General features: G+C 39.1%; 2 protein-coding genes, 1 long non-coding RNA gene and 1 pseudogene across 13 annotated transcripts; 2 read left to right on the forward strand and 2 right to left on the reverse strand.

Moving 5' to 3' along the window:
• Positions 1-9,106: 9,106 nt before the first annotated feature.
• MLH3 (MUTL protein homolog 3) lies at positions 9,107-80,948 on the reverse strand. 6 transcript variants are annotated; one of them, XM_010272181.3, is made up of 26 exons: positions 80,786-80,948; positions 79,811-79,939; positions 55,285-55,336; positions 55,110-55,157; positions 40,695-40,849; positions 40,506-40,563; positions 39,200-39,257; positions 38,965-39,057; positions 38,719-38,884; positions 38,627-38,642; positions 38,306-38,526; positions 36,765-36,834; positions 36,575-36,658; positions 34,833-36,359; positions 34,656-34,749; positions 34,459-34,571; positions 18,829-18,902; positions 18,537-18,734; positions 11,565-11,609; positions 11,409-11,462; positions 11,175-11,275; positions 10,505-10,553; positions 10,164-10,223; positions 9,995-10,067; positions 9,793-9,878; positions 9,107-9,441 (listed from the first exon to the last, which is right to left on the reverse strand). In XM_010272181.3, exons 2-26 carry the CDS (start codon positions 79,934-79,936, stop codon positions 9,259-9,261), a joined length of 3,804 nt encoding a protein of 1,267 aa, XP_010270483.1. In that variant the 5' UTR covers positions 79,937-79,939; positions 80,786-80,948; the 3' UTR covers positions 9,107-9,258. The 6 variants fall into 6 exon arrangements, 5 of the variants coding, with proteins under 5 accessions (XP_010270483.1, XP_088746066.1, XP_019054912.1 ...); XM_088889940.1 differs by lacking the exon at positions 38,965-39,057; XM_019199367.2 differs by lacking the exon at positions 36,575-36,658.
• A 357-nt stretch (positions 80,949-81,305) lies between these two features.
• LOC104606811 (uncharacterized) lies at positions 81,306-83,496 on the forward strand. Of its 2 annotated transcripts, none has more exons than XR_736830.3 (4): positions 81,306-81,478; positions 81,563-81,630; positions 82,771-82,927; positions 83,017-83,496. It is a non-coding gene; the product is annotated as an uncharacterized LOC104606811 (long non-coding RNA). The 2 variants fall into 2 exon arrangements; XR_736829.3 differs by having other exon boundaries at positions 81,310-81,478; positions 82,776-82,927.
• Positions 83,497-85,148: 1,652 nt separating this feature from the next.
• Positions 85,149-88,239, reverse strand: LOC104606933 (protein FAR1-RELATED SEQUENCE 5-like; annotated as a pseudogene).
• Positions 88,240-104,831: 16,592 nt separating this feature from the next.
• On the forward strand, positions 104,832-111,097 carry LOC104606812 (PHD finger-like protein). 5 transcript variants are annotated; one of them, XR_016077625.1, is made up of 6 exons: positions 104,832-105,037; positions 105,210-105,259; positions 105,539-106,776; positions 107,719-108,414; positions 108,489-108,563; positions 110,443-111,097. XR_016077625.1 is itself a non-coding variant. In XM_010272187.3 (4 exons), exon 3 carries the CDS (start codon positions 105,621-105,623, stop codon positions 106,773-106,775), a length of 1,155 nt encoding a protein of 384 aa, XP_010270489.1. In that variant the 5' UTR covers positions 104,832-105,037; positions 105,210-105,259; positions 105,539-105,620; the 3' UTR covers position 106,776; positions 110,386-111,097. The 5 variants fall into 5 exon arrangements, 3 of the variants coding, with proteins under 3 accessions (XP_010270489.1, XP_010270487.1, XP_010270490.1); XR_016077624.1 differs by having other exon boundaries at positions 107,719-108,563; XM_010272187.3 differs by lacking the exons at positions 107,719-108,414; positions 108,489-108,563 and having other exon boundaries at positions 110,386-111,097.
• The last annotated feature ends 33,082 nt before the right edge of the window (positions 111,098-144,179 follow it).

Raw genomic sequence — 144,179 nt, forward strand, 5'->3', positions numbered from 1 at the left:
CGAATAAGCACTTATTTTTAACATAAGCACTCCCAAACATGGCCTTATATGGGGTTTTCATTTCCTCTTAATTTTCTCTCTTAAAGTGAACCTTATAACTTCGATAGAGAAATGGGTGTTCGTTTCATGTTATCTCTTAAATTGGAACCTTACAACTTTTTGTTTTCTAATGATACCCCCAAAAACACAAACAAAAGTTCTCATATATGGGGTTAAAATGGGCATTTGACAATTTTTAGAATTCAAAATTCAAAACTACATTCTCTACATTAAGAGTTAAAAAGAAAGAAAAGTTTATTAATACAAATATATCTCTTAACGTAATTATTGCACTTTTTAGATGTTAAAGGTAAGAGCAAACGAATAGGCCCTTAAACCTCCCTTCATATTTATCATATTTATCGTAAATACTAAACTTTCCCTCTATTTTTATAAAAGACTAAAAACCTCCCTTGTTGGGTGATGTCATGAGACAAACATCTCCTCTTTGTTATGAAGCCATCAAGCTATTTTGAACATGATATCATATGTTGGTAATTTTTTTGGAAAACCCAATTTTGCCTGTGCTCAAAACTAGACCCCAAATGTAATCTGGCAATCTCATGGCTACTAGCATCTCATCTCTCTTTCTTTTTCTTTACACTTAAGGGTCTGTTTCGTTTGCAAGAATAAGGGTTTGGAATCGGAATCGGAATGGGCTATTCCGATTCTAACTGTTTGGTTGGGCAGAATCAAAATCGCATTCCCATTCCTATTGGAATGGCATTCCCCCATTTGAGGGAATGGCCATTCCCTGCCCCTCCCTTGGGAATTAAATCCCATTCCTGTTGATTTTAATTCCCATTCCCATTCCTGTTTGAACCAAACAGACTATGGGAATGGACCATTCCGATTCCGATTCTGGAGGATTTCGATTCCGGTTCTGATTCCGAATACGAGCCAAATGGACCCTTAGTTTATTGAATTTTCCTTTTTCATCTTTCATCCATGTGTGCCCTACAAGCAAAATTACAGGAAAGGGAGAATCGCACCATGGAATTGCAAATTCTGGTGCAAAGTTATAGAAATTACAAGTAAAGTTGGCATTGTCAATTGATGAAATTCTTGTCCATTTATTTATGTTTTACCACAATTGGCAACTTCATTAAACATTAACAAAAAAAGGAAATATCAAATTTATCCTCCATTATTTCTCAAATTCTTAAAATAAAATCCAAATGATGAAAAATTTCAAGAACCATAAGATTGGGTAAAAGAGTTTGAAGAAGGTCCCACTTATAGTCAACCTAGTTCAATCTCATCCTCCATCATCTTACTAGAATCACTTTCTAGTAACAGAAAAGTATAATTTCTATATTTCATTATTTATTTATGGGTGAATTGGGGTAAACTCGGATAGAGTTATGCTCAAAAGTTCTACCGAACTCTTGTTGTGATAGTAGCAAGGTTCAAAGTATCAAAAACACCAAGTGTATCGGAAAGACAATTTTAAGAGACATATCAAGATACGCTTTGGATAAGCATGCGTATCGGAGAAAAACTAAGATACGTTTGGAAACACTAAAAATACTTTAATAGATCGTAAAAATACATCAACAACATTAAATATAAGACTTTAGTGAGGTGTATATACATTAAATTAATATATTTTAATGGTTTTATGAAGAAATATATTATAGTTAATTATAATTTCATTAAAAATCCTATGCTTAACTATAATTTATAAATTATAATTCTTAAGTTTTAATGTTTTATGGGATGGAAAAAACCCAACTCTCCTATCTAACCATAAAATATGCATTGGCACAACTTTTAAGTGAAAATATAGTTAATAATTATTTATTATTTATTTTCAAAAAATATAAAAAAATAAATAAACATTATGGAATATATTCAAAAAATAGTTATTAAATAAGAAATTTAAATTGCTTTGTGGATGTGATAGATCATCCATAGAATTATAATATGTTCAATCATTGTGATAAAATGATAAAATATAACTAATTAATTAATTGTTTTTTAATTCTATAAATATAAAAAATAATAATTATTAAAGAAGAAATTTAAAATGGTGTGTGGATATGATAGATCATCCATAGAATTATAATATATTCAATTGTTGTGATCAAATGATAAAATATAATTAATTATTTTTTTCTAATTCTAAAAATATAAAAAATCAAAATAAAAAATAAAGATGAAATTTCAATTACTCTATGGATATGATAGATAAACCCATATATCTAAAACATATTTAGTCTTTATAGGTAGAGAAAAAATTACATTTTCAAATTTTTTGTTAGTTTATATTTTCCCCAAATATCTTCATGAAACTTCAATAAATCTACTGATAGCACAAAAAAGTTATGATTTTGAATGTAAGAAATGTAGATTAATATAAATTTATACATTCAAGAAAAAAGAAATCATATGATGTTATAAAAAATTGAAAAAATTTACCCATTTTTACCATATTATTTCAAAATTGAAAAAATCTTAAAAAAAAATTAACAATTCACACTTGTTTCTTGCATTTTTTTTTAATCTAGCACTCTAGGAATGAGGTTTGGAGTTTTAGAGTCATTTGGGGGTGAAAGAAGGTTTATTTCAGGGAAAACAAATCTTACTTTTACTTTCTTTTTTCAGTTTTTTGCCATATCTTTTTCATCGATATGCTACCGGTACATCCCTAATACGGGTCCAATATGCATGAAAAAAGACGATACACACGATTTCCGTGTGTATCTTGTATCTATTTTTAAAAGATACGATACGATACGATACACCCACATTCACTATCCCCTAATACGGGCGTATTGTATTGAAATTTTAAACCTTGGATAATAAAACTCCAGTCAAAATTCTCCCACATTCACCATAAAGCCATAGAAAATAAAATAAAAAGCTTTATGGTTTCAGCTGCCCCTTCCTCTCTCACTCTTTTTGATCAATAACACTTTCATTAATTCATCAGTAGAAAATTTACAAGTGGAAGACAAACACACTTATCTTCCAAGAGTCACAAAGAGCTTCAAGAAAGGAAAAAAAGATAAAGATAGAGACACTAACGTTACAGCTTAGCCAAAAACAATGAATCCCTTTCTGCCCCTTGTTTAGCTAAACCGTCGGCTAGGGAATTAGCCGATCTTTTAATCCAACATGTCTTAACTTCCATCTCTCGCACCAGTCACTTGAATTTCCTCCTCTCATTATTGTACTTCCATAAATCATTTTGATCTTTAGTCAGCCACCCTATCACCACCTCTGAATCCCCTTCAATTATGAGTTTCTTGATGTTCAATTCCTTAGCTTTCCGAACTCCTTCCATAACTACAAAGATCTCAGCTCTAAGGGAATCACCCACTCCAATTGGGCCTGAGAACATAGCACAGATGACCCCATTTTCATTCCTAAAAACACTCCCGATCCCCGATTGTCCCGAGTTTCCCCTACTACACCCATCAAAGTTTAATTTCAAGAATCCACTAGGGGGGGGGTCCAAGCCACACTCATTACTGACTTGGTCTGCGTGCAATTTGCAATTTCACCCCACTTCCTCAACATGTCATCCACTGTGTAATCTGTGAATAGTTCCAAAGATTTCAGCCACTGTACCGCCCTAATATGTATGATAGCCCTCAGATCTACTGCTCCTCTCGGAGTTTCTGAGAATATCCTAGAGTTTCTTTCTTCCCATAGTGTCCAACATACTGCAGCCCTTAGTCCTCTCCACATTGTCCTTCCCCTTTTTATCCGCCACCTGAAAAAGGAAGGGGAGAAAAGGCCATGCATGTCTGATGGGGGATTCCAGTTGCATCCAAATAAGGAGAAAGCCCAATCCCAAATTGACCTCGCGAAGTGGCAAGACACCAGTAGGTGAAAACCAGTCACACCATCTGCTTTACACAGAACACACCACTGAGGTGACAAACAAGTATTGGGTCTCTTCTTTTGGAGTAGATCACCAGCGTTGATTCTTTCCAGATAGGCTTCCCAACAAAAACTGCCAACCCTAGGAAATATAACTCTGCACCAAACCTCACCAACAGGGAAAGGGGAAAGGGTAGGATTGGTCGACTGACTTAAGTCTTTGAAGAACGAAGCACAAGAGAAAATGCCATTGGGGGTAGGTGTCCAAATTCTATAATCTGTCCTAGTGGGGTTTAAGACAACGTTATCAAGAAGTGCAATAAGGCTCGAAAGACTGTCGAAATCTGAGTCCCTCAAATTCCTTCTTAGACCCAAGTTCCACCCAATCCCAGAAGTGGAAGAGGACGGGGTGGTGAAAGACGAGATCGACTCATTATTCAAATTAGAAAGAGCATACAAAGACGAAAACTAATCTCCTGTTCTCCACCCCTACATCTAGCCAATCCAAACCTTCTACCCACACCCTTCTACACACAGGCCTTCTTAGAATAGATTTGAAGTGCTCCACATAGGCCCTAGCAATCTCCTCTTGTTGTACTAACTCAACTCCATCTACTACCAATATGGAAATAAAGGTCTTCATTCTCCTGCCATCTACTAGAGAGTGGAAATACCTAGTGTTTCTGTCTCCCTCTTGCAACCATTTACACCGAGATTTTTGCCTCTAGCTAATTTCTTCCTTGTGCAGGCAGTCCTCTAACTGTCTTCTCAAATCTCTCATGAGATCATTGTCTTCCTCTCCAAATTCTCCCCCTTCCTCTTTAGAGTCAAGGCTTTTAATCTTATCCATCGGGTCTCCCTTTCTTTCTTCTATCCTCCCGAACTCCATCAAATTCCACTCCTTGATTCTTGCTTTCAAGAATTGTAGTTTCTTATGGAATCTCATCCCCTCCCACTCCACCAGCAAGTTACACTCGTGCCACCACTCCCTTACTTTGTTAGGAGACCCTAGATGAAGTAACCACATATTTTTAAATCTAAAAGGGGTAGGACCTCTACACCTCTTTCCTCCTTACATAACACTATGGGCCAGTGATCCGATGTCACCATTGGAAGAGCTCTAGAAGCCAAGGTTCCCCAATGTTCTTCCCAATCCAAAGAGAACAAGAATCTATCCAGCTTAGAGCAAGTGGGTCTAGATTGGAGATTTGACCATGTAGATGGCTTATGTGCTAGGGGAATCTCTTTAAGCTCAAAGGCATCCACAAAACTGTTAAACTTCCTCATGCTTTTGTCACCCTCTGGTTAACCTTACTGGACTCTTTCAAGAATCTGATCACATTGAAATCCCCACCCATGCACCAAGGTCCATCCCACAATCCTCTAATATCAGCCAGTTCCTCCCACAGCTCCTTTCTCTCTCTGTAGTCATTCGGTCTGTAAACATTTGTGAGCACCCACATATAATCATCCTCTTGTTGCTTAAACTTCATGGAAACCGAGTACTTTCTGATCAACTCCTCCAGACTTTCAACCACATCCCTCTTCCACATTATTACAATCCCCCCGGAAGCACCCTACGATGGAGTTGCCACCCAGCTAATCCCCCTGGCTTTCCATACATTCCTTGCCCACTTGTCATTAAACTCCATTCTCTTAGACTCTTGCAACAACACAATGTCTGGGTCATACCGTCTTATTACCTCTTTTATTGTTGCTATTTTCTTTGCACTCCCAATTCCCCTCACATTCCAACTAAGAATCTTCATTCCGCTTCTTTTTTAAAACCCCTTGCCACCTACCCACTACTTTCCCCCTTTCCTTCTATCTCCTTTTACCACGAGCTTCTTGTCTCCTTCTACATCTCTCTACTTCACTCAATCTCCTCTTCTTTGTTATGATCTGCTTCTTCCTCTTCTGTAAACTTTCTTTCAACTCATTCAAATCTTCCAGCCTACAACCCAACCTCCCTATAAATTCTGCTATCGTGTCTTCTCTCACCGATTCCTCCACCCCTACCCTTCCTACAGAATCCCCTTCATCTCTATCCACCTGCCCTTCCTTCCTCTCCTCTGGTCCCACCTCTGTTCTTTCCTCTCCATCCTTCCTCCCTTTCATGTTACCTCCCTCCTTCCCTGCTCTCTCCCCGTAATCCTCTCCATCTCTACCCTCATCTCCACTAATCCCTCCTCTCTTCCTTCCTCCCCTTCCCTCCTCCAGATCAGCTTCCCTTCCACTTCCTTAAACACTTTCAATAATTTCCCACACTTTTCCACTCCTATACCTTTTTTTCCCGCACCTTCCCACATTCCTTCCTTCCCCTCTCCCCCTCCTCAGAGAGCCCGCCTACTAGCTCGGCTGCATATTGGAACAGAAACAGAATCTGGAACCAAAGACACAGGAGACATATTAGTAGCACAAACCGAAATCACATGGTTACCTGGGACTGATGGACAAGCTAGAAAAGGACTGCTCCCGGCCTCCCTCTCTTGTTCTAGAAGTTGGTAAACATTTATCTCCCTAAGTTGGTTGGGAAGTACTTCTGTCCTTTGGTCAACCTGGTGATCTTTCCACTCTACCCCTGGTTCACCCCTAGATGGCGTGTTCCTGCTCTGCTTCCGGTTCTCCCGATTTGCCCCTTCTGATAAACCTTGCACACTCTGTGGTCTTGGGAATGAGATAAGCTAATTGCAATCTTCACCCTGAAATAAGCTTACAATATTCCACCCATCCATGCCACCTCCATCACAACTACCTTCGTTGTTTACACTGCCCACGCTAGTGCCATCAACAGAAAGGTCCTCTGATTCATCATCGCCTTCACTGCACTGCACCCATCCTTCAATCTTCTCTTTCTTCTCTTCAGTTCTTCCCCTAGCGAAACTTGGATTCGGCCTCTCTGAGGAGCGTCGCAAGGGGCTAAGCTCCTTCAGACTTCATCGGGAAACCCACTGTAAAGCCCGCTTCTTCTCTGGTTTCCGGCACTGCGCGCATTCCCCCCTATCTCGCAACTGGGGACGATGATAGACCGTTAACGTTGTCTATCTTAGTCGAAACCCCAGTCACGTGGTTCAATAAAGGCTCACACGCCTTTTTAACAAACTGGGTCGGGCCCGCTGACCTGTTTGGGCCTTTAATAACACCACTAGTAGTCCGCATGGGCTTTTGCTTTGGCCCATTCTTAAACACCCGCAAGCTCACGTGACTTTTAAGGTCACGCATGTCCAACCCCGGGCTCGGTTTGGTTTTATCAGGTCTAGGTTCGGTTCTTCCTTGGACCAACCCCTTTTCCTTGTTCAAAAAAGTCAGATTGGCGTCGATTACAACCTGTACAAAGGACCTACCACCCTCCAGACTGTTCACTGCTTCCACACGCGAAAATCCCACCCCCTGAATGCTACCCTTTTGTTTCTCCAGCATTTGTTTTTCCATTTTAGTGAAAATGCTTTTCTTGTTTGAATCCTCTAACCCTTTCTTGCCACGCAATTCTTCTTCTTCAACCTTCTCATCTCCCTCCCTACGAGCCTCTTTCCAGAGCACCGATTCAATGGATGAAGCCAGCCACACTGAGTAGCATTGTCTTTCAACTAGCACCTCTATCTTCTGAGGAATCTCCTCAGGTTTTACTCCATTCAATAAAATGGAAGTTGAATAAAGGTCTCCCCAAAAAGCACCTCCTAGTGATCCTCCACACATCAAAGCAATGGCTTCAGCAGTTTCTTGCCTAAGAGACGCACCAGCACTCCATCTTCAATAGAGAAATCTTTGGAGCTTGATCCCAGACACCATCTTGATACTGTGAAGTTTCCAAGTTTAGCTTGGATATTTAATGCCTCAACTTCTACTCTATTCTCAAGCAGATCCAGCAAAGCCTTGTCCTTCTCAAAAGGTGTTAAAATAAATGTGTTCTTCAACTTTAAACTTGTTGTTAACAGATCTGCAACTTTCCTCCAGTCTAGAATGTGAGCTGAAGCTTTAACTATCAGTTTACTTTCCCAATCACCTCTCTGTATGTTTACTCCCATTCTATATTTACCTGCCCCAACTATCACTAAAAGAGTCTCTTGCTTATTATTGCTCACCATACTATTAGAACTGTTTATCTTCCTTTTTACTATTACTTCTCTTTTAGCACCCATGCGTTGCAACATTTCACATAAGGCGCCATGAACTGCCTTCCAGCCCGGACTCTTCCTTCCTTCTGGGAAGCAGACCATATGCTTTCTACCCTTGCCAAAAAATTATGTCAAAGAAATAAAATAAGGTTTCTCTTACACTCTACAACAAACCTTCTTCCAGTTTCTGAGAGAAGCTCTTTCCAACTATTTTGTTTGCCTTTGTTACTTGCACCTTCCACAAACTCCTTGAACCCTTCAATTACCCCAAACCTTCTAACAACACCATCCCTCTCTTTGCTTCCCTGATTTTCAAGCTTAGCTAACCATTTAATCTCAGTTCCTCAAATAGGAGCTCCTTAGATTCAATCTTTAAAACTTTTTTCCAACGGCCTACCTCCACAAAATCTCCCATCTTCACAGACTTGCCAGGAGAGTTGCTATCAATATTTCTCACCGTCGTGCCATCGTTCGAAAATTGCAGAGATCTAGTCTACCTTCTTTCATTTTATCCAATATACTATTATATTATTGATATTATATATATATCAAAATATATTTAAAACATTATTTATAATTTTTTTTTATTTAAAAAAATACTATTATCTGAAAACATTTTAAAGATTCAGGTCCCCACGGGGAGCCCATCCCCATTAGGGATCGGGGATGGAGGTTAATTTCAGAGTCGAGATCGGGGCCTTAGGCCCATGATTTCATTAAGGAGTGTTTGTTTTGCCCTTAAGCCCATCATTTTTTATTCCAAAAATACCCCTAACATTTTTTTATATAAAAAACAAAATTGAACAAATGTAGCCAATAGAGTGGTTGCCCATGTCTTACTAAAATTTTTATTTTTATTTTCTTTTGATTAAATTTATTTAAATGAACATTAGGGTCAACATTGTCATCTAATGGAAGATTGATTAAATCCATTACAAACTATAAGTGGTGTTTTAGTAAATCCATGAAACTATAAGAGGTATTTTAACATATGACCCTTTTTATTATTTAGCTTTTTCTTAATAAATCTCGTGCGATGCATGGGTTCCCGCTAGTTATGATATTATTTATAACTCGGTGAAGCACATCACAAACCTAAGATCAGCAAGATAGACACGTGGTGGTCAAACCGCTATTATATTATTAATTCCAAACCAACAACTATATACATGCAACATCAAAAAAGAAAAGAAAACTATACTGCATTTAAAAATCAATAAAAGCATACAACTTGAGATTGCTAAACCTATTTTTATTTGGAGGGAAAATTTCTTCACCCAAAATTATCTCTGGTTGAGTTTAAACGCTGTGATGCACGTTCTAGGCTTGGTTGATGCCGTTGCAACCCATGCCACTGCTCATTTGAACCCCCATGAAACAACTGAAGCTGGGAAATCTGCTTATGCAATGTCTCCAAGTTGACGAGAGGAGCAGTAGTTGGCCGCCCATGAGCGCACTGCAATACAACTCTTCTAGGTCAGATCAAGGAAGGTATTTGGGGCTTTTGGAGACATAAATGTGGTCCAGGAGGCTATTTGGTTGTATATACTGGCATTGGCATAAATACAAGGATACAGAATATACCACTTCGAAGTCCAAATCACTCTCTGATAATTGCAATTCAGTAACAAGAATAATGAACACCGTAGTAGGGATATATTTCATAATGAACAGTCTGAATATACCACTTTACAGGCTTTTGGGGAATATGTAGTAGGGATATATTTCATAATACTTGGTATAGGTTTTGAATCATCTAAAAGCTGAACTTCCCATTGCTTATTGGGAGAACAATGAAACCGTTTACCTGAAAGCATAACGAAGTCTGCTTTAGTTCTTCAACAATTAATGAACACTCTGAAGGTAGCAATGAGTCCCCGAACATGATTGCACCTTAATCATAAAATTCAATGAATTGTTTCAAGAAAGAACGGGCTGAGAGTCTGAGCATAAGGATTTTCTGCAGCATTTGCAGCATATTTGAAAACAGGAAGAATTTATATGCCTACCTCTGCATGCTTTAAAACAAAGGATTCGAAGAACAGATGGTGGCATAGCTGATGATCCATCTGTCTCAGCAAGCTAGAGATCAAAGCAAAAATTGAATAATAAATTGACATACGTTGAAAAATAAGGCAGTTATGACTGAGATAAAAAAAAAAGTTCATAAAAAATCACCTGTTCAAGAAATTCTACAAGGTCTTTGTCAGACAACTTGACACCTAAAATGCAAGGTACCTGCACGGATGGTTGAAAAGAAGACAAACTAGAGTAAACAACATATCCAACAACATGCAAGAGGCAAGAAGCTTTATCTGAATTTGACTCGTACAAAATTTTTGAACATGTACAAGTATCTGGATCAAGTTCCATAACTTTGTCCATTTTATAGAGATGATTTAACACCTTAAAAATACTTTTGTCCATTTGATTTTGTTAAATTATAATTAAACATGGCCCGGGAAAGCTGCAAAAGAAATAATCAATACAAATAAAATGTAAAATTAATGAATTTTCACCGCAATAAGTGTGACAGTAGCAGTCCGCCTATTTAGCACATTCAAGTTCCTGCACAAGAGGTCAAAATTGGTTTTAAAAAGTACACAACAGATAGTTGTGATGTCAATTACGATTCTCCAGGGTTTTGGAACCTCGAAATGAAAATTTACAAGCCTCAAGCAATCTAGGCAGAAAGCATGTCAGATCTCATAAATAATTGATTATCTATGGTATAAACTTAAGAACAAAGCAGGGAACATAATAGGCACATGTTAAGAGAAATGTCTTGCAAGGGTTAAGGCTGAGTAAAAGACTTCATTTGAGCAACATAGAAGTGGAGAGAGATTCTCAAGCTGCTGTAGGGTGGATAAGGAAAAATAGTCAAGGGATTAGGTGTTATATGCACATATTAAGAGAAATAAGCAGCTTAGCAAGAGTTGATGGGTACCAAGAACATCTAACACTCTTACCAATTCACTCATAAGAGGAGTTACTAAGGAATAAATGTTTTGGGTGTTACTAATGGGAACCGATTGTAAAAAAATTTGCAATGGAAAGGGATTAGGTGGTGAAGATTAGCCTAAAAAAAGGCAAAAACTCTTGTACATAACATTTTTTTAGAATAATCAATAAAATTTACACAATGAACAATAAAAAAAATCAATAGGCATGGAAGAACATCCAAATTACTTGGTGAAGGACCCGGAAACCTGATTATTGTAAATCCAACCCCAATTATTTATCTGTTCTGTGTAGTTGTGCAGTAGCTGATATCCAATCTCAGGTAGCACCTGATATTTGAAAAGTAGGAACACGGGTTGAGATGACTAATGAAATAACCTAAGAACCTAGAAGATGTTAATAAATACAAAGTTGAATAGTCAGTGCAACAGAGTTAGCATCAAATCTAGACATAGTACATACCAACTCTTGCTCAGAATCCAGATAAGCAACTGTTCTTCCTTCACCAGACAATACCTGAGAGCACAAATAGCTTAATGAGTTGCAATGTGTGTAGTTGCAAGAACATTTTTTTATTGGTAAGTTTAATTGCAAGAAATTTTGAAAGATGAGACTAACCTTCCGACGCAGTTCTTCTAGTCGGATCCTTTCATCTGCAGCATGCTGTAAAAGAAAGATCCAAGTTAGCAATTTCCAATTAGTGCTTTGCAACTGGCTGGCAAAAGGAAATTCCAACTATGGATGTTGTTAACTTAATCTAGGCAGAAAACTGAATTAGGATCTTAAGTTCAAAAGAGTTGTTCGTCTAGAAAAGATCTAGGATAATCAAATCATAAAACATTTGAAAAATAACAGAAAAATAAAAACACAAATAGTATTGTTGTCTTCTGGGTTTGGCAAATAATATCATGGGCTGCCATACCAAAAGAATGCAACTGCTATGGCATTTTACATGAGATGCAGTAATGTGGAGCATTTGGAGGGAGAGAAATGCAAGGATATTTAAAAATAAACAACCAGAAGTGGGAACTCTAATTGATCTAATTAAAGTGAGAATTGCACACTGATTCTGATAATGTGAAGAATTCCAAGATGTGAATATGGATGATTTGTTAAGAGGATGGCACATTATTGCCAGAGTCAATTAGAAGAGCACAAAGATTAAGTGCCAACCCCATGAAGCTGGCAGACTGAAATTCAACTTTGATGGGTGCGCTTGGGCAATCCTGGTGAATCTGGTGAGGGAGAGGTGGCAAGGGATGAAAGAGGCAGCATTTTGTTGATCTTTGCAGGGGCTGTTGGTTTCAACAATTCCTTGAGAGCAAAGTTGATGGCTTAAATCCAAGGACCCAAGTTGATTGCACAACACAGGTGGAGAAATATACTAATAGAAGGTGACTACCAAGTTTTTATTTCCAGGCATATTTCAGAAGGATAACCTCCCTGGAGATTTTGAGCTTTGGTTAGGGAAGCCAAATCTGTTGAAAGCAGCCTGAACTGCTTGTTCAGGTGGATCCCTAGATGGGTTAACACTCTATCTGACAGATTAGCTAGAGCAGGATTATTTGTACAGGGATGTATATGGGAAAGCCAAGGCCTCGGGTACACTATCTACTCTGGACCTATAGGCTATGGTAACTCCACTAGAGCTGTTATAGAAATGTTACTAGGATTAAGAATGGCAAAGTCATTCAATTATGTGAAAGAACAAGAATTGGAAGAAATTGATATCTTCTTCAACTGAGAAAATAGTACATATATATACAGCCTTGTAGATACTAAAATAGGAAGAAAATCTAATTTCTATAATCAAGCTATTCCTAATTGGGCTAATACTCCATAATTACAGCCTATAATTACAACCTAACTCCATAATTACAGCCTATAATTACAACCTATAATCTCGTAATACTCCCCCTCAAGATGGAGCATAGATGTCAATCATGCCCAGCTTGTTACAAATATAAGAAACCCGAGCTCCATTAAGAGCTTTTGTAAAGATATCTCCTAACTGCTCTCCAGTCTTCACATATGCTGTAGAGATCAAGTTTTGTTGAATTTTCTCACGAACGAAATGACAGTCTATCTCAATATGTTTAGTTCGTTCATGAAAAACTGGATTCGAAGCAATATGAATCGCAGCTTGATTATCGCACCATAGCTTCGCTGGAATTGAGACTTTAAGACCGACCTCAGTTAAGAGTTGAGAAACCCGCATAACCTCACACGAAGCTTGTGCCATTGCTCTATACTCAGATTCTGCACTAGATTGCGACACCACATTTTGCTTCTTACTCTTCCACGAAACCAGATTACCACCAACAAAAACACAATAGCCAGTAGTGGACCTTCGATCAATTTTGGAACTCGCCCAGTCCGCATCAGAAAAACACTCAATATTACTGTGATCATGATTCCGGTACAGTATCACCTGTCCAAGAGCTCCTTTCAAGTAATGCAAGATTTGTTCTAAGGCTGCCCAATGATGCACTGTAGGAGAGGACATAAATTGACTTACAATACTAACTGAGTAAACAATGTCAAGACAAGTCACTATGAGGTAGTTCAACTTTCCAACTAATCTTCTATATCGTTCAGGATCATCAAAAGCATCTCCATCCTTTGTGAATTGCTGGTTAGGAAGCATTGGAGTACTGCATGGTTTGACTCCCAGTTTCTCAGTTTCTGTTAACAGGTCCAAAACATACTTCCTCTGAGACAGGAAAGTGCCTCTTTTACTCCTTGCCACCTCAATCCCCAAGAAGTACTTTAGGTGCCCCAAATCTTTAGTATTGAACTGGCTCTGCAAGAAGGATTTCAAGGATGAGATTCCCTGCGTGTCACTCCCAGTGATAACAATATCATCTACATATACAACAAGTAGAATGATGCCAAATGTGGATTGCTTATAGAAAACAGTATGGTCAGATTTGCTCTTCCTCATCCCAAACCTCTCTACTGCTTGACTGAATTTTCCAAACCAAGCTCGGGGACTCTGTTTTAGTCCATACAACGATTTTCGAAGACGACAAACTTTCCCAGACTCCCCCCGAGCTGGTTGCTCCATATAAACCTCCTCCTGAAGATCTCCATGCAGGAAAGCATTTTTAATATCAAGTTGGTAAAGTGGCCAATCATATGTAGCTGCCAGAGAAATAAATAATCGAACTGAAGTCAATTTTGCCACAGGGGAGAAAGTATCAGAATAGTCCACTCCATATGTCTATGCATAGCCTTTGGCCACCAGGCGAGCCTTTAGGCGAGCCACTGATCCATCAGAATTAAATTTGACTGCAAATACCCACTTGCATCCAACCGCTTTCTTACCAGTAGGTAAATCGACTAGATCCCAAGTACCATTCTCAGTCAAGGCATTCATTTCCTCAAGCATGGCATCACGCCACCCAGGATGGGATAAGGCCTGGTGAACAGATTTGGGAATCCCTACAGAATCAAGAGAGGCAACAAACGAACAAGTAGAGGACAAACGATCATAGGTAACATAAGAGGAAATTGGATAAGTACACTGACGTTTACCTTTCCGAAGAGCAATAGGTAGATCAATGTCACTGGGCATTGGATCCGATGACGAAGAAGAGACCGGTGCCGGACTTGTCACAAGAGGATTAGGTCGTTGAGAATAGACTTGAGTAATAGGTGGTTTTGGTTGAGAAGGTGGTGGTGGTGGTATTGGAACAACACTAGAGTCTGGACCGGTGACATGATACACTAGTAGATCATCATCCTCTTGTGGACACACAGGTGTAGATGGAGCGGTAAAGAAAGGAAGATCTTCATGGAATGTAACATCAGTTGACACAAGATACCTGTTCAAGAGAGGAGAAAAACACCTATACCCTTTTTGGAGACGAGAGTATCCCAGGAAGACACATTTTAATGACTTGGGGTCCAATTACCTGCGGACGAACATCACAAACAAAACAAGAACATCCAAAGATACGAGGTTCAACAGGAAACACAGATTTATTAGGAAACAAAATCTTATAAGGAATTTGATCATTTAGAACAGTGGAGGGCATACGATTAATCAAAAAACACGCTGTAGAAACAGCATCAGCCCAAAACTGTTTAGGAACATGTGTTTGAAATAAAAGAGCCCTACCAGTTTCAAGAAGATGTCCATTTTTTCTCTCAGCCACTCCATTTTGAGATGGAGTATCAACACAAGATGATTGATGGAGTATTCCATTCTGAGCCATGTAGGTCTGAAAGGAATCAGAGAAATATTCTTTGGCATTATCACTTCGCAATGTTTGTATAGACACATCAAACTAGGTTTTTATTTCAGCACAAAAGGTTTTAAAATGTGAAAGCAACTCAGAACGAGATTTCATTAAATAAAGCCAAGTCATACGAGAAAAATCATCCACAAAGGTAACAAAATATCGAAATCCAGTCTTAGACATAATGGGACAAGGCCCCAAACATCTGAATGTACCAACTCAAAAGCATGACTAGCCCTTTTATTAACTCGAGAAATAGATGATAGACGATGATGTTTTGCAAACTGACAAGACACAATCTAAAGAAGATACATCATGAAACTGAGGACATAACTTCTTTAACAAAGGTAAAGATGGATGCCCCAACCGACAATGAGCTTCAAAAGGAGATAAAGTACTAGAACAAGCAATGGTCCGGGGTTCCTGGGTATCCAAAATGTACAGACCTCTTGATTCTCGTCATTTACCAATAATCCTCTTCGTCATAAGATCTTGAAACAGACAATGATTAGGAAAGAATGAGATACAACAGTTAAGAGTACAAGTGAGTTTGCTAACATATACCAAATTAAAAAAAAATTTTGGTAAACTCAATACGGATGACAAAGAAAGTGTTGGTGTGGGATTGATAGTGCTAGAACCAAGGACAGAAGAAATAGAACCATCTGCTAAGGTGACTGAAGAAGGAAAAGTGTGTGATTGGAAAGTGGAAAAGAGACTAGGATTACCTGTCATATGATCTGTTGCTCCAGAATCAATGACCCACTGAGAGGAAGAAGAAAGAAGACATGTATTGGTTTTACCTGACTCAGCAAGGGCAGTGATGGACTAAGAGAAGTTCTTTAATGCCTCTTGATACTGGGTAAATTTCGCGTACTCATCTGCAGAAATTGTAATGGTCTGGTCTGACGATGGATGAGGAGCATCACTCGTAGTTACAACATGAGTTGACTGAGACCCAGAAGACTTCTGGTTTTTCTTTAGCAATTTCTGGCAAGTCCTTTTAGTGTGACCTGGTTCATGACAATAGTAGCAAACTACTCCCTCTGTGTCCTGAGTTCCAGCATTCCGACCACTATTACTGCCACCTCTGGTACTATTCTGAGAACAAGACCGGCCAGTTGATCCACTATCTGTGACTTAGCACCATCAAATTGAGGATTAAGGCCAGCCAAAAAACTCATAATAGCCATTTGTTCACATTGAGTTTGCTGAACTTTGATATCAGTACTGAAAGGTAACAAGGCGTTCAATTCCTCATAAGTGCGTTTGGAATTCATGAAATAGGTCTGAAGAGACTGATCCTGTTGTTCAGCCCGATAGAATGCCTTGCAAACATAAAAAGTACGGGAAATATTTTCTTTACCAGAGAACAGAAAAAACAAATATTCCATTAGTTCTTTTACAAACTCACAATAAGAGACATGACCGACGTACTCATCTCAATAGAATTACAGATTTGCAAAAACAATTGAGCGTCAACTCTTAGCCATTCAGTACGAGTCTCATCAGTAGGAGGGTCCTTAGTTAGATGGTTGTCCTTAGAGATACTCCGTAAATACAAACAAACAACCTTACTCCAGTCTAAATAATTAGTTCCATTTAGTTTTTGTTCAGTGATTTTAGACAAAATGGGGATAACACTAGGCATAGCCAAGTTCTTCTGTTCAACCGCCATCATAAACACAAGAAAATAGACTTTTGACAACCAGCAAAGCCAATAAAACACACTTAAACAGAATCGACAGCAGATGCAACACCCAAACAGCAAGAAATCACAACTGGCATCACCGAAATATCAACTGTATAAAAAGAACAGAGAAGAAAGACTTTCCTGATGGGCAAACAAACACCATAGGAGTAACACCGAGGCTGAGGCGATCATCGGAAAAGAGACTGGTGAAGGTGGGTCTGTCACACGCGCCTCCATGCTCCGGCGCGTGACGGAGGGGCAGAAACTGGTGGCGGCGCGTGTGGCTCACTCGCTGGGTTTCCAGCGATGCGACTTGGTGGGTAGGCCGATCTGGGGATTCCGCTTCCACTGGTAGGGGCAGTGAGATGTAGATGTCACTCGGAATGGGTGACCTAGAGATCGCAGCTTCTGCTCACTTGGGCAACGTAAAGAATTCAAAGCTGCCCACTTGGGCAACGTAAAGAATTCAAAGCTGCTCACTTGGGCAGCAACGGGAAGAAAACCAGAAATTAATTTCAGACTGGAATTGGTGTCTCCAGCTCTGATACCATGTGATAGAACAAGAATTGGAAGAAATTGATATCTTCTTCAACTGAGAAAATAGTACATATATATACAGCCTTGTAGATACTAAAATAGGAAGAAAATCTAATTCCTATAATCAAGCTATTCCTAATTGGGCTAATACTCCATAATTACAGCCTATAATTACAACCTATAATCTTGTAATAAATTACAACAGTCTAGCAGTGGGGGGCTCCAAGGTGGTAGTGGATGGATTAAAAGCAAGACTGAAGGCCCTTGGATGTACAGACACATCATAAGAAGGTAAACCTGGGTAAAATGATTGGCCTATGTTCTAGTTGAAGCATTAGCTAGACATGGGGTTCATAGACACCAACTGTATTGGGGATGAATCGTCCATGGACTGGATGAATTTTGACATAATAATGGTTAGGGGGTAGATATCTGGGGCTAAACAATCAGAAAGAGTGCTTAGCTCAATTTGTGACACATTCATTTGATTCCTTTATTATCAAATCAATAAAGTTTCAGTTATCAAAAAAAGTCGAGAAAATTTTAGATAAAACCAATTCCAGAATATTATTGACATTGATAATAATCTAAGTACCCAAGGAGCAAGGACAATTAAAAGTTGAAAAAAATAAAGGAAAAAAATCTAGAAACCTAAAGCCCAATTTAAAATTTTTCAGAAAAGATTAATTAAGACTAGAAGTTGATTGAAAAAACTAGGAAAATTAAGAGCTGGAAATGGGAAAAAAGCATTAGGAACAAAAAAGGCATAAGAGTATAACTGGAGGGATTCTTGCATCACCATTCAAGGTGGGGTACATAAATTTCCATTGGAAGGATACTGTTACATAGACATATAGGACCATAAGTGGATATTTTGAGATTTTTGGGGACCATGGACCTCTCCTTCTTCCAGTCGTTAAATAACAAAATAAAACAAATCCCACTTGAAATCTTTTACACATCTGATCACAAACTCTAAGTCATACAATTAAAAAGTAAAAAAAAACAGAGGTTCTGTAGCAGCAGAGAAGGCATGCTAAGATCAGGAAACAGCTACTATAAAGTAAAGCAGAAAGCCAACCTGGTCAATGCCCATCAAAAAATAAAAAAGCCCACCTGGTCAATGATAGCTAGTGTTCCACCTGCTATGACAGGGATAAATTTTTTGTCCAGTTGTAGGAGAACCCTGGCATCTTCAAGGCAATCTTTATTGATAGATTTGGGAACTAAAGAATCACCAGTAAGGTGCAAGATCCCAGACAAGATATCAAGTATATCATTTGGATCATGCAGTTTCTCTGGCGCATCATCATCCTAAAGGTGAAGAGCATAAAACATCAGTGAGGTAATGGTGAAAACCTATATATGTTATAAGCTTACTAATGGTAAAATGCTCATGTTCTTTAACTGGAGCCTGTGAATTGCCATCTTGCCACTTGACCCAGGAAAGTTTTGGATCTTCCATATCAACAGGATTGAAGTCTGCAAGGGCAAGAGACTAGTAATGAATATTTTTTCTTTCTTTGGAAGGAAAAAGTAACGTCCGATAATAAGAAATGCAATATGCAAGAGAAATTTCCATCCTTCAAAGTTAGTTGCTAATTTATTAATTATTCTTAAACTTCAGATGAGTTTAAGATTCATGATTGATAAAATCTTCAATACATCAATGATAAAAGTGTTCAAGGCATTATTCCCTTTTCAGTGGTCACAATCAGTGTTTGCAAACCATCATTGACGCAGAGGACAAAAACCATTGACCAAGCTGCTGACTGGGTCTTGTATTTTGACAGTTTTGATCATTTCACCTGGAAACTGCCTGGTTGAATAAATAAAGATAGCAATTATTAAAACAACTAGACACATATATTAATTGACTATATATGAATATTTACCCGGTGCTTTTATCTTTCTCTGCCAAATAGCCATGTTATTACCAAAAATCCCTTCTGCATTCTTATACCTTGATAATTCATCAATGATTGTATTCAGCTTGTTCTTGTCACTTTCAAACATCTGGATTACTTTATAAAGGCCATTTATAATCTCTTCATCTGAATCAATTCTTTCCGCATCATCATAATAAAATTGAGGGATCAAATAGAAACCAGCTGCATGCAATGGTTGGTGAAGTTGACAATCCCATCTCCTATCAATAATCTCAAAAATTTCTGAGATCCATAGTTTTCAAGGCGAGGCTAAGCGACTGGGGGGCACCTAGTCGCCTAGTTGCCTAGGTTGGGCGCCTAGGCGTCACCTAGGCGATAGATTTTTTATGTTAAAAACATAGATCCTAGGGTAGTTCCCTAGGTACCATAACCATATTTCTTTAATAACTATTCATGATTCTCATAAGAAAAGTATAAATTTCATATTAAAGTATAGAAAATCAACATATTCATGAGAGGAAAAGGAATAAGGAAAATAAAATTCAAAAAATATAGGGGCTGAACCCTTATTTTTGTTATAGGAAAAGAAGAAAATAGAAAGTTGTTAGTGTAGGGGTATTTATGTCTTTATACTTATGTTGAGGTTGCTGATCTGTAATATTATATTAGAACTAGTGTCCCTCACTTAAATAAGGGCACATGTGTCTTTTCCATTATATTAATAATATAAAAACATGTCTGGCCGAATGGGAGAGTGACTTTTCCCTAATTCGAACCAGACTTTTCTTCTCTCCTTTTCTCCTCCTTTCTCTCTGTTATGGACGCATTCCTCGGAAAGACGTACCATCGCCGCCGGCAGCAACAGGAACCTGACCCACCGCCAGATTAGATTAGATCATCTTGTTTGTTCTTATCTTATTCTATTGCTCTTATCTTATCTTGTTAGTAAGTTATCAGATTAGGATTAGTTTATCTTATTATCAGATTAGGATTAGTTTATCTTGTTATCAGATTAGAATTAGTTTATCTTGTTATCAGATTAGGATTAGTTTATCTTATTATCAGATTAGGATTAACTTATCTTATCCTTAGCAAGATAGAATTGGAAGTCTCCCTATTCAGCAAGGAGACTCCCTAAGATTACGACTCTTGTAATCTCCTATTTAAGGAGACACCATTATTGAATGAGGATATCGAATATTCAGTCAAGAAAGAGAGTAAAGGAGAGTTAGGTGATCTCTTGAACAAATCACCATTAGTGCGCCTGGATAGGTCCATCAAGAGCAAGGAGGAACAAGGAAAAACAGAGGATTTTCCCCGTGGACCGACCCGTGACGAGATCCTATTCGCGGACCCATAACACACTCTCTCTTTCTTCCTCTTTCTTCTTGTCTGTTATCAAACTAACAGAACTCAAAGGCAGGCCGAATTATAACATGGTATCAGAGCACAACTAAGCAACTCGGATCTGCCCAGATTTCTGTTCTCTGCGCACTCAATCTAGGGTTTTCCCTTGATTTCCCTGCCATCGATTGGAGATAAGGGAAAGGGCTGAAAAGGAGTGGTCGCCCTCTTCCCTTGGAGGTTTCTATGCATCCAGTTGTGTCTTGTGTGGTCGGTTGCTGTGGTTTCTGTGAATAAACCCTAGTTGTTTCTAGGTCAAAGTAGAGAAGAAGATAGAAGAAAGAAAAGAGAAAGAAGAAGGAGAGGAGAAAAGTATTCGGCCAGACTAGAAGAGAGGATGTACAAAAGTACCTCTCCTAGCCGACCCACTTGACTTTTATTCATGAAAACTTGAGTTACAAGAAAGACAATTTTGTCCCTCATAGAAGATGGGACACATAACTTAAACTCAGATACAATAGACATTTCACTTTCAATAAGATACACCAGAATGACCAAAATACCCCTGACTCGAGCATTCTAACACTCCCCCTCAAGCTGGAGAGTATATATCATATAGTCCCAGCTTGTTACAAATGTAATCTATTCTTCCCCGAGACAAACCTTTTGTGAAGATATCTGCCCACTGATTTCTTGAGCTCACATGAGATGTAGTTATTACCCCACTTATCACTTTCTCTCTCACAAAGTGACAATCCACCTCAATATGTTTAGTTCTTTCATGGAAGACCGGATTGGATGAGATGTGAACAGTAGCTTGGTTATCACAGTATAGTTTCATGGGTTTGTCAATTGAGAAACCCATCTCCTGTAGTAGGTTTTTCAGCCATACTAGTTCACATGTGGTATGGGCCATAGCCCTGTACTCTGCTTCCGCACTACTTCTTGCCACCACTGTTTGCTTCTTGCTCTTCCAAGTTACAAGATTGCCACCCAGGAAGGTACAATACCCTGTGGTTGACCTCCTATCTGATATAGAGCCAGCCCAATCAGCATCTGTGTACCCTACTATCTCAAGAGGTCCTCCTTTTTGGTATAACAGACCACGACCTGGAGCACCCGTTAGGTACCTAACAATTCTCAGAACAGCTTCCCAGTGAGGAACCCGGGGATGTTGCATAAACTGACTCACCACACTCACAGCAAATGGTATATCTAGTCGGGTAATGGTCAGGTAGTTCAACTTTCCCACCAACCTTCTGTATCTTCTAGGATTATCAAACTCATCACCTACATCCACACTTAACTTGGCATTGAGTACCATAGGAGTCTCTGCTGGTTTAGCACCTAACAACCCTGTTTCTTCAAGTAGATCAAGAACATATTTGCTCTGGCATAGGTTGATCCCTTGTTTTGACCTCGCAACTTCTATTCCTAAGAAATACTTTAGCTTCCCCAGATCTTTCGTATTGAAGTGGTCCTGTAAGAATTTTTTCAGCCTGTCAATTCCATTGCTGTCACTTCCAGTTATGACAATATCATCCACATACACGACTAGCAAGATTTTTCCATCTTTCGAGTTATAGCTAAACACGGAATGATCAACCTGACACTGTTTCATCCCAAAGGCCTTCACCACTTCACTGAACCTGCCGAACCATGCACGTGGAGATTGTTTCAGTCCATAGATTGCCTTTTTGAGCCTGCACACCTTACCAGCCTCCCCCTGAGCAACAAACCCTGGTGGTTGCTCCATATACACCTCCTCAACAAGATCACCATGTAGGAAGGCATTTTTTATGTCAAGTTGTAGGAGAGGCCAATCATACATAGTAGTCAATGAGATCAACACCCGAACTGAACCAATTTTAGCCACAGGAGAGAATGTCTCCATATAGTCTACACCATATAACTGAGAATAGCCCTTGGCCACTAACCGTGCCTTCAATCGTTCCACACTGCCATCAGGAAGATGTTTCACTGTATAGACCCATTTACACCCAACAATGTGCTTACCAGGAGGAAGGATGGTGAATTCCCACAGTCTTCTTCCATGGCTTGCCGCCACCCTGGAGAGGCAAGGGCTTCCTGTACAGTCTTGGGAATGGGAACTGAAGAGAGTAATGATATAAACTTGCAATGGGAAGCAGAAAGGTGAGCAGTGGAAACATAGTCTGAAATGGGATGAGAAGTACAAGTACGTTTACCTTTCCGCAAAGCAATAGGGAGATGAAGATCTGAGGGAGGAGCAGTAGCAGGATCTGTCGACGGGTGCCAAAGTGGAGGAGAAGCCGAAGCACTTCTGCGAGTATACAGTTGAGTAATTGGCGGCCTCTCTGTAGTAACCGGCATATAATGTGCATCTGCCGTAGGAGTGGGAGCTATGGGAAGGGGGTCCACAACCGGAACAGGAAGAGGAACCACAGAGGGAGAAGAAGAGACCCTGGTATTGGAGAAAAAAGGAACTGATTCAAAGAAAGTGACATCCGGGCACACAAACGATTTATGAAACGTAGGGTTATAACATTTGTACCCTTTCTGAGTCCTTGAGTGGCCAAGAAAAATACACTTCGTAGCCCGAGCTTGTCTACTCCAGGCCCCAAGTGCTGAACAAAACAAACACAACCAAAGACTCTTGGGGTGAGAGGAAAGGGAGACAAAGTGGGGAACAACACGGAGAAAGGGGATTGACTTCCAAGGATTGACATGGGCATCCGATTTATCAAAAAACAGGATGTAAGAACAGCATCACTCCAAAAGTGCTTTGGAACATGCATATTGATCATCAAGGACCGAGCAGTTTCAAGAAGATGTCTATTTTTCCGTTCAGCTACACCGTTTTGTTGTGGGGTGTAGGCACAAGAAGTTTGATGAATTATTCCATGATGTTCTAGGTATTGCTGAAACGATGAGGAGATGTATTCTTTGGCATTATCGGAGCGAAGTATTTTCATATTAACACCAAACTGAGTGCGTATTTCAGCATGAAATTTCTAAAAAATAGAGAACAATTCACTACGGTCTTTCATAAGATAGATCCATGTCATCCTTGAAAAGTTATCAACAAAGATTACAAAATACTTAAACCCATTGTATGACACCACTTTAACTGGACCCCATACATCAGAATGAACTAAAGCAAAAGGACTTGAGACACGACTATCAATTCTTGGACTAAATGAGACTCGATGATGTTTTCCCAACTGACATGACTCACAATCTAATGATGAAAGATGACTCAAGGAGGGAACTAGCAGCTTCAAAGCCTTGAGAGAGGGATGACCAAGTCTGCAGTGCCATTGGAGAGGAGTAAGAGACGACTGAAAAGCCACTGGAGGGCCACCACCATCAAGGTAATACAAACCACCGGCTTCATGCCCTCCACCAATCTTTGTCCCCGTCTTGAGATCCTAAAATACACAAGAAGAAGGATAGAAGATTACAGAACAATTAAGGGACTTGGTTAATCTACTAACAGACATAAGGTTAAAAGGGAACTTAGGAACATATAAAACAGATGCTAAAGACAATGAGGAAAGATCAACATCACCAACACCACAAATAGGAGATGTAGAACCATTAGCAAGTGTAACTGCTTGAGATGTGGAGGTGCGAGAAAGGGAAGAAAATACATCAGGAATCCCAGACATATGGTCCGAGGCCCCAGAATCAATGATCTAGGGTGAGGCTTTGGAAGCTAAACAAGTCATACCTGAATGGGCAAGTGTAGCTGTGTTCTGCTGAGATGTTTGAAGGAACTGCTCATATATTGCCCGTGGTACACTCACCATTTCCTGCCCGAAAGCACAAGTGGGTGTGGAGGGGGTTGGTGCAGTTTGCTGGCTTTCAGTAATTGTGCTACTACTTTTAGATGTAACATGGTTAGCCCAAGTGTTAGGTGGACCATGCAAATCATAGCAAAAATTAACTGTGTGCCCCTCTAAGCCACAATGTGTACATTTTCTCTGAGCATTACCCCTTCCTTTTCCACGGCCTCCCCCTGACTCATGGCCTCCAGTCCGGCCACTGGCCCGGTTAAACATGTGTCCACCACGGTTGCTTGGAGGGCCACTGCTGCCACCACCACTTCTACTTCCACGACTACTCTCTTTAGTCACTACCAAACCAGATCTATCAGAGAAGGAAGAATGTTCCACTGGCTCAATGGATGTCCTCTTAAGACGAGCAAAAACTTCTTCAAGTGAGGGGAGAGCTGATCCCCCCAATATCTGTGCTCGGACAGGCTCATACTCAGCCTTCAAACCCACAAGGAACCTAGTCACATCAAGTTGTTCACGTTGCTGCTGTTGGATCTGGACATCTGATGTGAGAGGGTGATACACATTTAGCTCATTGCGGATGTTTCTCAAACTTGCATGATACTCTTCTAAGCTTTGACTTTCTTGCTTCAAATTGAAGTACTCTTGGTATAACTGATATACCCTAGTTGTGTTGTCTTGTCCAGAGTACAACTTTTTAGCATGATCCCAAATCTCTTTGGCTGTATCTAGGAACATGAAGTTCACACTAATCTTTGGTTCCATGCTGTTCCAAAGCCATGTCATTATCTGTGCATCATCTTGTTCCCAATCACTGAACCCAGGAGAATCAGAGGAAGGTTTCTCTTCCCTCACATGTTTGACTTTCCTCTTGGCCTTCAAGAACACCTCCACAGATTTTGCCCATGGTATATAGTTCTCACTATTCAACTTGATGGATGTCATTTGAACACTTAGATAATCTGAAGAGAGCATGATGCCTGTTTTGTTGTCATTCCCAACTACAGTTAAAGCCATCTCAATTATGTCTCCTCTGAATATATATCACAATTTCACACTTGTCACAAGACTTATCTCACTTACAATACCACCAACCTACTTTCTTCAACTGCACATTACACACTACACTCTAAAGCTGAAATCATTCAGTCAACACATCAAACACTTGGACTGCACACTGCAGGACCATTTACCACTAACACACCACTACTGAAATTACTCAGTCATTTCATCGAACACTTGTTCTGCAAACTGCAGAGCTGATTACACACAAGGTCTAGGGGTTCACTTTTAAGCATTAAAAAAACATAGATATGCCAGCCACCACAACACAATCAACACCGCACCACTGCTGTCGTGGACATCAGCAGCCTACCACTCTTCTTTCAGCACACATGTGAGCAAGAAAACACAAAAAAAAAAAACATGACTGATATGTGTATCAGTTTCACCCAGCACCACAACAACTAACTTTCGATGTACACAAAGAAAAATCAGCATTCACAGTCCATTTCTGAACACACGACAGCAGTGTCCATACCTGTATACGACTAGCCCTCTTCGTACACTGAATAGAGGGTCTAGTATACCACTTCAACGACCACCACAGCACCGGCTAGAGGCATTCTCACCTCCAGGCCCTCAAAACGACAACTCCTTTTCAGCTCTTTATCGAGTCTTCAATCAGATCAGCTGTAGGATGAAGAAACCTACTGTGAAGCTGGCAGCGAACCCAGGAAGAAGACAGTAGCAAGCAAAAAAAAAACGAACACCAGACCTTAATGCTCTGATACCATGTGAATAAACCCTAGTTGTTTCTAGGTCAAAGTAGAGAACAAGAAAGAAGAAAGAAAAGAGAAAGAAGAAGAAGAAGGAGAGGAGAAAAGTATTCAGCCAGACTAGAAGAGAGGATGTACAAAAGTACCTCTCCTAGCCGACCCACTTGACTTTTATTCATGAAAACTTGAGTTACAAGAAAGACAATTTTGTCCCTCATAGAAGATGGGACACATAACTTAAACTCAGATACAATAGACATTTCACTTTCAATAAGATACACCAGAATGACCAAAATACCCCTGACTCGAGCATTCTAACAGTTTCTAAGAAGCCCTCCCCTAATCGATGAAGAGAAGAGGGCTGATTCGTGTGGTGCAGTGGGTGTCTTGTGTGGACTGATTTTCTTCTCGTGTGGTTTGTCTTTCAAGTGATGAGGTAAGAGATTTCTATGCATATTTTCTGTTATGAATCAAATAGGAAGTATGTTTCAGATCGTATGATGGGATTTCAGACTGTAGTGTGTTAGGGTTTATGCTGTTTTTTTTGTGTGATTCGAAGGAGTGGTGCTCATATAGTGGTGAGATTTCAGGTAGTCGTAGGATAGGGTTTGTGGTGTAAAGAGTGCAACCTTCAGCAATAACAAGTGCTGAAACCAGTGTGATCAAGCAGTGTGCAATGTGCCGAATTCAGTGATAACAGAATTCAGCAATGGGAGATAACAGTGATAGCAAATCTAATGTGATGATGCCTACTGACTACCTGAATGTTCAAATGACCTCCATTAAACTGAATGGAGAGAATTATGTACCTTGGGCTAAATCTGTAGAAGTTTTTCTGAAAGCAAAGAAGAAGGTGAAACACATAAGGGAGGAGAAACCCTCCACTAATTCTCATGAGTATGAAGACTGGGAACAAGAGGATGCTCAGATTATCACGTGGTTATGGAATAGTATGGAACCCAAGATTAGTGTAAATTTCATGTTTCTTAACACTGGCAAAGATGTGTGGGACCATGCTAAGAAGTTGTATTCTGGTCAAGACAATAAACCAGAGTATATCAGCTGTATCAGGAATACTTTAATCTGCAACAGGGCAATCAGAGTCTTCAGGAGTATTATGCTAGTATGAGAAACATCCGTATTGAGTTGAATGTTTATCACCCCCTCACTTCAGATGTCAACATTCAGCAACAACAGAGAGAGCAGTTTGACGTGACTCGATTTTTGGTGGGGCTGAAATCTGAGTATGAACCAGTACGGGCTCAAATACTAGGAGGGTTAGCTCTCCCTTCTTTAGAAGAGGTGTTTGCTCGACTTCAGAGGACTTCTATTGGATCTACTGAGAACTCTAATGTCTCAGATAGATCAGCCTTTGCAGTGTCAAGGGGCCGTGGTGTTAGAGGTGGAGCTCGAGGAGCTCAATCTGGCCGTGGTGGTAGCAGTGGTCCAGTATATGCATAGAGTGGTGGTGGTGGACCTACATATAACCGTGGTGGTGGTCGTACTGAGGTAGAGATTCAGGGGGAGCCCGTGGTAGAGGACGTGGCTCGGGTCCGAGGATGTGTACTCATTGTGGTATGGATGGGCATACCATTAATTATTGCTGACTTGCATGGTCCACCCTCAACCTGGGCCAATAATGCCATGACTAGTGACACTAGTTCCAGTTTCAAACAAGAGAATCGTTCAACTGATCAGATGCCTCCATCCACAGATGGTCCCGGGAAGGAGATGGTGAGTGTTCCCCGTGATGAGTATGATAGGTTTGTCCAATCCACATCTCAGCAGAACACGACTACTTTCGCACACTCAGGTATGGCTTGCTTGGCATCCACACCCAATCCCTAGATTATTGACTCTAGAGCCTCCGATCACACGATTGGAACTCCAGGTGTGTTTTCTTCCCTCTCTCATTGCTCAACATCACAATCTGTTACCCTTTCTAATGGTTCCACATCCTCCATTTGTGGTGTTGGTAATGTTGACCTGGACCCTGTATCCCTATCCTCAGTCTTGTATGTCCCTAAATTTCCGTTTAACCTTATATCCGTTAGTAAGCTGACCAAGTCACTTAATTGTTCCATTACCTTTTACCCTTCTATGTGTGTTTTTCAGGATCTCAAGACGGGGATGAAGATTGGTGGAGGGCATGAAGCTGGTGGATTGTATTATCTTGACGGTGGTGGAAGAACATCAACAACTCCAGTCATCTCTCTCTCATCTCCAGTGGCACTGTCGATTTGGTCATCCTTCGCTGAAAGTTTTGAAATCTTTGGTTCCTTCGTTGAGTCAACTTTCTGTTTTAGATTGTGAGTCGTGTCAGTTTGGGAAACACCGTGTTCCCTTTAGTTCTAGGGTTGATAACTGTGTGTCAAGTCCTTTTTCTTTGATTCACTCGGATGTATGGGGTCCTTATAAAGTGATGTCATACAATGGATATACATATTTTGTCATTTTTGTTGACGATTTTTCAAGGATGACGTGGCTCTATTTAATGAAAGAAAAAAGTGAATTGTTTACCATCTTCTAGAAATTTTATGCTGAGATTCACATTCAATTTGGTGTTCACATTAAAATTTTTCGTTCTGATAATGGCCGTGAATATTTATCTTCATCATTTCAAGAATACTTGGACCAACAAGGCATTATACATCAGACCTCATGTACCTACACTCCTCAACAAAATGGGGTGGCTGAGAGAAAGAATCGTCATCTCTTGGAAACAACACGATCCCTGATGCATCACATGAATGTTCCCAAACCCTTTTGGAGTGATGCGGTGCTTACTTCTGGCTTCTTGATTAATCAGATGCCCACGTCTATCCTTGATGGTCATTCACCATTTACTACCTTGTTTCCCACCTTGTCTCTGTTTTCTCTTTCTCCTCGGGTATTTGGGTGTGTCTGCTTTGTCCATAATCTGGGCCCTAGGGAACGACAAGTTAGATGCACGATCCCTTAAGTGCATCTTCCTTGGCTATTCTCGGACCCAGAAAGGGTATAAGTGTTACCATCCTAGTTCTTGACATTCCTTTGTGTGTGTTGATGTTACCTTCTTTGACTCTACTCTGTTTTTCTTGGGGTCCAGTGATGCTTCTTCCTCCTCATCACCTCCCCCTCTTCCACTTCCAGTTGCCGATTTTGTTCCCCTTGTTCCAGTCGTGACCAAGTCCTTGCCTCCAGTGCCACCACCTGTTGAACGCCCACCTATCCGTCATGTGTATACACATCGCCCACGTGTACCGGCTGCTACTCCTCCGACTCCATCACCGCCAACAGATCCGGCAATTGTCTCCACACTAGCCCCGAACCTAGTATCTGATCTTGATCTTCCCATTGCCTTGTGGAAAGGTAAATGCACTTGCACCCTTCATCCTATTTCTAATCATGTTTCACTCACTCACCTTTCTGCCGCCCATCGCCAGTTTATCTCTTTGTTATCCTCAGTTGTTGTCCCTAAGGATGTCCAGGAAGCCCTTGCCTCTCCAGGGTGGTGTCGTGCAATGGAAGAAGAGCTCTCAGCTCTACTTCATAATCATACTTGGGACCTCACTGCTCTTCCTCCTGGGAAGCAAGCTGCCGGTTGTAAGTGGGTTTATACTGTTAAGTATTTGCCTGATGGTAGTGTTGAGCACCTAAAAGCTCGATTGGTTGCAAAAGGGTACTCCCAAACCTATGGAATTGACTACACAGAGACCTTCTCCCCAGTTGCTAAGATAGGGTCGGTTCGTGTTGTGATCTCTCTTGCAGCTATGTCTGATTGACCCCTATATCAGCTTGATATCAAGAAGGCCTTTTTGCATGGTGATTTGCTCGAGGAGGTCTACATGGAGCAACCACCAGGGTTTGTTGCTCAGGGGGAGGATGGTAAGGTATGCAGACTAAAGAAGGCTATATATGGGCTTAAACAGTCTCCTCGAACATGGTTTGGTAGGTTCAATGAGGTGGTAAAGAAGTTTGGTATGAAACTGTGCCAAGTTGATCATTCCGTCTTCAGTCATGACTCTCCGGCAGGAAAAATACTATTGGTGGTGTATGTAGATGATATTGTTATTACCGGGAATGATAAAATGGGCATTGATAGGTTGAAGACTTTTCTACAGGAACATTTTCAAACAAAGGACCTTGGTAAATTGAAATATTTCTTGGGGATAGAAGTAGCAAGATCTAAGTATGGTATTAATTTATGTAAGAGGAAATATGTGCTTGATTTGCTAGAAGAAACAGGTTTGTTAGGTGCTAAACCAACTGAAACACCTATGGAAACAAATACTAGGCTGAGCAGTGATATGGGTGAAGTGTTTGAAGACCCTGGAAGATACCAACGACTTGTAGGTAAACTGAACTACCTAACCATTACTCGGCCAGATATTTCATTTGCGGTTAGTGTGGTAAGTCAGTTCATGCAGAAACCTCTGGTTCCTCATTGGAATGCGGTTCTAAGAATTGTGAGGTATTTAAAAGGGGCCCCTGGTCGTGGTTTGATATACAAAAGTGGTGGAAAACTTGAAATAGAAGGGTATACTGATGCTGACTGGGCTGGTTCTATGTCTGATAGGCGGTCTACCACAGGTTATTGCACTTTTATGGGGGGTAATCTGGTGACATGGAAAAGTAAGAAGCAGACAGTCGTGGCAAGAAGCAGTGCAGAGGCAGAATATAGAGCTATGGCACATACTGCTTGTGAATTAGTGTGGCTAAGGAACCTTCTACAGGAGATAGGATACGACACTAATACTTCAATGAAGCTCTCTTGTGACAATCAGGCTGCAGTTCATATTTCTTCTAATCTGGTGTTTCATGAAAGAACCAAGCACATATTATGAGAGAGAAGGTGCTGAATGGAGTGATAGACACTGCATATGTTAATACAGGAAACCAGTGGGCAGACTTATTTACAAATGGGTTGAGTCGGGGAAGAGTGGACTACATATGTAACAAGCTAGGATTATATGATATATACTCACCAGCTTGAGGGGGAGTGTTAGTGTAGGGGTATTTATGTATGTTGAGGTTGCTAATCTGTAATATTATATTAGAACTAGTGTCCCTCACTTAAATAAGGGCACATGTGTCTTTTCCATTATATTAATAATATAAAAACATGTCAGGCTGAATGGGAGAGTGACTTTTCCCTAATTCGAACCAGACTTTTCTTCTCTCCTTTTCTCCTCCTTTCTCTCTCTCTTTCTTCCTTCTTTCTTCCTCTTTCTTCTTGGCTGTTATCAGACTAACAAAACTCAAAGGCAGGCCGAATTATAACAAAAGTATTGGTAGTAGTAGTAGTAGTAGTAGAAGAAGAAGAAGAAAATATGGAAGAGGAAAATGTGTTGATTAGATAAAATTTTTAGTTCTTCCTTATTGGTTTAGGTTTTTAAGTCTTTGAGGGTTCAATACAACATTTAGCAATGTTTGTGTTGATTAGGCCCTAATAAATAAGAAAATAAAAAAAAATAGTATATAAACACACAAAATGATTATTTTAGTTTAATAATGTCTATTTTATAATTATAATCTCAAAAAAAAAGAATGAATAATAAAAGTATTTAATAATAGGAAGTAGAAAACTGTTAGGCGATTAGGCGAGGCGAGCCTCAAAGGGCGCCTTGTTGCCTAGGCGTTGCCTTGACAACTATGCTGAGATCTTTTCCCTTTTACCATCAAATGCCTTTTGAATTGCTTCCTTTGCTTTATCAACCTCATAGATGTAACCCATAGCCGGCTTTTTTCACGATCCACCGAGCATAAGACACGAACAAGAGGGTTGCACACCTTAAGAATATATACAATGTTATTCCAAAATGAAGGCATCATTGATGTCTCCGCAACCCATTTACCCTTGGCTTCCTTTGCCCACTTGCTATCACTCCACTCAATAAAATTGAGCATCTCCCTCAAGTTCCTCTTTTGCTTAAAAATGCTTTGTAATGTAAGATAGGAAGTAGCAAAGCGGGTTTTGGCCAACCTAATCAATTCCCTTTGACTTGTAAACTTTCTCATTAAGTTCAATAGGCCCAGATGGTTGCATATGTACCCCGTTAGTGCTATAGCCCTCTCAATGGTCCTCTTGACAATAGCTAACTTGCCAATGTCTTCCAGAATGAGATCCATACAATGGGCAACACACGGTGTCTAAGTCAAATGAGGATACTTAGCCATCAATTATTTTCCTAATAACACAAAAATAATAATTTAAGGAACGAGACAATAAAATCTAAGTAAAAGTTGTAAAGAAAACAAACAAGTTAGAAAATTTACCTGCCCAAAACATAGTTTGAAGCATTATCGGTAATCACTTGAATGACATTCTTTTCACCAATCCTCTCAATCATCTTCTCAAGGAAATTAAACAACTTCTCAGTTGTTTTTATATCACCCGATGCATCAATGCTTTCTATGAACATCATCCCAGCATGGCTATGAACCAAAAAATTGATTAGGGTTCTATCCTTTCTATTGGTCCATCGATCAAACATTAAAGAACACCCCCACCTTTCCCATGCCTCCTTATGATGCTGCAATAATGTCTTCATGTAATCAACCTCCTTTTTCAAGAAAGGAACCCTCGCTTCATAATAGCTTGAGATCTTTAATCCAGGCCCAAATTGCCCAATTGCTTCCACATAGTTTCAAAGCTTTTCAAGCGAATGGTATTTAGGGGAATACCCGCTTGATATAACCACCTAACAATACGTATAGAAACTTGTTCTCTCCCTTCTTTATTATATATTTCACTGATGGTGGTTTATTTCATTCTTTTTTGTTCCCTTCTCATCTCTACAACTTGTTTCGGACTAAGTATTGTCAAAAACTTATCCATAGGCCCTTTTTTGTCTTTTAATGGGTGGCTTGGAACTTGATCCAATGGATGTAAAAGGCCTAGGACATGAATTAGAACTACCACCAACACAACGAACTTGTACATCATCATCTTCAATTTCAATCATATTCTCTTGATCATCAAAATCAGGGATCCTATCCCTTTCTTCCATCACCATATTCTCTTTTACCGTTCTTTTCTTTTGCATATATGCCAAAATTTCTTCCCTAACTTCTTTAGGGCACTTGGTACATCCTTTACATTCATCCTACCACCAACAATGTGCTCTTTTGCCCTATAGATTCCTCCATTAGTCACTTTCCCACAGAACTTGCAAGTGACTGAGTTTGTATTATTAGGGTCTTGTAGAGAGCAATACTTCCATGCTGGATCTCTCCTACTAATTTCATGAGAAGTATTGCCTTCATCCATATCTAGTTGTACAAAAAAAAAAAAAGAGGAAAACTAAATTAATATTTAATAATCAATCAAAATAAAAATATAGAATGAAACAAAAAACAAATCAACTAACATAGCTAACCAAGGAAATAAAAATCAGTAATGCCTAATGCTTAATTTCTTTCTTTCATTTTCATTGAAGGTTCAATACTTCAATCTGTATTGAAGAAGAAGAAGAAGAAGAAGAAGAAGGGGACAGGCGGAACCCCTGTTTTCAGTGTAAAAAGTGAAGAAACACAATGAAGAAAAAAAAGAAAAAAGATTGGGTGGAGCCCATATTTTTCTGTGCCAAACTGCTGAATGCCTGAAGACGCTGCATTTGCTGTTTGACTGAGACAACTGAGACTGAGAGATGGCCTCTGATGATCAAACTTTGAAGGTGGCCTAAACTTGATGATCCAAGAAGAATCCGGGGGCTGAGGGGCTCTGAACTTGCTGTTCGATACTTCGATTGAGACTGAGAGAGTCTGAGAATCTGAGACAATTTGGGTGAAAACCATGCATCGACCACCTGGCGCTTGGCCTAAGGTGCACGCCTTAGGAGCAAAGGTGAACACTTTTCTAAAGTCTGGCCGCCTTGACCCATGAGAGGCGCCTACTCTGGAATGTGCCTCACCTTACGCCTCAAGCGCGCCTTTTAAATCACTGATACGGCCCGATATGTGTCGAAATTCCGAACCTTGGTTTTAACCCATCTATAAAAGTCTAAAAAGGAGATGAGATTCCAAGGGTTTTAAGAAGAGAAAAAAGAAGGAAGAATAAAGAGTTTTCTTTTTTCCTCCATGCAGTAGCACACACATTAAATAGAAAAGGGGCTCTGCCCCTTGTTCTTTTTTCTTTTTTGAAATGTTTGGCAAGGTAATTCATAATGTTTGACAATAGTAGATTATATATGTTATAAATTTACCTTCAACTAACCGACCCCATACAGTAGGGATAAAGCTTTGATGATGATGGTGATAAAATTACCTTCGACTAAATCTGTATTGTACATCTCAAAATATTTAGGTTTCCTGAAGTCATCACTCTCTTGGACATCAATCATATACTGTCTGTCATGTGGCCTATCCTCCATGTGAGTTCTGAAGAAATATCAAGATGAAAGGGTATGAGATGCATTTCATGACTAACATGACCTTTTAGGATGGACATGTGAACCGTATTACCTTGAAAAGTACAATGAATCATCAACTAGATTCTGTTCAAAATATTGGTGAGACATATGGCAAGAATGCGATGGATGCTCAAATTGCTTTCTTTCTGCAAAAAGTAAAAAGAGGCCATAACTAGTGCTGCATAATGTCCAGGGAACACAATAAGGGTTTTACTTGCCAAAAGCAAACCTGGTAAAGTAGAGGCCTTATGGATGATCTGTTCTTCACCTTCTCCTGCAGTGGTTCTCAATTTGTTTTGTATAGAATGTAACTTTTTCTTGCCTTTATAAAATGGTGGGGCTGAAAGGCTTCTCTTTGATCTTTTCTTAAGAACTTGATAGTACATATGACTTCTAGACCCCAAGTGATTTCTTGGATTGTTTCCCCTATTGTAATCATTAGGTGAAGGAATGTGAAATACTTGTTCTGAACAACTATCTGCTGTTTCCATATCAAAAGAGTCTAAGCATAACCAATCCTTTCCATTAGTTAATTTATCAGAACAAGCACTTCGTTCAAAGATAATATCATCTAAACATTGCTCATGACAGAGAAATGTTTGATCATTTACTGCAGTATTTGCAGCGTTCAAGGAAAGGTAATCTCCACCAGTGACATTATTAGTATCATAACCAAAGTCAAGTTTGTCTTTCCTTTCTCTAAACTTCCAAGAAGTATCACTTCCACGGGACCGGCAATTGAGTTCAGCAACATATTTATCATTAAAATGTTCCAGATTCTCTGATGGATTCCTGATCTTCAAGTATGGGGACTCAGAATACCAATTAAAATCTGTTGAACAATGACCGGAACCTATTTTCCTGAACCTTGCAAGGGTATTATTTTGGAAGTTACTCTGTTCAGTGAAATAATCCCTTTCAGAAGGATGTGATTTCATGAAGCTCCCTGACAAGCCATCTAGTTCTGTATGTATGCTGCATTTTGTAACACTATTAAAAGAGAGAGGAGAATCACTTGCATTGTCCCGCCATGAAGCTTCTGCAAAGAACTCAGAACTCGCGTTACCATCATCAGTATCCACAACAGCAATCATGTCTCGAAGAACAGGTAATGTTCTTTTGGAACAGAGTTCATCCATGTGAAATTCAAATTCTTCATGATTCACAGACAGTGATGCATCATAAGGTCCACTTTGCAGTGATGGACAACGCAGCAAAACGGACTTCTCAAAATCTCTGGTGCATCCTGAAGGAAATGAAACCCTTTCTACATCATTTCTGTATTCAAAATCACTGCATGTTAACAGGGTTCTTGTTGATTCTTCACCCATGACATCAACTTTGAGAGATTCATTTCCCTGCTTATGTCCTAAAATAAATTTTTTTACATCATCTGTGGCAGTCTGTGAAGCAGCCAATCTTTCTGTCAAAGCATTACATTTTACACATAAAAGATCATCACCATTCTCTTGATTAACTACTGGTATAGATTTGGTTATGGAAGGATCACATGAATTGGAAACCATGTCCTGCAAAGAATGATAACTTGAGGGTACATATTCTGCCTTTACATTTTGTCCTTTGACTTCTGCAGTATTTCTTTGTAATTTTTTGGAGGCCATTTTATGTTTTTTCTGTTCATAACAGTTGGCCTCTTCAGATGCAAATTCCATAGAGGAACAATTGTGGTTCAAAGATTTATGATAATATTTGACCTTGCACTTCTTTTCCACAATTTCAGAGCATGCTGATATATCTGCAGGTAAGGGTTTGAAACAATCTTTAGAAAGGACCTTGGACAAGGCACACTATTCGTACAAAAATCATTCTGTAGTTAGTGATGACAAGAAAGACTGAATCAGTGAGAAGTTGATACTACATGTGATACCCGGTGCCAGCAATGAGCTAACCCTTGTCAATTGTAGCTATGCTCATTATACATATCAAGGAGGAAAATGTATTAGGTGATACCTGGTGCTGGCAAGATAATATCATTTTCTGCCTTCCACATTTTGTCTTTTCTTGATACTTCATCACTATGATTATGGTATTCTCCTATGTAAAAGTCAAAAGATAGATTTAAATGGAATTCAAAGTCCATCTAAAAGAAAGTGTCATCCTTGTGGAGGAAAAATAGCAATATGCAGTTCTGTAAATCAACCTTGTACTGAGATTTGACTCCAAAAATGTCTGACAGCTTGTTCAATAAAGGAAAGTATAGGAGCCCAGTCCTGGAAAAAGGAAAAGAACATGGTGTTTGCTGAAGGGAATAGAAAGAAAATTTCAATAAAAAAATAGAAAGAAAATCCTCAATATCTTAGAAGAATATGATGGCCATATTGATTGAAATTTCATAGGGGTTGAGAAAAAAAATGATAACATGATATGCAAGAATGTTCCTAAAGTCCATGATAAAAAGTACTACCTGGTCAGAAGGCATAGTCTCCAAAGAAAAGTCATAATCTATATCTTCTCCAACTGACTATGAACATCATGAAAAGGAGCAGAAAGCAAATGTCTAGATGTGCCAACCCAATTATAATTGGGCAAAAGAAAACTAGAACCAGAACTGGCATAATTGGTTCAGTTCATATCTATCGGCCCATTGACATGATGCCTTATTGGTAATTTTCTGATATAAAAATCCCGTGGCTGATAGATCTTTAGTTATAAGACTCTCAAACTCTCAAGTCTCAATTTTATGTAGTAAAATCAGTTTGGACAACGGTAGGGTCTAACAAAGCCTTAAATTAGAGCCTTCAACAATTGCTCCCACCAAGGACATCAAAAGGAACTCTTGAGAATTGCAAACATAGACATGGATGATATAGGAGGAGCACCATTTTTTTTACAGCAAAGCATTTCCTTTTTAAGATTGTCCTCTGGAAGCTAGTAAGCATGGTCTCCTCCAGGCTGTCCATTCACAAAGATTTCAGGGAATTCGGTTTTATACTTCTCAGACTCATTCTACATGAATTGTATATAGATCTTGAGTTTTGTTTTAGGTAATTACTGTTAGGTTTCATTACATGGCAACTTGTTCTACAGCAGTGTATCATACAAACCCATGCATATGTATTCAATCACTTAATATAACTATTCTTTACTGTCGACTCAACTCAAGAACTACTTTAGTGTTTAAATAAAAATTAAATTACAAAAATACTGCCATCAGCAAATCTTAACTTTCAAGTGGATAACTAGATGCCTTCATAAACTTCGACATCAATAAACAGGAAACATTTACACTTTTTGGCATTAATCTATCCATGAAAAGTTAACTAGGAAAGCACAGAGAAGATAACAGTAAAACAGGAATCTCTTTTTTTTTTTGATCAATAAGAGAAAACTTTCATTAATTAAGAAAAAAGTTTAAAATACAATGGTGGGGGGAGGTAAATCCTCTTATCACACCCCCAAAAGGAAATTTACAGAGTAGCCCAAAACAATTGACTTCTTCCCACCCCCTGCTTGGCCAAAGCATCTGCAAATGAATTAGCACATCTTTTAACCCACCGGACACACACATCCATTCCTTGGGTTAGCCACTTGAAATGCCTTCGTTCATTAATGTATGCCCATAACCCATCGTTTGCCTTCTCTATCCAGCCAGTTACCACTTGCAAATCGTAAAACAGGAATCTCTTTCGCTGAATGTGAAACAAATTGGAATCATAAAGAATGAATAAAGAGAATTATTACCTTGAATTCAACAAATGTTTTTGATGGTTCAAAGGTCAAGTCATAGCTGGAGCGTGGACAACAAAAATTTAGGATATAGGTTGGATATGTCTGTGGCCTATTTCTTTTCCCATTTTGGGACCCAGAACTACCTTTCCACAGATCCAGACACATATAAGAATCTGCCACATCTTTAAGCAGTTTATGAATTGGACCCTTGCAAATAAACCGTGAGTTGATGTCTGGATAACTGTTAAGGCCAGAATCATATGCATGATTGATGAAGCCACAGAAGGAAAATAAAAAACATGGACATTGTGTATGTGTGTACACAACGGATACAGACATACTGGTATGCCTGCAAAAAAAAATCCAATGATTAGAGGAGAAGATAGTGAATTAGAAGAGATTCAATTGTTATGAATCACATCTACCTTTGTTGAGCAAATCTCACCAAGACCGGATAAATATCCAGAAAGCTTCAATACACCCTGAGAAAAATTCAGTTTGTGTAGACAGCTAGAAATTTCAGAGCCAAAACTGTTCAACAGTAATGACAATGGCGACAAGGAAGAATGTGTGCAGAGCAACTCATCCTCACTGCATTCACATAAAACAACAGCTAAATTACAGGTAAGATAACACAACCTCTAATCTTGTTTCTGTAAGAAAAGAAGTACCTCTCAATATCAATGACTTTGAAGAAAACCTGTGGGTGCACAAGTGCAATTCGCAAAACACATTTTTTGACTGAGTGCAAGACCTTCTTAGGGCTTCCAAGGTTGATACGCGAGCAAATGATGAGAGCATTCAATCAGTGTATTTGAATGGTTTAAGTGCAGACAATTGGAAATAATCTTTTAAAAGAATTAGAGCAAACCAGAGAGGAAATTAAATCTCAAGATAAGAAGTAACCTGGAATGCATATACTTTCTCCGAACAGGTTGGTTATAAAATAAATCACGAACAATCACTGTGACAAATTGAACCAGGTTATCAAAATTCGTCTGAAAAGCTAATCAAGATGAAAAAAGAAAAAAGAAAAGAGCAGAAAAGCCATCTCTGCATACAGCATACAGCAATTGTAGTATCTACTAATTTTTTTAATAAAATTATTGAAAGGAAACTTGAATTCAGAGATAATTCGTCACATTAATTTTGAAAACAAATAGTGTGATTTAGATATATTAAGCCAGGGTATGGTAATAAAGAAAGTGAAAGAGGGAATATAAGAAACCTAATTGATGCAATAGATGATTTGGACTAAAAAAGAGAGAAAATTCTGTTGCAAAGATGTGTTGAGTCAAAAAAAAAAATTCATGGTTTAAATTAAATTGCCATGTCTCCCAGGGGCATGTGGTTACTACTAGTGTGGTCCATTAGCCCATTTGGACCACGAGGGACCCACACTAGAAACCACCCAATTTTCTCCAGCTTCTCCTCTGGTCTTTCAATTCTATGGTCAACCAATATGATATGATCTTATTCCACTTAACAAAATAATAATAATGATGTTAACAAACAGAGCTCCACCAAAAAAATAAGGGCCCATTTGGGAGGGCTCCTGCATTGATTAAGCTGCATTGACTGAGCTGTTTCAGAGAAACTACCTAAGATAGCTTTACTGGAAAGTTGATTTTTCAGCTCATGTAAGCGTATTTTTGGCTTTCTGTTTTTTTCACCAAACATGGCTTAACCGCTTTCTGGGTTTCTCAGATCATGTAAGACCAGAAGCTGTTGTGTGAAATCCCTATCAAACGGTCACTAAAATTCTGGCTTATGAGCAGTTGCATCAAATTCACTGCCACAATAAAATCATCAAGTTCTTCTCTTCCTGTTTAGAATATATTGGCTCCTAACATTCAAACTGTTTCTCCTTTCTTGGAAGATAGCCTAGCATCTGATGCAGGAACATTGTTTAGCCTATTGTTGATACACAATTTATTGCTTAAGCTTCTTATTATTGATTTCTTCTGATGTTGCTATCTTACAAACCCAAAATGTATCATAATCAAGATCATAGTCTTTTCTGGGTTGTTAATATTGATGATCCCTATATTCTCCAGGTGTTTCGGAACAGCAAAAACTGAAAAAAACTTTCACCTCTAAAATAAGAATTCTATAATAAAACATAGAAATCAATAATTATGTTCTTCCAAGACAAAAATAGAAAACCCAGCCTTGCAAACAAATTTCTTTTGCGCCTATAAACATGTTTTACCTGTTGTACCTACATCTTGTCTGCTCTCATCAAGTCCAAGATACAAACACTTGCATCCCTGAGATAGAAGAGAACAACATGTATATTAATCACAAGCATCATTGTAACAAAGTTGGATCATAGATGATCCAAGAAGTCATAAGAGGAAAGTAACACCAATAAAACCGGTAGCTAGAGACAAGTACTTGCCTTTATAACCTTGCGATATCCACTTGGCCTGCCACGAGCCTTTGTAATGATTTCTAACAAGGAGATATCAGATAGGGATCCCAATGCTTCTCCTTGAAAACCATAACTTCCCATAGAAACATCAATTTCTGCCAAACTGGGAAGCTTTGATGTCGCTGTTCACATATTAAACATAATGAGGAGATTGTAGATGCTAAATCAAACGATAGGTCATGTCGCATGAGGGTGAAAAGCATCCTAAGATTCATAGGAGGGGGGATAAGAATGAAACAGAAAAAGCTTTGAAGGAAAACAAATAAATATTGAGAAAAATCTATTCTGAAATGGGGATAATGATCATGGACTGGCTTCAGGCACTTCCAGGTATTTCCATGTGTCCAGAGCCAACTTTTTATCTATTCTCAAGCCCTGTTGCAGGAAATTGTTAGAATTTTGGTTTTAGAAGGGGTAAAAGGACAGGGAAATGAGTGAAATGATTGAACTTAATTTCATAGAAGGTATCTTTTTGGACTTCTCTGTTCTTGAAAATGTCCTTTCTATCCTAGTGGTTTATTGTAATCCGCTTCTTTTTTTTCAAGTTTGTGGCATCACTAGGAGATCCCCCTTTTGTGGCCTGGTAAAGGCAGACTAGCAGGGGCCTACCCCGTTAAAAATAAGGCATTAAGGCTTTTTTTCTTCTTTGGAAAGTTTTCCATCTGAAAATTACACCTGTGAGGTCCTCCAAAGGAGGATGCTTTGTGCTCTTTCACCTTATAGGCAGTCGCTTGTAACTTTCTTTGGTGTTACAGGCTGCAAAACTAGTTTCTCAAAATCCAATTTGCTTGTGAATATGGGAAGACATTATTACAAATAGAATCCAGTATATTTACCCAGGCAATTAATGTTGTCAGGTTTTCCTTACTAAGGTTTACAGGTTCTTTTTTTTTTATCAGTAAAGAAGAATAAATTTTATTAAGTTGAAAAAAAAAAAAACAGATTACAGCCAGCAGGAGAAAACAAACACAACAATCGAAAAGAATTACAAAACTACCCAGAATAGATCTTGTCTGTACACTCCTTGTTTTGCTAGCAAGTCAGCCATCCCATTTGCAGTCCTTCTAATCCAAGTGAAAGTGGCATTGAGCTCCCTTGCTAAACTTTCAATCTCTCGCAAGGATTGTCTATAAATCCAGGGAGCGTTACCTCTGAAACTGGACCAAGAAATCACCAGTTTTTAATCTCCTTCAACCTCCAAATTTTTAAAATCTGCTTGTTTGGCTAGTTTTAATCCCTGCAAAAGAGCATGAAGCTCAGCCTTTATGGAGCCACCTGCCCCTATAGGCCCTGAATACATAGCCAGAACTTTGTTTGTTGAGTCTCTGAACACACCCCCTATACCTGCCAATCCCGGATTCCCTATGGAACTGCCATCAAAGTTCAACTTTAACTTATTTGCAGCAGGGGGTTTCCATTCCATCACCATCTTTTCTTTCTTCTTAGTTGAACATGCCACTTTTTTCCAAGCCCGCAGGATATCAGCCACAGAGAAGCTTTGGAACAGCTCGAGTGTTTTTATCCAATGAGCAACTTTTATCTTTACAGCTTCCACCAACACTTCTTTTGGTCTGCATTTGCCATTAAATATTCTTGCATTCCTTTCCTCCCAAATCGTCCATGCCACAGCTGTCCACTGATTTCCACATTGTTCCCCTCTTTGTCGGCTGCCTTAGGAAGTTTGGGTTGAAGAGGCTCACTACATGCTGTGGGGAGCTCCACCTGCAACCAAACAGAGAGCAAATAGACTTCCAAACAAAAGCACATAAGGACAGTGGATCAGTAAGCGAGGGAGGGATTCACCATTCGCAAAACGAAGGAAGCACACATGAGGGGAGAGGCACATATGAGGCCTCCTCTTTTGAAGCATATCACAAGTGTTCACCTTTCCAAGGTACAAGAAAGGTGACCAGAAGCACCCAAGAGAAGAAAAAGAAAACTTTCACCCCATACATGCTAAAGCTCCAAGACCAAGACAATTACATCCAAGGTTGACAAGAATCAGACAGTTCAAACAACTCCAATTAACCCAAGCAAACCCAAACACATTAAAGTTCTACCCTCTCACTCCTACCCGACCTTAAATAGCTTCAAAGCCCTACACCGATCCCCAAACACCAAAAAACAAAAAGACACTGTCTCCAAGTCCAAGCTTAAATCTCACAAATTCGCTTAGGCTGTGGTTGTTTTGAAAGAAAAGGTAGGGGAACCTGGTATAATTTCACTACCTTTTCTTTCAAACTGTTAGCGTAGGGGTATTTCTGCCTTTTTACCTAGATTAATGTTGCTGATCTGTAATGTTGTGTTGGAACCAGTGCTCCTAACTTAAATAAGGGCACATATGTCTTTTCAATCAGTTTTAATAATATAAGTTTTGTCTGGCCGACTGGGAGAAGGTTAGGTTGACACTTCCAGTTCGAACCAGAATTTCCCCTTCTCTCTTTTTCTCTTTCCTCCACCTTTCTACCTCTTTCTACCTAACTGATCTCAGACAGATAGAATTCTAAGGCAGGCCGAATCATAACATGGTATCAGAGCTGATTGAATCTGCCTAGATTTCTGTCTGCCTAGATTTCTATTCTCTGCGCACCCTATCTAGGGTTTCTCCTTTTTTTTTCTGCATTCGACTGGAGATAAGGGAAAGGGCTGAAAAGGAGTGATCGCCCTCTTCCCTTGGAGGTTTCTATGCCTCTAGTCAGGTCGTGTGTGGTCGGTTGCTGTGGTTTCTAAGATCGCCCTCCCCTAATCGATGAAGAATAGAGGGCCGATCTGTGTGGTGCAATGGCTGTCGTGTGTGGACTGATTTCCTGCTCGTGTGGTTGTTACTTCAGTGATAAGGTAAGAGATCTCAGTGCATGATATCTGTTATGGATCAAATAGGAAGTATGTTTCAGACCATATGCTAGGGTTTCAGACAGTAATGTGCTAGGGTTTATGCTGGTTTTGTGTATTTCGAAGGAAGAGTTATAATCATATAGTGGTGAGATTTCGGGTAGTCGTAGGAGTACGGTTTGTGGTGTAAAAGAGCACACTTTTCAGCAACAACAAGTGCTGAAACCAGTGTGACAGGTGTGATCTAGTTGTGTGCAGTGTGCAGAATTCAGTGGTAATAGAATTCAGCAAGTGTGCAGAATCGGTGATAACATAATGGGAGATAACAGTGATTGTAAACCTAGTGTGATGGTGCCTACAGACTACCTGAATGTTCAGATGACCTCCATTAAACTAAATGGAGAGAATTATGTGCCTTGGGCTAAATCCGTCGAAGTCTTTCTGAAGGCAAAGAATAAGGTAAAACACATAAGAGAGGAGAAACCCTCCACTGACTCTCACGAGTATGAAGACTGGGAGCAAGAGGATGCCCAGATCATCACATGGTTGTGGAATAGTATGGAACCCAGGATTAGTGTAAACTTCATGTTTCTTGACACTGCCAAAGATGTGTGGGACCATGCGAAGAAATTGTATTCGGGTCAGGACAATACAACCAGAGTGTATCAGCTGTATCAAGAGTACTTTAACCTGCAACAAGGCAATCAGAGTCTTGAGGAGTACTATGCCAACATGAGAAACATATGTAATGAGTTGAATGTCTATCACCCTCTCACTTCTGATGTCAAGATTCAGCAGCAACAGAGAGAACAACTTGATGTGACTAGATTTTTGGTGGGACTGAAGTCTGAATATGAACCAGTACGGGCTCAGATATTAGGAGGATCAACTCTTCCCTCCTTGGAAGAGGTATTTGCTCGACTCCGGAGGATTTCTATCGGATCTACTGAGAACTCTAATATCTCAGATAGATCTGCCTTTGCTGTATCGAGAGGTCGTGGTACTCGAGGTGGAGCTAGGGGAGCTCAGTCTGGTCGTGGTGGTGGTAGTGGTTCTGTGTATGGCCGAAGTGGCAATGTTGGGCCTACTTATAATCGTGGTGGTGGTCGTACTGGGGGTAGAGATTCAGGGGGAGCCCGTGGTAGTGGACGTGGCTCAGGCCCGAGGAAGTGCACTCATTGTGGTATGGATGAACATACCATTAACTATTGTTATGATCTACATGGTCCACCCTCAACCTGGGCCAATCATGCCGCGACCAGTGACTCAAGCTCCAGCTTTAGACAGGAGAATCATTCATCTGATCAGATACCTCCTACACCCACAGATGGTCCCGTGAAGGAGATGGTGAGTGTTCCCCGTGATGAATATGAGAGGTTTATCCAATCACAGCAGAACACGGCGACTTTTGCTCACTCAGGTATGGCTTGTCTGGCATCCACACCCAATCCCTGGATCATTGACTCTGGAGCCTCCGATCACATGACTGGAACTCCAGGTGTGTTCTTCCCTATCTCATTGCTCAACATCACAATCTGTCACCCTTGCTAATGGTTCCACATCCTCAATTTGTGGTGTTGGTAATGTTGACCTAGATCCTGTATCCCTCTCCTCAGTTTTGTATGTTCCTAAATTGCCTTTTAATCTTATGTCTGTCAGTAAGCTGACCAAATCGCTTAACTGCTCCATTCCCTTTTATCCTTCTATGTGTGTTTTTCAGGATCTCAAGACGGGGATGAAGATTGGTGGAGGGCATTAAGCTGGTGGACTGTATTATCTTGACGGTGGTGGTGGTAGAACTTCAACAGCTCTCCAGTCATCCCTTTCTCCTCTCCAGTGGCACTGCCGATTTGGTCATCCGGCGCTAAAAGTTTTGAAGTCTTTGGTTTCGTCCTTGAGTCAGCTTTCTGTTTTGGATTGTGAATCATGTCGGTTTGGGAAACACCATCGTGTTCCCTTTAGTTCTAGGGTTGATAACCGTGTGTCGAGTCATTTTTCTTTAATTCATTCAGATGTTTGGGGTCCTTATAAAGTGATGTCATATAATGGATACAGATATTTTGTCATTTTTGTAGATGATTTTTCAAGGATAATGTGGCTCTATCTAATGAAAGAAAGAAGTGAATTGTTTACCATTTTTCAGAAATTTTATGCTGAGATTCGTAACCAATTCGGTACCCACATCAAAGTTTTCCGTTCTGATAATGGCCGCGAATATTTATCCTCGTCATTTCAGGAATACCTGGACCAACACGGCATTATACATCAAACCTCATGTACCTACACCCCACAACAAAACGGGGTGGCCGAGAGAATCGCCATCTCCTGGAAACAGCAAGATCCCTCATGCATCACATGCATGTTCCCAAACCCTTTTGGAGTGATGCAGTGCTTACCTCGTGCTTTCTGATTAATCGGATGTGTTGAAGTTCGACCTACCCTAGAATTCTGTCTTGTTCGTTGACTGTAAAGTAAAGTAAACAGCAAGAAGTAGGAGAGGAAAGAAGAAGGAAGAAAAGAGAGAAGGTCTGGTTCGAATTAGAGAAAAAGTTCTCCCTAGATTCGGCCAGACCTGTTATTATATTATTAACTTATTGGAAAAGACTTAAGTGCCCTTATTTAAGTAAGAGGCACTCGAACTAACATAACGGTACACATCAACATTCTCAACAAGTACAAAGACCGAAATACCCCTTCACTAACACCACTAACACTCCCCCTCAAGCTGGTGAGTATATATCATATAATCCCATCTTGTTACATATGTAGTCCACTCTCCCCCGACTCAAACCTTTTGTAAACAAGTCTGCCCACTGGTTTCCCGTACTAACATATGCAGTTTCTATCACTCCATTCAGCACCTTCTCTCTCACAAAATGACAGACAACTTCGATGTGCTTGGTTCTTTCATGAAACACCAGATTGGAAGAGATATGAACCGATGCCTGATTGTCACAATAGAGCTTCATTGGAGTACTGATGTCATATCCTATCTCCTATAGAAGGTTCCTTAGCCACACTAATTCACAAGTAGTATGTGCCATGGCCCTATATTCTGCTTCTTGCCACAACTGTTTGCTTCTTACTTTTCCACGTTACCAGGTTACCCCCCAGAAAGGTGCAATAGCCTGTGGTAGATCATCTATCAGACATAGAACCTGCCCAATCAGCATCGGTGTACCCTTCTACTACCAGTTTTCCACCACTCCTGTACAGCAAACCACGACCAGGAGCTCCTTTCAGATACCTCACAATCCTTAGCATTGCATTCCAATGTGGGACCAAAGGTTTCTGCATGAACTGACTCACCACACTAACCGCAAATGAAATATCTAGCCAAGTAATGGTTAGATAGTTTAGTTTGCCTACAAGTCGTCGGTATTTGCCAGGGTCTTCAAATACTTCACCTATATCACTGCTCAGCCTTGTATTTGTTTCCATAGGTGTCTCAGTCGGTTTAGTACCCAACAACCCTGTTTCTTCCAGTAAATCAAGCAAATATTCCCTCTGACACAAATTAATGCCATGCTTAGATCTTGCTACCTCTATGCCCAAAAAGTATTTCAACTTGCCAAGGTCCTTTGTCTGAAAGTGTTCCTGTAGGAATGCCTTCAATCTGTCAATGCCCATTTTATCATTCCCAGTCACAACGATATCATCCACATACACCACCAATATTATTTTGCCTGCCGAAGAGTCAAGACTGAAGACAGAGTGATCAACTTAACACTGTTTCATACCAAACTTCTTGACCACCTCACTGAACCTACCAAACCATGCTCGAGGGGATTCTTTAAGTCCATATATAGCCTTCTTAACTCTGCATACCTTACCATCCTCCCCCTGAGCAACAAACCCTGGTGGTTGCTCCATGTAGACCTCCTCGAGCAAATCACCATGCAAAAAGGCATTTTTGATATCTAGCTGATGTAGAGGCCAATCATACATACCTGCAAGGGAGATGACAACACGAACAGACCCTATCTTAGCAACAGGGTGGAATGTCTCTGTGTAGTCAATGCCATAGGTTTGGGAGTACCCTTTGGCAACCAGCCGCGCCTTCAGGCGCTCAACACGACCATCTGGCAAGTACTTAGCACTATACACCCACTTACAACCGACAGCCTGCTTCCTAGGAGGAAGAGCGGTGAGGTCCCAAGTGTGATTATGATGCAAAGCAGAGAGCTCTTCTTCCATAGCACGGCACCACTCTGGAGAGGTAAGGGCTTCCTGGACATCCTTAGGAACAACCACAGAGGATAACAAAAGATGAACTGGCGATGGGAGGCGGAGAGGTGAGTAAGTGAAACAAAATTGGAAATAGGGTGAAGGGTGTAGGTACGTTTACCTTTCCAGAAGGCAATAGGAAGATCTAGGTCGGAGGCTGGTGTCGGAGCTGGAGCTGGATCTGTCGACGGTGATGAAGCCGGAGGAGCTGCAGCCGGTACACGCGGGCGATGTGTATACACGTGACGGATGGGTGGACGGTCAACAGACGGTGGCACCGGAAGCAAGGACGTAGGCATGACTGGAACCAAAGGAGGTGGATCAGCCACAGGAAGAGGAAGAGGAGGTGGTGATTTGGAGGAAGCAGCATCACCGGACCCCACGAAGAACGGAGTAAACTCGAAGAATGTAACATCAACACATACCAAGGAACGACGAGAACTGGGATGATAACACTTGTACCCTTTCTGAGTTCGGGAATAGCCAAGGAAGATACACTTCAGGGAACGTGCATCTAACTTGTCAATCCCGGGACCCACACCTGGATTATTGACTTGTTTGGCATCCACACCCAACCCCTGGATTATCGACTCTGGAGCCTCCGATCACATGACGGGAACTCCAGGTGTGTTTTCATCTCTCACTCATTGCTCAACATCACAATTTGTTACCCTTGCTAATGGCTCCACATCATCTATCTGTGGTGTTGGTAATGTTGACCTAGACCCTGTATCCCTATCCTCTGTTTTATATGTACCTAAGCTTCCATTTAATCTTATGTCTGTTAGTAAGCTGACCAAGTCCCTTAAGTGCTCCATCACATTTTACCCCTCTATGTGTATTTTTCAGGATCTTAAGACGGGGATGAAGATTGGTGGAGGGCATGAAGCCGGTGGACTGTATTATCTTGATGGTGGTGGAAGAACGTCAACGACCCTTCAGTCATCCATTTCTCCTCTCCAGTGGCATTGTAGATTTGGTCATCATTCGCTGAAAGTGTTGTAGTCCTTAGTCCCTTCATTGAGTCAACTTTCTGTTTTAGATTGTGAGTCATGTCAATTTGGGAAACACCATCGTGTTCCCTTTCGTTCTAGGGTCAATAACCGTGTGTCGAGTCTTTTTTCTTTAATTCATTCAGATGTTTGGGGTCCTTATAAAGTAATGTCATATAATGGATACAGATATTTTGTTATTTTTGTTGATGACTGTTCAAGAATGACGTGGCTCTATTTAATTAAAGAAAGAAGTGAATTATTTGCCATCTTCCAGAAATTTTATGCTAAGATCCGCAATCAATTTGGCGTTCACATCAAAATTTTCCGTTCTGATAATGGTCGTAAATACTTGTCTTCATCTTTTCAATAATACTTGGACCAACATGGCATTATACACCAAACTTCATGTACCTACACTCCACAACAAAATGGGGTTGCTAAGAGAAAGAACCGACATCTTGTAGAAACGGCACGCTCCCTCATGCACCACATGAATGTTCCCAAAACCTTTTGGAGCGATGCAATGCTCACCTCTTGTTTCTTAGTTAATCGGATGCCCACGTCTATTCTTGATGGTCGTTCTCCTTTTAGTGTCTTATTCCCCAACATGTCTCCGTTTCCGCTTTCTCCTCGGGTATTTGGGTGTGGATGCCAAACAAGCCATACCTGAGTCTGCAAAGGTAGTTGTGTTCTGCTGCGACTTGGATTGAACAAACCTTTCATACTCATCCCGAGGAACACTCACCATCTCCTTGCCTGGACCATCTGAGGGAGTAGAAGGCATCGGGTCAGCTGACCGGTTCTCCTGTCTAGAGCTGAAACTAGTGTCACTAGTCATGGCATGGTTGGCCCACGTCAAGGGAGGACCATGTAAGTCATAGCAGTAGTTAATAGTATGTCCATCCAAACTACAATGAGTACACTTCCGTGGACCTGACCCACGTCTCTACCACAAGCTCCCCCTGAATCTCTGCCTCCAGTACGACCACCACCACGGATATGTGTAGATCCACCACTACCACTCCTGCCAGGCTGGGCTCCTCAAGCCCCACTTCTGCCACCTCGACCTCTCGACACTGCAAATGCTGATTTATCTGAGACATTAGAATCCATAGATCCAATGGAAGCCCTCCGAAGACGAGCAAACACCTCCTCTAAAGATGGAAGAGCAGATCCCCCTAGTATCTGGGCTCGTACTGGTTCATACTCAGACTTCAGCCCCACCAGAAACCGTGTCACATCAAGCTGCTCTCGTTGTTGCTGTTGAACTTTGACATCATAAGTGAAAGGATGATAGACATTTAACTCATTACGGATATTTCTCACACTGGCATAGTACTCCTCAAGGCTCTGATTTTCCTGTTGCAGATTGAAGTATTCTTGATACAGTTGATATACCCTAGTGGTATTATCCTGACCTGAATACAGTTTCTTAGCATGATCCCATACCTCTTTGGCTGTGTCAAGAAACATGAAGTTCACATTGATTCTGGGTTCCATACTGTTCCACAACCATGTGATGATCTGTGCATCTTCCTGTTCCCAGTCTTCATACTCCTGAGAATTAGCGGGGGGTTTCTCCTCTCTTATGTGCTTCACTTTCTTCTTCGCCTTCAAAAAAGCCTCTACAGACTTGGCCCAAGGGACATAATTCTCTCCATTCAGTTTAATGGAGGTCATTTGGACATTCAGGTAGTCAGTAGATATCATGACATTAGGTTTACTATCACTGTTATCTGCCATTGCCGAACTCCCTTATCACTGAATTCTGAGCACTACACACAGACACTTCACCGAAATCTGCACACTGATTTCAACAATAATAAATGCTGAGAACTGCAACACCACAAACCCTACTCACCGAAATCTGCACACTGATTTCAGCAATATTAAATGCTGAAAACTGCAACACCACAAACCCTACTCACCGAAGTCTGCACACTGATTTCAGCAATATTAAATGCTGAAAACCACACTTGTAACACCACAAACCCTAATCCACAGCTACCGGAAGTTTTACCATTAAGTAGACACTATTGCCCTTCGAATCACACACAAACCAGAATAAACCCTAGCATACTGCAATCTGAAAACCCATCATACGAACTGTACTACACCTCTCATGTATTCCATAACAGAAAATATGCATAAAAAAAACTTTACCTCATCGCCTGAAGGCCAACCACACGAAGGAATGAGACACCACTGCACCACATGTACCAGCCCTAATTAGGGCTTAGAAACCACAGCAACCAATCACCAACGACACAATCGAAGGCATAGGAACCTCCAAGGGAAGAGGGTGATCACTCCTTTTCAGCCCTTTTCCCAGTCTCCAACTCACAGCTGAGAAACCCAAGGGAAACCCTAGTTTGAATGCGCAGAAGACAAAATTCTAGCAAGTCTGATTTGTTTAATGTGGCTCTGATACCATGTTGAAGTTCGACCTGCCCTAGAATTCTGTCTTGTTCGTTGACTGTAAAGTAAAGTAAACAGCAAGAAGTAGGAGAGGAAAGAAGAAGGAAGAAAAGAGAGAAGGTCTAGTTCGAATTAGAGAAAAAGTTCTCCCTAGATTCGGCCAGACTTGTTATTATATTATTAACTTATTGGAAAAGACTTAAGTGCCCTTATTTAAGTAAGAGGCACTCGAACTAACATAACAATACACATCAACATTCTCAACAAGTACAAAGACCGAAATACCCCTTCACTAACACCACTAACAGGATGCCCACGTTCATCCTTGATGGTCATTCTCCGTTTCAGGTCTTGGTTCCCGCTTTGTCTCCGTTTCCTCTTACGTCGAGGGTATTTGCGTGTGTCTGCTTCGTCCATAATCTGGGTCCCGGGAATGACAAGTTTGATGCCAGTTCTCTTAAGTGCATCTTCCTTGGCTATTCTCGGACCCAGAAAGGGTATAGGTGTTACAATCCTAGTTCTCGATGGTCCTTTGTGTGTGCTGATGTCACCTTCTTTGAGTCTACTCCGTTCTTTTTGGGGTCCGGTGATGCTTCTTCCTCCTCTTCCACTTCCCGTTGTCGACCCTCTTCCCTTGGTTCCAGTCGTGACCAAACCCTTGCCTCCGGTGCCACCACCTGTTGAACGCCCACCTATCCGTCATGTGTATACACATCGCCCACGCGTACCAGCTACTACTCCTCCGGCTACATCTCCGTCGATGGATCCGGCACCAGACCCGCACTCAGCATCTGAGCTTGACCTCCCCATTGCTTTGTGGAAAGGTAAACGCACTTGCACCCTTCATCCTATTTCTAATTATGTTTCACTTACTCACCTTTCCACTTCCCATCGCCAATTTGTCACCTTGTTATCATCAGTTGTTGTCCCTAAGGATGTCCAGGAAGCCCTTGCCTCTCCAGGGTGGTGCCGAGCCATGGAAGAAGAACTCTCTGCCCTTCATCATAATCATACTTGGGACCTCACTGCTCTTCCTCCTGGGAAGCAAGCTGTTGGTTGTAAATAGGTTTATACGGTTAAGTATCTGCCTGATGGAAGTGTTGAACGCCTGAAAGCGCGATTGGTTGCAAAAGGGTACTCCCAAATATATGGTATTGACTACACAGAGACCTTCTCACCGGTTGCTAAGATAGGGTCAGTTCGTGATGTGATCTCTCTTGCAGCCATGTATGAGTGGCCACTATATCAGCTTGATATCAAGAATGCCTTTTTGCATGGTGACTTACTCGAGGAGGTCTACATGGAGCAACCTCCAGGGTTTGTTGCTCAGGGGAGGATGGTAAGGTGTGCAGACTAAGGAAGGCTATATATGGGCTTAAACAGTCTCCTCGAGCATAGTTTGGTAGGTTCAGTGAGGTGGTAAAGAAGTTTGGTATGAAACAGTGCAAAGTTGACCATTCTGTATTTAGTCATGACTCTCCGGGAGGAAAAATACTGTTGGTGGTGTATGTAGATGATATTGTTATTACTGGAAATGATAACATGGGTATTGACAGGCTGAAGACTTATCTACAGGATCATTTTCAGACAAAGGATCTTGGTAAGCTGAAATACTTCTTGGGGATAGAGGTAGCAAGATCCAAGTATGGTATCAACCTGTGCCAGAGAAAATATGTGCTTGATTTGCTGGAAGAAACAGGCTTGTTGGGTGCCAAACCCGCTGAAACACCCATGGACACAAATACCAAGCTAAGCAGTGATATGGGTGAAGTGTTTGAAGACCTTGGCAGATACCGACGACTTGTGGGCAAACTGAACTACCTAACCATTACTAGACCAGACATCTCATTTGCGGTTAGTGTGGTAAGCCAGTTCATGCAGAAACCTCCGATTCCTCATTGGAATGCAGTTCTGAGAATTGTGAAGTATCTAAAAGGGGCTCCAGGTCGCGGTCTGATATACAAGAGTGGCGGAAAACTTGAAATAGAAGGGTATTCTGATGCTAACTGGGCCGGTTCTATGTCTGATAGGCGATCTACTACAGGCTATTGCACTTTCCTGGGAGGTAACCTGGTGACATGGAAAAGTAAGAAGCAGACGGTTGTGGCAAGAAGCAATGCAGAAGCAGAATATAGGGCTATGGCCCACACCGCTTGTGAATTAGTGTGGCTAAGGAACCTTCTACAAGAAGTAGGGTACAACATCAACACTCCAATGAAGCTCTATTGTGATAATCAGGCTGCAGTTCATATTTCCTCTAATCCGGTGTTTCATGAAAGAACCAAGCACATTGAAGTTGACTGCCACTTTGTAAGGGAGAAGGTGCTGAATGGAGAACTAGACACTACACATGTTAATACAGGAAATCAGTGGGCTGACTTATTTACAAAAGGCTTGAGTCGGGGAAGAGTGGACTACATATGTAACAAGCTGGGAGTATATGATATATACTCACCAGCTTGATGGGGAGTGTTAGTGTAGGGGTATTTCTGTCTTTTTACCGAGATTAATGTTGCTGATCTGTAATGTTGTGTTGGAACTAGTGCTCCTAACTTAAATAAGGGCACATATGTCTTTTCAATCAATTTTAATAATATAAGTTTTGTCTGGCCGATTGGGAGAAGGTTAGGTTGACACTTCCAGTTCGAACCAGAATTTCCCCTTCTCTCTTTCTCTCTTTCTTCCACCTTTCTACCTCTTTCTACCTAACCGATCTCAGACAGATAGAATTCTAAGGCAGTCCGAATCATAACACAAACCAAACATAGCCTTAATTACTAACATCCTCAGTGTTTGACCATTAATTCCCTCGATCATTGTATAAACCTTCTTTACATTCTTCACCTTCTTACAAGGCCCAACAGCAAATACCCCCCCCCCCCCCCCTTCAGCCTAGCAAAAATTTGAAACCTGAACCATATGATGCCTTTTGTTTCTTCAAATTGTCTTACTGCATTTGGAACCCCCTCAGAAACCCGTGAATCCATTTGGATACCATTGATCCTTTCTAGTTCTGTCACCACATTTTTCTCAACAGTCTTTTCTGCAACCTCCTCATCTTCCTTTTTATCATAATCGTCCCCTTCCACACCAAGAGCTTCCAGACTCCCCTGAACATCCTTTACCCTAAGAGAAGCTTCCTCTGCTTCAATATCTAAATTATCTCCTTCCTTTGTACACTCGTTCATAGGCATTTTATATTTCTCTTCCAACTCTTTGAAGGTTCTCCAAGCAAATTATTCTTATGGGCATGATGACCATTTTTATCCAGCTCAAAATTCTCTTTAGATGTGGTGTTAAATCTTAGTTTTCGTTTGCATAATATATTATTTGGTTGATCAATTAGACTATTTGCACTTTCTACGAATTTAAATTTTACTTGAACCTACACTATTATGTAGTTTTAACACTTCAAATCTACAGGGCAACTTCGCAATGTGTTATTTTGTATAGAAGCTTAGTTTCTTGGCTTTGTTTGATGGTTTCAAACAAGATAATAATCTAAAAGGGTGTATCTATGCTTCTTTTATCATTTCATAAAATATCATTGCATATTTCCACATACTTCACAATGTTTCCACCACATTTAAAATTATTATAATATTTCCGTACGAATTCCCAACATGTTTCCTATATTTGGATGACTAATATTTCCACCAACACTGACATTTAAACCTTGCAGAACATAATGTGGACCAAAAGATACCATCTGGTCTTAAATGCATACACAAGAGAAACTCTGTAAAACAAGTGTTGACTGAAAAAAAGGAATCATTAGTTGAGAGCAAATCTAACAATAAATGCTTGCAACAAGCTCATACTCAAGCCTAGACATAGGTAGAGACTCATAGAGAAGCATAACCACAAGAGTTCTGGCAGAAGAAATTGAAATAATATAATGAATGGTTACCATTTCTTTCTCCCAACAGCACCAATCCATCACGAGTAATTCCAGATCCTACAAGTATGCACGTAGGATGGAAAAAAAAATAAATAGGAAATTAATTTAAACGCACATGTCCCAGCAAAAGATTAAAAAAAAGATCTAGATAATTATGGCCAAGATAACCAGGATTATTACTCACCATCATCCTCTACTTTTACATAGCTTGTCCCAACACCTATAGATACAGTTATCTGAAACCAAAAACAAGGCAAAAGAAATAGCCTATTTTAGTCCCAAAAATAACAGTTACCAGCTACCTATCTACATGCAAACACATGCAGACAAGTAGATATTATAAACTCTAAGAACCCAGGTAGGAGAGAACAAACCCAACTATATGGTGTCAGGTAAGGGGAAGAACAAGATCATAAATAGTTACTTACTACTGAACTAAAGTACCTAATATAGGCGGTATTAAGTATGAGATAATGCTGTTTCTTCTTAAAAGTTACATTAGTCAAAGATATGGAGAAGGCGAATAGGCAAACAGGAAAGAGATCTTAAAAGTGGACGATTTTGCAAATACTCCAAGAAGAAAATCATTCATCAAGCCAGGACAGAAGGAAGCAATACAATTACATTGGAAGACCTGTTGAAAGAAATCGACAATGAATATCAGGATGGTGGTATAGTATGGGGTAAAGAATGTTGTCAGTAAGGGTTTTCATTGTTGCCAAATATCATATCTGACTCCAAAGCATAGTTGTCAAAGCGACACCTAGGCAACTATGCTTTGGAGCCTAGGCGGCTCGAAAGATTGAGATGCTAGTTGAAGGGCTTTGCTATTCAGTGTGGCTGGCTTCATCCCATGAATCGGTGCTCTGGAAGGAGGCTCGTAGGGAGGGAGATGAGAAGAAGTACTGCATGGCAAGAAGGGATTGGTTGATTCAAACAAGAAAAGATCTTTCACAAAAATGGGAAAACCAAGACTGGAGAAGCAAAAGGGTAGCACTCAGGGGGTGGGTTTTATGCGTGTGGGAGCAGTGAACAGCCTGGAAGGTGGCAGGTCTTTTGCACAGGTTGTAACCGGCGCCAACTTGACCTGTTTGAACAAGGAAAAGGAGCCGGTCCAAGGAAGAACTGGATCTAGACCGGATAAAACCAAACCGAGTGCGTGTGACTCTTTTAAAAGTCACGTGAGGCTGCAGTGGCTTAAAAATGGGCCAGAGCCAAAGCCCATTCGAAAAGTCTTGGGTGCGATTAAAGGCCTTGGGTCAGCGGGCCCGATCCAGTGGTTTAAGAAGGCGCGTGAGCCTTTAGTAACTCAGGTGACTGGGGACACGACTAAGATAGACAATGTTAATGGTCTATCTTCGTCCCCAGTCGCGAGACAAAGGGGGGAACGTGCGCAGCGCCGAAAAACAGAGAAGTTGCTCGACTTGCGGTGGGTTTCCCGACGAAGGCTGAAGGAGCTTAGCCCCCTGCAACGTTCCTCAGAGAAGCCGAAGCCAAGTTATGTTAAAGGAAGACCTGAAGAGAAGAACGACAAGGATGAAGGCTGGGCGCAGTGCAGTGAAGGTGACGAAGACTCAGAGGACTGTTCGGTTGATGGTACTAGCTTGGGCAGTGTAAACGACGAAGGCAGTTGCGCTGGAGGTGACGTGGATGAGTGGAATATTGTAAGATTATTTCAGGGTGACGAAGGCAAGCGGTACAACCCGTTCCCAAGACCTCAGAGTGTGCAAGGAGGATCAGAAGGGGCAGACCGGGAGAACCGGAAGCAGAGCAGGAACACACCATCAAGGGGTGAACCAAGGGTAGAGTGGAAAGATCACCAGGGTGACCAAAGGACAGAAGTACTTCCCGACCAACTCAGGGAGATAAATTTTTACCAACCTCTGGAACAAGACAGAGAGGCAGGGAGCAGTCTTTTTCCAGCTTGTCCATCAGTCCCAGGTAACCAAGTGATTTCGGTTTGTGCTACTAATGTGTCTCCAGTGTCTTTGGTTCTAGATTCCGTTCCTGCTCCATGTCCTGTAGCCCATGATTATGTAGCTGAGCCAGCAGAAGGGAGAGACCGGAAGGAAGGAAGGTGGGAAGGTGCCGGAAGGAAGGTTTAGGTGTGAAAAAGTCTGGGAAATTATTGAAAGAGTGCTTAAGGAAGTGGAAGGAGAGCTGATCTGGAGAGGGGAAGGGGAGGTAGGAAGAGGGGAGGGGTTAGTGGAGAGGAGGGTAAGGAATGAGGGTAGAGATGGAGAGGACTACGAGGAGAGAGCAGGGTTGGAGGAAGGTAATAGGAAAGGGAGGGTGGATGGAGAAGAAAGAGTAGAGGTGGGACCAGAGGAGAGGAAGAAGGGGCAGGTAGATAGAGATGGAGGGGATCCTGTAGGAAGGGTAGGGCTGGTGGACTCGGTGAGAGAAGACATGTTAGCAGAATTTGTAGGGAAGCTAGGTGCAGATTGAAAGATCTAAATGTGCTGAAAGAAAACTTACAGAAGAAGAAGGAGAAGATCAGAATAAAGAAGAGGAGATTGAGTGAAGTAGAGAGATTGAAGAGAGATGTAGAAGGTGATAAGAGGCTCGGGGTAAAGGAAGACAGGAGGAAAGGGGAAAGTAGTGGTAAGTGGCAAGGGGTTCACCAAGAAGCGGAATGAAGATTCTTAGTTGGAATGTGAGGGGAATTGGGAGTGCAAGGAAGAGGGCGACAATAAAAGAGGTAATCAGACGGTGTGACCCAGACGGTGTGACCCAGACATTGTGCTGCTACAAGAGTCTAAGAGAATGCAGTTTAATGATAAATGGGCAAGGAGTGTATGGAAAGCTAGGGGAATTAGCTGGGTGGCTGCTCCCTCGTGGGGTGCTTCCGGGGGGGATTGTAACAATGTGGAAGAAGGATGTAGTGGAAGGTCTGGAGGAGTTGATCGGAAAGTACTCGGTGTCTCTGAAGTTTAAGCAGCAAGAGGATGACTATACATGGGTGCTCACAAATGTTTACGGACCGAATGACTATAGAGAGAGAGAGGAGTTGTGGGAGGAACTGGCGGATGTTAGAGGGTTGTGGGATGGGCCGTGGTGCACGGGTGGGGATTTCAATGTGATCAGATTCTCGGAGGAGTCCAATAAGGTTAACCAAAGGGTGACAAAAAGCATGAGGAAGTTTAATAGTTTTGTGGATGCCTTTGAGCTTAAAGAGATTCCCCTAGCCCATAAGACGTTTACATGGTCAAACCTCCAATCTAGACCCATTTGCTCTAAACTGGATAGATTCCTGTTCTCTTTGGATTGGGAAGAACATTGGGGAACCTTGGCTTCTAGAGCTCTCCCAAGGGTGACCTCAGATCACTGGCCCATAGTATTATGTAAGGAGGAAAGAAGGTGTGGAGGTCCTACCCCCTTTAGATTTGAAAATATGTGGTTACGTCATCCAGGGTTTACTAACAAAGTGAGGGAATGGTGGCATGAATGTAATCCACTGGTGGATTGGGAGGGGATGAGATTTCATAAAAAACTACAATTCTTGAAAGCAAGAATCAAGGAGTGAAACTTGATGGAGTTTGGGAGGATAGAAGAAAGAAAGGGAGATTTGATGGATAAGATTAAAAGCCTTGACTCTAAAGAAGAAAGGGGAGAATTTGGAGAGGAAGACAATGATCTCAGGAGAGATTTGAGAAGACAGCTAGAGGATTGTCTGCACAAGGAGGAAATTAGTTGGAGGCAAAAATCTCGATGTAAGTGGTTGCAAGAGGGAGACAGAAACACTAGGTATTTCCATTCTCTAGCAGATGGTAGGAGAAGGAAGAACTTTATCTCCAAATTGGTAGTAGATGGAGTCGAGTTAGTACAACAAGAGGAGATTGCCAGGGTCTGTGTGGAGCACTTCAAATCTATTCTAAGAAGGCCTGTAAGCAGAAGGGTGTGGGTAGAAGGTCTGGACTGGCCAGATGTGGGGGTGGAGAACAGGAGAAGGCTGGAAAGAAGCTTTACTCTAGAAGAGATCAAGGAGGTTGTGCTTTCTATGGATAGAACAAAAGCTCCAGGGCCGGATGGGTTCACAATGGCTTTTTATCAGGATTGTTGGGATATCGTGAAAGATGATCTCTTGCGGGTGTTTGAGGAGTTTTTCAGGAGAGGAATTATCAATCCGGGTGTGAACTCTACATTTATAGCTTTAATTCCAAAAAAGAAAGATGCATCCCACCCGAAGGATTTTAGGCCAATTAGCCTGGTTAATAGCTTGTATAAGATCATTGCAAAAGTGTTGTCTATGAGGTTGAAGAAGGTATTGTCCGATATCATTGCACACTATCAAGGAGCATTTGTGAGTGGGAGACAAATTATTGATCAGATTTTAATTGCTAGTGAGAGTGTGGAGAACTTTAAGAGGGATAAGAAGAAGGGAGTGGTTTGTAAGTTGGACTTGGAAAAGGCTTATGACTTGGTGGACTGGGATTTCTTGAGGAGAGTTTTGACTAAATTTGGGTTTGGGGCTAGATGGTGCAAGTGGATCATGGGTTGTGTCAGGAGTTGTCATTATTCAATACTAGTGAATGGGACAGTGGTAGATTTCTTTCCAGCCAGTAGGGGTATAAGACAAGGAAACCCCCTGTCTCCTTTCTTGTTCATTCTAATTGCGGAGATTCTGGGGAAACTGATCCACAAAGCAGATGATAGGGGCCTCATTAGAGGCTAGAGAGTTGGGAGGGTGGAAACCCCCCTCACTCACCTACAGTTTGCTGATGACACGATTCTATTTTGTGAAGGCGGTAATGTGAGCTTGATCAGGAACTTGAAGTTGGTGATACAACTGTTTGAGCAAATGTCTAACTTGAAGGTTAACCTCGGGAAAAGTTGTATAGTGGGGGTGAACCTGGAGGAGGGAGAGCTAAGGGAGAGTGCTGAACTGTTGGGGTGTGAAGTTTCGGGGTGGCCGTTGAACTACTTAGGGTTGCCATTAGGTGATAATCCCATGCGAGAGAGCTTTTGGAACCCAGTGGTGGAAAGGTTTGAAAAAAGACTGGTATCCTGGAAAAAGAACTACCTCTCTCGGTGGAAAAATTACACTAATTAAGGCCACGCTTGCTAACTTACCCATCTTTTTCCTATCGGTGTTTAAAATCCCAGTGAAGGTCGCTAATAGATTAGAGAAGTTTATGAGAGATTTCCTGTGGGAGCCAGGAGAGGAGAAGAGGAATCACAGAGTTAGCTGGGAGATAGTGTGTAGGAGTAAGTCTTGTGGTGGTGTGGGGCTTGGGAGTATCAGGAGAAGGAATATGACTCTGTTGGGGAAGTGGTTGTGGAGGTTCCCTATGGAGAAGGAGAAGCTATGGGCTAAAATAGTGGCAAGTATACAAGGGCTAGAGGACAATGGATGGGATGCTGGAATCAGAGCTAGGACCACAAGCAACTCTCCTTGGAAAGCCATTCATGACCTACTACCAGTTTTCTTCTCTAATATCAGGTATGACTTGAATTCCGGTAATTCCATAAAATTTTGGGAACAAACCTGGGTGGGGAGCGCCCCTTTAAAGGATCAATTTCCTTCTTTGTATGCTCTATCTAATTTGAAAAATGAGCCGATCTCGTCTTTCATCACCCTGTCCTCTTCCACTTCTGGGATTGGGTGGAACTTGGGTTTAAGAAGGGATTTGAGGGACTTAAACCTTGATAATATTTCGAGCCTTATTGCACTTCTTGATAATGTTGTCTTAGACCCCACTAGGGAGGACTCTAGAATTTGGACACCTACCCCCAATGGCATCTTCTCTTGTGCCTCGTTCTTCAAAGTCTTAAGTTAGTCCACCAGTCCTACCTTCCCCCCTTTCCCTGTTGGTGAGGTTTGGTGCAAAGCAATACCTCCTAGGGTTGGTAGTTTTTGTTGGGAAGCCTATCTAGAAAGAATTAACACTGGTGATCTACTCCAAAAGAAGAGACCCAATACTTGTTTGTCACCTCAGTGGTGTGTTCTATGTAAAGCGGATGGGGAGACTGGTTTTCACTTACTGGTGTCTTGCCACTTTGCGAGGTCAATTTGGGATTGGGCTTCCTCCTTATTTGGACGCAGTTGGAATCCCCCATCAGACTTGCAGGGCCTTTTCTCCCCCACCTTTTTCAGGTGGCGGATAAAAAAGGGGAAGGATAATGTGGAGAGGACTAAGGGCTGCAGTATGTTGGACATTGTGGGAGGAAAGAAACTCCAGGATATTCTCAGAAATCCAAAGAGGAGCAGCAGATCTAAAGGCTATCATACATATTAGGGCGGTATAGTGGCTGAAATATTTGAAACTATTCACAGATTACACTGTGGATGACATGTTGAGAAAGTGGGGTGAAATTGCAAATTGCACACAGACCAACTCAATAATGAAAGTGGTTTGCACTCCCCCACCTAGAGGATTCTTGAAATTAAACGTTGATGGATGCAATAGGGGAAATCCGGGGCAATCGGGGACTGGAGGTGTTTTTAAGGACGATAATGGGGTCATCTCTGCCATGTTCTCAGGCCCAATTGGAGTGGGTGACTCCCTTAGAGCTGAGATCCTTGCAGTTATGGAAGGAGTCCGAAAAGCTAAGGAGTTGAACATCAAGAAACTCATAATTGAAGGGGACTCAGAGGTGGTGATAGGATGGCTGTCTAGAGATCAAAATGGGTTATGGAAGTATAACAATGAGAGGAGGAAATTCATGTGGCTGGTGCGGGAGATGGAAGTTAAGACATGTTGGGTTAAAAGATCGGCTAATTCCCTAGCTGACGGTTTAGCTAAACAAGGGGTAGAAAGGAATTCACTGTTTTGGGCCAAGATGTAACTTTAGTGTATTCTTTTCTCTTTTTCTTCTTTTTTCTTTCTTTTATGAGGCTTTTAGTGACTCTTGGAAGATAAGTGTGTTTATCTTCCTCCTGTAAATTTTCTACTGATGATTAATGAAAGTGTTATTGATCAAAAAAAAAAAAAGCGACACCTAGGCGATAAGGTGCTCCCGGAGGGTCGCCTCGCTTAATCAACATGTATACTGCCTGAACGCTCAAAGACCTAAAAACTTGAATTGATAAACATGAAAGAACTGAAAATTTTATCCAATCAACTAGTGTTGATCATTTTCATCATCAACAGCAGCAGCAGCAGCCCCTCTATTTTCTTTTCTTTTCTTCTTTTCCTAAGTCAAAAATAGAGGCTCAGACCCCTCTATTTTCTGAAAAATTCTTTTCTTTCTTTCTTTTTTTATGAATATGTTGATTTTCTATGTTTCAAATGAAGCTATTATGCTTTTTATAAAGATTATAGACAATTAATAGTGGAAGATGGTTGCTGCTTGCTATGGAACCTAAGGAATTACCCTAGGATCCACGGTATTATTCATTAAAGAAAAAACATCACCTAGGTGACTAGGCAATAATTAATAGTGAAAGAAGGGCTTTATTTATAAAAAAAAAAAAAAAAAAAAAAAACCATTACCTAGCCTCGCCTCAACACCTTGAAAACAGTAGTCAATCAAGACTACAATCAGTTTTGAATTCGAAAGCAAAAAGGAAAGATTTCAGAAGAAAAGAAGAAGAAGAGAGGGAGAAAAAGAAGCACACAATGGGTTTTAGAAAAGAAAGAGAGGGTTGATCTTAATGATCTGCCGACCCACTCTTAATATTTATATATGTTGACTAATTGTAAAAGGGCTGAATTGCCCTTATTGCTTACATGGCAAATAAACTAATAATAAAGCCGAAATAACAAGTTGTAACAACAAACTGAAATAACTACCAACTAACACTGACATGACTAACAAAAAAACATATGCTATGCTGCCATACGAACACAGTGGGGACCGCAGCAGTGGGGTCCACATCAGTGTTCTCTACAAAAACTATGCCTCTAGGGTCTATTGCCTTACTTTGACAATCATGAAATACAAAGATAGCTTAATGTTTGGAGCAATGAGCTCACATGGTTACAACACTTTCTTCTAACCCTCCAATAAAACACAACATGCTATCAACCAAATCTCCTGGTTTTGATGTATTTACATAGTCACAACACTTGCGATCCTCTAATAAAACACTGACATGCTATTACAAAAAAAAAAAAAAAACAAATTATCTAGTGAATGCATCCTACTATTGCTACCCTAAATGACACACTAGAAACCCACCAGCATATGAAAAAATAAAGATTGCCTCTAGGGTCTACTGCCGTACTATGACAATTTAAAAATATTAAGGTGAGCTAACATGTTCAGTGATTAGCTCAAAATGACCATGACACTTTCATACAACCCTCTAACAAAACACAACTATGCTAAAAATCAAATCACCCAATGAGTACATGCCTTTTTCCTAACCCAAATGATACAAAAAATAACCCATGAACGTGAAAAAATAGAGACTACCTTTAACCAAGGATCAAAACCTTGCAATATATCGGCCCATACCAGTCGATGCATATCGTATCGACAGGTCACCAATACTCTAAATAAGGCTAAAGTCTCTTTTGGGCTTTGACCAGTTTCAGGGGGTATGCAGGCCTAAAATCAACCCCTAGCCAATTTGGAGAGGAAAAACTAATAAAAAAAAAAAGGAGAAAAGAAAAGTTATGGCCAGTTGAAATACCCAATACATAGGTTAGGTTCATGCGTATTGATACTCTCTAAAGTTTACTACCTTACTATGACAATCAAGAATTGCCAAGGTAGCCTAACATGTCTTGTGGTGTGTTTGCATGGTCACAGCACTTTCTTGTGGCCTTCCAATAAAGCACTAATATGCCATCAATCAAAAGAAAAACCAAATCACCTAGTGAGTGCATGCCTAGGTGGTTAGTTTTGACCAGTCCACATGGTCACAAAACCTTTTTGCAACTCTCCAATAAAACATAGGCATTCTATCAATCAAATAAAAGATGAAATTACCCAATGAGTGCATGCTTGTTGTTGCTACCACAAATGATCCATAAACTACCCGCTATCACATGATAAAATGGAGACTAACTCTAAAATCCCCCACCTAACTAGAAATATCAAGAAATACATAGCCTAACATGTGGAGTAATGAGTTCACATAATCATAACACTTTCTTGTGGCTTCTAAAAATACCCAAACATGTTGCAAGTCAAACAATAAATCAAATCACCTAGAGAGTGCATGCCTGGGTGATTTGATTTTCAAGAGTACACATAGATGCAACAATTTATAGTGACCATCCAATAAAACACAAATATGTTACTATCAATCAAATGAATAAGCAAATAACCCAGTGAAGGCCTGTATGCTTTTGCTACACCAAATGATACAAGAACAACCCACTATCATATAAAATAGAGACTACCTCTAGGATATACTACTTGACTATGACAATCAAGTAATACCAAGGTAGCTTAATGTGTAGAGTGACACCTAGGCAATAAGATGCTCATGGAGTGTCGCGTCACTTAATTGCCAAGATATTTTTTACACAGTGCTGTTGGATATTTAATATTCTTAACTTTTTGAGATTATAATAATAAAATAGACATTATTAAACTAAACTATTCAGTTAATTTTCCAATCAACATATATTGACTTTCCTCTATCCCTTCTTTTCTTTTCTTCTTTTCCTAGGACAAAAACAGAGGCTTAGCCACTCTATTTTCCAAAATTTCTTTTCTTTCTTCCATATTTTTCATAAATATGTTGATTTTCTATGTTTTAAATGAAGTTTATACATTTTTTATGAAGATTATAGACAAGTAATAATAAAAGATGGTTGTTGCTTGCTATGGAACCTATACCCTAGGATTAATTGTTTTATTCATGTTAGAGAACAAAAGCCTATCTAGGGACCTCACCTAACAACCTAAGCTTTTAGGTTGAATTGTTCCTTGCCATGGTATCAAAGCCAAGGTGACCAAGTGGTCTAGTGTTCAATCCTTGTCACCCCCATTATAGTTAATTGAATTTCAACACAAGGTATGGGTGGGCATGTGTTTGTCCACACTTCAAGCCCAAGGGGCTTTCGTGTGAGGGGGCATGTTAGAGAATAAAACCTATTCATGGACATCAGCTAATAGCTTAAGCTTTTAGGTTGAATGGTACTTTGAGAATTCAAAAGAGCCCCATTGCCTAGGTGACAAGGCAAGCCCCTATCGCCTAGCCTTACCTTGGTGACTTGAAAACTATGCTCCGAAGAGGCTTTTGAGGTTAGTGATAGTGAGATGTCTCTTCACTCATCAAGGAAAGTGGGTGGGCATTGTTATGAGTAAATTGGGTGTAGCTAAGTCAAAGGAGGGTGGCCTTTACAAAGAGGATGGGATGAGGAAAAAAAATTCTCTTCATAGGAGAAAGGGGAGTGAATACAATCAGGCGGAGATTTTGATAAGGTTGAGAATTATTTAACAGTGGATGTGAAGGGGGATGCCACATGGATGATGAGAGGGAATGAGAGGTTAGTAGTCGATTTAGACTAAAATCAGTCTTGAATTAAAAAGAAAAAAGGATGAAAAATTGAAGAGAAGAAGAAGAGAAGAGAGGAAGAGAAGAAGAAGAGAAGAGAGGAAGAAAAGAAGTACACGAAGAGAGTTTCAGAAAAGAGAGAGAGTAGGTCATAATTTCTGCCGACCCTCTCTTAGTATTTATAACTATTGGCTAACTGTAAAAGGGCTGAATTGCCCTTATTGCTTACATGGCAAATAGAATAAGAAATAACTAATAATAAAGCTGAAATAACTACCAACTAACATTGTCATATCGAACAGAAATATTGCTGCCATACAAACACTGTGGGGCCCACATCAGTGGGGTCCACATCAGTGTTCTTTACACTCCCCCTCAAGTTGGGAATAGATATTTGTCATTCCCAACTTGCATAGATCTGCCTCTAACTTCTTCCTTGGAACAGCCTTGGTGAGAAGATCTGCAAGCTGCATGCTGGAGGTGGTATATGGAAGACATACTTCTTGAGATGAAACCCTTTCTCTGACAAAATGTCGGTCTACTTCAATATGCTTAGTTCTGTCATGTTGTACCGGATTATGAGCTATATTAATAGCAGCCTGATTATCACAATACAGCATTAAGGGCTTCTCATAAGCAATACCCAACTCCTCAAATAGTGATTTCAGCCACACCATTAGCCATGCACCTGTATTCAGCTTCAGCACTAGAACGTGAAACAACACTTTGCTTCTTACTCCTCCAGGAGACTAGGCTACCTCCTACAAAAGCACAATATCCAGAGGTAGACCTTCTATCATCAATACTCCCAGCCCAATTAGCATCTGTATAAACCTCTATCTTCATGTGATTATTATTCTTGAATAACATACCTCTACCTGAGCACCTCTTCAAATATGCTAATATCCTTTCAACTACGAGTAAGTGAGTAGTCCTAGGAGAGTGCATATACTGACTGACAACACTGAGTGCATAACTGATGTCCGGTCGTGTGAGACAAAGATAGAGGAGTTTTCCAACTAACCGCAGGAGCATAGCTTTATCTTCAAGTGGCTCTCCACCCTCTGCACTGATCTTGTGATTTTGTTCAATAGGTGTATTTGCAGGCTTAACACCTAACTTTCCAATTTCTTCCAACAAATCTAGAACATACTTTCTTAGGGAAACAAAAATCCCATGTTTAGATCTAGCTACCTCAATACCCAAGAAGTATCGTAGCTCTCCCAGATCTTTCACCTCAAATTCTTGATGGAGTTGTTTGAAAGACTCAATCTCACCATTATCATTCCCTATCACTACAATATCATCAAAGTCAAGGAAGAGTCCACTCTCTTAATGAACAATGTATGGTCTGGCCGGGCCTGTAAATAGCCAAACTTTTCAAGGGCTTGTCTAAATCTATCAAACCAAGCTCTGGGGGACTGTTTTAGTCCATACAAAGCTTTATTCAACCGGAAAACCTTCTTTCCTGTGTCTGCATCATAAAATCCAGGAGGCAACTGCATGTAGACTTCTTCCTGCAAGTCTCCATTGAGGAAGGCACTTTTGACATCCATCTGGAACAAGGGCCAAGAGTAACTGGTTGCGAGGGGCAATAAAACTCTAATAGTGGTCATCTTTGCTACTGGAGCAAAAGTCTCCAAGTAGTCTATACCATAAGTCTGAGTAAATCCCTTTGCAACTAACCGAGCCTTATACCTTTCAATGGAACCATCAGCATTATGTTTCACAGTAAATACCCATCTACATCCAACCAGTTTCTTCCCTTTAGGCTGGTCAACTAGCTCCCAAGTATTATTTCTCAGAAGAGCATCCATTTCAACCTTCATTGCATCTTTCCACTCAGGAACTGACAAGGCCTCCTGCATTGTTCTGGGGATAGGAATATCAGCAATAGATGCGAGGAAGGACCTGTAAAAGGGGGACAAGTGATCATAGGACAAGAATTGGGAAATGCAGTGGGTTGTGGATGTGGTGCAACGCCGTTTGCCTTTACGGACTGCAATGGGGAAGTCAAGGTCATCCAAAGGAGGTAAGGGCTCAACAGTGGAAGGTATCTCAGTGGAACCCGGATCCGATAAAGGAACTGTAGTACCTGGATCTGGATCCACATAAGGAACTGGGGCTGGCCTGGACTGCTGATGACCGAAAACAACATACCTCCACCGCCTGCAATAGACTCACAAATTCCGGCACCTCTGACACCCCTCCCCACTGCATCCCTCATCACTCAATGGAACAGGTAAAGGAACTTCTGATGAGTTAACCCCACACTCACTACTCTCCCCCTGAGGAAAAACCCTAGGATAATAGGGTACATCCTCGAAGAAAGTGACATCCATAGAGACAAATCTTTTCCCAGAAGTGGGTTCATAGCAGCAATATCTCTTTTGAGTTTGTGCATAACCGAGAAAAATACATTTGGAGGCCTTAGGATCAAATTTAGAACGATGAGGTCAAAGAATCTGAACAAAGCAAGTACAACCAAAGGTTTTAAGGGGAACAGTAAACAAGTCTTTATCAGGGCATAGGAGGGTAAATGGAGGCTTAATGTCAAGAACCCATGAAGGAACTCGGTTAATGAGATACACAGCTGTAAGAATAGCATCTCCCCATAAACGAATAGGCACATTGGAGTTAAACATGATGCTTCTGGCCACCTCCAATATGTGCCTATTCTTCCTCTCAGCAACCCCATTCTGTTGTGGTGTATGAGGACAAGTACTTTGGTGGATAATCCCATGGTCAAAGCAAATAGGAGGCTATTTGGTTGACAAAGTATTCTTTCACATTATCGGATCTGAAGATTTTGATTTATACCCCAAATTGGGTTAAAATCATCTGATGAAAGATCCGGGTCAAAGTAGGAACCTCATCTCGAGAACGCATAAGGTAACCCCCCCCCCCATAGCAATGATGTGATAAGGACCCCAAACATCGGTATGCACAATATCAAAAGGATTATTACTTCTTTTATTACTCAATGAATAAGATGTTCTACAATGCTTTGCAAGCTCACAACTCTTACATCTCAAATTGGACATCTAAACAAACTCAAATAAATCAGGAAACAAACTCTTCAAAGACCGAAAAGATAAATGACCCAACCGATTATGCCAAAGCATAACCTGACTAACAGACTGAGAAACAAAAGACTTCCTATCTTCACTATCTTCCCAATGTGAACTCTCTCCGAGCAGATAGATCCCATTCGTCTCACGGTCAATCCCAATCACCTTCCTTGTCTCCGAGTCTTGAAAAACACATCGGTCAGGGAAAAAGGTTACTGAACAGTTCTAATGTTTTGTAATGCTACTGGCTGAAAGAAAATTAGTATTAAGCTTAGGAACATGCAGAACTGAAGATAAGGATATGGCATTAGACAACTTAATGTCTCCCTTGCCAAAAATGGGAACAAGGGAATCATCAGCAATGGACACCTTATCTCTGCCAGAAGATAAGTGATAGGTAGTGAACAGTGATGGCAAGCCAGTCATATGGTCAGATGCACCTGAGTCTATTACCTAACAATGTTCAGTGTTACCTGGATCTGAAGCATGATAAGTTGAGGCCCAAATACCTGAATGAGCAAAAGCTGATGTGGGAGCTGATGGTGGCTGAGATGATTGAGCTGAATTGCCAACTTCCTTTTCCAACTGAGTCAGGGCAGCCCGGACAGCAGCTAGGGTGTCTAGGGGCGTGCCTTTTGTGCCCGATGAGGCACAATCAGTATTAATAGCCATATTAGCATTACCCCTTTTGTTCCTGAGTTTCGCTGGGACTAAATGAGGGTGCAACTTCCAACAGGTGTCTTTAGTATGCTTGGGTTTCTTGCAATGTTCACATACTAGATCCCGCTTGTCTTCCTTCTTTATATCCCTCTCCGTATCACCCCCGAACTTAGGTTTGGCTGCTGCCAAGGCTGGTGGGAAGGGCTGATGCTGCATCATAACCTTTCTCCTAATCTCTTCACTGTGCACTAAGGACTAGGCTTGTGAAAGGGTCACACTGTCTCTTGTCAGTAGTTGTCGTCTCACAATATCATACTCAGGATTCAGACCAGGTAGGAACTCAAAAACCCTATTAGTCTCAACCTGCTTTCTATGAGTCTGTGCATCCTTCTGGCTTTCCCACTCAAGTGTTTCTAGGTGGTCAATTTCATGCCACAAAGATTTCAATGTAGAGAAGTAAATCAAGACTGGTTTCTCTCATTGCTTAAGGTTGTTAACCTCACATTTCAATTCATAAGCCCTAGCAACATTAAGGGGTTGGGAGTAGGTCTCTTTCATGACATCCCAGATTTCCATAGCTCTTTTCGCCCACAAATAGTTCCAGTTGATATGCGGCAGCATAGAGTTGCACAACCATGTCATAACCAAATAGTTCTCCTGAACCCATTTGGTATAGGTTTGGTCCTCCTTAGATGGTTCTTTCACATCTCCCAACAAGTAGCTCAGTTTTCCCCTACCCCCAATGGCCATCATGGCCGATTGAGCCCATTCTAGGTAGTTTGATCCATCGAACTTAACTGTTGTAATCTGAAAAGTATTCTCGAACATGTTACCAGAATTGCTAGTCCCAAAAACACCTTCCCCTTGACTCTTGAACTCCATTCTTGATCAAGAATTAATAAAAAAAACTTTTTTAATTACTGTAATAGGAGAAACAACACCCAAAACAATTTATAACAGCCAGCCTAGTTCTTCCAAAAAACACAGAAAACAGAATTCTGAATGAAACCAGTTCAAATTCTGATCTGAAACAAATAACAGTTCTGAATTTTAGGGTTTTCTCTCAAAACCCTAAAGAAAACACAAAAAATTCTGAAGCTGCACCTCTCAGACTAAACCAAGATTATCTTTTCTGAATCGAATCACAAGAAAAAGCTTACTTTATGAAAAAATCCCTGGCCGCCACCTTCTGGTTGATGCAAATCCTTAATCTTGAGGATCCAAAGCTTCTTCTGATTCTTCCTGACTACTGGAACTCTCCCAGACTTCTACAATCTCTTTAGTAGCAGCCGCACACTACCAGTAACCTCCAAGAATCAGCCGATCCTCCTTCCTTGTTGAAAAACTTCCAAACCTAGGTGGTTCTCATGCAGTCGGCCCAATCAGACTAGCATAAGAGCTCCTAGGTCGGCTCTGATACCAAGTAGTCGATCTAGACTACAATCAGTCTTGAATTAAAAAGAAAAAATGATGAAAAATTGAAGAGAAGAAAAAGAGAAGAGAGGAAGAAAAGAAGTACACGAAGAGAGTTTCAGAAAAAGAGAGAGAGTAGGTCATAATTTCTGCCGACCCTCTCTTAGTATTTATAACTATTGGCTAGCTGTAAAAGGGCTGAATTGCCCTTATTGCTTACATGGCAAATAGAATAAGAAATAACTAATAATAAAGCTGAAATAACTAACTGAAATAACTACCAACTAACACTGTCATATCTAACAGAAATATTGCTGCCATACGAACATTGTGGGGACCACGTCCACATCAGTGTTCTTTACAAGGTTTTTCTGTGGTTTTTGAATGGTTGGAGGAAGGCTTTAAGGAGGTTATAAAAGGGTTCCTACATCATTAAGAAGGTGGGAGCAGTTTCGTCAAGGGTGAGCGGATATTGAAAGTTCAACAAAACGATTCTAGTGAATCTTTTGAAGATTGAAGGGTAGGGTATGATTTAGGGGACATGTATGAGGTGCCAATTGGAATGATAGGGGTAGATGGCAGTGTTGTCAGTAGTTCTTACTTTCTTTTTTTTTGTTTTTTTTTTTTTTAAATGCTGTTTATAGTTGAAATGTTGAATAACTTAAGAGAATATTATTGACTGGGAAGATGAGAGAAGGGGTGGTACTGTTTCTAAATTTGTCATGGCTCAGGGTAGATCTCCTTTTCATACGCATGTTGTTTCAGAGTCCATAGAAGAGGTTGATAATTACATTTGTATAGAACTCATCCAATGATAGAAAATTCAGATGAAATTGATAAAGATGATAGGGGCAATCAGGCAAATATGGATGATACAACAAAAACTCAAACATAGACCAATGAAAACATATGGCTAAATGAGGTTCTTATAGTGAATAAGAAAATGGATATAAATGTTGTGGTTAAAAAGTTTGGGTTGCAAAAAATTGGGGTTGTTCTTTAGAGGTGGAGAAGAATCTGCAAGAAAAATGTTTTTAGAACTAAAAGAAAGAGATAAATTGAGAGCAACATTGTAAGACTTGGACCATTCACAGAACCAGAAAGGCTGCTAAGTCACCGTCAAATGGTCCAACTGCTGGGTCAACCCAGTGACCCATGATGCCATATTTATAAAATATAAAATTATTATAAATCTTATGACAAATGTATAAGAAGTGATCAGATGGTTTTCGCCTTGGTTTTGATCAATATAGATAATGAAGAGACAAAAATACAATAATGGATAAATGGTAGTGTGTTAATCTATGCAATGGAGGTTACTCATAAAAAATTTAAAAAAAGAAATCTATCCAATGGAGAAGTGACATGTTCAAAACTTCAAATACCATCATTCCCACTTTAAGATCTAAAAAAAGAAAAAGAAAAGCGATCTGGGTGGATCAACCCAACTAGTTTTCAACAATTCCCATGGGTTTCTGCTGGGTCATCAGTTTTTCAGGAATTTGAAATATACATTGTTCTAAAAAAAATTGGAATGGCAACCAGTTCCCATTTTCATGGCCCAACCATCCGGTCTTGTCCAAGTCTTAAAATGTTGGTTGAAAGTTTGAACCCAAGTTGAATTTGAAATGGTGGGCCGTTATTTCAGATATTGATAGTTAAGTCATAGGTGATTGGAGGGGAGAGGAAGTTTCGGAGAAGATCCTTCTTTAGCAAAGGGTGGGTGGCTGATATTCATTAACTTTGATTAGGTAATGGCTATTTATATTGTTAAATGGGTCAATGTTCTATTGGGTTTTGCTTTAGAAGTGGTTTAATTGTGAGTAAACTCTAGCCTTGATTAGGAAAAGGTCATGTTTAAGAATTTTACATCTATCTTGGTGTTCACAAGATTATGTACTTCTGGGCACTTCTAGATTCTATGGGAAATTTGATGAAAAATACAGACTAATAATGCTATGTTATTATGTTCGTTTTAATTGACATGTATACAATCACTTCCCCAAAGTCTATAGTAACTACTTCTGTGGTTTTGTCAATATTTTTGTTGTTTTTGGAATGATTAAAAAGGATTCTTGGTCACTTTTGGCCACAATAAGCTTCATAAAAATTTGATCAGACAATTGTTGACAAGATTAGGGTATTTGGGTCTACTACTGTAATTGGGTCAGATTCCTCCATCCGAATCCAATTTGATTAAAGAAATACTTGCCAAATTCATCTCAAAATATGATTGGAGCTAAGAGTGTCAGATCAAACTTGAATTTTAACAAGCTCCTTAGATCTTTGGGTCTAATTCAAGCCCTACATGCTACAGTCTGTAGAAATAGTTAGTAGCTACGAGTGTGAAGTTCCATACCCACACTAAGGTTCTAGTGTGCATGGTTCCATACCCACACTTAGTTATTTTCTTTAATTCTTTTTAAGTTGGGCCAGCTGGCCTTATCCTAGTTATGATTTGTTTTATTCTAGATAGGATTAGAGTTTGCCTTTTTTTCTAAGTAGGATTAGATTGTCTCCTATTCTTGTAAGGAAACTAAACTATATAATGAAGTTTATGGGGCGGCAGAATTATCAACCGAACCCCTTTTTTCCTCTCTTCTCTCTTTTCTTCTCTCCCTCTTCCATTCTTCTCTTTGAAGCCTAGTTCTTTTCTTTTCTTTTCTTTTCTTTTCTTTTCTTTTCTTTTCTTTTCTTTCTCTAAATTGCAGTAGAACAGAAATCTACTAGCTTTCTTTCAAGTTGGTATCAGAGCAATTGGCGAGAAAAACTAGGTTTTTTCATGTAAGCCTGATCTAGTTGGCTACATGAAAATCCATTAGATCAAGATCTCTGCAGTAGCTGCCTGGTTCTTAGAGGTTACTGGAGTACTGAAGACTGCCCAAGAAGGTGAAGATTCTTGGAGAATTATCCAGTGACCAGGAAGAATCAGAGATCAGATTTGATCAAGGTAGGGTTTCAAACCAAAGTGGACGATCAGAGTTCTTTTCTGAGAAAGAGTTCAGATTTGGTCAAGGTTAGGGTTTCAAACCAAAGAAGACGATCAGAGTTCTTTTTACTGAGAAAGGTACAACCTTTAAGGTAACTCGATCTTAGAAAGAAGTTATCAAGATTTCTTATATGATCGGAATTCTTTTTCTGAAAAAGGTGCAACCTTTAAGGTAATTTGATCTTAGATAAATTTCTTTTAGCAGCAGCATAATGAATCTGAGATTACCTTGCTGTTCTTTGCTGATCTTGACCTAGGTTTCTGGTGTTTTGACTAAAGTTACAGTTTTGAGAAGAAATTATCGACTGAAATTAAGTTCTGGTTCTTATTCTTTGCTGAGATCAGTTTCTGGATTGTTCTCTGTTTTTCTTGGTATTTCAGTAGAAAATTAGTTTTCTTTAGTCTTCTTCTTGGAGTTTTGTGACCTATTTAGTATGGAAAAGGTTGGAAGTGAGGTGAAAACGCAAGGAGAAGGTTTTGGGACTGGTAACATGACTGAAAATTCATTCCAGATTACCACTGTTAGGTTTGATGGAACAAATTACTTGGAATGGGCCCAATAGACAATGATGGCCATTGGGGGTAGAGGAAAATTAGGGTATGTGACCAGAGACACAACGAAACCAGCCAAGGAGGATACATCTCATCCAAGATGGGTTCAAGAGAACTACTTGGTGATGACTTCGCTATGCAACTCTATGCAGCCTCACATCAACCGAAACTACCTTTGGGCAAAAACAGCCAAGAAAATCTAGAACAGCATGAAGGAGACTTATTCTCAACCTCTTAATGTGGCTAGAGCTTATGAACTAAAGTGTGAAGTAAACAACCTCAAACAAGGGGAGAAGCCAGTCTCAGTGTGTTTTGCTACTCCGAAATCCCTTTGGCATGAAATTGATCACTTGGGACTATTGAATGGGAAAGCCAGAGGGATGCAGCAACATATAGAAACTGATTGAAACAAATAGAGCCTTTGAGTTCCTAGCCGCTCTAAACTCAGATTTTGATATTACAAGACAGCAACTTCTCACTAGGGAGAGTGTGACTCTATCTCAAGCCTACTCATTAGTCCACAGCGAAGAGAGTAGGAGGAAGGTGATGCTATCTTTTCAGCCCACAGAAGTAGCCTTGGCAGCAACAAAATTCAAGGTTGGAGGGGAGAAGGAAAGGGAAGTTAAGAAGGAAGACAAAAGAGATATTTTTTGTGATCATTGCAAGAAGCCCAAACATAGTAGGGACACCTATTGGAAATTGCATCCTCACCTAATGCCAATTAGACTTAGAAACAAGAAAGGGAGGGCTAATGTAGCAACTATTACTGACAGTGCATCTTCTTCCAGCACAAGGACCACATCTTTGGATGCCTTAGCAGCTGTCTGGGCTGTATCGACACAGCTAGAGAATGAAGTTGGCATTTCTGGATCTACATCTCAGTCTTCAGCTGCCACGCCTGCTCATTCTACTTCAGCTCTCGCTCATACAGGTACAAGAGCTACCACATGTCATGCTTCTGTCCCAGGTAACACTAGACCTCTCTGGGTAATATATTCAGGTACTTCAGACCATATGACCAACTTATCTACTTTGTTTAGCACCTATTGTTTATCCTCTGGGAGAGACAAAGTTTCTATTATTGATGGCTCCCTTATGCTAATTTCTGGCAAGAGAGACATCAAATTGTCTGACGCCATCACCCTATCCTCAGTTTTGCATGTTCCCAAGCTTAGTGCTAACTTACTTTCAGTTAGTAGTATTATTAAAAATCAAAACTGTTCAGTAACATTTTCCCTGATCGGTGTGTTTTCAGGATCTAGAAACGAAGGTGATTGGGATTGGCCATGAGATGAATGGAGTCTACCTGCTTGAACATTCATAAGGGAAGCAGAATGAAGTGGGGAAATTGTTTGTTTCTCAGTCTTGGAGTTAAGATTATGCTTTGGCATAACCGCTTAGGTCATTTGCCTTTTGGGTCTTTGAAGAGTCTTCTTCCAAACTTATTTGAGTCAGTCGAAGTGTCTAGTTTGAAGTGTGAAAGTTGTAAGCTTGCAAAACACAGTAGATCATCTTATCCTTTGAGTAATAAAAGAAGCAACCTTCCTTCTAAAATTGTGCATACCGATGTTTGGGGGCCATATCATACTCCTACCATGGGGGGGTACAGATATTTCTTGTTATCTGTTAATGATTATACCTGTTTCTCATGGGTTTATCTTATGCACTCTCGAGATGAGGTCCCTTCTCTGACCCAGGCTTTCCATCAGATGGTTCTAACCCAATTTGAAACCAAGATCAAAACTCTTAGATCCGATTTTTTTTTTTTTTGATCAAATAACAATTTCATTAAAATTCATTAAATCAACAAAAGAATAATTACAACAAGGAAGACAAACACTCTTATCTTCCGAATACAACTTAAGCCCTCAAGAAAAGAAAAGAAAAAGGAGAGGAAGAAACAATTAAATTACAACTTAGCCCAAAACATTGAGTCCCATTCTACCCCTTGTTTAGCTAATCCATCAGCTACAAAATTAGCTGATCTTTTAACTCAACTCATCTTATCTTCCATCTACAGCAAGAGCCACTTAAATTTCCTCCTCTCACTGTTGTAATTCCATAAGGCATTGTTGTCTTTATTCAACCACCCTATCACCACCTCTGAGTCCCCTTCAATTATGAGTATTTTTATATTCATCACCTTAGCTTTCTGGACTCCTTCCATAGCTGCCAAGATCTTAGCTCTAAGGGAGTCACCCACCTCTTAGATCCTATAATGCCAGGGAATTCTTTGCAAAACCCTTAGCATCCTATCTCCTTGATCATGGGGTCATTCATCAGAGCACCTATCCTTGTACACCTCAATAAAACGGGATTGCTGAGAGAAAAAATAGACATCTTAGAGGTAGCTAGAAGCATCATGCTCAACTCTAATGCACCCATACGCTTCTGGGCGGATGCAATCCGTACAGCCATAAATCTTATTAACAGGGTTCCTTCACAAGTTCTAAACATGCAAACTCCATTCAGTCTTCTATATCCAGATAAGGACTTCTTCACTATTCCCCTCAAAACTTTTGGGTGTACTTGTTTTGTTCAAATCCTTGGACCTCATCATTCCAAGTTTGATCCCAAAGCTACTAAATGTATTTTCCTTGGGTATGCACGAAATCAAAAGGGATATTGTTGTTATGAACCTGTTTCAGGAAAGCGCTTTGTGTCCATGGATGTCACTTTTTGTTAGGATATGCCCTACTATTAGGGCTTCTCCTCAAGGGGAGAGTAGTGAGGAAGGGATTTCAGTTTCAGCCCCAAAAGTTCCTTTATCTGTCCCAGTTACTGAGGTGGAGAGTTGTGAAGAGGGTTGTCAAAAATGCTAAGAGTTGAGAGTATATCACAGAAAGTGGTGGAAGCAGGTTGATTTTCGTACTCAACAACAATCCCGGTCAATTCCAACATCTTCTACAACCCTAGGTCCAGACACTACTACTACTCCCACTATTGATCCCACTATTAAAGATGCTCAGCCCTCACCGTCATATGACCTTGATCTTCCAATTGCAATTTGTAAAGGGAAGCGACGTTGTACCTCATCCACTGCCCATTGCATCTCCAAGTTCCCTTCCTATAATTGTCTATCAGAATCCTATATATCTTACCTAGCATCTATTGCTACTATTCCTATACCCAGAAAGGTGCAAAAAGCCCTTCTGATACCTGAATGGAAGGAAGCAATGCAAGCAGAGATGGATGCTCTTGTTAAGAACAACACATGGAAACTAGTTAACCAGCCTGAAAGGAAGAAACCTGTTGGATGCAGGTGGGTGTTTACTATGAAATATAATGTTGATGGTACTATAGAAAGGTATAAGGCCAAATTGGTTGCAAAGGGATTCACACAAACTTATGGCATAGACTATGTGGAAACCTTTGCACCTGTTGCAAAGATGAACACTATCAGAGTCCTACTATCCATTGCTGCGAACTTCTCATGGCCACTATTCCAGCTAGATGTTAAGAATGCTTTCCTCAAAGAGACTTCCACAAGAAGGTATACATGGAGTTACCCCTGGTTTTTATAGTATAGAAGCAGGAAAGAAAGTTTGCCTTCTGAAGAAGGCTTTGTATGGGCTGAAACAATCTCTGAGAGCATGGTTTGATAGGTTTAGACTGGCTTTGGACAAATTCAGCTACATACAGGCTCAGTCAAATCACACTCACTTCTTTAAGAAGACAGTTCTTTCCCTGACTCTATTTGCAGTCTATGTAGATGACATTGTGATAACAGAAGTGATATTAGTGAAATTGAAACTCTTAAACAACATCTTCACAAGGAATTTGAAGTGAAGGACCTAGGGGAATTGCACTATTTCCTAGGAATTGAAGTAGCTCGATCTAAGCATGGCATTTTTATCTCTTAAAAGAAGGTTGTTATGGACTTATTGGAAGAAACTGGAAAGTTAGGAATGAAACCTGTTGACACACCTATTGAGCTTAACCATAAAATAAGTGCAGAAAATGGAGAACTTCTTGAGGACAAAGCTATGTACCAAAGGCTGGTTGGGAAACTTCTTTATCTCTGCCTAACTCGACCAGATATTTCTTATGCTGTCAGTGTTGTTAGCCAATACATACATTCTCCTAGGACCACCCACCTCCTTGCAGAGAGGATTTTTACCTACTTAAAGAGATGTCCAGGGAGAGGTATACTCTTCAAGAATAGTAGTCACATGAAAATAGAAGTGTATACAGATGCGGATTGGGCTGGATGTATTGATGACAGGAGGTCCACCTTTGGATATTGTGCATTTGTGGGAGAAAATCTTGTTTCTTGAAGAAGCGAGAAACAAAATGTTGTTGCTCGCTCTAGTATAGAAGCAGAATATAGATCCATGGTCAATGGTGTTGTAAAAGTGTTATGGCTAAGATCCTTACTTAATGAATTGGAAATTGATTATGAGAAGCCTCTGATATTGTATTGCGATAATCAAGCTGCAATTAATATTGCCCACAACCCAAATACAATATGACAGGACTAAGCATATCGAGGTGGACAGACATTTTATCCGAGAGCGAGTTGCATCTCAAGAAGTGTGTCTTCCTTACATTGCCTCAAACATGCAGTTAGCTGATCTCTTCACCAAAGCAATCACAAAAATCAAATTGGAGACAGATTTACGCAAGTTGGGCATGACAAATATCTACTCCCAACTTGAGGGGGAGTGTAGAAATAGTTAGTAGCCACAAGTGTGAGGTTTCATACCCACACTTAGGTTCTAGTGTGTGGTTCCATACCCACACTTAGTTATTTTCTTTAATTATTTTTAAATTGGGCCAGCTGGCCTTATCCTAGTTATGATTTGTTTTATTCTAGATAGGATTAGAGTTTGCCTTTTTTTCCTCTAAGTAGGATTAGATTATCTCCTATTCTTGTAAGGAAACTAAACTATATAATGAAGCTTATGGGGCGACAGAATTATCAACCGAACCCCTTTTCTCCTCTCTTTTCTTCTCTCTCTCTTCCCTTCTCTTCGAAGCCTAGTTCTTTTCTTTTTCTAAATTGCAGTAGAACAGAAATCTACTAGCTTTCTTTCAAGTCAAAAGAATATTTGTCAATAAAAATAAACAGAACCATCCCCCAACCCCCGCCGCCCCCCCCCAAAAAAAAAAAAAAAACTGACGGCATGTCTATTAAAATAAGTTTAAAGAAAATTATGGAACAGTCTATTTGTAGATAATCCAAATAAAGTGAAAGTAAAACAATAAAAATATAGATAATATCCTGGGGTGTACGGAAAACTGCTTGATGCAATGGTAACATCTTGGGATGACAAGTTTGGGGCTGTGGATTTGAGACTGATAGTGGCCAGTTTTTGAAAAAGAAAAATTGTCAAGCGTCCATATCCAGTCCACTGCCACCACCACCCCAAGATCATGGAAATCCAGGATTAAAATTGGGTAATGGTCCTTTTTAGGGACCACTGCTGGGTATAATGGTAAAATCATGGGCTGACGAGCATGAGGATGCAGGTTCAAATTTCATCAGCCACTTTGTGCGAAAAAAAAATGCTGGAGGATAGGTTCATATCTAGTCAATCCCTCTCAAACCCCTGATAGCCAGTACCAACATTGGGTAATAACCCTATATATGCATACATATTAGCTGCACACACACATGGATTACCTTTGTTGCACCAGCGTCCAAACTATTAAATATCAATTCTTCCACAACCCTTGTCAAGTCAAAAAGAATGACACTTGAGCGCAGTGAACTATGGACACCCTTTGGCAAGTGCTTAATGCTCTTCATTCACTGAAATCCGAAAGAGAACCAATGGACAATAAGTATAGCCCTGAGAAAGTTGGTCATTCTTTCTAAAACTTGGGTACGAGAAATTAGATAGGCAGCATATGAACTACAGGTCAACAAACATTTAACAATGGATGATATAGCAGAAACTAAAGTTTAATCTACAGATATTCCTACCAAGCCGTAGCTTTACTCCCAACAAACAATTAACTGGATTAATGAAGTAAATAGGGTAAGGAAAAGGTTCCATCTCGAAATAAATTGCCTTCGATGGTTGATAATCTGATCAATTGAAATTTTAGGTAAAAAAAAAGATCATGACACACTAAAAGCTTATGAACACCACATTAGGCAATTAATAACAGTTATAAAATACCAAATTTGGTGGTTTACCAGATGAGCAAGACGAATTCAGAAAAGCATAGGAGTTTTCTAATCAAAACAGTGTTCCCTATAAGCTTCACTATAGAAACATACTAAACAAAGTAACTAAAAGATGCCGCACTACCCGTGAATCCCAACAATGACAGAAGAGAAAACAACTATTGCAAGAACATAAAGGGGGAGGGGGAACCCTATGAACTGAGGGGGGGGAAAGAAAACAAGAGAACTCTGTGCAATATAAATTCAGGATAGAATCGTTGTCGGAAGATCTCGAAAGAAAACAAACCGTGGAAACTATATCAAATTGAAAGAAAGCTTACGAGAATCCAATAACAGAGAAGTGAAGGAAATTTTAACGAATCACGGAGAGAATGTATTGGACGATGCATAGACTACAAAAAATATATATGGATAGAGAATTAATTTAAAAACATGAATTGAGAATTTGATTGATCGGTTAAGCACCTGTTGAGAGATGGCAAACGAAATGATCGGTATTGCGATGGCTAACAGAAGCCACAATGAAGCTTGGCTGAGTAAGTTCGAAAAGGCGGTAAATTCACCGATTAACGTGTTTTTAAGTTGAGGGCTTCATTTCTTGGAGTCCGGATCCGATCACAACACAATCGTCCCAACATAGCACAGTCGCGCCATCTGTCCTTTAACACGAGCAGAAACCACGCCTGTGTGAATACTGCAGCCTCGTTCGTTTAGAGTTCGGCTTCAGTGAGAGCTTGGACCGTCCGAACACTGTTCGAACAGCTTTTACAACCTTTCATCGGGAATATCTCCGTATTTCTGTGCTTTATTTCATGCGGAGATATTCCCAATGTAAGGCAGTGATGGCTGTTCGAATGGATTTAGCTCTAACTGAATCCGGTCTCTCTGCTTTATGCGTTCGAACATTACGAGAGAACAAACGCGTTTCTAAACGCATGCACATGATATACTCGTGCGAGGATTGTAATCGGTCATTCAGCATGAACGTTGTTAGCTATTCCTCCATTCAAAACGATTTTCCCTTTTCCTTTCCCTTCTTTCCCGCGTCTCTCTACCCAAATCGAGCTCACCGAACCCCTGTTCTGTTCTCCTCTCCAACTAGTGAAGACAAAAGGCATCATCGGCGGTCCGTCCTCCACCGGCGACCGGCAACAGAACGTAAGTAAGCCTTCCTTCTTCTTTGCTTCTCAAAACATAGTATTCTCCCATGAAAAGTCGTTTGATCCTTAGTGTTGATGGTAGCGATATTCCGTCGGCGACGAACGACTTCATCTGCAACTAATCCTTGGGCGACCGGTGATAAATCTTGGGTAATACCTCCTTCTTTTTGCTTCCCCAACAATAAATCTAAGCTACCTCACTGTTATTATGCGTGTGACTCTATTGTGTGTCGTATTGCCATCGAGGAAAAAGGCTCTCTCAACCCTGCCATGTGTTCGATTTATTGTGTGTGTGAGGGAAGTTTAACATAGAATAGCTCTTGTAATTGTTGCATCCAAGATTTCTGATTCATGCATGCTGGTTTGGAACAACGAAAGCAACATCTTCTGATTATCATATTCAGAACCTAGTCCATCTAAGAGGGATTATCATTTTTTAGCCACATTTGATTTTTATCCCACTACTCACAAGACAGAGTTGTACATGGCGTGTAAGATAGAAAATGACAAGTAAATATCACCGTTCCGAAACCTGTACATGGAATTCAGCATATCATAAAACTGCAATTGGTATACTTAAGACGCTTTTGTAAAAACCAACTCGAATGCTCTGTGTTAAATAGAAGCTTTTAGTAGTTATTCTGCTCAAAGGGTCTCTTGACCCAACCCCAGGTGGTTGTAACTTCTGTGGTCAATCTCATACAACCATACATAACATAAGATTTGAGCACAGTAAGTGCTAATCACCCATCATTAACACTCCCGATTTGAAAGGAAGTTCATATTATTAGACTAGACTTCAGACTACTAAATTCCTGAAACCAGAAAAATAAGAAACCAAAGAAAATCCTCTTGGTTTTCGATTTCTCCACAGAACTATAAATTTATTGTTAGGAAGTTTTGGTTGCTTATCTTGTTAAACATCAAAGTGATTCCATTTTAGTTTTCTGTTATTTCTTTACCTATAATCTATTTATTAGTTTTATGATGATCAACAAATAAAATGAAGGAAAATTTGACAGATAGATCTAGGAGACCAGTTTTTACATATACAATGGATGTAGATTAGTAAAGCAAACAATTTCTAGTAACATATTCAACTTGATGAAAAAGACGCTTGGAAATGAGAAATTAAAAGTATTAACATATTCAACTTGATTTTTTCATGTTTTGAGTAACTGTATATAACAACTTGTGATGTGGACTTGGTTTTGCTATGGTCCGGTCTTGATCCACAATCCACAATCTACAATCTATGATCCTTAAACCTAATACGGGTTTCGACATTAGTGCAGAGATGAGTTCTCAATCGACATCTCAGAGCACATCTTATAAGAAATTGAAGTATCCATCAAGAATTTGTGATTGTGGAAAGAAATGTGTAATCCACATGTCGGAGACAAATTTGAACCCACAAAGGTTGTTTTATAATTGTCTCGGAATCATGGTAAGTACTATTATAATTGTGTATTTTATGTGTTTGTAATAAAATTTTGAGATTGTTAGATGCATTGACTTGACTTCACATGTATTTAGGAAAAGAAAGTCAAAGTGGCGTTTTGCAATTATTTTGAATGGCCATTTCCTACAACCACTTCCGATGAAGCTACATCATCAATGAATGTAGGACATGCAGTAACTCACGCTAAAGAGATCAATAGGTTATTATTTGAATTGAATAGGTGTGTGTAATCAATGGAGTCTTCGAAGGATCATCAATAGCTACTTTCTAAAGAATTGAAGAGGATACGAGTTTTGCTCATTATTTTTATAATTGGGTTTCTTGTGGTGTATATGTTCAACAAATAGCAGTTAGGAACTATGTTTGCAGTAGAAATGTATTTTGACCAAGACTCTAGTATTTATGATCAGGAAATATGTGTATTTATGTTAGGGATGAGCATTGGACTCAAATGGCATTCAGCCATTTATATGTATTTAAGCTTTTAGTTTGATATATGTTGAACCATGTATATGTATTCAATCATGTTGGAAGCTGAATTGGTAGTAGACCTAGTTTGGTAGTAGACCTAGTAGGCTCCAATTGAATAAGCACATATTAACAGCATGGTTGTATATCAGGTTGTTAGTGTAGAAGAAAACACAAAAGCACTTTCAAATGGCTATATATCAAGGGATTGGTGTTTTATATAAGGAATATTCAAAATTGTAATATAAATGGGCATTGTTTATTCATTCATTTCAGATTGAGCATATCAAGCCTGATATGGCGTGTTCAGCTTTAGTCCTTGGAACATGCCATCATGATTGAATAATTGGCATGGGATAAATCATAATAAATCATGTCGGCATGAAGATTGAGCATATCAAGCCTGATATGGCATTTTCAGCTTCAGCCCTTGGAACATCCATCGTGGTTGAATAATTAATGTTTTAAAAAATAGCATTTTATTCTTCATTCATGCAAGTAAATCTGCCAAGGTATTGTACTCTTATTCTCACTTATTTAGGGCATATAAAAGAAGAGGTATGGTTGCACTTCATTAAGTCAAAATTTTAACCTCAATTAGAATCAGTGGGTCTGGCATCCATGGTTTAGAATCAATGGGTCCAGCAACCTCAATTGAAAATTTTCCTGATTTAGGTCATAAAGATTTTGATCTATTGCTGCCCTAAGCACTCCATGGTTTAAGAAAAAAATAAAAGAAAAGCCATGTGGAGAAATGGTGCTTGTTATAGTTTACAAAAATTTCTTTTCAATAAATGATAATCAATGTGCTAGCCTAAGACATCCCTCGTCTATTTAGTCGTTGGACTTCGTAAGGTCCAATCCATGATGATTCCTACATGAGCACATTAGTGTATTAGTGTTTCATAAGTTTATAAAAAGAAGTGATTGGAATATATATAGTTTTGAAGAATATTTTTATCACCTGACTTGGTTGAGGTTTAGTGGATTTTGTTTCAGTAAACACGCTTCCCGACACTTCTTGTATGTGAACATTATTAACAAATGGAGCAAGATGATTATATATGAGCCAATGGAGTGGTTAGGGCATGGTGTTAAGATTCTGTTGCCAATCCTATAACACATATTAGAAGGTAGCACATATTAGAAGAGACATTTTCATTTTGAGGGATGGTATTAAAACCATAATTGAAGAAACTAATTTACATGAACTCGGTTTGGAATTGCATTATGTGATTCAGCTCTACTTGCAATAGATTCCCAAAACCTTAGGACCTGTATTATAAGAGTCTTAAAAAGGTTTCAATGCAAGATATATCGAACTTTAATGCCTAACCTAATTGAACTTTGATACTTGGATGTTATAGAGTGATTAGATTCTTGTTCTTTTGTCATATTCTTATTGGCCATATGATTCAAATTCCCTCCATGTCTACATGCCTAAAATAGTAATAACCAATAATTAGTAAAATTCTAAAAAATCAAATTATATAATTTAGAAAATACTTGTGTAGTGCATTTCTCAATGGATTAACCCTTCTTTGATCTCATTCTCTTGGCTATCGCTTTCTTTAAGGCATTTTTTGGATTTTTTAAAGAGTGCACCTTGGAAGCCTTGTGCTTAAATCCTTTCACATGCCTTTGAAGCCCATCTCTCATCGAACTAGAATTTGTACTGCAATTGATATCCTTTACAACTTGTATGCCATAAGTTGAAATTTGTGTCATTAGTTTTAACTTATGTGCCATCAAGATCTATGTAAGAAAAACCTTCAACTACAATGCCATCAAATTCTACAGATAATTGACCAGTAGTTATTTGCTTTATACACCTTGACACATCTTCTACGAGATTTTCTCCTACTTGCATAGCCATTTTGTAAGCATCATGACTAGGTGCAGCTTGATTAACTATTTGTGTAAACAAATGAAGTAGCTATTTCTTCTGTGTTGCCATTCTTGTAGCTTCATCCATATGCCCATGTAATGCTTCATTCTTGGGGTTTTTTTGCATTAATAGTCCACCTTCTCAAAACATGGCACGAGGGCAAGACTTCCACGCATCTATAATCAAGTATTTTCAAACATTGTTTGCATAAGAATCCAACAAACTCAAAGTTCTTACAGGTGCAACTGATTGAATTGCTACTTGAATCAAAAGTCACCTTGTATCGACGTTTCACACCATACAAGCCAACTGTATATTCAGTTGTTGTTTCAGACACAACACAATCTTCTTTGATCCTACAATTTAATTGTTGCAATACCTCATTTTGGAACATGGAAAAAATGGGTGGGGTATACACACGAGAAGCAAAATCTAAAATTGTCATATTTGCTGCCATGAATGGAGTGCTTTGTATTACTGCAAATTCGGCTTTCAACTCTTCATATCTCCTATCAACAACTACCCTTTCGAAGTGTCAAGGAACCTTGATAGGTCATACTTAATATTGACATATTTTTTAAGACAGCTATTCAGACTCTCGCTCCTCTGTGTTGTGCTCATACCGGCAGAAAATGTCTGACGCCCAAATACTAATGCACATTTGTGCCTTTTACTATACAATTTTTATAACCATTCATTCTCTTGAAGTGTGTATTTATCAATCATGTTCTTCCATGCATTTTCAAATTCATCAACATCATCATAATCATACACACAATCTCTAAAGTCTTGCGAAAATGATTTGAACTTCTCAAATACACCGCTAAGGTGTTTTGAAACACTCTGGAACATGTGCCAAACACATAACTGATGATGTGATTGAGGTAGCACCAAACTAATTGCTTTTGCCATAGCTACATCATCATCGGTGAGAATTGTCTGCGGTGGTTTTCCACCCATTGTTTTAAGAAACACCTCAAATAACCATTCAAATGAAGCTGTAGTTTCATCATATAATAATGCAACACCAAAAATTATTGCCTGCCTATAATTATTCACTCCCACGAAAATTACAAGTGATCTGTTCTCCTTGTTTGTTCTATATGTAGTGTCAAAACTTACCACATCACCAAAATGAGCATAATCCACTATCATTTGTGCATCTGCCCAAAATAAATTTGTAACTAGCTCAACTTGGTCAAGTTGTATTGTATAGACAAATGATGGATTCTGTAATTGCTTGTCTTCAAAATATTGCAAAATACCACATGCCTCCCCCTTCTCCATATTCCTAGTTTGGTATGAATGCAAATAATTTTTTAAATCTACAGAAGTGAACCCAACATTTTCACGACCACCAGCTTCCCTTGCCATTAGCTCCATAACTGCTTTTAGAGCTATTCCCGCATCATTTGCCATTTTAGCTTGAAAACCTTGTATGTCACTAATCATTCTTTGTGATCTCAACATGTGTGATTTGGTAGGGGTCACAATCATATGATTATGAGTCTCATTGAAACCAATGACAGGATAACCATCCTTCGAATGACTTATTGTCATAGTTTCCATACAACCACATCTTGTTTTTGGCCAGAGAATCTTAGCATTCAAACATCTATTTGCTTTACGCTTTCCTTATCTAGAGCAACAAAACTTGCCTTATTTTACTTTGTTAGATCATTTTCACACTACCATACTTGCTTTCCGAATACTGAATCCCACCTTTCCAGCATATGTGTTATAAAACTCATACGCTTCCTCTATCGTTGGAATTGTCATGCCAATCTTTGGGGTCCACTTTTGAAGAATGAGTCTTAACTTTTCCTTAAGTTTGTTTTGTATGTTTGTATTTTCTTTAGATGTAAGCAAATCATCATTGGGTTTGGATGGTTCATTTATGTAAAAAGAAGGTGTTACCTCATTTGAATCATAGGTGGTGTTGAGTGAAGAGTTTGGTAGTCCACCTATGTCTTCATCCAAGTCAAAGTCCAGTTTTCGCATGGAGTGGGGGATACCATCCATTTCCTATTCTACACATCAAAATTTAATCAATTATATGCTAATGTTATCACATCACATAAGAGAGTCCCTTTTATTGATAAGTATCTAAAGAAAATGTAAATTGATGCAGAATTTGTTTTTTTTTAGGTGGAATAACACTATCTTGCATTTATTAATAAAAAACATAAAGTTGATATAATCGAAGTGGATTAATGAGATGTAGGTCTAATGGTTAGAGTTGAAGAACACCAACTAAGGTAAGCATCCACACAAGTGAGGTAAAACTCACTTATTTGCATTTATTGCTCTGCACCCTACTTATTTGCAATGTCACTGCTATATAGGTAAAACTCTTAAGAATATTCTAAACGACATGTTTTTTGCAAGCATTCTCCCTCACACGCACAATAACAGTGAGGTAGCTTAGATTTATTGTTGGGGAAGCAAAAGGAAGGAGGTATTACCCAAGATTTACCATTAGTCGCCCAATGATTAGTCGACAACGGAATATCGCTGCCATCAACAGTAAGGGTCGGGCAGCTTTTCATGGGAGAAGACTATGTTTTGAGAAGAAAGGAAAAAGGAAGGTTTACTTGCGTTCTGTCACCGGTTGCCGATGGAGGAAGGACCGCCGATGATGCCTTTTGTCTTCACCAATTGAAGAGGAGAGAAGAACAGGGGTTCGGTGAGCTTGATTTGGGTAGAGAGATGTGGGAAAGAGGGGAAGGGATAAGGGAAAATCGTTTTGAATCGAGGGATAGCTAACGACATTCGTGCTAAACGTCTGCCAGTCGCCGGTGGAGGAAGGATCGCCGATGATGCCTTTTGTCTTCGCTAGTTGGAGAGGAGAGCAAACAGGGGTTCAGTGAGCTCGATTTGGGTAGAGAGACGTGGGAAAGAAGGGAAGGGAAAAGGGAAAATCGTTTTGAATGGAGGGATAGCTAATGACGTTCGTGCTAAACGTTCATTTACCATCATCGCACAAGTATAGCATGCACATGCATTTAGGAACACGTGTCATTCTCTCGTAATGTTCAAACGGTGTTCAAATGCATAATGCGATGACTGGAGCCGAACACGTTCGTTTACCGGTACCCGGGGAAATCACAATCCCTTGCAGTATTGAATTAGGAATATCTACCAATAAAAAAACATATAAGTAAATAATATAGAGATATTACCAATGCATGGTTGTAAAAGATTGTGAGAGTGGTACGAATACCTTATAAGCCCAATCTCATATCCCAGTAACATGTTTACTTGGGCAAATGATTCCCTAGCAATATTATCTAAGGAAAATTGCAATGCCATTATTTGTTTAGGTTTCAACTTATTCAGTTAGTTTGTGTTTGTTTTTTTGTGTAAATTCTATCAATGTAAAAATGGAGTTCAATGCTGATGGGTTTAAAATTTTATAATCGTTATAACATTTTTAAATGTGATAATTGAAGTAAAAGTACATTGATAAGATTGAGATATTATTTGCATCAATTGTTGAAGGAAAATTCAGCCAATGGAGAGGTTTTCAATGTAAGCCTTACACTTAAAACAAATGCCTGGAAATATGGACGAGGGTGGAGTTTTACATTGGTCTGTATTTATACTGAAAATAAATGTGGGTCAATATTATCTGGAAAATAATCTTTCCATAAGAATCATTACATTATATTCATGTTTGAATATGGGAAAATGGTCAATTACCCAATTGATCAACTTACTCCCCCCAGCCTAGGTGCACGGGATTTGATTCAAAGTCTTCGCTATGACCACCAGTGGACCTTACCAATGATTTAATTTGTTGAAGGATATACCCATACGCCATAACCCTAAATAAATCAATAAACCAATGAATTTAATACAAGTGATGTGTTAGAGTTTTAACATGGTGAAATATAATTAATCTCTATCATCAACCAAAATATACCCATAGGCCATAACTCTAAATAAATCAATAAACCAATGAATCTAATACAAGTGATGCATTAAAGTTTTAACATGGTGAAATATAATTAATATATATCATCAACCAAAACTAAGACGTCACCACTATCTCCTTTTGTTTCAAAAGCATTAAAAATATTGTGATCCATTTGATAATTTTTCCAATTTGTTAGTGGTTGAATATTACATATAGGGTTGTCAATGGGTCAATTTTAGGTTGGAACTAGGTAGAACCGGTCTTGGAACCGAATCAGACCCTATAGGTCTGTAATTTTGGACCTAGAACCAAATTGATCAGTTCTTGGGACAATCGGGTCCAACTCGATGGACTCGATTATGCATGCTAGTAACCCTTGCTAAAAGTGCAATTAAAACACTATAAAAACCTAAATTGCAATAAAAATATCAAAATATTCAAATGGAGGAAGATTTCATGTTTCAAAATAATATTTAAATGGAGGACTAATTGTCTAGTAGTGGCTACTGAGTAGTGGTGGTGGTGGTGGTGGAGGCTGGTGGATGGGAAGTGTTTTTCTGGCAGTGGGTGCTCAAGACTTCAAACATTGAATAAATCATTAATCTTACATGACAAAGGGTGTTACTGTTGACACCTTGATGGATGGACAGACAACCAGTCACTGGACGGATGAACAATGGTAGTGTTGTGTGATGGTTGATGTGCCTCCAGCCTCCACTCTCCAAACGGACGTCATGAACCAAACCAAAGTCACTGAGTCACCACTCACCAGAAAATTTCCTCTTTGGCTCTTTCAAGTTTTGATTTCAAATGAGAACTGAGAAGAGAAAGAGTGAAAGACTAGTCTTTAAACTCTTCACTCCTCAGAAATAAAAAGGTTTAGCCATTTAGGGGGTTGGGGGTAGCATTTCGGTTAGGTTTTGAAGGAAACCCCACCAAAATGACACTTTTAGCCCCTTCTTATTTGAATATGGCATATCACATATATGATGTGTGTGTATGTGTATATATATAGTGTTATGAACACACCACCCGGCAACGCACGGCGGCACAGCCATAGGCAGCAGCACACACAGCGGGCCGCTTAGCGGCACGCACCGCCCGGCAGCGCCGCATAGCAGGCTGGCAGCACGCGGCACATACCGCCCGACAGGGCGCTGCACGCACACGGCCGACACCACACGGCAGCGGCACCATGGCGCGCGACACGCACCGCCAGGCAGCAGCGCGCACCGCACGGCAGCACGCACCGCGCACACGCCGGCGCCACAAGGCAGCGATACCATGAGCCGCGCGCCTGCACTGCGCTGCAGCAGCACTGCGCGCCCGCACGCGCGGCAGGGCACCATGGGCCGCGCGCATGCACCCGGTAGCAGCAGCAGGGCGGGGCCCACGCGACAGCTCATAGGGGTGGGCCCATCCTTATCTGAATATGCCAACTCGCCACCAGCTTACCTTATCCCTTATCCCTTATCTTTATCTAATCTTATCCTTATCTTATCTTAAGTAAGAGTGAGTTACCATTAGGAGTAGGTAATTAGGAGTTTGAGTTCAAGTTGGAGTTTGAGTTTAATTAGGAATTTCCTTCTGTAATCTCCTATTTAAGGAGCTACGAATTGAAATAAAACATTATTCAGTTTTCCAGCCAAGAAAAGAGTGAGGAGAGTTCGGGTGGTCTCTTGGACAAATCACCCCAAAGGAGAGTTCGGGTGGTCTCTTGGACAAATCACTCATTCCGTTTCCGTAATCGGGTCTGCAAGCAAGGGAAGGCGCAAGGGGAAGCAGGGCTTCGTACCGTGGACCAACCCGTGACGGGATCCTACGCGCGGGCCCATAACATCTTGGTATCAGAGCCTACCGTCATGGGGGAACAGGAGCCGCTGACTTCCAGGGTCCACGAGCTAGAGCATAGGCTCGCCGAAACCTGCTTGGAAGTGCGTGAGGTCAAGAATGATGTCCGGGAGCTGCGACGCCTTCTGGAAGCATTTCTCTCCAACAACGAAAGAAGCTCGGAGGGAACCGCCACCACCAACAGCCATCGACCGGACAGGGCGGAGACGTCCAGCGAACAGCAGACCGCTGCCCCAACAGCCGCTGTTATTCCAAAGTACAGTCGGCTGGAATTTCCATCCTACAACGACGCGGGAGACCCACTGGGATGGTTGCACCGCTGCGAACAGTTCTTCCGCAACCAGCGCACTGATGACAAGGACAAGGTCAGCTTGGCCGCGTTCCATCTGACCGAAGAAGCGCAGCTCTGGTTCTACCGAGTGGAGCAGGAGGAACCAGGTCTTAGTTGGGGACAGTTCAAGTCGTACTGCCTCCTTCGGTTTGGACCCCCACTAACAAACAACCCTTTGGGGGAACTCATTAATCTCAAGCAGACCAGTACCGTAGCAGAGTATCAGCGGGAGTTCCAGACCCTTCTCGCCAGGGCCTCTTCAGTACGACCGGACCAGCAGGTTGATATGTTCACAGCGGGTCTAGCCGAATCCCTGAGAGTTGATGTAGAGATGCAGAGCCCACCTAACCTGGTCACGGCAATGAATTTAGCCCGAGCCTTCGAACGCAAACTACAGATCAGTCGAGGGCCGTTCAGCAGGGGATGCCCAGCAGTGGCTTGGACAAACCCGAAGCCTACTGGAGGAGGGTCTTCACTAGCAGACAACAGGGAACCACTCGGAATGGCCTCATATCCAGCAGCCAGCCCAGAACGGAAGCCACAGACGAGCACCAATTCCATATCAACATCCAGTGTGGGGAGCAACGGCGGTACACCTCCTATCAAGCACTTGTCAAGGGCTGAGATGGCAGAACGTAGGGCGAGGGGGCAATGTTTTAATTGCGATGAACCCTACTCGGCAGGGCACAGGTGCAAGAGACTTTTCTGCCTCCTGGTGAAACAAGAGGAAGATGAGGATGAACCCCCTCCATGGGAACCCGATCCAGGAGGGCAAAGCCACCCAGGATTCCCTTGAGGGTGTTTCGACACCCAATTCGAGCTTGGGGACAAGCTCGTAGTCTGGGAGGGGTGTGATGTTATGAACACACCACCCGGCAACGCACGGCGGCACAGCCATAGGCAGCAGCACACACAGCGGGCCGCCTAGCGGCACGCACCGCCCGGCAGCGCCGCATAGCAGGCTGGCAGCACGCGGCACATACCGCCCGACAAGGCGCTGCACGCACACGGCCGACACCACACGGCAGCGGCACCATGGCGCGCGACACGCACCGCCAGGCAGTAGTGCGCACCGCACGGCAGCACGCACCGCGCACACGCCGGCGCCGCAAGGCAGCGATACCATGAGCCGCGCGCCTGCACTGCACTGCAGCAGCACTGCGCGCCCGCACGCGCGGCAAGGCACCATGGGCCGCGCGCATGCACCCGGTTGCAGCAGCAGGGCGGGGCCCACGCGACAGCTCATAGGGGTGGGCCCATCCTTATCTGAATATGCCAACTCGCCACCAGCTTACCTTATCCCTTATCCCTTATCTTTATCTAATCTTATCCTTATCTTATCTTAAGTAAGAGTGAGTTACCATTAGGAGTAGGTAATTAGGAGTTTGAGTTCAAGTTGGAGTTTGAGTTTAATTAGGAATTTCCTTCTGTAATCTCCTATTTAAGGAGCTACGAATTGAAATAAAACATTATTCAGTTTTCCAGCCAAGAAAAGAGTGAGGAGAGTTCGGGTGGTCTCTTGGACAAATCACCCCAAAGGAGAGTTCGGGTGGTCTCTTGGACAAATCACCCATTCCGTTTCCGTAATCGGGTCTGCAAGCAAGGGAAGGCGCAAGGGGAAGCAGGGCTTCGTACCGTGGACCGACCCGTGACGGGATCCTACGCGCGGGCCCATAACATATAGGGTCTATAGGGTCAAGTTAGGTCCAAATTGGTTCAGGACAAGATGGACATGGTTCCGACCTGATAGTAATTGAGAAATTTTTTAAGACCCAAAAGTGACCCATCAAGACAAGTTATAGAACCAGAACTGGTCTAATCGGTCTAGGCCCATCGGGTCTGACCCGACCCATTGACAACCCTAATTACATAAAAGTGGTTAAGGGTTGTGAGAGATGTGTCCTTGTAACTTTGAGAGGAAGAGTAAGCCTTTGCAGTTTGCATGAAAAGATTATGTAATGTGGTTGTACGCTTGGTTTTCCACAATTGCTTGAATGAAGCCTAGACCTGTTGATTGCCCCGCTATAGAAAGCGTAACAAATTGACCGAATAGAAATTGGTGAAAGGTATATCCAATCCAATTCAATAAAAAAATTATATTTGATTTGACTTTATAAGAATTCATCATTTTTTAATGATATTTGAGAATTTGACTGAATATTTGATTTGAATCAGATTGATTTGGATTGTAGGCTCAGTTTGGAAAGAGTACAAATACAAATATATACAGTGCAAATACATATAAAATAATACAAAATATATAGGTCTTGCATTCTACATATTTGTATTTATACTCTTTCCAAACTGAGCCATAATAAAAAAAATACTTGATGATATAATATAAATAATACATAATATATAGTATTCCATCACCAATAGATTGACTTTTTTTATTCAATTCAATTTATCAAAATAAAAGGAGGTATAATTTTACCATCTGATCTGATCCAACTTATTTACAATTCTAACTATAGGTTGTTGGTGCTCTATTTAGTGTCTACCAATGATTTTTTGTTGAGTTGTGAATGACGATATATGATATTGGGGTTTGATTTTTTATAGAAAACAAAGGGTTTGATTTCTACTGCTATGATGTGAGTGGTTTTAAATTTATATATAGAGTTAAAGGGATTGGTGCTTTGGTGGAACTGTGAAAGAAAATATTCAACAACAGAGAAACTAAAAATATTATTACTTGCTGCTAAAGAATTTCTCCATCTAGTTTCTATTGGAACAACTTTGTACAATTGTACTACTGCGAGAATTACATATACTCGTGTCCATGATCTTTCACTTACATCCAGGCTATAGTTCAAGCAAAGATTTTATCGTCAAATCCTTTTGGAGAGGACAAGGAAATATAACTGATAACTCATGAGGCTGTATAATCTCTCAATATTAGGCCCCACAAGTTTATTCCTCTTCGCTATCAAAGGAATGAAAAAGTGATCAGTAATTGAAGTTTGAAGATGTTGCTCTTTGTTACTTGTCGGAGCTTTTCTAATTTTCACTTTCAGATACTCTTTCTTCTTGGGTGTTGTATCAATTGCAACAGTCATAGATATATGATAAATCATAGGGAAATTTATAGTTTGTTCCTCACTTATAATACAATACTCCCTTCCAATTGTAATGGATTCTTTGGACCATTCCAATTCTTCTAATTAATAAAAATCTCTAAGGTAGAAGAATCAATAAAAAAAAACCCTAAATCATAAACGCCTTCAAATATTAGGTAAAGTGGTAGACCCTCTACCTTAATCTTTCCAAAAGTGTGCTTCACCTTTCGTCAGATTGAAACGATGAAATTCATAGTTTAGATGGATTAACGACAGGAGTAGTGGGTGTTTGGTACTTGATACCATGATGTTAAGTAAATGCAGCATTTCTTTGTAATCGAGATTCACTCTTATTCGATTAGACAACTTAAGTTAAGGTAGTTATAGGTTTATTTTTCTTGGATTACTTAAAGCCAAGACCAAAATGATGGGTCTTGCAATGACACAATGTTTTATCTTTTTTTTTTAATCTTATGTGGTGCCTACTCAGCATAAAGAAAAATATATGTAGGCAATACTATCCACTTTTTTCATTTTTCAAGTCTACATACAAAAGTTACATGTGTAAGGCATTGTAGTAGTAGTCGTCATTTTAAAGTTAAGGAGATGAAGATGGGAAAATAGGGCTCAGCTATTTAAAGGGATGCTATACATAGAAATGGGAGAATGACTAATGCATTCGTGGGATGAGAAATTCTAAAATGTTCTTGAGACACTTAATTTGCATACCTAGGGACACAAATTGGACCATAAGGTGGGGACCAATTATCAATTTATACAGATTGTAAATTCCTTCACCTCTATAATCTTACCATGCACATGTCACATACGGGGTATTTTTGTATGTCTCACACTCTTATACAATATCCTTGCCATTTACAAGCCCTACATTAACATTACATCTCAATCGGTGCCTACTTGTATACATGTGTTTGATGTTTAAGGACTGCAGTCCACAATGCATGAAGAGATTATCCACGATTTATCATGTATAAAGGAGATAATCGCAATCCACCACTGATTCATGATTATGGTTATCCTACAATGATATTGTCGTAGTATTATGTGAAGAAACCCCGCAAGATGGAGCTGATGATGAAGGGAGGTTAAGATCACGACACTCGCCGATTCAAGATACAAGACACTAGGCTATTCAATAGCTTGAAGAGCATTAATATAGTGGGTTTGTAGGAACTTAATAAATGCAATTCAGTTGTGCATGCTCCCCAAGTCTTTCTTCTTATTTATATCTGCATAAAGAATAAATACGTTGGGAGCCTCCTAGAATGTAGATAACCACATTGACTTCCATACTTGCAACTTGTCCTCACTTTTAGTTGGGCAACAATCAAGATGAGATTGGTGTCTCATAGAATGGGGGTTTAAAGCTTTATTTTTTCTCAACCACTTTTGTCGAAACTTATACTCATAATGTTCGTAGACGTTGAATTGACTGGGCTTAACAAATGTATACATTTGAAAGAGTGTAAAAACTCGTTTGAAAAAATAAACATTTTATTTATATGAAAATAAAATACAATATAATAAGAAAAAAGTGTGATATTGTATATCACAATGTACACAAAAAGTAATCAATTTGTCTATTGGTGTATGGTTATATCTAGTGGCCACGGTTTGTCCAACACACCAAGGCTAGATCATTGAGGGCCATAGGCCATTCAGTCCAACATCTTCCATTTAGTTGTATTGGCCTCAAATGATATATCATTACTAATTGCTTCTTAGACCCATTGACCATATGTGCCTCTTAAAATCACCAACAATGCATGGTTTTGTTAAAGGGTCAGCAGTGATTTTTTTAATAGGCACATATTCAATATATATTTCATTTTTCTGTTGCATATCAAAGATGTAATGGTATTGTAATTTTATATTTTTCCCTTTGGACCAACTTCACCATTTTTAATAGTCTAGATTGCAGCTTGGCTATCATTTATGATGATGATTGACTTGCTTGGCCTATTTTATAGTTTTAAGTCTTCAAAGAATCTCCTTAGTCATACTATTTTAATAGCAATTGTGCTATAAACTATGAATTCAACTTTCATAGTGTGTCTTGCCACACACCCTTACTTATTACTTCTTCATGAGATTGTTCATCCACTACGAAGGAAAATATAGCCAGTTGTTGACTTCCTTTCATCACAATCTTTTGCAAAATCAGCATTACAAATTACTATTAGCTCTATTTCATTACTTTGATATGTCAATTTATAATGTTTTGTTATTTGTATATATCACAATATTCTTTTAACTACTTTTCAATGCAACTTTTCTACGTTGCTTTGACACTTACTCACGAGGCTTACAACAAATGCTAAGTTTGGCCTAATACATACATTATACACCCAACAACTTGTGCATATGGTTTATTTTCATTTCCTTATATTCTTCTTGAGTAGATGACATCATTCTTTGGATAATTTGGTTCAATTTTCAATAGGAGTTCCTATTGGATTACTTGAATCCATTCTAAATTTCTTTAAGATATTTTTTAGATATAATTGTTGAGATAGACATTATTCTAGATTTTCGTCTCTTTCAATCTTGATTCATAATATAAAACTTGCATTACCCATATCATTCATTTCAAAGTTATATTTCAAACAATCCTTGGTTTTTTCTATCATTTTTAAATTATTCCCAATAATAAAAATATCATTAACATATAAGGATAATATTATGTAAGAACTCCCACTATTCAAAGTATATATGCAATGATCAAATGAATTAGGAACAAAACCTATTTTGAAAACAACATTATAAAAAGTAAAGAATCACATCTTAGGAGATTATTTTAAAACATACAAGGCCTTTTTAAGTTTATAAACTTTGCCTTCGTTCCATTTAATTGTACAACTTTTGGGTTGAACCATACAGATTTCTTCATTTGAAAAAGCAATTTTATATCCATTTGACATATTTCTAATTCAAAATGGGTTGCTAAGGCCATTATCATCTTAATAGATGTGAATTTTACTATAAGAGAATATGTTTTTTTATAATCTATTTGTTTTATTTGATTGTATCATTTTGTTACTAGTCTAACTTTGTATTTCTCTATATTGCAATATGATTTTAACTTTTTTCTCAACACCCACTTGCATTTAATTAGTTTTCTATTAGATGATAAATCAACTAGCTCCCATACATTATTCTTTTCTGTAGACTCTAATTCTTTATTTATTACATCTTTTAATTTTTCACTATCATGTGCATTCATAGCTTGCTGAAAATTCATTTGGTCTACTGTTTCACATTCATTTATCAAACTCTTATCAAGTTTTAAGAAGGTATAATAGTATTTATATTTGGACTGGGAAATTCTTTCTCTTTATTTTATTGCTATTGTGTCCTCCGTTTCTTTTGGATTTTCATTTGGGTTATTTTTTGAATAAGGTTTATTTGTAGTTCATTCTTCCCCATCATTATTTTTAAATAACTATATTAATTTCTTTTTATCTAGATTTTCAATTTGGTATTCTAAAAACACATCTCTACTTTCTATAATTTTCATTCCTTCATTTGATTTATGGTTTATAAGTCTATAGCATCTTGAATTTTCAGGATAACTGCTATAAATGTGCATCTTACACTCTTGTTGTCTAGTTTACTTCTTTGTTGATTTGGAATCCAAATATACGCATTAGATCCACAAGCTTTTAGATTAGATAGATTTGGTTTTCTACCAGTCTACATCTTATAGGAAGTTAATTTATTAACTTTTGTAGATACTCTATTTAATATATACATGTTGTATTTAAGGCTTCGCCCCAAAAAAATATTACTTAGTGAGGAATGACTTAACATGGATCTAACCCTATCAAGTAGAGTTCTATTTCTTCTTTCAATTTTCCATTTTGTTGGGGAGTATACCTAATAATGACTTGGTGTTTTATACCATGTTCTCTACAAAATTCATCAAATAAATTAGAATTATAATCACATCTTCTATCACTTTTAAGTATTTTTATCTTTCTTCCTAATTGAGTATCTACTTCAATTTATATTATTTAAATTTATCTAACACTTCAAATTTTTGTTTTAGAAGATAGATAAGCAAAATCTGCCACTAGTTCATGATTGTGGTTATCCTATAGTGATATTGTCATAGTATCGTGTGAAAAAAACCCATAAGATGGAGTTGATGAAGAGGGAAGGTTAGGATCGCGACATTTGCAAATTCATGATACAATACCCTGTACCATTCAATAACCTGAAGGAGCACTAGTATAGTGGGTTTTCAAGAGCTTAATAAATGCAATTCAATTGTGCATGTTCCCCAAGTCTTCATTCTTATTTATAGTTGGATAAAGAATATGTACATCGGGAACTTCCTAGAATGCAAGTAATCACTTTAATTTCAATACTTGCAACTTATCCTCACTTTTAGTTGGACTCCAAATCCAATAAGTATGAGACTGGCGTCTCATAGAGTGGGGTTTAAAGTCTTACTTTTCTCAACCACTCTTGCCAAGTCTTATACTCCTAACGTTCGTCGATGTTGGATTGACTTGGCCCAACAAATGTGTACATGTGAAAGAGTGTAAAAATTTGTTTGTAAAAATATTTTATTTATATGAAAATAAAATGCAATATAATAAGACAAAATGTGTGATACTGTATGCCACAATGTATGCAAAAAGTAATCAATTTGTCAATTGGTGTGTGGCTATATCCAGTGGCCACAGTTTGTCCAATACACCAAGGCTAGATCATCGGGGACCATAGGCCACTTAGTCCAACATCGTGGTTATGGTTACCTTGTATTACTATGGTTGTGATATATAAGTCTATTCCCTTACAACATGAACAAATGACAATGCCAATAATCGATAACATTACATTATATATAGAAGTTCAAAGATATTGATTTTGGATCGTAAAGAAATAGAGTAGAGAGATGATATTTCTTAAAAGTAAAATGCATACAAACACATAGAAAACATAACATCTAGCTACACATCATGAACATCTACTAAGATATTCGGGCTGGGATTGAGAGTGAGAGGTCAAGTTAGTCATAGGTGCCATGTAATCCTAATGACCTAAATGCCTCCAATGTTACATTTTATTGTAAAGATTGTACACAAATCAAGAGGTAAATGCAAAGTTGCAACCAACTATAGTAACAATGTTTTAAAAATCAACATGGAATCAAAATTGTTTTGGCCATTGATTTTTGAGTCATCAGTTCTGATGAAGCACGATCTGGCAGCTCCCTGTTGGCTGGTGACTCAGAAGTCGAGCTGGAGTATTCCTTGCTGGAAGGTGACTCGGATGCCAAACTGAGTAAGGCCAAGCTAGAAGGTAGCTTGAATGCCGAGCTAAATATCGACGAATTGTGTAGTTTTTTGGGAAGACTTGCAGGGAAATAGTATTAGAGTGCCTGGGTTACTTTACCCTGGGCAGGCACTCTGATTCTTAAGTCAACGAGTTATGGGTTTTAGAGAGAATTAGAATGCTAGAAAAGCAAAGTATGTGAGAGCTGAATCATGTGTACCTTGTGAGGCTGGAGGCGAGGCCTTTATATAGGCGAGCTGTTGTGGGCCTCACGATGCGTGTCTGAGATCACCGACCCGTCTAACCCGAAGTCAGTTCTACACCCAAAGATGGACTCTGAGTAAGCTGATAAGGCTTATCCAAGTCCGTCTGATTCGAGCGCGGTGAAGATAAGATCCATTGGTGCGGTGTGATCTCGAGGATATTGGAGACAACTGGCTCACTTCTAGATGGAGGCTACGTGGCACCTCGACAGGTTGGTGAGCGTGGCGAGTTGCTCGGGGCCCAGTCTTGGATGAGTGACCCAAGGTGACTAGGACTGCTGAGGTGTATGAGGATGCTAAAGTGTCGCAAAGTCAATGGGTCACTCCACATGTCATCATGCCATTGGTCGGGCCAAATTACCCCACATCAGGTTCAATTGTCTAGTTTGAAGGGATGACCTATCTATCTATCTATCTATTAAAACAAGGTAGTGAAGAAATTTTATCATTTTTTATTTTTTTATTCCATGCCATTTTTGAGACAACTAATGAGATGCACTTTCCCACAACCTAAATAATCTCTTCTCCTAAACTACCTCCCCCACTATCCCCCACATTCTCCAAAATTATCTTTAATTCCTATTTATCTTCTAAGTTATCTCTAATTCCTATGTATCATCTCCCCTACTTTTTATCTATATCTATCTAAAAAAGTTTGGATTAAAAAATATAAGAATTATTTAAATATTATAACAAAATTATATAATAACTTTAAAATATTTATTAAAAACACAAAAAAATAATTTTATAATTTTACAAAATATATCATGAAATTATGTACTAACAATTTATATTATGTTTGTCCAGATTATCAATTTAAATGTTTTTCAAATATTTAATAATTTGTAATATCTTTAAATAAATAAAATTCAAATAACAAAAAAATTTAAATATTTTGTAGATTATTTAAATATTTACCATAACTAGATTTTAAATAGTTAAAATAACAGAATTATGTAATGAATTTAAAAAAATTCTTCAAAGTAGAAAAATAATTGTAACATAATATTGAAATAAATAAGAATTTAATATATTACAAAAATAATAATGAAATTATGTAATAATAGTATAAATTATGATTTTATGGATAATTAAATTCAATAAATAATTATTATTTTAAAACTTAAATATTTTACATATTATTTAAGTATTTAAATAACAAAATATTTAACATAACTAGATTTTAAATAATTAAAATAAATAAATTATGTAATAATTTTAAAAAAATTGAAAAGTAGAAAAATAGTTATAACATAATATTGAAATTAATAATAATTTAATATATTACAAAATTAATAATGAAATTATGTAATAATAGTATAAATTGTGATTTATGGATAATTAAATTCAATAAATAATTAATATTTTAAAACTTAAATATTTTACATATTATTTAAGTATTTAAATAACAAAATATTTAACATAACTAGATTTTAAATAGTTAAAATAAATAAATTTAAAAAAAATTGAAAAGTAGAAAAGTAATTATAACATAATATTGAAATTAATAATAATTTAATATTTTTACATAATATTGTAAATAACTAATTTCACATATAACAAGTAATAATTCGAGAAAATAGCTTTCAAAAAGATTAATATTTATTAATAAAAATTTTAAACTCTTAATCTGTATTTATTATATAATTATATATATGCTAAAATTAATATTTGTTGCTTTTTGTGATAAATGTATTTTCAATGATTATGTATAAATTTATTTTGTTTTGTTATTTAACAAAAAAACTTTCAATAATTATTGAAGATTAAACTACTATTATTGAATTTTTTAAATTTAATTTGTTGTACTTATTGTATTTATTGTATTTTTGTTATAACTTATTGATTAATTAATATTTATTAGAAATTAAACTATTATTTGAGATTATACTATTTATTGACTAAGCTAATATATTTTTAATACTTATTGCATTTTTGTAATTATTGTATTTTTTCGTTATCAATATATTTTCAATAATTATGCATTTTCGCTACAAATTTTTAATAATTATTGGAGATTAAACTATTGTTATTTATCGTAGATAAGACTTTTAATTTAGCTAAAACTATGAGTGTTCATGAGTTGGTTTGGTCCGCTGTATGCTATTTGGTAAACCAAATTGACCTGGTTAGGTTGGGGAGTTAGTTAGCTAAAACTGATTGACCTTTTGTAAAAACCGACCCACTCAAATTGTATCAATTTGGGTTGGTTTTCACAAAAGATCAATCGATTCAAAAGATTTAAACTTACAAATTTAATTTAATTTTAAAAATTACAGTGCAATTATTAAAAAATAAATAGATTTATGAAATAAAACATTTTAGACTAAGAAATATGGGAAATTTCTCACTTTTCATATTAAAATTATATTTAAAATATAAAATATTAATATCCATGGTTAAGTTGTCCGATTTTGGTCGATTTACAAATGGCCAAAGTGAAACTGATCCAACTTGGTCGAATTGGGAATTTGTTGAACCAAAGGCGACAAAAAATAGTAGAAAATCGACCAACTCGGGTTCGAGTTGATCGATTTCATAAGTTTGATGATTAAACCTAATTGAAATTAATTATTGTTATTTTTGTATTATAAAAAATATTAAAAATAATATATAAAATATTAATAATTATTAATAATTCAAAAAGTTGAAAATATAAAACAATTGTATAATCTTGTGTGTTTCTGTTAGGGTCATTTACTAGAACACACCTCATAGTTTTACATATTTACTTAAACCTACCTTATAATTTTCATTTTACTAAAACATCCCATATATTTTACAACTCATTTACTTAATCAACATTTCATTAAGGAGTGTTTGTTTTGCCATTAGGCCCTTGATTTTTTATTCCGTAAATACCCTTAACACTTTTTTATACAGAAAACAAAATTGGCCAAACATAGATAATAGAGTGGATGCCCGTGTCTTATTAAGGGCAAAAATGGTATTTTTATTTCTATTTTCTTTTGATTAAATTTATTTAAATGAACGTTAGGGTCAACGCTATCATTTTCCACTATCATATAATGGAAGATTGATTAAATCCGTTGCATATTATAAGTGATGTTTTAGTAAAATGCTAACTATAGGGTAGATTTTAGTAAATCCATGAAACTATAGGGTATTTTAGTAAATGACCCTTTATATTATTTATCTTTTGCTTATAAATCCCGTGCATCACACGGGTCTCCGCTAGTTCTAATTACAGAAGAGCCAAAACCATTGTTTAGAATATTAAACGGATTGATAATTCAAACACTTGAATCAACAAACGGGTCAAGGGTGAAACAAAACCAATTGCATGGATAGCTTATGGGCTGAACAAACAATCTGACTATCCAGGTCAAAGACAATTTGAAAAACCCTGATCAACATTTATTCTTTTTCATCCCCTATAATACTCGGAATTGAGTTGAGATTTTCTACAAACAAAACGCATTCCAACCCTCTACTAACCTGATCTAACACCACACATCTCAACATGAGACTAGGACCCACCATAATAGTAGGACCCGCCATGCATGGTTTTCAAAACTGGACCGGATCGGGCGATTAAACCAAAAAACTAGAAATGGTCACTGGTTCCGTTTTACCCAAAAACTATCTTTTTGGCCAAAAACCATTGATTTGGTAAGCAAAACCGCTGACTTGAGTGGTTGAACCGTTCAAATCGTTCGAACCATCCAATGGTTTTTGGCTTTTTTTTATTTTTTTATTTTCTTTTGTTAGAACAAGCCTTCTCTTTAGTTTGAATGGTCGGATTGTTTGATCCGGGAACTGGACCCTAAACGATTTGTTATCCGATTCGATTTTAAAAACCTTGTATGAGATTGCGGTGTAAGATCAGGAGAGGGTTGAAATATTTTTGTTGGCAGGTGATCTAGGATATCCTGCCAACAAAAAAACGTCCTAACTCCCTTACGACATTAAATAACACCACACCCGACACATCTCATCATCATGTGACTAGGACCTATCAAAATAGTGGGAGCGGCCGTGTATGAAATGTATGTTGTAAGATAATGTTGAAAGGTAGAGCAGATCTGCTCCTCACAACTGGCGCCTTACATGCATATCTACCATGGATTAGAAACATCTTCCTTATTAGTTATTATTCACGAAAATCAGATCCCAACTCGTTGGGAGAGTATTGGTACGTGATGTGTTGGCAAATGATCCGGACTCCAATACTACATCCTACAAGAACAAGACAACGTAAATAACAAGTACCATGCCGGAGCCTGAATGAATGTTACGCTTAGGGCCAACGAAATGACGCTCTCACAGGAGAAGGCGAGAAGCGCTGCACCGTGCGCGTGAACCAGTAATCTTCACGCACTATTCCACGTGCGGATGTACCTTCTGTGAAGCATGCATATCTCCGCGTGTCATGTGATCATCCGACAAGCTACGTCGGTCCCACCTTGTCCGTGGTCCCAGGTATCATGAGGATTGCTAATCCTACCATCGCGAAGATAATAACAACAGATCTACTTTCACCATTGCTTTTACTTTTTTACACGTGTCAGGGCAGCAGCGGAATTATAAGCGCGCCTCACACCAATCTCAGTCACATCCCACCTTGAATTGGTAGCATCTCGCATGAATAATAGATATAAATACGGAAGATGTCTCCGATGGATGGCCAAAACATACTGTGAGGTCGATGTGAGGCGCGAAATATGAGGAGCAGCTCCTGACTCGTAACAGCGAGAGTGGATTTGAGTTGTACAAAACAAGGGCTATTTAAGACATTTCACTTCCAGGGGCATATCACATATGGGTACAGCAGGCTCACTTTTATTTATTTTCCAATATTATAACTTTTGCATTCTGGGGCCTTGGGCTTCTAGAATCAGAACCAGTCGAAATCCTCTTTCTTTGTTGCAGAAGATTTTGGTCTTAGTGGATTGCAGTCGAACTTCTGTAGCTCTGTTTAATTTCGACGCTCACAGAACCCGTCAAAGTTTCGATTCACGATCTCTCTAACCCTAACTTACAGACGTCAGGTACTCTCTCTCTGTCGTTCAACTGCGTCCAATTTCGGTCAGTTTATGCCGATCGTGGTTTAGAATTTGTAAAAAACTCCGGCCTCGAGTAGATTATAGGAATTTGTGAAAATCGAGCACGTAAGAGCGTGTAAATAGGTTGATCCTGATTTTGGTTTCTCTTTTTCGACAGCCTGCGTACTTTATCTGCTTATATTGAGTTCCAGTCTGGTCCTCTGCATGGTACGTTTGGATTCTGCTGTTGCTTGAATTTAGTTCCTTATGGAAGAAATGACGTTTTAGGGTTCACACTATATTAATTGCTAGCCCAAATACTCATGTTTTTTGGAAACAAATCGATTATGATATTTGGATATCGGTTGAAGGAAGTGCAAAATTGGCTTAATTTTCAAACTTGTGAAATTTATACCATATGATAAATTCATCTTTTTTTTTTTGATAAATTATAATAAATTCATCTTTCTTATTGTTTTTTTTTTGTTTCGTTTTTCTTTGATTTAGGAGAAATGGAGTTTGATCATCTCTTTGAGCTCTGTGAGGAATAACCTGATTGTGTTAGAGCGAGCGTAGTGATTTAAAGGAAATGGAAGAGTTTAACGTATCTGATATCAATCAATTGGATACTGATGTCCGTTTACCTCCTCGAAAGCGTCTCCTTGCCGGGTTGAAAAAGCAGTCTCTCGAATGCACTTCTCCTCCGTCATCTTTTTCGTCCATTTCTAATGATTTCAGTACCCGTCTTCGTAATCTCTTGAGTTCTGATTCTAAGAAATTATGTCTTTCACCTGAGGAGATCGTGGACGCCTCCAGATCAGCAGCTCTAGCTGCAGCCAAGGTTGCAGCTGCAGCCAAAGCTGCAGCAGAAGAGAAGGCAGCTGTGGCTGCCAAGGCGGCTGCTGCCGCCAAGAGTGCCCTTGAGTTAGTTGCTTCTGTTTCTGAGAAGACAGCTTGCAAAGAGAAATGCTTGAGAAGTAACAAGCCAAAGAAACATGTCCCAGTTAACCTGTTGTATAAGAACCACCAGCCGGTTGAGTATTGTGAAACTGATGAAGAATTGGCTCGTCAATTGCATCGAGCTATGAATAGTTCCCCCAGAATTTCGAAAAATTCTCTAAGTTCTGACTGGAAAGCTCACAACCATAACAACCACGGAAAACAGTCCAATTTAGAAAAGACAAGGTTATCCAATGGAGGCATGCATCCGGATAGAAACCCACCTACATGTGACAGGAATTCTGGAGAAAGTGAGGTGGACAATGAAGGATCTACCTTGGAGGTGGATAAGCTAGATGTTTATACTTCTGAATGCACTAAAGCCATCTGTTCAGAGATGGATACATTTCCAACTGATGGGGAAGCACAAGCTAATTATGCAAAGGAGAAAAACTGGAGAACTTTAGAAGATAAAAGTACCTGCCGTAGAAAGAGGGGAAGAATTAAGCAAAAGAAGCTATCTTTAAGCCTATGCACCATTAAAGATCGTGAAAATCTCAAAGATATAGAATCTAAAGGTGTCCCATTAGGAGGAGAGCCCGAGGATAAATGTGATTTGAGGAATGTTCCTTTATTTGTTGTGGAACCTCACATTCAAGATGAGAATTCAGTTGAAGCTATATCAGTATGGAAGTGCAATGAGTTCAAGGCACCGCAATGTTTTGAAGAAAGTAAAATCATGCAGTCTTTATGTTCAAGCCCTAGAGTTACTACAGGATCTACCATGGTAGAATTTGATAAGTGAGGTGGGATATATAGTGCTCTGCTTCTGAAATAGTGGTCTTTATTTTACGCTTTCCTTCTTCAATGGCATCATGGCCCTATACTATTCGATGCATCTTATACTGTTTAATTGCTTGCATTACATTTATGATTTCTGCTTATTAAAATATTTATCCATATACCTATAATATTGCTAGAACTTGATTCATTTGGCCATGTGGGTGGCACACTGATGGTTCTTGCAAGTTAAACTCTTTGTTCTGTATGTATGAAACAAGTCCTGTCTATTGTTGATTTTGTTAGTGTTTTAGTTGTGTTAATCTTACAATTTTAACAAACACACGCACATGTGCACACACACACACACACATTTTGGACTGCATAAGAAAGCCAAGTAAGTCAAGTTAGTAATTCCACCTACGTAGTGCAGCAGCATGAATCTGATTTCTCCTTTCTGCTCTAAGACCATAGCAATCTCTATTTTCTTAAAATGGCCATCTCTTTGCATCAATGGTTAGATTACATTGATGAACTATCATGCTTTCTAGCCTTATGGTTGCTAAAAATAGTAATACTTTTGCTTTGTTGTGCTAGTTTACTTTCATTATTGAGTTCCCTATGCTTCTAGGATACTTAATGCTGTCTTGGAAAATATTTTGACTGGTTTCTGAAAGTGAAAATTGTTGCTTTAGCAACTCTTTTTTTATCAATCTTTAGCAACCATTTATCAGTTACTATAGTCTATGTCCTGGCTTTTATTAGTTTAAAGGATGTTTGCTACTTGCTGAAAAACTTGAGTTAGAGGATTTTGTACTGAGACAACAAACTTGAGTTTGGGTGCAATGATATTCATTCTTGAACTGTTCAATTTTTTGGGAATTTTCTGGTCATTTATATGGATGGGAAAGGTTCTCGAAGATCTCTGCTTTATCTTTATCATATTGAGTCCTTCCTTTTCTTAGCAGGAGTGCAGTCACTAAAAGAGGCCATCCTATGGACTGTGGCTGTCAAGGCATGAGTGTTACTACCGAGTACTGGTTTCTTATCCTTGCATTGACAAGAATGGTGTATTTTTGGCCAGTTTTCACTGTTCTATGAGATTTTCTTAGTAAGTTATTCAGCTAAGGAGGTTGTTATACAATCTCTTAGGTTGTTTCATCCAGTGTCTGAAGAGTAGAGTGTAGTTTACCCCTGGGTCGTCCTTATGCTAGAGTTTAGTCTGCTTCTTCGTTCTTTTGATTTTTTTTTTCTTTTGATAGTAATGTAAGCATTTTGTTAAAAGCAGAAGAGAACTTGCAAGGATATAAGAGTATAGAGAGAATGATTTGATGCAAAATGAAATAAGTGCCTCAAATAGGGGACCATGCAAAATCAGCAAGATTATAGATCTTATAATACTAGGTCTAAGATGGAGCAAATGTCATTGCCAAGAGTAGCTTTCTGATCATCCTCAAATTCACGATGAACCAAAACCTATCTAAGAGAAGGGACTGTTTGTTAGCATATAACACCTTTCATCTCTCATCTTCTTTTCAGAATTCTTCTATTCCTCTCTTCCATTTTTTCCACAAAACAGCTTGGACTACCATTAAACAAAGGCCAAGAGAAGATTTTAATGGGGGCAATGAGGATGGGAAATGCCTCTAGAACTCTGCTATTTGGTAGGAAATAAGTCTTTCCTGTATGAATGCTATTGTCCAATATTCAGCTCTTGAATTAGTGTAACATTTGTCAGGATGTATCGAACAAAGGAGCAACTTATTTGGGGCTTGTGTCTGGTTGGCTTCATCTTTCCTAATGTCAGAAATTGGTATGTGCAATAAAGTTGTCAAAGTTGCTGTCTCCCTTTTTTAGTAGGAAGCAAGTTTTTTCCAGTGGAAATGCCACTCAGAATTCTCCATGTAGCATTTGCCAAGATGAATATAAAGAATAAAACTACTTACTTGAGGCTAATCATTTCCATAATGGTGCTACTATTATTTAATGTCATCACTGGTGTTTATCTTTCTCCCACCACTGTATTAATGTCAACTTAAATAGCACAAGCCTTTTATTTTGAGATTCCCTTATCCAATAATATTTGGGCATGTTGTTTTCACTTGTTATATATAAAGTCCTCTCAGATCAGAATATAAGAATTATTAGTAATAATTAATAGATATTTTTGAAAGGTTATTTCAATTTATACTGATATTTTACAGTTGTAGGATTTATCAACCCCAGAGACTTTTTTCTTGGCCTTTAAGATCATTGTTCCAAAAGACAAAGATGATGAATGATCTATTTCCACAACTGTTAATATAGGAAAGATCAAGTGATCTTTGGCAACCTTTAGGATATTAAAATCTATTTTTTTTTTTTTGTAACAAAGACCATGTAAAAGATCAGACTGTGTTATACATGGTCAGTTGGACCAAGATATTAGTGATAATCTAAATTGGCAGGGGAACCTGTGGTTCTACCTTTTCAGGTTTTTTTTTTGATCAATAACAAGAAACTTTATTAAAGATATGAAACTATGTGAAGTTTAGGTACAAAGGGGAGGTAAAAAGACTTAACTCTCCATCAAAGAGTACAAGGAAAAATAAAAAATTAGCCCAAAAAATCGAATCCCTATTCACCCCTTGCTTTGCTAACCCATCAGCAAAGGAATTAGCAGTCCTCTTCACCCAGTTGTAATGAACCACCATATCCCTACTCAGCCATTTAAATTTATTCTTCTCATTGTTGTAACTCCATAAGCTGCTGTCTCCCCCTTTTAGCTACCTAATCACCACCTCCAAGTCACCTTCAAGGACCAAACATCTGATGTTCAGCTCCCTTGCTCTTTGGATGCCTTCCAGGGCTGCGAGGATCTCAGCCCTAAGAGAGTCTCCTTCCTCAATTGGCCTTAAAACATAGCAATAATAGCCCCCACCTCATTCCTGAATACTCTCCCAATCCCAGAAGGCCTCGGGTTCCTTAAACAGCTGCCATCAAAATTCAGTTTTATGAACCCAGAAGGAGGAGGGGACCGCAGAGGACTACAGCTTCTCTTACAGAGGGCAGAGGAAGCTATCTCCTTCCAATTTCTCACCAAATCAGCCACAAAATAATCTGAGAACAGTTCCATAGTTTTCAACCAATGTGCCACCCTTCACAGAATTAGATCCAATAAGCTTCCGATGGTTCTTTCCTTGTCTGAAAATATTCGTGAGTTTCTTTCTTCCCATAGAGTCCAATACCTTTTCAGGTATTTGGCTCTATAGTTTTTCTTCCCTCAGCCTAGATTTTGGAAAGTCCAATGTTTAGGTGCACATGCACAGTGTGCGCCTAAATACACTTTGATTCCAAATTATGGTTATTGTGCAAATCAAACATATTTATACCTGATACCCATACACATCCTGTACAAAACTGCAAATACTGGTAAATATATATTTCTACTTGCAGATGTGTAGTTTACATTAATATTTCTAGAGAAATTCTTTTGATGTCTATTTTTCATTTGATTTGTGATCTTTAAATAAGTTTTATTGGATTGAGCAATTTCTAGGATTAAGGTCATAACTAATTGTTTTGCTTTTTACTTGACATTTTTTTTTTGCTGCAATTTTTATTTGACAATTGGATTTGCTATTTGTTTAATCCAGTACCTCGGCTACTTTGCTCTCTAAGTGATATATCTCACATTCTGTTGGATACTGCAGCTTCAACTTGTGAGAGGAAATTCGATGGTTGGCAAAACAAATGGTTGAGACTATGGTCCATGTTTTCTTCATGGAGATACTTTCAGCGTAAATGATGGATCATGTATGAGCTACATTTCCATCTTGTCAAAATCACATCATTACGGATGCCTAATGACGTCGAAGTGTTGCACTTCCACTTTTATTTTTGTTTCATAAATGCATATCTACTGTTACAAAAGGAAAGGAAGTGGGTGCCCGGTGTTCCGATTCTATTCCCATGATATTGGTGATTGGTCCCACGACTCCACCCACCCACTAAACTGCTGACTGCTCTGCGAGAAAAGCTAGTTTGTTTGGTCAATGCTCCACCACCCAGGCGACTAATACACTCTCACTTATGTTTCCTAAGTCAATAGTAGATGTAATTGCGCATTGACAGCAATTAATGAGCTTTTTTCCCACCCAGAAGATCTCATAATCACTCCCTTCAATTCCATTTGCAGTGGACGCCTTTAGGAATTCCAATTACATATGCTTGATTTCCCAAGAGAATGGGTAGACGTTGTTGTATTAGTGTGAACAGTTAGCCTGGTTAGGCTTCAAAAATTAAGTATTAGTGTGAACAGTTCCTATTAGACCTTATCGCAAAATACATGTCAAGTATTGTTTAGAATGACAGACTGTACTGCTTTCCGTAGTTTTCCTAGTTTTACACCAATTTGACGAGAAAAGATAGACATGCAGCGAAACCAGTAGTTCTTAGGTAGATCACAGGGTCAAGCGTTCAAGGTTCCTAAAGGCATTATATTTACGTGAGAATTTCAATCTTCATTTGAATGCTTTTATATTTGCTCTGATATTAAAGTTATTAATGATCCTAGTCAGCAGGCTTTTGAAAAAATGATTGTAGTCAGCATTCCTTCATTTGTTGGTCTGTTTTTGAATTAAGCTGCTTAGATTTATCTCCTTTTTGCAGTTGAAATTCTCTTATGAACACTGAGTTTTTAACTGGTAAAAGGAGATAAGTATTTAAAAATGAGTAATGCCAAATGCAACTACAGGGATGTTAACTTGGTAGTGGTAGCTAATTCGGTTTAGTTGAATGCGTTAGCTGTGTTGTTGGCTGTGGAACCAATGAACCAATGATAACACAACACTAAGCCCACAGTGAGGGGCTGAATGGTTGTGGGCCCCATGTATTAAAAGTCTGGTGTGGAGCGTTATAATTGGTCCTATAGCCTGTTGATCCTATCTCGTTGGTAGCTAATGAGTGGGGTTGTTATAAGCAAAATATCAAGGTTAAAAGTATATGTATGAGAAAGACAATTTTGTGACATTGAGATATGTTTTGATATCCATAGATACTGGTGAAAAATCAAGACAATTTCTTATTTATATGTTAAGAAATTTAAACAAATCAATATAAATATATTAATAATGATAAATATAAGTTTTATATGATTATATATAAGTTATTTAAATATAAAAGGTCATATTTTGATGGTTTATATGAAGTGTTAGATTGTAAGACAATTGGTAAACATTGAAAAAATGAGAGCTGAAATGTGTATGCATATATAATTTACAAAAAAAAATCATTATAATTTGTTTTAATATTCATTATTATATAAATTTTAATAATCAATTCCATTATTTATTAATAAACATCTACTAAGAAGAAAAAATTTAATCAAGAATCAAAACGTATATAATTATGACAAGCAAAATTAAAAACTAATGACCAAGTTAAAATCTTAGAATCCTTCACGGATGAGCATACGACCATGATAAAAGCAGGAGAAAAAAGACAAGATCCAAACGTATATAATTGTCTTTAGGGCCCGGTGTTTGAGCAAATCTGGAAGCACACTCGGCCCCATGCGTCGTATCAGATTCTCTTCTATCAGAAATGTCTAGATCACCATTATAGGTCACTAGTGATTAGTAGTAGGTAACAGAGGATTGGTTGGCGAGTGTTTCATATATTCTAATCTTTTCCCTTTTTTAATCATAATTATTTAGTCCTGAAATCTAAGTGGGATTTTGCTAATAGGTATGGTTTTGCTTTTCAAAAGTCAAAAATATTACATGAACTCTCTCTCTCTCTATCACGGACTTTCCCAACGCTGTCCTGTGTCCCTATTATGTCTTTATTGTTGCAAACGACGTTTTAAGGCTAAGGCTTTGTTTGCCGGTGAAGTGAAAAGGTATTTCATGGGTAGTATGAGAATCAAACTCAATCATATATTATTCTATTAGGCTGAGGTGTAAAATCGAACCGGGGTAAACTTTATACCCCGGTTCGATTTTGCAGACATTTGGTAGACATGTAATTTTACACCGAAAATTACATGTCTACCATTAATTACATCGATAATCGATGTATTTATTACATCTCTCTTTCTCCACCTCTCCTTCTTCTTCTTCTCCTTCTCTCTCTCTTCTTCTTCTCTCCAAACAACAGGTGGTTGTCTATCGGTGGCATCAGAGCAAATCCAGATGGGCGTTCTCCTTCACCGCTACCACCTCCGACGGGGTTTGATTGGAGGAATTTGGAGGCCGATTGAGATGGGTGTTCTCCTTCACCACCACCACCAACAGGGTTTGATTGGGGGAACTTGGAACCCGATTCAGATGGGCGTTCTATGCTTGGGCGTTCTCATTCACCATCACCACCTCCAACGGGGTTTGATTGGGGGAACTTAGAGCCCAATTCAGAGGATCTTCTCTGGTTCTGGGTGTTTTGCTCCTCCATAGCTGCAGCGTCTGGTTGTTCCTGGGCGTTTTGCTCCTGTTGGTGGGTCTGTCTTTTTGCCCCTTCTCGTTGACCAAACATAGGTCTTTAATGCCATGTTCCTGGGCGTTTTGCTCTCACCGTGAAATTGGTCTAGAGGTTACTAACAAAAGAAGGATTATGGAGAGATATCCTACAGTTGAAGTACTGGAACCATGGTTCTTTTTGGGTGGTTAAAAGGAAGTCAGGGTGCTCTGGACTTCGGTCGAGCATTCTGGATGTAAGACATCACTTTGGTGAGGAGATGATGGGTTATTGGAAATGGCTGGAGTACTTGTATTTTTCATGACCCTTGGTTTCTTGAAATTGGGATTAGCCGAACACTTTAGCTGTTCGGTGGGTTGTGGAATCAATGATGAGGCTTTATGCGATAAAAAATTTATGGATCCTACTATAAAAGATGCAGGTCCCATCAATTTAATACTGGCGTGGAACCTTATCATTGGTTCCACATCCAGCTAAATTTAATGATATCTTGCAGTCGGTCCAATTAAAACAGTGTGAGCAAACTTAATGAACAGAGATTCATCATCATGGAATGTGGACATGGTTATGATTTTATTGGATACAAATATGGATATCTCTTGCCGAACCACTTGACACAGAATAGTGGATAGATATCACATGGCAATTACACAGTAAATTTCAAGGGAGAGACAGCGCCTCAAACTGTTCCCCTGCCCTTCCTGGAAAGAGCTATGGAGGAGAAGATCTCGGCAACCACAAAACATTTTCCTTATCTACTTAAAGGTGTCTTACCCATCAATACAGAGTTGGCGCTACGATCAAGCAAGGTGAATCCATTTTGTCCAATTTGCAACAAGGGACTGAAACACTGGAGTTTTTTTTTTTTTTTTGTCTAGTGTTCCCCTGTTTGGTTTGGTAGGGGCCTCTCCCTAACTAAGAAAGGCGGAAAACCCAAGTTATTCCTTTCATGATTGGTTAAATACTTAGATAGCTGGGTTATGGATAAACAAATGACCTCTCTTGGGGCTCATTCGTTCTTTGGGAAGTGAGGACAAATAGGTCGGTAGGTCCCATAGAAAAGAAATAAACTTGAGGTCATTTTCTAATATTAGTGGGTCACAAGGAAAGGAACAATTTTCAAGTGGCTCCTTTATTTGGGAAACTAATATTCTCTTTAGACTTGGGTAAATTATTTATCCATGTACATTGAAAATCGTTAATACATGATGGGACAATGTTGTCCCTTTAATTATGTCACTTTATTTAGATAAATCAGTCATTGTATACTTTTACTTGGGGAATAAAAAAACACTAGTAAGTGCTCTTATCCAAATAAGTATTTTCCAAAAAACATTTGCTTGGATAACTACATTGGCCCATGTAAGTCACTTACTGATATGCAAAGAAGACCTTGGTGCTTCTTTTCTATACATGAGAGCTGTCACCCTTTAGTGTATCTAGAAGGCTTGTTGCAAATTGGTGTTTAAGGGAGAGCAATCTCTCCTATCATGGTAAACTAGTGAATGACCTGGTACTAAGTATGGGGAATCGGTAATGTTAAATTTACATTATGAAATTAATAATGTTAAATTTATATTTATTAATATTTTAAATAAGTATTAAAGTTTCAAGAAATATTTATTTAAAAAATACAACTTTTCAATAATTATTAGAATATGGATTGAAAGTGGTTGTGGATAACCACTTTTGTATTTTCTACATTTTTTAGGAATGGATTGAAAATTGTGGTAGTAGGTTGTGGGCTTTAACAATAACTTCTCAGAAAATGCCACGTGTCTAGCTTTCCAGAAAAATGAAAAGGCCATGTGTCTGAATGGTGGAGAGATATAGCCTATTAGTGGGTTGTGGGTTTTAGAAGGAATTTCTCAAAATTTGTCACGTGTTTAACTTTTTTTTAGAAAATGAGAAGGCCACTTGTCTGAATGGTGGTAGTGGGTTGTGGGCTTTAACAACAACTTCTTAGAAAATGCCATGTGTCTAAATTTGAAAAAGCCACGTGTTTTAATGGTGGGGCCTTTAACTTGAAAGCATTCCTTTAATATATATATAATATATATATTCCTAACGAGTTCGGATGTGCTATAGTCCTAAAGCAGTGGACTATGTTGTAGATCCAATAACTAAATGCCACTTGTTCTTTACATAGATGACTTTCTTCCCATGCATGATAAGTTAACAGAATACACCATTATTACTGGAGTAAATATTTATTTATTATTTATTACTCTTTTTTTTTTAATTTCTTGTACACCCCCTACTTCCATTGTTTTTACAACCCTCTCGGCCTCTCCATCCTCCCCAAACCCTCTCCATCCCCAAAGGCAACCTCAACCAGTTTAACACAATCTTGTATACTCAAGATGTTGAGCCTGTGATTAAAAATAGTGATCAGAGTGAAAGTTAGGAAGATGATGGGCATAAGGAGGTCAAGACTACAAAGTCCTTCTCCAATATCTGAACATGTTCGGCACACAATCTTGTATGCTCAAACTTATCTTATATATATTAATAGGATTGGGGGTGCTCTCTGTGTGCAAGAAATAGAATCTACTCGTGCGAATAGATTCCCACGTGAGAGCAACCCATTTCCTATTAATTATATAAATATTGTCAGATAAATAGATATATATATATATATAATTATCTAATTATATAAATATATAATAGTTATTATAAATATTGTTAATCCCATTTCCTATTAATTATATAAATGTTGTTAGATAAATATATAATAGTTAGTATATATAATTATAAATATTGTTATTATAATTATCTAATTATATAAATATATAATGGTTATTATAAATATTGTTAATAACTAGATATCAAACCATTCGAACAGTTTTGACAGTTATTTATTTATTTTTTATTTTTTTGTTAGAACCGTTCGACCATTCGACCTGGTAACCGGACCCTTGACCGGTTCGATTTTAAGAACCATGATGTTATGTCATTTGAGCATGTGACTCATACGACCTGAAAAATGGAACCATTATGGCCACTGGTTTTTGGGTCAACGGTTCGACAGACCGGTTCGAACAGATGACCATTCTAACAACAAAAATTAAAAAAAAAATAAAAAATGGCCAAAAACCATTGAACGGGTCAACAGGTTAACGGTTCGACCGCTCGGGTCAATGGGTCATTGATCGATTCAACGGTTTTTGGCCAGGGACCGGGATTGGGGTAAAACGGAACTGGTTGCCTGGACGGTTTCTAATTAAAAAAATAAAAAATGGATGACCCGTTCCGACAACAAAAGTTACAGGCAAAAAATTTAGTGTGTGAGGTCCATTAAGCAATACCATACGCGTTATGTCATTCGAGCATGTGACTCATACGACCTAAAAACGAAATCATTCTGCCCACTAGTTTTCGAATCGATGGTTCGACTGTTCGGTTCGAATGGATGGCCCGTTCTGACAACAAAAATTAAAAAATAAAAAATTAACCAAAAACCATTGAATGGATCAATGGTTCGATTGCCCCGGTCAATGGGTCGTTGACCGATTCAATGATTTTTTGCCAGGGACCGAGATTAGGATAAAATGGATCCGGTTGCCTGGATGGTTCCCAATTAAAAAATAAAAAAATAGCCAAAAACCATTTTACGGGTCAACATGTTGATGGTTCGACCACTCGGGTCAATGAGTTCTGATTCAACGATTTTTGGCCAGGGACCGGGTCAACGGGTCGACAGTTCCATTCCAGCCCCTGTGGAGTAGGGCCCCTCCACTAGTATGAGGTATATAAGAAGACTATCGAATTTGTTCTTGGTATGAATAGAGGCTAAATGATCAGTTATTAGTATGAAAATCCTATATGACAAAATAACACTACATTAGAAGAATGGCATGGTCTTAACACCATTAATTTTTCTCAAAGTAGGGGGCTGACTTATACTTTCCTACTTTCCAATCAGGTCGCATGAAACCGAATATAAGTCCTTCAAAATCTTAAAACTTGTAGATTAAGGTTTCGGGAAGAAAGAGAGAAGGAGAACGTGAAGTTTTAGAAAAGGGATTTAAAAATTATATAAATAATGAAAGAATTATTTGTTGTATTCTTTTAGTTATCGCAGGTAGGAAGAACGCCACATTTGTAAAGAATAAGTGGCATTTAGTTATTGGGTCTACAACAGAGTCTGCTGCTTTAAGACGATAGCAGATCTGGATGGGGATGGCAATTTCTATACTACCCGATGGGCACCTGTCCCTACCCTCCCCGATTGGGCGGGTTTTTTTGCTTGAAGAATGGGTTTTGGGATTCTCTAACCCTATGGGTACGGGTAGGGTATGTATTAGGCTAAACCCGACCCTCCACGACCTGCGTATTGTTGGAAAGCATATAAACTTTATGTATTATGTCTTGAATTTAATAATATTTTAAATTTTACATGAAGGATAACTGATAGTTTATATGATTTTACATGTCTTAATCAAATAATTAGAAATTTTGTTGTTATTTGTGTTATTTTTCTTATTTATTAATTATGTATGACAAGAAATAAAAGGAAATTAGATACGGGTTCTAAACCCAACCTGCCCTACCCTTGAATGTGGGGAGGGTTTTGCATTTTCATGTGCGGGTAGGGTTTGGATTCTTAAAATCTAACCCACTACAGGTTTTGGGGCAGGTATAGGTTGAGAGGTTTAGGGAGGTGGGTAGGGTCAAGAATTTACAAAACCCTCCCCAAACCCGCTTTGTTGCTATCCCGATAGACTCAATCCCGACATTTCACGCTATGTACAACCATCCACCTAGTATTACTATTCCTTCCCCAATGTCCAATTCCATGGATAGTGATAGAGCTGTTTGGAATTCAGGTAATGGCATAAGCATCATTGTTTGAAATGCTCTTGGAAATCCATTCCAGGACGAGCTCTAAAATCTCCTCTAAAAAAGCAAAAGCTCTTGATGTGGACGCTGCTGCATTTAGAGAGGGCCTCCTTTCTTGCTGCCCAGTTGGATCTATCATCTTTTTATATTGAGGGTGATGCACTTTCCATTGTAAAGCTCTCGTTGGATGACTCTCTTGACAGTTGAGCCTACTATTGCAGATTGCAAGACTCCTTTATGGTCTGTTTGGTTGCCGAGAAAGGATGAGATGAGATGGGATGAGAAGGGAAAATTTATTTTCTCAATTCTATCAACTGTGTTTAGTTGCTAAGATCAGTTATCCTATTAAATTTGCTTCCCGGTGTTTGGTTGCTAAGAAATTTTGCAGGATGGATGAATTCATTCTATATTAATGAATGATCCATGTAATTTCCGATTCGACAACACAAGATTTGTTTTTGGGATGAAATGGCATAATAGTATTTGAACATTCCCACGTGTCATGTTTATATAGCACAATTAAAAACTCATATGTATTAAAGATATAGCCTACTTGTAATAGTTAACATAATAATTCCATCAAACACAAATGTCATAACTTGGTTTACTAGGTTCATAACAACCAAATATTTGCAGCCATCATTTAAACAAGTATAAGATCGACAGAACCATCAAACTGACTACCAACACAATAATTACAAGTGATTGCGAACAGGGTTCTTTTAATGCCTTCACCTCTGTGTCGGTATTCTTTACGTGGATCGTAGAGGTGTTCCCAACTATTGGGTGTTGGGTTATTGAATACATATTGCATTGGTACTGTTGTATCTGAAATATCGCATCTTCGTAGGTATTATACGAGCAAAAAATAGCTCCGCTAAACCTATGCACTTGGGCATTACACTCTACCCACGTGAAAGAGATTCCTTGTTGGCGGCCTTTGAACACAATGCTGTATTTTGCCATATTAATACCTATAAAGGCGTAAATACATATTTCATCAAACCTATGGGCAAGATCATAAATTCACAATCAAACAACACCATGGAAAGATGTGAATAACAACCACGGAATGCAATGAATTAAATCCAATGCATTTTTCCCTGTAACTAAACTTGCAAATATATCATACTCAAGCTACAAGATGTTTGGTTTCACCAAACCAATGCTAATAAACCTGTGAACAAGATTATAAATTCACAATCAAACACCAACATGGCAAGATGTGAATAACAAACACAGAGTGTAGTGGGTTAAATCCAATGCATCCCTAACCTATAACTATTCGTGCAAATAAATCATATTAAAGCTACAAGATGTTTGGTTTCACTAAACCAATGCTAATAAACCTGTGAGCAAGATCATAAATTCACAAAATACTATGTATATAATCTATTAAGTTGCAAAAAAACTTCAAGTAGTGATATATCACAAACCAATCACAATACCATATGTCCGTGTATATGTTTGTATCACCATCACCGTGTATATGTTTATATTCTATGTCAAAACAAACATCCAATGCATCCCAAAAAGACAAGAACAAAATCATGCAATGAGTATCCAATCAATTCATGTGTCTATCAAAGTCTAATAAGAAGAGTAAGTCCAATCTAGTATTCGGATGCAAGTTTCACGTCCAATCATGCTTTCCTCAATTCAGGCTTGAGGGCATAAAATGCTATTGCCCTATTCTCTAACTGAGATAGAAAATCTATGGCCTTGTTGAGGAATTATGGGTTCTCATCCCTGAGGTTGTATACATCCTCAAATATTTTGTCTTTCTTTAAGAGAGAGATGGTCTTCTCAAATGCATTTGCTAGTGTAGATATGCTACAAGCAATTGTTTGCACTTCATCAGAAACAATGCTAGCATACGACTTCCTTTTCCCCAATGAGTTCCTTCCTTCAATAGAGTTACCCTCTTTTGGTGCCCTAGCTTGCAGGGTAGAGTCATCGGCATTTTCTCCATCATCCAACTCCTCGTACGCTGGCTCATGCATTGTTTGTGTGTTATTGGGAGTCAGTGACGATATTGCCTCTTGTCTAAGTGCCTCTCTAAAAGTAAAAGCTCCAGCCCCAGTTACTTGATCATTACCACAAACTATTGCAAGATGATTGTAGTTAATGATTATTTTCCTTCTAAGCTGCTTTGCCTCAAGGTGTGCCAGGTCATTTTTTGATGAATCATTCCATTAATATCATAATATAATCAAATATATCAACTTTTCTATACTAAAAAAACACTAGTTGAACCTTACTTGGATGTATTCTGCCCATACTTTAGGCTCTACATCTATAGTCTTTGTAAGGTCATTCCAAGAGAAACCACTCGAGTTAAGGATGTTTGAAACGGTGCTGAATTTTTTCTTGATTGTTTTCAAGCAATTTCTAATGTTGTTATAAGTGCAGTCCACCCCAAAAGTCAAGATTATGGCCCTAGTAGTGTCGGAGCCTTGAAGCTCTTGTCTACCTTGTTTCTAAGGTTTGCTTGCTCAACGAGGGTCTCTATTAACAAGTTATCCATGTCTGTGGTCCAAGACATATTAGGCCTGATGGATCTAACATCATCTTCAGAAGGTACAGAATCCATTACTGGCTAAAATCAATCAAACATATTTTAATCAGTTATTTTAAACATCCAACACAACATAACATGCTATCAAACAATTGCAATCATGATACCAAATACAAATGTAGAAGATCATTGTATTAAAATCCTATATAAGACTACATTTAATAAAACAAGTTCAACAAAGATCCCAAATAACAAAACAACACAATGAAATTAATTCCGATGCCTAGATCGAGACACTTGGTAATCTGCCCACAATTGGTTAGCTATCTCCTCTCAGAGTCAATTTTCTTCTCTACTTTGTTCATTTCTTCTGATGCATTGGGATGGTTGAGATGTTTGGGTATCCATCTCATCATCTGATTCATTTCCATTGTCTGCATCTAAATTTGCATCTCCTCCTTCTTGGTCAAACTGAGACATGATTCGATCATATGGATTCACCCCCATGGCATGGTTATGTAATATGCAACATGCAAATACTATCTTCACTTGAGTTTTGAATGGGTAATGTTGTTCATAGACCAAGATTGGGAAACGTTTCTTAAGGACACCAAAGATTTGTTGAATTGCATTCCTAAGTGATGCGTAACGAAGGTTGAACAATTCTCTTGGGTTCTCACGTTGGTGTGTACCCCATTCCTTAAGATGGTATCTTGTGCTACGGTATGATGGTTCTCACGTTGGGTTCTCGGATGGTGGTTCTGCCCCGTTTGGTTGGATTAAATATCTATCATCTAGGCTCAGAACTGCATCTAGTACCAAGTTGAAGTGACGATTCACCGTCTCTCCAGATCTATTGAAATGGAACCCCATCGTTCTATTCCTAACATTGTGTGCTAAAATGTGTAGGAATCTAGCAACTTGTTCCTCAACAGTAATCCATAGCGTGTCATCCAGTCGACCGATTTCACGTAGAATTTTGCAAAGCCTATAGAATGCCTCCTTCCCCGTCCTCAATTGGTTGTAACAATCAACCGGTCTCCCCCTATATAGTCGATCCAACAAATCCTGCCTCTCTAAGCCTCTATTGACAGAAGGTTCCCTATCCAAATAGTCCATCCATTCTTGCAAGACGGTCAGGGTCAATGCAGTTGCAGCTGTTGTAGTCCCAACCACTGCAATCAAAAGTTCTCTGTCCATCTATCCAGACAAGAAATATATAAAAAAGGAGAAAAAAATACATGTACCAGAGGCCTACATTATTATCATTGGTCAAACATGGTTTGGATGCTGCAAAAGATAACTAGAACATGTTCTATGGAGGTTTCAGCAATTCAGTCTTATTTGTACTAGAGCTATTTAGTACAACCCCAGAAATTACGATCAAAATTCAACAGAGTAAGTAGATTATGGTATTTAAAGCTATTTACTTGACATTTTCCTGCAAGTGTTTGGAACTGAACAAGAGAGAGATACCTTTTTAAAGGGAAGAACACCTATAAGTTTGAATGATTTATCTTATACCTTCCTGCCAAGAGATATCTACTGCTGATGCTAACACTGATATGGCATTATTCGTAATTTGAAAACCTAGATCAGTTCGGGCAGATTTTCATAACCCAAAGCACCACCCCTTTTTAATTTTATTCCAGATTCCCACACCATGTCATCACACATGCTAATATCATATTTTATTTTATTTTATTTTGATATTACAAAATAAAATTAGCAAGGATATGAAGTTGACCCACTAAAACCCATCATCCCAATCCCAGCATTCATCACGAATCCAACAGCCATCCAAAGACCTTACCAACTGAACCAGTTGGCAACCTTCAAATTGTTGGATTATCTACAAATTTTAAAGCAATTTATGTAAAGGGAGAAAACTGAAAAGACGAGATATGAAATAGAAGGGTTGAAACACCATTGTTTACAAGTTGTTAGATTTGATCAATTCCATTCGTAGCAAGTTCAGATTTCATGGTTAGAAGATATCTGATGATATATTGCATAAGGTGAATTTTGGGGGAGATAAATAATTACCAAAAGAACTAGAAAAATTATTTAAATTAAAATCCGGCATAACATGGTACTACCCACATTACAGTTCTAACATATCTGTCATTTAAAAAAAAATTAAATGAATTTTCAACATCCTCAATCCAAGCCAGATAACTGGGAAAGGGAACACTTCTTTCCAGTTAAGTTTGGCAAAATTTTGGCCTATTTAATAAATTGGTTAGATGCAGGTTTGTATCAAATCAGCAGCCAGTAAATATGCATTTGTACAGTACATATTTGTACTTGTACTCCTTCCAAACTGAGGCTAAAGAACAGTAGGTATAGAATCACAAGAACAGTAGGGCCCTATTCCTTCTGAGATCTCCTTCTTGGAAAACTTAATTCAACTGTGAGTTAATATTTCTAGCTTCTTGTAACTTCTATATCTAGTCTAGTGGCTTTTCTTACTTTTAACAAGAGTAATGAGCATAGTAAATAGAACGATGATATGAATTTCTGATATGATGCTTTTAAATTTCAGGAGGGTGTCTGATTTGAATGGAACAAACATGAGTTTCCCTGGCCTCGGTGGAATGAAATCCATGACTGATTTGTGAGCTGAAATATGCATGGTGTAATTGTGTAATAGTTTGTGGTTCTTTTCACTCATGAGGCAATTTGTTTTGTTGTGTTAATAGGATACTCAGAAATTGCAAGATAACAGGACAAATCCCTGACTACATCAGTGAAATGAAAAATATAACAAGATTGTAAGTTTCCATGTCCATAGGTGGCTAACATCTTCGAGATGCTTTGTTCTGTAAATTTCTTCAGTTATCTATTAGCTTTTAGGTTTTTCAAGATTCTGAGAATCCTAAAATATGCATCAGAGCTTAGCTTTTCAGCTTCTCAATTATGTGTTCTGATTTTGGATGCTATTTAATCACAAAGGGTTGTAAAAAAAGTGAAGAATCAAGGTAATTTCACTTGGATATTTAAATAATTGAGGCAGTTGAGAATGCCTACAAACTAGAAATTCACAATTTCCTATCTGCTTACTACGATCTTGCATTATTGAACCAGCATTCCATTACTGTTGAGTAGCAACAATTGCAACTATAGATTGAAGGTTAAGGAAGAAGAAAGCGATGGTGAGAATTCTTTATGCTGTCTTATACATCCCATTGGACTATTATTAATCTACTAGAACAATAAACTAGAGGAATAAAATGCTCTTAAGAACTACAATTAATACTACATAAATAACAAAATACCAATACTAATTAGGACTAAGCCTTGTCCTAATTAAGTTGTAACCAATCACTTTTTACTAACAGGTGCTGTAGATGGTCTTCTTCGCATGTACTAAATCATCTCAATCAACCATCTCAACAGAAAGAAATACCCATATATGTTTCATTGAAATATTATTAATTTAAGGTAAGGATAAACCATAGGAGCTGATGAGGATGGATTTGGCCCTCCAATGACCCTATGACACCTGGCACCTCACGACAATTAAGTGCAGCCTCATGACAACTAGACAGTTCACCACAAGCAGCCCGACACCTGGTTAGCCTAGCACCTCATAGGCAGCTTGGCACGTGGTCAGCCCAGCACCTCACAGGCAGCTCAGCACCTGGCCAGCTCGACACCTCACAGGCAGCTTAGCACTTCACAGGCAGCTTGGCACCTGGTCAGCTCGGCACTTCATAGACAGCTCACCATCATGTAGCCTGACAAATTAGACACCTCGGCACTTCACAAGCAGTTCGCCACTAGGCAGCTCACCATCATGTAGCCTGGCAACTTAGACAACTCAGCACTGCACAGGCAGCTCGCACAAGCAACTCGCCACCAGGCAGCTTGCCACTTACGGGCAGCTCGCCTCCTAGTCAGACTGACCACCGCATGACAACCCCGAGGAGCTCACCACCGTACCCCGCGTTTTATGGGATTGTGACTTGTAACGGATATATTAGCTCACCCACTCCCCGATTTAGGCGGAAATGGGCAACCTTATCGGTTGGTGGCTTTATGCCCACCTAACACGAAAGCAGGTCCCATCACAACAGGAATCCAGAAACCACTCCACCAAACCCGCACGGACTCCAGTATATAAAGGCCTCACCCCCCAAGGGCAAAGAGATGAGGAAAAAAGGAGGAGGATGATGAAAAGAAGAAAAAAGGTGGTAGCCCCCGCTCTCTTTCTCTCTCATTCTCCAATATCATTCTCAGCTCGCTATTAAGGGCTAACTTAGCCATCAGAGCGACCTCGCCGGGTATACACCCCCGAGTTCTCTGATTCAGTTCTCGCAGGTCCCTCAACTCCCACCGCCTACAAAGATGAACAGATCATCTCCAGCAGGGAGTAGCCAATTCAGTTCCCATCATTGCTGGTAGCCAGATCAGCTCCTGCAGGGAGCAGCTGGGTTGCACTACGCCAGGAAGCTCCACTTCAGCCTCCAAGTCAGACCACTTAGGAGCAGACAAGGTGACGAGGTACTTAGCCAAGAAAAAATGATACCTGACCAGATTCGATTACATCAGGAGCAAAGTGCCAATAAGAAGTACAAACAAAACAAAGGGCATTACTTGCTGCAATGGTAAGATCTTTGTCTGACAGGTGTGAGAATGAAGGTTTGAGTCTGTGAGTGGCCACTTAATAGTGAAAATGCTAGAGGTCAGGTCCATGTCCAGTCCACACCTTCCAAGACCCAAGATAACCAGGACCACCAGCCTAGCATAGGGTAATGGGCTAATGGCCTTTTATTTCAATACTCTTCCTTGAGTTGGGTCAAAGATGTCAATCATGCCCAATTTGACTAACAGCTTAGGATTGGGTGCTGTGGTTATAAATGTATCTTCCCGGGGGTTGCTATATTAAAGTGTGGGTAGCCTTTTTATTTTAAAGGTCTCCGTCATGTCTCTATTTTCTGTTTCCAATCACTTTATCTATTATCGAAAACAAAATAATTGACCAGAAAACCAGACTAGAAGGGAGTGGTAAATATGTAGACGAAAGCTTTGATCCAAGCATTCAATACTAAACCAAATAATATGGGATTCATGAAACCTTACTTTTTATATATTTTCAAAAAAGGTTTCTGAAAACATCAGCAGTAAACCACTTTGATCAGGAGCTTTAGAAAAGAATATTCTCCCTTGTTGCTTTTTCTGTCACACCAAGTTACAACTAAAGTTGTAGGTTTGGGGAATGTAGATTATGTGAAGAGAGGGACTGTACATTACTATCTTAGAACATAGTATCACTACTGGAATAAAAATACATATTTCTATGAATTGTAATTTAATCTGTGCAACAAAGTAATTGGTTCAGAATCTTCAAATCCTTTAAAGAATTTCATAATTTTAAGCAAAAGGAATTCTGAAATTTAAATGGTTCAGTTAACAAACTGATAAGATGCAAGTCAATGCAATAGCTGTTAGTATGATCTAAGCTGAAAATTTAAATTTCTAAATCATGTTTTTTTTATTTATATTCTATACTTATTCATGTAGAAGATCCTCTCATTGTATTGTTAAATTTATGTGTGTGGAGGGGGGTTGGGAGTGCTTTTTACACATGTGCGTTGAGCTGGGCTGGGTCAGGGCGTGGGTGCATGTGCGTGAGCACACACTCGTTACATGGAATCACTTTTTGCTTTTAACCAGATTTGATACTTGAATTAAGCAAAAGGAACTCGGAAATTTAAATGGTTCAGTTAAAAAACTGATAAGATGCTGAAAATTTAAATTTCTAAGTCATGGTTTTTTGATTTATATTCTATACTTATTAATGTAGAAGATCCTCTCATTGTATTGTTAAATTCATGTGTGTGTGTGTGTGTGTGTGGCGGGGGGGTTGGGAGTGCTTTTTACACACGCGCGTCGAGCTGGGCCGGGTCAAGGCGTGGTTGCGTGTGCGTGAGCGCACGCGCGTTACACAGAATCACTTTTTTCTTTTAACCAGATTTGATACTTGAATTAAATGGTTTTGTGTACATTCAAATAGGTGTCTGTTCGACTTTCAAACTTAATGTTTTGAAACGTTTTCTCTTTCCTTGTTCGTGCCTCTTCCTCTTTGGGCCTCTTCGAACAGGTGCACTATTCTCAAAAAGTCCTGTTTGAAAGGACACCTTTATGTCCATTTGGATATGAGAACACTCTATAAAAGGAGTAATGGATGACTCGGTTTTCATCAATCACATTTTTTGACTCTCTGTCTTCTTTGCATATCTAACCATTAGTCTCCTGTGGTTCGCGGAGGTCTGGTAAGTGAGTGCATGCCTACCAATAGCCTATGGGCTGTTTTATCTTAGCGATCGATTTGCGACACCCGGCTACACCGTAAGGGGCAAATGCGGTTTTAAGGAGAGTGGCCAAGTGGCACGACTCAACCCTCCTTCTCCCTGTAATTCCCAGTTCCGAATTTCTACAACAACATTACAACACTACAAGTTTGGTTTGGAAAGCGATTTCCATTCTACTTTCTTTATCATTTTACAACAATCTTAAAACCGCATTTATGAAACCTATCACTGGTAACCCCTTCATGAGGAACCAGATACTGTCAACAGTTCCCAACTTTTCTAAGATTGAACCCTTCAATGGAACCAACAACAAGCGTTGGAGACAATGCCTGCATTTTGCCTTACAATAGTTAGGGGTAGCCTTTGCTTTGACTAAACTAAACCCATCAAACATGGAGGAACTAACCCGTTCTTTTGTTGCAAAACATTGGATTACAACCAACCACCTCTGCACCAACCATATCCTAAACTGCTTGTCCAATGAACTGTATAATGTCTATTCTTCCTACCATTATGCCTATGAAATCTGGATTGCATTGGATAATAAGTATGCTCTGGAAAATGTTGGAAATAAGAAATATGTAACTGTCAACTTCCTGCACTTCACCATGAAAGAAGACATAGACATGTTATCCCAAATATATGAGTTCCAGATTCCTGTGGGGGAACTAACAAAAGAAGGCATGATGCTGCCAGATGAATTCATTGTCGGTTCTCTCATAGGGAAACTGCCACATACATTGAATGATTTCAAGACTAGTATGAAACATAAGATAAATGACACTACTTTGGACTAAGTAAGGTCCGAATTAAGATAGAAGAAAAAAACAGAAAGAAAGATGAGGACTAGTTTTCCAAAACCAATCTGGTGGAGAAAAAGACTACAAAATTCAAAAAGAACTTGAATGTGAAAAATTATCAAAAATTCAAGAAGCAACAAAAGAAAGGAAATTGTTATGTATGTAGCAAACCTGGACGTTACAAGAACGACTGCCTTTACCGAAAGAAGGACTCTGGGAAACCCAAAGTCAATTTGACTGAGGATGTTATCGCAATTGTGGTAACTGAGGTAAACTTAATTGATTAGCCGAAGGAGTGGGTACTGGACACTGGTGGTATCAAGCACATATGAGGGGACCGCAATTCCTTCTATGAGTATACAACTCAGTCTGAAGGAGAGAAAGTCTTCATGGGAAACTCACAAACTTCAAAAGTCATCGGCAAAGGAAATGTGCTCTAGAAACTGACTTCAGGAAAAATCCTAATGCTGAATGATGTGTTGCATGTACCAGAGATCCGACTAAACTTGGTATTGGGAGCATTCCTCAACAAAGTAGGACTAAAACTCACATTTGAAGCAGACAAGGCCGTGTTGACTAAAAATAATGTATTTATTGGAAAAGGATACAATGCTGGTGGATTGTTTGTACTGAACATTTCTGATATTGTTATGAATAAAAAATGCTTATTCTTTTTCTGCTTATGTTGTTGAATCCTTTGATATTTGGCATGCTCGACTAGGAAATCGTAGTGCTCCTTATTTAAAACGATTATGTAAATAGGAGTTTTGAATGTTCCTATTAATTTTACAAATGATAAATGCCAAGTATGTGTAGAAGCAAAATTCATTAAGAAACCTTATAAAAGTGTACAAAGAGAAACTGAATTGTTACAACTTATACATAGTGATCTATGAGACCTTAAATGTCATGAAACTAAAGGAGGAAAAAGATACTAAATAACATTTACAGATGACTTCTCTTGATCTGCAAAAGTAGTTATACTTAGATCAAAAGATGAGGCTGATCAAGCTTTCATAAACTACAAAGATGAAGTAGAAAATGGAACCATAAATGAAACCACAGTTCCCTATCAACCTGAATCTAATGGAGTTGTAGAAAGACTACAAAACATTAAAAAAATGATGAATGCGATTTTAATTACTTCAAGTGCACCTCTGAATTTGTGGGGGGAAGCAATCCTAACGGTTTGTCACTTATATAAATGAATACCACCCAAGAAAAAAGGACAAATACCTTTTGAACTTCAGCATAATAGAAACCTAGTCTGAATTACCTAAAAGTTTGGAGTTGCCTAGCAAATGTTGGAATACCTGAACTTAAAAGAAAGAAACTAGGACCGAAAATCTATGATTGTGTGTTCATTGGATATGTACAAAACAGTGCATCTTATCGGTTCCTTTTAATTAAAATAATTAATAATGTTGTCGAAAACAACACAATAATAGAGTCCTGAGTTGCAAAGTTTTTTGAGCACATCTTCCTTTGGAGAAAAGAAACAATAAACAGGAAATCTTCTCAAAACCAAATTAAAAACCAAGAACAAGTGAGTGCTCAAGGAATCAATACTTCACTTAGGTAAGAACCAAACTTAAGGAGAAGTAAAAGACAAAGAAGAGAAACAAATTTGGGTGACGGAATGTTCACATTTTTGGTAGACAATGACCTACTAACCTATTAGGAAACGGTAACTTCACCTGATACAGTATTTTGGAAAGAAGACATAAAAAGTGAAATAGACTCTTTAGTCACTAATCACACTTGGGAACTTGTAGATCTCCCACCTGGAAATAAGGAATTGGATTGTAAGCGAATTTAAAAAAAAAAACTAAAACCAGATGACACAATAGATAAATTCAAGCTAGATTAGTTACTAAAAGGTCCAGACAAAAGAAATATGTAGGCTTCTTTGACACCTACTCCCCGGGAGCAAGGTTAACAACAGTTAGAGTTTTGTTTGCTATAGCATCCATTTACAAACTAGTAGTTCATCAAATGGATGTGAAAACAACTTTCTTAAATGGGAATTAGAAGAAGAAATATATATTAAGCAACTTGAACACTTTATAATGCCAAGTCAAGAAAATAAAGTATGTAAATTAATTAAGTCTCTGTATGGCTTAAAACAAGCTCCCAAACAATGGCATGAAAAATTTGATAATGTGTTAATAACTAATGGATATAGTAGAAATGATTCTGATAGATGTGTCTATAGCAAATTTGAAAATAATAGAGGAATCATGATCTGTCTATATGTTGATGGTATGTTAATAATGGGAATTAGTCTAAAGGTAGTAAAAGAAACAAACCAATTTCTAATGTCCAAATTTGATACCAAGGACTTGGGTGAGACCGATGTAATCTTGGGGATTAAAATCCATAAACAATAAGGAAACTTTATTCTCTCCCAATCACATTATGTAGAGTATTCTTAGAAAATTTGGACACTATGACAGTAAGCCGGTTAAAACGCGTCTTGACTATAGTATTCACTTAAGAAAGCATGTAGGAGAACCTGTTTCACAAAAAGAATATGCAAGTATAATTGGATCTGTATCTTATTTAATGAACTGTACGAGACCGGACATAACTATAGTTGTGGGAAAGTTAAGTCAGCATACTCATAATCCTGGTAATGAACATTGGAAAGCTCTAGTAAGATTATTAAAATATTTAAAAGGAACCATAAATTTTGGTTTACACTACTTAGGTTTTCCTCCGGTTTTAGAGGGCTTTACTGATGCGAACTGGATTTCAGATTCAAATGATAGTACTTCCACCAGTGGATATATGTTACTCTAGGTGGAGGAGCAGTATCGTGGAAATCGGTAAAACAGTAATGCAACACAAGCTCAATAATGGAGGCTGAGTTTATTGCACTAGAATTGGCAGGGTCCGAGGCAGAGTTGCTAAGGAACTTACTGTCAGATATACCACTTTGGCCATGGCCGGTTCCGTTCATATCTCTCAATTGTGGTAGCCAAGCAGCAATAGCTAGAGCCAAGAACTAGACGTATAACGGTAAAAGAAGGCACATCTGCTTAAGGCATAACCAGGTAAGATAATACCTCAGCGAAGGTACAATCACTCTGGATTTTGTAAGGTCTGAAAAGAACCTTGTAAATTCGTTAACCAAACCGGATTTCTAAGGTGGTTTATGAGGCATTGGTAGGAATGGGGTTGAAGCCCATTACAAAGTCATTAGTGATGGACACCCAACCTATGTGAAAGGAGATCCCTGGAATTAGGTTGAATGGGTAAAAACGAGTCGCTAGATGACTTGGGAAAGCACTATCAATTTGTGTCCCATTTCAGATACTAAGGAAAGATAGTGTTCACTGCAGTTTGAGGAGGTTGATCATGAGGCTCTTAATCGGTTAAGAATGGTGTGTGCAGTGCCCACTAATAACTGACGTAAGTGAGTGTGAAGTGTTGCCGCTTCTAAGAGAGATCTAGGGCTGACTCTCTAAAATACTCATGATTCCAAGAGGGCAATAAGGCCAAAATGTTCCAAAACCAAAGAACCATAAAGAACTGGTGCGTTGAGTTTGTTGGTCGGTTATCTAGTTACGACAAAAGGGAAAGGTTGAAGGAGTCTGACTCCACCCATACTCTGTAACATAGTTTTTCATACCTAAGTGTCGATTGAAGTGCAAAAGACATCACCATAAATACTTTTCTTACCGCGCTGCTCAGATTGTTCGATCTTTTTGTAATTTTGAATATTGTAGAGGATTGTTAGAGGGAGATTCAAATTTTTAAGAATCTCTCCCCTCCCTCTCTTGTGTTTGACTTTTCCTCTTCCCACTTTTGAATGCATGTGAAGACTCCTTGTCCTACATTGCTTGGGAAAAGAGTGGAAGTAGAGTATATTTGTAGTTTTGCTCTCTCTATGGGTAGGGACCCATAGGAGGAGAGCATTATAGATATTTCATGCACGTGAGGGGGGTTGGGGGTGCTTTTCACATGCGCACACCGAGCCGAGCCGATGCAATTCCCAGTTCCGAGTTTCTGCAACAACATCACAATACTGCAAGTTTGGTTTGGAAAGCAATTACTGATAAGTTCCATTCTACTTTCTTTATCATTTTACAACAATATCCCATCCTAGGAAAACAAAGCTTCCTATGAGATAAGTTTGCTGCTATTGGTGTGTGGCTATGAGCTGTTTTGTGCACAAGATACAATAGTTTTCATGATTGACTAACTATGAACATCTGACTCCATTGGAAAGCCATTGGACATAAACAATTACTTTCAGCCCCAGATTCCTTAACTTTTGCTATGACCAATGTACAATTTTATGCAACAAAAGAAAGCATCATAGGATGTGAATATGTAATGTTCAGAAAGAGGCTTATTTATCAAAAAAAAAAAAGTTCAGAAAGAGGCTTATTGTAATGTGTTGAAAATTGAATTTTAAACTCAAGATGATGTTAGGATGTAATGATCAAAATGATGAAAGAACAGCAATGATGTTGACCGCTTGAATTTTCAGAGGGTCATCATCAACTAGAAAATTTATATGCAATGCCATCAACTGGAAAAAAAAATAACAAATATTAAATAAAGAGGAAAAAAACACCACATATGTTGATAATCTCCTGCATACAGTCTATGTAAAGCTTGATTCAAGAAACTGCTAGTGTTAAATCACCTAAATATTAAGCTACTATATTATTTAATTTAAGCATATCCACTAGTGTGAAATGATCTCAGGTCATTTGAGAATTCGGGATGTTCTAAGTGGGTTAAGGAGACAAATTGTACTTTGGAGTACTTGGGGGTGCTGGCTTTGGAATATATGGAAAAATAGGAGTTCCATTTTCTAGAACAGAATGCTGTTTCACTTGATGATATTACATGGCTTGATTATGCAGGGCCAGATGAAGCTTCCCATGACTTAGACTTGAATTCACAAAACCTTGATATCGTAGCTATTCAAGATGCTGAAAACAACAAAGTCTTTCAGAATGTTGAAGAGCAAACACTTGCGGACAATAATTTTGTAATCACAAGACTGATATCTCGATTGTTCAAGATTCTGAAAACCATTAAGTGATCCAAAGTGGCATACTAAAGGCTCTGATTCACAAAGTTGGGCTTGTTAAACAAGTGGAGAATCAAAATTGGAACATATATAGTTCTTCTCAGAGTAATCCCTGTGAGGATGAACTCCCTTTACAGATTCAAGGTTTTGAGGTTCTGTTACTTCCATACAAAGAGGACAACTCAAACAATGAGGAGATGATGAGAAGATAAACTGTTGCAATAATAGTAAAGAGAGCAGATGGAATTTATCGGTAATTGCTTTCCAAACCGAAGTTGCAGTAGTGTGAATTTGTTGCAGGAACTCGAAACTATGAATTGCAGGAAGAGGGAGGGCTGAGTCGTGCCACTTGTTTACTCTCCTTAAAACCGTATTTGCCCCCTATGGTGCAGCCGAGTGATCGCAAACCAGTCGCCAAGATAAAACAGCCCACAGGCCACTGGTAGGCGTGCACAATGACTTATTCAAGGGTGAGAAGAGAAAATGACAAAAAACAAGAGGGATGAGAAAAATTCTTGAAAATTTGAATCTCCCTCCAACAGAAACTCTGTGTGGTTAAATGATTTACCAAATAAATATTTATCTCGGATTATGTGAGAGCCATCTAATGGGGGGAGATTCTCTCAAACCATTATATATGATATTCCATTTAATAGGATTTTTAGATAAGTTAACACACACAAGATGGAGACCTGGTCGATTGACAACTCATTTGCCTCTTTGTATTTTTCACCAAACATGGCTTATAAGTCACTCACACTCTTGAGCTTCAAACAATGCAGTCCATATTTAAGCCCAGTATGATTCTTCAATTTACTTGGTCATTTTATCCCGATTTCTTGATACCAATTGTTTAAACTTTTAAGGGCATTGACGTGTACTGATTGAAGCTCGTCGAATGAATTTTATTTTTGGCTTAAAAAAACTATTAGACAAGCAAGATAATGTTAATTAATTTAGGCTATGTTTGGTTTGAAGGAAAGTGCAGGGAAAGGTAGGAAAACCTATTACCTATGTAAGATTTGTAAAAGTTTTCCTTCCTTTTCCTACTTTTTCCTTCAAACCAAACATAGCCTTAATTTCGATGAAGTGATGGCTGTTTTTGTTTTAAAAACCAAAATCATAACAAATTGGGAATGGATAAAAATTACATTTTTTTTGGTAAAGGAATAACTCTTACATTTTTATAACTGGGAATATCTATGATATGGGAAAGATATGATATTGGAAAGAGTTTTGACCAATCAAAACCCACCCATGAATTTTGATAAATAACACCTGATTCGCTACCATATTTATAATTCTAGTTTATTGGCCAGTTGTTTTTCTGATATCATATATTTTCCATATCATAGTCAAACCCTTTATAACTATCTTTTAAACACCCCCTTCAATGGATAATTATTAATCAAATAAAAATGAAACTTACTTTTATATACAAGTATAAAAATAAAAGAAAATAAAGATAGACCAATTCATCTACAACGAATCTCAACTCAATAATAACAACGATCAATGACAGAATAGGAAAGATTATTAAATTACTACATGTCACTTCAGAAGCAACTAGGCAGAAGTTTATACTGAGATAACCTCATGGGCAAAAGTAATTGGTGGAGATATTTCTTTTTGTCTGTATTAAATAGACAACTTAGGGGCTGTTTAGTTCCGTTCATATTATTTAATAAATATTTTGTATGGTATTTATCTTGAAAAAACGGCAGTTAGTCACTATTAGCGTCACATAAATTGAATAGTGAAAAAAGCATTTTATATTGGGAGAAATTAGGGATTGAATCGGAGAGAGTTTTGTAAATTTTAGACACTTTGATTCCTCCAATTTCTCAACCTGTACCTCAAAACCTGTAGTGGGTTGGATTTTAAGAATCTAAATCCTATCCGCACATGAAAATGCAAAACCCTCTCCGCATTCAAGGGTAGGGCGGGTTGGATTTAAAAACCACATCTAATTTCTTTTCATTTCTTGTCATACATAAGTAATAAATAATAAAAATAAAACAAATAACAACAAAATTTCTAATTATTTGATTAAGGTGTGTAAAAACACATAAACTATCAATTATCCTTCCTGTAAAATTTAAAATATTTTTAAATTCAAGACCTACTACATAAAATTTATATGCTTTTCAACAATATGCAGGTCGGGGAGGGTCAGGTTTAGCCTAATACGTACCGTATCCGTATGAGTTATAAAATCTTAAAACCCATCCCCACCCCAAAACCCATTCTTAAAACAAAAAAGCCCACCCCATCAAGGAGGGTAGAAACGGATACCCATCAGGTAGAGTAGAAATTACCATTCCTGAGTGAAACATTAGAAACAAACTTCCCTCACAAATGTTTCTTACACAAATCCAAACAAACATTTATTTGACGATTTAACCAAATGGCATTGAGCTGACACCATTTTCAGATAAATGACAACCAAACCAAACACCATCTTACAAATACCCATATTAATAATTCTCTGAGAGAGAAGGAAAGCCACCTGATCAATATCTGTTGTCATGCGTCTGTAAGTGCATATTGGGTGGTATTTGGTAAAACTTTGATCTTTGAAAAAAGAGTTGAATATTTTGTTTTCTTCTGTACATCTGAGATGATCGGTTCTAGACTGGTTTACAAATTTACCCATCTTGAAAAAATTATGACCATTTTTAATCGGGCATGCATTCTTTTAGAAGCCGAAAGGCCGAATTTCATTTGTTAAACAGAGAGTTACAAGCTCACCCTAGTGAAGTCTTCTCCATTCCGCAATCAGAGACCTGGTAATCGGGCATGCATTGCCTGGAGTGGCCCGGCCCGTCTCAGATGTCTTGGGCCCAAGCAGAATATTTTCTTCCAAGCCCAGTCCGATCTGGAAATTTAATATAAATAATATTGGTAGTATATAGTAGATTATCACATGTATATATATATATATATAATTTTAAAAATAAACTCAGGTTAAATCTTTTAAATTTCAAAATATAATATATTGATTTATATGGGCAAGCCCAAATAGCTGGCCTGGCAAGGCAAATGACCATCCTTACCTTAGATGTTTGAGAGAAAGGTAGGGTTTTGGGTAAGAAGTAAAATATAAGGTTTCTCTTAAGAGTTTAAATGAATGGCTGAATCTGCTCCCAAGAAGATGCTATCAATACAAGTTTCAACATGATCTATGGTTTCACATCACAAAGATGATTGTTATCTCAAAAGTATGATCACATGAATCTCTTTGGGCCATGCCGGTGCTTGTCCAAGAAGTCGTGTTGCCGAAGACTGTATAAGGAAGAGAAGTCCTACATTGACAACGAGATGCGCCCCCGTCGGGGAAGGCAGATCCTCCCGAAAATCTTAGTGGGTGGCCTCATCATGATAACCCCATGAAAGGCCTATTCATCTAAAACACGCACACTTACCTATTTAAAAGGAATATCCACCTCAAGGTAAAGGATCTATGACTCTCCTAATGCTCCAGCTCCCATGCTACCTTACTGCTCTCTGCGGCTCGGACCAGCTCGCCCTGCAAAGCTCGGCCTGACCGACTTCATCTTCCTACTAACTTGAACGTCCGAGTGCTTCTTAGGGATCCCCTACTCGAGCCTCTGATTCCATATGTGGCTGCAGATCTCCATGGTGCACAATTTCATCCTTCCACTTTGGCCTCATCTAGTTGCCAGGATCTTATCTACTACGTATTCGGTTCAGAATACCTCGGATTATATAGCATCAAATTAGCGCCGTCTGTGGGAATCGACACAAAAAGCCTTTAGTTTCCTAAAACTATTTCTTTCCTTGTGCTCTAACAACCACCATGCATTTAAAGAACACATCCGACCGCTCTAGTGCTCGCTCCCCATCCTAGGGATCCCACTCTCAATGCAATTCTCCTACCCGTGAAGCTTGACTTCAGAACCAAATCAATCCTGAGGAGTTCAATGCTTTGCAACAAAAGGTCGACCACCTCATCACGATGATAGAAGCTTTAGGGAAACAAGGACAAGTTCCCCTAGTTGTCTTGCCAGCTTTGCAGGTGCCTATGGTGGTTGATCCTCAAGTCGAGGACCCCAAAAGATGCCATGTGGACCACCCGAAGCACAAGACTGAGCGCAAACAACCCTAGTCATCTCGAAAGTCTAACTCTCAAGCTCAGACCCAAGCCAATGACGCTCATTCTTGGTTCCACTACATCAAAGCTTGTCTCCTTGCCAAGAAATGCCTCAGTCTGCATGCACACCATCAACACCCAAGATAACGAAACCCGAGGACCTCGACACAGAGATTAAGGATTTACGGAAAATGTTGAATGAGCTAGAGCAAAGCCATGCTGACTAAAGCACGACTGGGCTGACAGCTCATTCCCCGAAGGATCAACGCCATGCGAAGGAGCTGGTCCACATGAAGGAGATAATGGACAAGATGCACCCAGTTGGATGGTGACCTCGTATCTCAAGAAATATGATGGAACCTCAGACCCCAACAACCACCTAGAGGGGTTCAAAGTCATCATGATGCTACATTGCTCATTTGAGGCCCCGATGTACAAGGCCTTTAACACAACCCTCCAAGGGGTAGCTCCAGCGTTGTACGTTGCCCTCCCCTACAATCGATCGCCTCTTGGAAACAGTTTGAGGAGTAGTTCTTCGTGCAATTCACTAGCAACTGATGAAACTAAAAGAGCTTGGCCAGCCTTGTGCAAGTGTGGCAGAAGGAATGTGAGTCTTTACGGGAGTACAAGTCCAAACCTAGACGTAGCCATCCCCATCATAAATAGAATGCAATCGTCTAGGTTCAGCTTGTCCTTGCAAAAGAACCCTCCTACTAGCTTGACCAAACTCATGAAACATGCACAAAAGTACATCAACACCAAATAAGCTCAACCATAGTGTAGGTAGGAAGAGGAAGCCCGACACAATAGGTAGCATCGAGACAAAGACAGTAGGAGAATTGGCCACGATAGGGTGCGCGCGGACTTTCATGGGGACCACAGATAAAGAACACTGCCCCCATGTTTAGAAACTTATACCCCCCTCAACACATCACGAACTGAGGTACTGATGCAAATCTGAGGCCATTGCTTCGTCCGATGGCAAAAAAGGATGAATGCTAGGGCAACAAAATGAGTTAGGACAAATACTATGAATTCCACCAAGACCACGACCATGACAATGAAAGTTATCAAGATCTCTGGAGTCACTAGGAAGACCCGTCCGGCTAGGCTACCTCAAAGTGTTCGTGGACGACCAACAAGAGGGTGCAAACACCGCAAGATGACGCCCAGGTGATAACAATAGATATCACCAACTTCGAGGTGCATCGATTCCTCTTTGACATAGGCAGCTTGACGGATATAATCTTTGAAGAGGTGTTCCAAATGATGCTAATCGAAAAGGAAAAATTATGGCCCATGAATACTATACTGGTAGGGTTCTCTGGGACTCGCTAGTACTAGAGGGGAAGATCACTTTATTGATGACCATAGGTGACGGACTGAAGACGAGCACTATTATGGTTGACTTCCTAGTTGTCAAAATCAAGTCTATGTACAATGTCATCATCAAGAAACTGACCTTGAATGCGCTTTGTGCCTCAGTCTCGACATATCACCTTGTAGTGAAGTTCTTGACTGCATGACGAAGCAATGTTGTGTGACGGCCTGCAAGGGAAATACCCCTACCTAAGAAGCTCATACCACTAATGGCTTAGACCTCCAGGATGAATTCCGCGCCTAGCACAATCAGCCTATGGAGGGCCTGACTTAGGTACAACTCTTCAATAGTAACTTGGAAAATACCGTACAAGTGGGCACCCAACTAGAGGTTGGCCTTCGAGATAACATTGTCTAGTTTCCAAGGATTAACACAAATGTTGTTGCATGGTCTTTGAAAGACCTGTGGGGATCAACCCCAAGGTCATAACCCATTGCCTCAACACTAAAGCCGCTATCGACCTATAAGGCAGAAGAAAAGGAACTTCGACTTTAAACGGTGGTAGGTGATTAATGAGAAAGTACAAAAACTCTTAGATGTGAGCTTCATAAGAAAGGTGACCTACCTGGATTGGCTCACGAACGTGGGGATATTGAAGAAGGCTAATGGAAAGTGGAGAATTTGCATTTACTTTATCGACCCGAATTGAGCTTGCCCGAATGATAGTTTCCCCATTTTGATGATAGATTATCTTGTCAATGCAACAACAGGGATAGGTTACTGAGCTTCATGGACACATTCTCATGCTACAATCAAATCAAAATGCACCCTAACGACTAGGGGAAAACTGTCTTCATCACCGATTGAGGACTCTACTATTGCAAAGTGTTTCCCCTTAGCCTCAAAGAATGTCGGCAAGACTTACCAGAAGCTGGTGAACTAAATGTTTAGAGATCATCTCAGTTGAAATGTGAAAGCCTACGTCAATGACATGTTGATAAAATGCAAGAAGGTTGCGGACCACCTGGCAACTTGTATGAGGTCTTTTGTATGCTCAAGCAGTACGACATGAACTTGAACCAGATCAAGTGTGCCTTCGGTGTTAGCTCCGGCAAGTTCCGTGGCTTCATGGTAACATAGAGAGGGATTGAGGTCAACCGAAATAAAATACAAGCCATCCTAGAAATGCACCGCCCACGGATGCGCAAAGAAGTACAATGCCTCACCAAACCATCCTATTCATGTTAAAGTCTGCAGACTATTGTCTCCCCTTCTTTATGGCCTTGAAGAAGGTAAAGGACTTCTAGTAGATGAAGGAATGTGACTAGGCCATCCAACAAATGAAGTGGTACCTAAGCTTGTTGCCCTTACTAACAATGTCGAACCCTAGAGTCCAACTATTGTTGTACCCTTTAGTTGGTGACAAAGCGGTTAGCTTAGTCCTAGTAAAGGAAGAAGACGGGGTCCAAAACTGATCTACTACACCCGCAAAGTCATCCGGGATGCGGAAAGCAAATATCCAAACATGGTGAAAGTCTCCCTGGTCGTCGTTACCTTGGCTAAGAAACTCTGGCCTACTTACAGGCACACAATCTCCACATCCTAACCGATCAACGCCTAAAGTAGATACTACAAAAACCTAAGACGTCAAGGCGACTAATAAAGTTGAGTGTGGAACTCAACGAATGTCAGCATCCAATTTTTGCTTTGTCCCTTTACCAAACCTCTTTGTACCCTACTCTTAAACCCCAAAACTCATAATCGCAACTAGATTAAATTAAGACTTTACAAAGGCAAAATATTCCTCTTTTGACAAAATCAAAAGGACAAATGAAAACCTTAAGACCAACATCGACGCCTAATCAAATATGGCCTACAAACTTTAGACACTATAAATTAGTCACATGTCCATCGTTCATCATGGCAACTTCCTTTCTAATGGCCTTAATCCAACACATCCATCACATCAATGTCATTAAGATACAATCAACTAGTGAATCCCATTGCAAGTCTACAACAACCAACATTAAAAGTGCCAAGATTTCATTTTAGCAACCCCACACAACTAGAATTAGAAAACCTAGATTAGTTGTTTCTTCATTAAATCAGAACCATCCACTTGACTTCTCACCTTAATCCGTACCTACCCACTAAATTTTAGCTCCAAATTCCCCCATTTGACTCACCATCAAGCCAGATATAAACTTCAATAAATTTCATTGATTAAAGCTTATCATCCATCATTCCAAGTTCATTTGGCCAATCAAACTTTACCACTGTGTTCGGAAACTCAAAAAAATCTCAGCACGTAAATTTCATGACCAAACTCCTCCATTATGCCATTAAGAAAGTGAGATTCCATTTCAAGCCTTCTTGTTAATTGATAAACCAAGACCCAAACCAAATTTGCCAGTCTATACCTCATATCAAAGATCCATCACTTCCATTACATTCAAGACATTCAAAAGTGCCTACCCACCAAATTTCATCCCAAAGTTCCCCCATCGGCCCTTCATGAAGCAAAGGTTTTATTTTAGCAAATCTCATTGATTTGAACTTGCTATCCACAGATCTCCATTATCCCAACTCTCTTTCGCCAATGAAACCTCACCACTATGTTCAGAGACCCAAACAATCCAACACGTCAAATTTCATTACCCGATTCGCTTATTTGATCGTTAAACTAGGAAAATGCAATTTCAACGCATCAAATTAAATTGCCACCTCATCTGTCCCAATCTGAAACTTCATAAGTGCGATGGCTAATGTTAGACCCATTCTTGACTTGTTCAAACACTTGGACCAGTGAAGTTGAGCCTAATAGACCCAAAAGCCTAAAAACCCAAAGATACTCCCACTTAAAACTAAGAAAAGACAAAACCACTTTTAAAAGTTCATCAAATTTAAATTTTTTGCCACTAACAGTTCCAAATGAGATTGCCATGACAGGCATGCCCCAAGCTCCCATTGGATGCACAAAAACCGTGAAAATTACCCCAAATCAAAGAAAACCTTTCATCAAAGAAGAAAGCTTGACTAAACACCATTTCCTTTGAAAATTCTTTACCCATTTTTGTGAAAAAGTTGTCTTCAAGTCTAGGCACTTTGATTGGGCAAATTCTAGAGCTCTTCCCCTCTTCTTCCCTATAAATATAGACCAAACTCGAGCTATCGGGGAAGGCTGGAGGAAGGAGAAAAAAGAGGAGGGGATGAAGAAAGAGAAAAAACAAAGGAGAGATACAAAAAGCATTCCCAACTCCTATAGGTGTCTTGTTCACAAGAAAACCCCCAAGCATTTAAACCCGAAATTCCAAATTCATTCTACTGTGTTTCAGACTTGAAATTTGCACGAAACCTCCAAGCATTCAATAGTTTCAAACATCTTTCGATTTTATCCAACCACTCATTTGTTCAGTTCAAGTGCTGGAAAACTCCTGTCAAGGTTGTATACGAGACGTAAGTCTCTCATTTTAACATTTGAACCTGAATTTATAATTTCTGTGCTCGATTTAGTTTTGGGTTGCTTAAAGTCCCGAAATCATGGGAAACTTGCAATTCTAGTTTCCTCCAAATTGAGAAAAAATAGTAGAGAGGCAAGGGTCTTCGAAAAATCAGTACCTAAGACCTAATAACATCAGCTCAAATCAATTATGGGTGAAGTTGGGAGTATTTTCACCTAATTTTAGGAGCTATGAGCAATTATTTTCAATGTTGTTTCACGTGAAATAAAGCCTAGACAATTCTCTTATTGGGCTGCTATAGCAGCTTGGAGAGAGGGGTGCCTAACACCTTCCCTCTCCCAATCCTTAGGATCCAAAATCTTCCAATCTAAAAACGAGGACCCATTTCCTCTAAGAAATGGGTGGCGACTCCATTTCTTTGAGCCAACCATGAGATTTTCGGAGCCTACAACGAATTTGACCTCGACTACGATCCTCAGCCCGCAATCAAAGCTCAACCCCTAGCTGACTGAGTGTACGTTTTCAGTCCCAAACCAAGTTGAGGAACCCCGAGCTTGGACGTTGCATGTAGATGGGTCGTGCAACATACAAGGGAGCATTGCTGACCTCATTCTCCTTAAAACGGATGACATTGTTCTCAAGCACACCCTCAAGTTTGAGTTCTAATCCTCCAACAATGATGTAGAGTACGACGCGCTGATAGTTAAACTCCGCTTTGCACGAGATGTTTGAGTGAAATGAGTCAAAGCCTTCATTGACTCCCAGTTGGTGGTGAACCAATCAAACAAACAGTTTAAAGCACGAGAGCCCACCATGGCCAGTTACCTATAGAAAGTGCAAGAGTTCGTCACACAGTTTGAACACTTCATCATACAGCAAATACCGAGAGTCAAAATACCTTTAAGCAGATGTCCTTTCTAAGCTCGCAAGCTCACCACAGTCTAACCTTAGAGGCACAATTCGAATAAACACCCTAGCTCACCCAAGTATCTCTTAGATAACCTTAATAGTCTTCCCGTTGTAGTAGAAACCAAGGTTTTAAAAATCGACTCGGAAACAGAACCGTTCTTGCTATCGGTTTTCGGGTTAGTGGTTCAACCATCTGGGTTGAATGGTTCAAACGGTTTGCATATCAAGGCAACTGTTTATATGAGATTTGCCCTAATATGCAAACCTCATATAAGAAAGAAGAGATGTCGGCCAAGAAAGCCAGAAAGGAGAAAGGAGAACTGTTGTCTACTAAGAAAGAAAAAAAGAAAGAAGAAGAAGGAGGGAGAGAAAAAGGGAAGGAGAGGAGGGAAGAGGAGGAGGATGATTTGATACCGGTGACGATAGCGGTGACGACGATGGTGAGGCAGCGAAAACATATGCAGATCTGAGACCTGAGTTTTTGGATCTTAGATTTGAGATCTCGGCTCTCGGATCTCATATCTGAAGTTGATTTCTCTAAAACACTTGTAGTCTTCTTCTTCTTCTCTTTGTGCTAGATCCTAGATCTGAGTTCGTGTCTCAGATTGGATATCAGATCTAAGTTCTCTTCTCTGCAACTTTATATTACGAACAGTTGGCCGGGTCAAACGAGTCAACGGTTCGACCACTCGAGTCAGTGATTTTCTGACAAAGTCAATGGTTTTTAACACAAGAACAGATTAGGGTGAAACAGTACCAGTTGCTTATCTCTCCCATACGAAACCAATTATGTTCCCTTTTTTTTCTCCAATGTTTATACTCTCGGGCATTTGACATTCTTTTTTTTGAACAACAACGGGCGGCGACCGGTGAACAAATGGCAAGAAGAAGAAGATGAACAGTATTTTTGCCATTTATTAATATTATTTTTAAAAAGTTAACCTTACACTCTCGGGCATTTGGCATTGTTCCGGTATCATAATCGAAGGGATCAATGGCTGGGGGGCCTTGCCACGAAGAGCCTGCATCAACACGAGATCGTAGAGGTGACTATTTGATACTATATCTTTCTCGTATCATAGATTTTCTCATAATAAAAATAAAAATCAGAAGGCCAAATTTCGATCCATTTACTTTAGAGGGTTCCACGTATAAAAGCGATTTAAAGGGGCTTCCATGCCGAGGCTTTTGACTTTGAAAGATAGGGTCCACCTTAAAAACCAATAACCAATGTTTGGTAATTATCATACAGCTATTTACACGGCTCTTTTAACAATTGAGAATATCTCCTGATGAATAAAGCACAATGTTACTGACAATTATACAGATGTTCCTGATGAACGGTTCCAAAAGGCTGAGGACGGAATGAGGACGGAATTCATACTCTTCTTTGAAATTTGAACAAGCCTTCCTTCAATAATAATTTTTTAAAGCACTTGCTGCTATATAAGCCTCCCAAACAGGCCCCACATTTTTCAAAGCAGCTGCTCAGGGCCCTTCTGAATTGGGCCAACGTTTGTTGTAATTCCGAGTTGGGCCATCGGCACTGCTCGAATATGTAGCTCTACTCTAAATAGAAAAACACAAGAGTCTCCAAAACACCAAGTGCTCAATCAACGCAGCTCAATTTACACAAACACCTCA

This window comes from Nelumbo nucifera, chromosome 6 (genome assembly GCF_055504915.1).
Source record: "Nelumbo nucifera cultivar China Antique chromosome 6, China Antique-T2T, whole genome shotgun sequence".
Lineage (NCBI taxonomy): Eukaryota > Viridiplantae > Streptophyta > Magnoliopsida > Proteales > Nelumbonaceae > Nelumbo > Nelumbo nucifera.

Coding starts and splice junctions, on each gene's coding strand:
- MLH3 (XM_010272181.3), bottom strand. CDS start 79,936: ATGAAGAGCATTAAGCACTTGCCAAAGGGTGTCCATAGTTCACTGCGC. Junction 34,572..34,655: donor GATTCATTGTACTTTTCAAG/GTAATACGGTTC, acceptor ATATTTCTTCAG/AACTCACATGGAGGATAGGC. Junction 9,442..9,792: donor AGACTTCGTTATGCTTTCAG/GTAAACGGTTTC, acceptor GTTGTATTGCAG/TGCGCTCATGGGCGGCCAAC.
- LOC104606812 (XM_010272187.3), top strand. CDS start 105,621: ATGGAAGAGTTTAACGTATCTGATATCAATCAATTGGATACTGATGTC.